Below are 133300 nucleotides of genomic sequence, written 5' to 3' on the forward strand. Positions count from 1 at the left end.
AAATCTCTCCCAAAATGTTCTATGTTCTATACGCTGAATCAAAATACTTTTGAGCAGATTTGGATGTGTGCTAAGGGTCGTTGTCCTGCTGTAGAACATTTGAGAGGCAGGCTCTCATCCGCATAAGGCAGCATCGTATCCTTTGATCCATTTTACCCTCAATGAAATGTATTGGTCCAAAGCCATACCAAGAAAATTAACCCCAAAGTATGATACTGCCGCCACCATTCTTGACCGTTTTCTGGATGTATTTGTGGTTCAGTTCTTTCACATTAAGCGTTCTAACGGTTTGTACGCCATCACTTACGAACAAGTTTATCTTTGTTTTGTCCATCCACAAAACATTCCTCCACTTTTTGCCTCCTTCTGGCTCACTCCAATTAAAATGATCGTGGGCGAAATTTGTTTTCCAAAGAAAGGGCACCATTCTTACCTTCAACAAGTCTTCTGCGAACAGTTCTGGAAGTTATTGGAATCTTTAGTTTGTTTTTTATTTCTCTTAAAGACTTGTAAGGATCTTTTTTGAGAAGCAAGTTATCTTTCAGTCTTCTATTGGGGTTGTTTTGCTTGGTTTTCCCTCTGTTTTTTGGCTTTCAGCGGTCAAATTCCTTTTGCAATCAACTTGAGAGATCTGCTCATCATTCTGGCTTTTTTCCTCATTTAATAGAACTAAAATGACAGCTTTCTCTTCTGTGGAACGTTTTAATTAGAATTAATTGTAATATTATTAAAATAATTTGAATTTACTTTTTAAAGTGAAAATTTTGTTTTATAAAAGTAAAAAAAAATATCAAAAACTAATATTTTTGATACTAGTTAAATATTAAGGTCTGTGTTCCAAAGTGCTTCTATTTTAATATCCACCAAAAACACTGTCCATCCTAAGGAACGGTTCATCTCCAAACAATTAACAAGCAAAAAAAAAATAAAATCTTTTTTTTTTGCATAAGAATGTCTAACTTTTCTTGATAACGGTTAAAACTACTTCTAATGCATGTTGTTGTATTAATTTGGTTTTACTCTTAGCAACTGTCTCTGTATCTATTTTAATGTCCATGTCAAACAAAGTTACTGATTCTTATTATTCGTAAGCATGTTTGTAATTAAATCAATTTAATTGGAGAACAATTTCTGGACCATTTTCTTGTAAGTAACTTGCTAGTTGCAATAGCTTCTTTGAGAACCCTTAGTCAACTTATTTCAGTATAAAATCATTCAATCATTAATGAATGGTAAAAAGATAATTCGCTTGATCTCTTTTGCTTTTTTATTTTATCTTTATTAAAGAAATTTAATCCATCTCCATTGATGGTTTTTTATTTTTTAACTTATTAACTAGACCTTAAATCTAAATAGCATACACAAACAAAAGCTAAACAAAATTGCATGCACACCTGCCTAATAATCATAAAGGTTGCCACATACATTTCGCGGCAAAAAAAGAAGGATTTCAGGCATAAAAAAAAACTGAATCAGCAGCACCTAGCCCTCATGAGATTTCCATTAGGTTGTGACAAATATTAGTGCTATGCCATTCACCCGCACCTAGCCTTGGATTCGTATAGCTACATATATGTAGATATGTACTTTTTTCTACGAGAATTTATGCATACAGCCGTACATCGATAGGGTTCAAGTTTAAGCAGGAATAAGCTCGGCATGGGGGTGGTATTGTATGTTTTCCGTATTGTAAGCCAACATAAGGTTAAACAAAGTAATTATCAAAAAGTTTTCCACAAGACTAGAGCAATAACACCACTTCTCCTTTCTATTGCTCGTTTTCGTACTTCTGCTCTGTCAGAGCCTTCTTCTAAGCAAACTTCATCACAACGGTACTGGAACTACCAAGAACCCCTTTACTGTTGCTGGCAGGAGATTGCTGCTGGGGATGATAAGATGGTGGAGAAACACCAGCAATGACTGCAGATCCAGCAGTAACCGGTTTAGAACCAATCTGGACTACGTTTCTAGTTGGAGGATAGAGATGTGTACCATCATGTATAACACCGGGATGGGTGTACGTGTGCCCTTCGTAATTTGGATCCGTTCCATATGCATACGCCATTTTACCGCTACTACTGCTTCCTACAGACTGTGAATAGGTGTTTCCAAGATTGTTTGTTGATGATAACGTTGAGTATATTGGATTCTGTTTTAGCGTTGCTTCGTTAACAGAAACTTCAACTGGATTACTACTGCCACCAGAATCATTGAAAGAGGATGGATTTTGTGAGTACCTAGTGTAACCTGCGGCACCCGGATGATAATGCTGATAAAACTGAGGTAACGTTTGTTGCTGTAATTGCTGCTGCTTTTCAACCATCATTGGTTTAAAATTAACTGAATCCGCCGCTGATACTGTTCGTGTTCCAGTTGCTGTTTGAATTGGTCCATATATTTGTTGCTTATGAATTGATTGTTGATGGTTTGGTAGATTGATTGCATAAACTATGAGAAATAATGGTTTAAAAATGTTAATGAAAAGTTAGAACTTAATATTTTTTAAAGCTACTTAAGATATCTTTTATGACAAACCTAAAAAAAATAACAAATATTCGATGAAAATTGTATAAAATAAGAATCACTAATATATGAAAGTAACATTGGTTGGCCTCCTCGTTAACTCGCCGACCGGATTTTAATAATTTACTTTCTAGTAATTGAGATATAGAAATTATAGTTACTTGTTTATGTTTATGGTAGGTTACAAATGTTTTCAACCGAAATATAAAGAAGAAGATTATTAATTGTATGTGTTGAGTCCCATATTGGTGTGACACATTAAGGGCTATTTATGTATTATTAATTGCATTTCATTTTTTTAATTAAGGTTAAATTGAAACACGTTTTACTTTAAAGTTTTAACAATCTTCAGGTGAGATCAGATACAAACATTGAAAATCATTGTCCCAAGGGTACAATTCACATTCTGTAAGTATTTATTGCTGGCGGCAACTTCTTTGGTGCGTGACACTAATTTTTGTGACCAAAGCGAAAGTGGTGGAAGTATCCCCAAGCAAATCTCCAACAAACAAAATGCTGACATTAGCGTTATTTTGATTAAAATATAGCGCTTGCGGCTCAGAACGAAACCGAAAATCTGACTAAGTTGGTTGATGACTATGGGTTTGTAGTTTTAAATGATCTAACTGTCAATTTTACATTAACATATATGATACTACTATATCGTAAAAGGTTTGCGCTGTTATTGATTTATTTCCACCCAAAAGTGTCTGACTGATTGGAAAAAAGCTGATACTATAGAACGTTATCCATAATTTAAATAACAAGCCCAGCCTGTCATCAAATTAAGTCGATGACTCAACAGAACTGATTTAAAACATCGTCAGGGAAACAGCTGTTATGAGCTGTAGTAAAGGTAAAGAATATTATGTAGCATTCGTGTATACACTAAATTAAATTTTCTTTGGATTTGGTTTATTTCTAAGGCTAGGCAGTAGGCACGCACTAAGCCGCCATGCCGTTCGACCAGCCGCAGTGGCGTATGCGTTCTTCTACACTTGCAGATGCGCACACTACTATTAAATAAAATTGAGTGGATGGTTTTTTAGAATACCAATTTAAAAAAAAAAAGTTAAAAGTTTGTTGGCCGCAAATATCTCAAATATACCCTAAATAACTCTAGTGACTTTAATTATATATTGTGACGTAATACAAAATAAGCATACATTCGACGGTTTTTTACAAATTTAAAACAGTGCTGGGATACGACCCACATCTATGACTTCTACACATGTTATTATTATTCTTAAGGTTTAACAAAATCTTAATAACAATATTTTTTGTGAGATAAGGAATTTGAAGTCAATTTTTTTTTTGTCTTCGAAAACTATTTGCATAAGGAGCGTGTGGACTTACGATTACATGTTGACAGTTGATTTTTGGGAGTGTTATGGAACTTTTAATTTGGAGAAAGTTTGTACAAAAAAAAACAAACGGTGAATAACTTGATGGACACAAAACAGTGGCTTGAAACAACTGCTGAAAAAATATATTTTTTTGGTGGATATTTGGACGTATTCGGGAACTTTTCATTTAAAAAATAGTGCTAAAAAATACAAGTGTAGAATATCAGGTGGTCGAAAATTTATTTTTTTCTGGATTGATAATGAAATATGTTCAATTCAAGTAGGTGAACTAACGAACAATTTTGGAAGTCGTCAAAAAAACGATTTCAGCAAATCCCAATATTCCAGCTTGATTTTTATGTAAGTAAGCTTAATTAAAATTTTAAGTTTTTATTTAAAGAGAAACCATCAACTTCTTTTATTAATTGAGTTATTGCGAAAAACAAGGCTGAATTGTTTTGTCGACATTTGGTTTAAAACGGCAGATTTATTGTTGGTGACTGAAGTGTTGGCTCCCGTTTTGTGGGGAGAGTACGATAACTTAGGCGACAAAGTTTAATGACGGATTTGTATATAACAGTTAAAAGCAAGCATTTTTTATCATTTTGCTATCTCCCCCCGTTTAGGCGGTAGGGGCTATTTAGGGTAAAACTAACAATTAAGTATTATACATTTTTTGATTTTAAGAAAAATTAATGTACCCTAGTAATTAATGCTGGCAACCCTTCAATTAAATTAATTCCCTACTGAAACAAAAAAAAATGAAAAAAACACAAAATTCTAGGTTCTTACACTTTCAGAATTAATAAGATATACATTTAATAATGCCTTATCATGTAGCCTTCTTTAATTACTCAACACTAATTTTTATTTTAATGATTTATTATAATAAAATTATCTCAGCTTTTATTTTGTCCTCAATATTTCCCATTCATTGCAATGTGCATACATTCAGAATCAATGTGCATCGGTATCTCTACAATCCTATCCAATTTTTTTATTCTTTTGAAATATTGATAAAAATAAATAATAAATGATAAATAATAAATAAATACTAATAATAATAATAATAATAATAATAATAATAATAATAATAATAATAATAATAATAATAATAATAATAATAATAATAATAATAATAATAATAATAATAATAATAATAATAATAATAATAATAATAATAATAATAATAATAATAATAATAATAATAATAATAATAATAATAATAATAATAATAATAATAATAATAATAATAATAATAATAATAATAATAATAATAATAATAATAATAATAATAATAATAATAATAATAATAATAATAATAATAATAATAATAATAATAATAATAATAATAATAATAATAATAATAATAATAATAATAATAATAATAATAATAATAATAATAATTATAATAATAATAATAATAATAATAATAATAATAATAATAATTTTTTTTTTTTTTTTTTTTTTACTTTACTTGTGGAGGAATGCGTTACGCACCATAAGGAGGTATCCATACCTCCCCGTGTGCCGGGCTCACCAAGGAAAAAATACAAATTTTGAAAACCTTATAATGGCATACCGGCTTAACCTCCAAAAGTGTCTCGAAGATAACAATAATAATAATAATAACAATAATAATAATAGTAATAATAATAATAATAATAATAATAATAATAATAATAATAATAATAATAATAATAATAATAATAATAATAATAATAATAATAATAATAATAATAATAATAATAATAATAATAATAATAATAATAATAATAATAATAATAATAATAATAATAATAATAATAATAATAATAATAATAATGATAATAATATAAATAATTGCAAAAAATCTAAGAATATTGCCAAAATGATATCATGTATAAAAAATAATAATCTTTAACAATAACTTACCTAATGAAGTGGGCAGCGATTGCGGATTATAAGCTCCATTGTAAAATATCTGTTGCATTTGTTGATGCTGATGCAGACCATTAGGTTCATAGTATGGATACGGAACAATATGTGTTACAACGCCAGGGACAGCAACTAGAGAATGCACACCCTTTGGTGGAATAAGTGTAACATACTGGACTGGAACTTGTTTATATTGTTGGTCTTTGAAGACAGGCGGTGATGGCCTTGGTTTTGGCCCCGCATTATGACCATATATTATCTGTACCATTTGAGCACCAATTAATGGCAATTGCGTAGCTAAATTCTGTTGAGAATTTGGAACGTATTCTGGTGGTAATAAAACAGAAAAATAATTTTGCTGATGTGACTGTGGTGGTAAAGTCTGCGGCACTGGCGGAGGTTCGACTGGTGTTACGGAATATAACGGTTCAGGATGACTACGTGTTGGCTCCCCTGATGTTTGAGAAGCAGATACGAAAGGTCCACGATATTCACTTGAGGCATATTGTGACCCGCTTTGAGAGCCGGACTTGTACGAACTGGAGGCGTATTGAATTCCAGCTTCCGGCTTGTATGAGTTAGTAGCTACATATTGTGCATTTCGTATGGTGGCACTACCATCACCATTACTAACGGGGTGATCATGTGAATACGCTGCATTTATTGGAATTGCAGAATCTTGCTTATTGTAAAGTAACTGCGGATTGAAAAAAATGTCTTCATTATACTTTGTATTTAATTCAAACAAAACAGAATATTTGAGGAATGTTATCTGAAATGTCTTAAAAACTCAAGGCCAGGCGTTGCTTGGCTAACGTTGTTGTAAATTATACAAGGAGAACGGTAGGAGAACATTAGACTGGGCATTAATAAAAAAACATGCGTACCTTCATGACTGATTTATTACCACCTTTAATACATTGAAACTATTATTAACGAACGAAGACTTAAACGTTAAAGCTAGTATACAAGTTAACTGGTTTGGGATTCCAAGGGGAAGGACTTTGAACACAATTAATCAAAATATTCCTACAGTTGATGAAAAGCAAAAATCAATACAAACTAATTAAATTCAAATTTTTTATTAATTTTATTTAATCTTTCAAGTTAAAATGGTTGCTTAAAGAATATTTCTTCGGAATACAGTTGAATAATTGAAGTGGATTTAAACTACGCAAGAGAATAATAGCACAGATAATAAATTTATATATATATTTATATTTATTTATTTATATTTATTATCTGTGATAATAGGTTAACCAATCTTTAATTGAAGATTATGTGGTGGCATTCCAGGTATGTATATCTAGTGAATTTAAAAATTCAATTGGAATATGTACACTTTTATTTTCATTAAAAATAGTATTAAAGTGATTTAAAAGGCATAAGATCGCCTGGTAACGACTGTTGTCGTCAACATCAACATTTTTGGTTGCCAAAATAGGCCGATGTCTGAGCCAGTTATGATTCTCGTAATTACTCTGTACATCCGGAAAAATACTCTTAATCGATTAGTATTTTTTTTCCTGAAGAACAAGTGTCTGTCAGTTTGTTGCATTGCCTATTTGGTTATATTATATTCACTTTAATTTATACTTCAGTTTAAGCAACCAGATATGCTAACACCAAAACTTGAAAAATTAAAATTCGCTGTTTCCTACAAAACAAATGTATTTAGGCCTTGGCAACATGTGTTGGTTATGCTGTTAAATTGTAGCTTGAACGTAACGTCTATTACATCTATTACTCAGTTACTTACTCAATTCAGTCAACAGATGCCGCTATCTGCTAGAATCGTTTAGAGCTAACAGATAATAGTGACTGTCAAAAAATTGATAAATAATTTGCAATAAAACAATATTGATATCTTGTATTGAGATGTAAGCTGTATCATATCTTTATAGTTGTATCAAACTGCACACGGTGTACAAATTTGATTGAAATCGGTAGCTTAGGAGCCCATCGTGGACAAACATCGTGACACGTACTTTATATATGTATATTAATGTTAAATTTTTTGTTCACTACGCCTCCGTAATCTTATTTTCTAACTCGAAAGGCAGTTTTTTGTCCTTGTTGCTTAATTTTCTTTATTAGATATAAAATAAAAAAAATTGTTTCCTCCTCTTTATTCGTTTTTATAAATATTATTATACAAATTTCAGTTTTACGTCACTTCACTTACTATAAGCAGAATACTTTATATTCTTGCAACAAAACCTTTGTTCTTCTAGATTTTTCTTTAGCCGATTATTGATTAGAGTTTCCTAAACCTCGGACAGTTGAAAGGAAGGAATGTAAGTACTATTTCATCATAGTTAGAGGGTAAAAGGCGTCTTTTTAGGAAGATACTGTGCGGATACTGTTTTCCATCCACTTGGAAAGCGTCAGTTGCAGTATAGTAGTTGGAAAAGCTTAACACAACAAAAAAAAAAGCTTAACGATATGCAATACTAGGTGTTTTCTGACCTGAATTGTCAAGTTATCAAAAATTTTGTTAATAAATGCAACAGTATATGCATGGTATATATATATTGTAAACTCTCTGCATCCCAATGAGCTTTGCTTTGCTTAGAGTTACTCTACACTGAAGTTTTGCAAATTAAATGTTTTATTCTTAACTAACATTATGATTGATACTTCCACTTCGTCTAATGATATAGAATAGCTCAAAACTCCTCCTAATTTATCTTCTACAGATAAAGATATTCTAGTGCAATCAGTTTTTGTATAAAAATGCAGAAATTAAAGAAAAGAAAAAGCCCAGAAAACTAGGTGCTTGCTTAGAATAATACCCCCCTAGCAATTGTCAATATCAACGAACCCCATATTGAACTCAAGCTCAGCTTCCTATAGCTACTTTTTAACTGGAACAATTAGCTGTCTCCAAAATAAATATTTGAATCTCATCTAGATCCCGTTGATATAATTTCTCATTCGCAAAATAGCTTTGTTTCCTCTTTTAAATTAGTAACGAATCCCTCCTTCTTTGCTTCTATGTATTTGCAATACAAATACATGGCCCATAAAGACTTTAGTCAAAGAATTTACACAGAGTCAAAAACAAGGTGTTTCTTTTAAAATCAGGTCAACAAACCTAACAGGCTTGCAAAACGTAAGGGGACTTCGTAGCTGCCGACATATTTCTTAATTCTCATGACGTATTCGTTGTGACAGAAACTTGGTTTAATTCAAGCTTTTCTGTTTTTCGTAAGACTACACATGCATACATATATGGCAATGATCGATTTGGGCCAAGTATGTAAGTAATGAAAGAGCATTATTATGTGTTTAGTTTGGGAGAAATAATTGAAATAAAACTAACGTTTTTGAAAAAAAAAAAAACAAAAGCAAAAAATAGAAGAAAACAAGAAATACCACGGCAGTTCAATAACTTTTTTTTGCAAACTTAATTGGTACAGACATCATAATTTTTATTAATAATGTGTTTAACCACCTTTCTTTGAAATCATTCGAAAAATTCAATTTGGTATTTTTTCGTAGGTAGAGTGTTTTAAGCTTCCTTAATTCCCTCGGGAAAGTAGTCCGCAAACATTTTCAACGATGTTAAAATCAGGTAAGTATTGAGGCCATCCGTTTGAAGCAAAACTAAAATATTTTTTTTTTAGAAACCAAATTAAGAAAAAAAATTAAAGACAATTTAAAAAATATATCGGTTAGTTTTTGAGAAAATTTCGAAATTGAAAAATGACTTCTCTACCATCGTAATGTCATGTTTGAATAAAATCTCGATTTAAACATTTTTTACGAATGCAATCCTTGCCATATGGGTGATTATACAAAAGTTTTGTAACTTTTGAGGATATTTTGTTTACGATAGTTATTAAATCAAACTTCTACAAATTCGGTTGTATATGATAGCTTATCTAATTAATATATTGTTCCCAGTCGGGTCAAAAACATGGTATCTACTGTTACATGTTATAAACAGTTTTTATAATTAAATTTAATGCAAATTAGTAAAAATCTCTTAGGATTTAATAATGATCACTTAAAAACAGACTTTTGACATTTAATGTAACGTTGTTCACGTCTCTTTTACTACTTTCTAATAGCTTTACTAAATATTTCGAAGAAATAAACAAGCAATATAAACAAAATCTAACAATATTTATATTAAAAGTACTAATGATCATGAAATGAAGACAACAAACATAACCCAAACTCTGGTACGGTTATCATCGCCGACAAATTGTGCGACCCGCAACTAACTTTTTTACCAACATTAAAATTCAAAGTGTTATATTTGACGTTGAGTCGGCGATATTTTGCACGATTTTTTAATTTAAATAACACACAACGGATTGACGAATGCAACTGAACACGAAATGTCTTATTTTTTAAATAAAGTGGAGAACACTGCATTATGAAAGTTGTAGTAGGTATATATTTTACTATGTATATGTGTATTTACATCACAGATTGTAGTAAATTGATAAGTTTTTTTCAAATCAATTATAATTTTTAATAGACAGTTACTTAATTGTTGGTTTTAGGGGTTGTGACATGCCAAAGGACTGAGGTTTCAAGAACTAATTGTGTTTTTTTTAAAACTTGTATTCAAAATGAAGAACTGAAATTGGGTGACTAAATAAAGGTCTTTCATTGTTTTAAAATAATCTCAATAAAATATATTAAGACTTTGTATATTTTGGTTGATGACATCGAACCCAACTTTTAATTATAATGATTTTAGGTATTTCACGAAGCAATACCTTCAAAAAAAAGAGCAGTTATTACCCAAATAATATGGTGCTCTAATGATACAAAACAATGCATCCAATTTTCTGTGAAATAACATACTCTGTCCAATATGTATGTGAAATACAGGCCTTATATAAGGGCTTTCCTCTGCACAAAATAACCCGATGTACATAATATGTACAACTATCTCAAATTCCTTAAATTTAAAATATTACCACTGCATTATCTCGTCATAATTTGTATCCGTTAGATGTACCAACATGCCTTTCGCACGGCTCGATCCGTAACGTACTAATGGTGTAGTAAATTGCAGTGTCCCAGTACAAAAGTAAATGTTTCAGGGGAGTTTTCAAAAATGAAAGATTTGTATAGGGTCTTAAGGATATTTAAGGCAACATTATTGCCGTTATCTTTTTTTTTTTGTTACACATTTTGTTTAATTTCTTCTTGGTATTTCGGAATAATAATTTAAAATAATATTAAAAGATTAGGGTATCCGAAATTGGAAAAGTTGTTTATTTGAGTGGATTTTTAAGTGTGTGTAGATTTGTCCATAAGTATTAAGTATTTTGTTGGTAAAAGGTCTTCAGGTCAAAATAAAACAAAGTATTGAATTGCTCGTGATGTTTCGTCCATATAAGGACATCATCAAATTATTTTTAATGTTTATCCAATTGCATTGAAAATATATATTACAAACATTATAACTAAAAGCAACTTACACCTATTATATTTATAGTGTACTAGCAGAAAGTACCATTTCTTGGTTTTGTTTGTTTATGTCCTGTGAATTTCTTTCAGGAAACTACTTTTTTCTTTTTGTTAACGTGTTTACTTTCATTACTTTACATCATTAAGTTCATCGTTAAGGAAAATATAATTGAAATACATCCTGCGATTGGCAACGTAAATTGATCCAAAATATCTCTCATATTTCTTCTAACACCTCGGAAAGACTTCCATATCACTCTAAAATACTAAATATTTACGAATCATATTTCTGGGGTGGAATCGGCTAAGGTGATAGTTGACTATCATTTTTGTGATAGTCAAACTGACTATCATTTTCATTACGCCTGTGTAATATGATACAACTCATTTCAATTTGATTGAACAGTTTCAGATGCAAATTTTCAAAATTCATTGTTGCCGTGGTGAGATTTTAAATTGATTCCTATAAAATATCTAAATAAAAGATAAAAGTATCAAATTCTTAATTTTCTTGCTTTTTTCGAATGTCGTAAGCTTTGTCGGTCACAGAAATCTGTTTTTAAAGAAATAAAGCGAACTAAGGAAATTTTCCAGTCGTTTATGTAAGCGTCTGGTAGCTCTTTTTTGAATAAACATATTTGTTTGAAAATTACTGTTACATTTTTTTGTGATACCTTTTTAGGTATCAATTTGACTATCAACTTACATATGTACATAGATCAAATTAGATTATTTTGATTGTCATTTATCAACAATCTCCTTAGCCGATTCCACCCCTGAATTCTATAATCGTAATCAGAAATTGTTACGAATTCTGAAAAACCGTACAAAAATTCGATTGCGATGGAAATTATTTGTGAAGCATATTACTGACAAATTATTTTCCGTTAAAAACAAAAAAATGCTGACATCAATACATCAAAAATAATAAAATAAATCCACAGGAGACAAAAAAGACAAAACAAATTTTGCATTCATTCACCCTCGTCAAGGCCGACTAAAAATGCAATAGACATACATAGACACAAACAAATATGAAATTGCAATGAAACCCACAAACACAACCTCAAACTTACTATACACTTACCGTTAAACAAAAATAGACAAAATTGCACAATCTGGCTTAATAATATCAACTGTAATGGAAAACTACATGAAAGTTGTAACCTGATTTACATAGGAACAATCAGCTAGGTTCCCAAAATCGAGTGAAATGAAATCGAAATTCAAAATAGAATGAAATTGTTTTCAGAGTTTTATCATTCGATCAATTTCATAATTTTAAATACTTTCCGAAATCGCTTTAAGTTAAATTAAAGTATCACATTACTCAATGAATGATCCTGTTGATTGTCATAAATGGTATGATTTCTTATGTTTTTATTTGTGTTGTGCTTTTTAATAAAATCAATATTAAACATTAGTGTTTCTCTATTCGCATTAAGTTGATCCACATGGCAGCTAACTGCAGGTTTATAAATTAATATCGTGTGGGAAGACACTGGTTAAACGTGCCTTGAAAGTTTTTGAGAGGACATTGTCTTAGTTGAAATTTTATTAGAGAAACAAAAATTAAATTAAAATCGATAGAAGCGAATTTCAGAACTCCAATTTATACATAATTAATACATCGATTTTAATTTCATTTTGAGTAATTTAATCTTTTAGCTAACTTTTCCTGCTTTTTACTCTCAAAAATAATATTACGATAATTTCTTTGATTTGTTTTTTATTTAAAATTATTCTAACAAGTTTTTAAGAGTACCAAATGTGAAATAAAGAAAGAGGATTCTGCCGATCCGTTTTTTCGGGATATTCTTACTGTACAATGAATAGATTCCCAAAAACAAGCCTAATGTAAAAGGTCTTAAAATAGAACATAGTCAAAACAAAAGAATAATTATCGAAATACATATAATCAACTCGAACAATACAATCGATAGACGAACGGACATGGAAGAAGTAAGTCCGCCATATAAATATCTGTCGTTGATGAGGTGAATGCGGAAAAAGCTCTAACATCAAATGTAATGTAAAATTATTGGAAACAAGCTTTAATGACCGGACTTAATTTGAGATCTCTTTAATCAGCAAATTTTGCTTGTTTAGCTCAATTTAATGAAAGGTTTAATTGAATTCAGTTTGTTCAAAAAACGTATGCAGTTATGGGGTTTTACTTTTTAAGTGAAGACTTATGTAGGTATATGTACAATGTACATAGTACATATGTACATATTTCTTAAAATTTAGCATTTAAAGATTGTTTTTAAGTAATACGAGAAAAAAGTAATAACGTCAAATAAAAAGCAAACATGCCTTGTTTTTTTTAATATGATTGATTTTGAAATGAAGTGAAGCAATTCAAAAAACAATTATACAAAATATTAAAACATACAACATAAATAAGTTGCATTTGGCCTTCGTGAATACGAGTTTCTGGAAGTTTTAGTAATTGAGAGGTGATAACACAAATAGTATGAACGATTTTACCATTTCAGTAGGTGGGCGATATTGACTTTTTCTGAAAATTAAGATTCGGAAGGAGATTTTTCTTTCAAAGAATATTTTGTAAAATTATTTACAGAAGTGGTACCCGTGGCATGATGGTTAGTGCGTTGGACTGTCATGCTAGAGGTCTTGGGTTCGATCCCTGCCTATGCCATCTAAAGTCTTTTCACGGGTACTGCCTCTTGCGAGGAATTGACAAATTCTCCAAGAGTAAATATTGTCATGAAAAAGTGCTTTCTCAAAATTAGCCGTTCGGAGTCGGCATATAAACTGTAGGTCCCCTCCATTGCTGACAACATTACTCGCACACAGGAATGGTTGAGAGTTGTAAGTCACTAGGCCTTGGTTCTCAACGGACTCTCGCTCCACCCAATTTATTTATTTATTTATTTCCAGAAGCCAGAATTATAAGCCGGATAAAGTAGCTGTTTTAGTTTTTGTTTCGGTTGATTAGAAACATTCCTGTCTGTCTTCCTTTTCTATATCCCTCATCACAGCACTAATTGAAACCAATGTCCAAAATTCTTAGTCACTGCAACGCAACAATGCTAGTCTTCGACCTTAACATTCCCAAATACCATCTGAAAGATACTCTTTACTATTTCCCTTTTTGGGTCTGCATTTCTCTTCCCTTTTAATTTCAAGCTTAATAAAATTAAATTGATAGTTCTTGTAAAGATCTCAATTAATGTTGAAAACTGATAACAAGAACTAAACAAAAAATTTAAGTTATGTTCATTTATAGCTTGTATTAAGCTGAATAAATAAATACTTCACTCATAAATATTAAATAAAGTACAGAAAGTTAAGGTTAAGCTTCGATATATTTAGCTTACTTTTCTTTAACGCTATTTTACCTATTACCTAAGGGAAGATGTACGTTTTTTTTATTTACGTTATTCAAATATTATACTATCTGATATATTTCAAGTTATAATTTTAAGTACAACAATTTTGGATTAAATGTTTTATTTTATTCAAATGTTTTATAATTTTTATTACATGAACTCACCTGGGGACTGTTTGGATTAGCAACATAGTTTGTAGAAGTTGTTTTCAAATGTTCACCTGGATAGTGATACTGATATATTGGACGGAAAGGTTCTTCTCTTTGCCCAAAACTGTACACTTCTAAAAATAATTGACAATAAAAATGATTAGTGAAATGACCAACTCTGATATGTTTTATGGGGAGAGTACAATGGCGACAAAGTTTAATGACAGAGTGGCGATTTTAAAAAATTATTAATTAATATGGAAAACAATAGTTACAAAATAACGGTGATACTTACAATTAAGTTTAATACATTTTTTAAAGCCAAAACTTTTTTCTGTTAGATTGTTTTTAAATCAAGTTAAAAATATGCAAAGTTTTTTGAAAAAATTAGTTCAAACTCAAAATGGAGGTTAAAAAAAATAAAAAAAAAGTTTTAAGGTGGTTTTTTTTTCAAAATTTTAGGAATATCTTTAATTTTTTTTTAGAATTAATTACCAAAAAAACTTATATCTCGGTGTGGCATACACCCAAACCAGCACACACACCACTGTTGCATACACCCAAACTCGCACACACCCCACTGTTTCATACACCCAACCTAGCACCTACCCCAAATTATATAGTGTGCCCAAGCAGGGGGCACCATACCCCCATACACCCCTCAAACCCACCATTATTACTATGGAAATAAGATTAAAATAGTGGTTGTTTCCAATTTTTGATTGAAAATCAATGAGAGCAACAAATTTAAAAAAGAGGCTGGGATGCTACACACACTAATAACTTCCCATCCCGTCTGTCGATTTGTCTTTCTTCAAAGTTTGTAGGTTTTCGTGTTGGGTTAAAAAGTTGTCAATTGAATTATTCTTAAAAAATTTAAAATTACCAACAATATTTTTCATATAAAGAAATAGTTTAGTTTGTTAAATAGATTTTTAGTCGAAAACAATTTTAGAAGCGTTTCTTAAATTTTTACAAATTGGATGAATGAAATTAATTTGAGAGTTATCAAGAACCGAACATCAATTTTTACTAAATTTACATTTTTTTCTAGATTTATATTTTTTTGAAAAAAACGGGCTGTTAGATTTTTATGAGAAAAACAACTACTGAATATCGAAACAATATTCTCTGTGAAAGAAAAAAATTGAAGACAATATTTTTAATTTTTGAAAAGTTTCTTGAGTCGAAAGTAAATTTTTACCAAGTTTCTTATTGCTTGTAAGAAAACTGTCAGATAGATTTTGCTCACAATTTTACTGAATGTTGGCAACACTGTTTTTTAAATGATAAAAGTAGTTTAAAGCCAATATCTCAAAGTTTTGAAAAGATATTTGAGTCAAAAATCAAATTTAACCAACTTTTATTAAGTTTTTGGTTTAGGTTTTTATTTTTTGTAAAGAAACTGTCAATTCGATTTTTCTCAAAATTTTCCCCGATGTTAAGAACGTTATTTTTCTTTGCAAATAATTGGAGATAAAATCATTTTTATTCCTAAAATTTTCGAAGTGACAAATTATTTTGTTCAGTTTTTTTATTTATAAAAAAGCCGTTAATTACATTTTTTCAAAGAATAAACTTGTTTGGTATCACGTTACAATATATAATATAAAATTTAATTCAAGTCTCTAGCGTTATTGGTTCGTGAGAAGGGTTAACCAAAATGTTCACCTTTTTTTTAAGCTGCTATGGTAAAAAAATCACCACGCAATTTTCTTGAGAGCCCTTTCTGCATATTTCTGCATTAATATCTGTATAACAAAAATTATTTAAAATTGATATCCTTAGTGGTTCTTGAGCTATGGACGACGAAAAAACGTCGCGAACGTACGGTAACACCTTACACACGCACGAACAGACATCTATCTACAAATCTTTTATTTCGACTCTAGGGACCTTGAAACGTCGAGAAATGTAAAAATTTTCAATTTGAAAATCGGACCCATTACAATAACTTCCTATGGGAAGTTAAAAAATTATTTATAATCTTATGGTTATAAATGAATGACATTTTATTTTAGTTTTTGTACTGAAATTTTTAGTTTAAAATTAAAATTTTCAAAAACCAAGTTTCGTTTTGACTTGATTTAAAAACTGGTTTAAAGCCAACAGAACGTATAATACTTAATTGTAAGTATTACCGTTATTTTTTAAATGTTTTTAAATAGCCTCTCCCGCCTAAACGGTGGTAGATAGACCCCCTCCTATATTAAAAAAATGCAGTTTTTAACTTTTTTTTTAAATTCCTTTATAATATTTTGTCGCCGGAGTTATCGTACTCCTGCCTGTTTTATACTTTAAGATATCAAAAATAATTTAAAAGGGATCCATCCTACTCTTTAGTAATCGACCCACACCCGACTAAATCCGATTTCAAAAGTATATTGCGCCACTAATTTTTCATGAGATCTTCCAATGTATGTACATATAAATACATGGCGCAAGGTGCCTCAGAGTCCTCGTCAAAGAAGACAATAATGGGTTCCTGAACACATTGTTAGCCGAAAAATGTATCAGTTAGTTTCCTTGTTTCCACTTCCTTTTCAAGTTATGACGGTTTTTATGAGTCTTGGATTCCTTTTATAAATTGACTCTTTATTAAGCAAATATCATGATAAACAAGAATAAGTGGTATAGTTTTAACTGTCTCTTAGACTTTTTTTCATACGAATAACAATTTTGGTAATTTATTATGAAAACTTTTTTTGTTTGCATTAGCTGAACTTTTTTTTTAAATGTATAATTTTCATTCTGTTTGATGAAAACCTCACTTGTTTGCTTATAAAATATACATATTTTTTCCAAACTCCATTTAAAATTTTACAATGAAAATAAATACAGTAAATCTTTATTTCAATGAAATCAATTATTTTGCTTTACTTTTGATCATTTGATTAAGTTGAATAAAATAAGTAACTTTAATATTATTATGACCAGTTAAATACAAATCAATCAAACACATATAAATTGTTGAAAGTGCATAACAACGTCATCAGTTGAACAAAATAAAAACTTTACCACAAGAAGCATTCTTCTGCCTCAAAATCCCAAAAATGAAAAAGTTTACACGTTAACCTTTGTAATCAACGCAAGTGAGAGAGGTTTTAATAAAAGTAAACTTCCACATTGTACTTAATAAAGAAGACCTCCAGATTTAAATCACTTGCAGGCAACCAGAATAAAAAACGAATTTTACATTTCATTTTAATAATTCACAATCACGGGACACTATTTGATGCTATAATTGGACAACTAGATCTGGCGTACAGCGGTGATAACTTTTATAATAAATAAAACCATTATTACTTAGTGTAGTAGATAAGTAGAACCGCTGAAACAGAATGGTTAATGGATAGAGGAAAACAAAAAGGATACGCAAATGCATTCAAACTTACTTTCACCTGTTATTAGGCTAGTTTTGGTGTCAAAGAAAGGTTATCTAGTTCTTCTTCCAACTGGATAGGGCTTCCAAGCGTAAAGTTGGCACAACCCAGTGTTGCCTAAACTTTAAATTTTGTCAGAAAGTGTAGACAGCTCATATAATATCTTTTTGTTAAATAACTTCGCTACTTCCAATTACTACGATGTGTCTGAAACGCATTCCTAGCTACACGGCGGTTTTTGAAATGCGTTAAAAATAAAATTTTAATACGAAAAAGCATAATGCCTGCTAAATACTTTCAATTAGTATTTTTATTAACAAGAAAATGTTTTTCTTTAAGTTTTAGCTATTTTCTGTTATTATAATTTTTGGTAGGATTATGATTTTTGTAAGAAAAAATGTCTCTAAATGATACAAAATATTAAAAATATATAAACTAGGGTGATTCATTTCCGCAAAAAAAAATTTTTCTCGGCGCTCAAGCAAAATATTAATCTACCTGTAGAAAAAAAAAATTTCACCAAGGTAGAGCTCTTAATATCAATTTTAAATGCTTGCAGTTTAAATTTAAAGTTTTCCCATTTAAAATACATGTAAAAAAAAATATATTTTTTTCAAATTTCTAATGCTCGCCCGCTTTTTACAAATCATAATAACTCTGGAAAAGTTATTGTTGTAGAGAATTATATCGATAGTAAATAAGAAAAATTAATTTAAATAGCATAATTGGTTAATATTTATCAATTACTTACGTTTTAAGATATAAAAATGGCCGTAAATTCATCAAATATTTGTTAAAAGACTTTTTTTACGATTCAGCTCTTTTTTTTCACTATTTTTTGCGAATTGTTGAAAAAAATTGCAAACAAAAATGTTCATTCAAAAAATTGAACTTTGATGACTCCTACTGGCGAACCACTACGAGTTACAAAAAAAAAAACATAAAACAATTTTAAAGAGCGTGAAATTCCCTATAAGGTCCACAAAACCGATTCACAATATTGTAAAAAGCGGGCGAGCATTAGAAATTTGAAAAAAAAATATTTTTTTTTACATGTATATTTGAAATGGAAAAACTTTAAATTTAAACTGCAAGTACTTAAAATTGATATTAAGAGCTCTACCTTGGTGAAAATTTTTTTTTCTACAGGTAGATTAATATTTTGCTTGAGCGCCGAAAAAAAAAATTTTGTTTGCGGAAATGAATCACCCTAATATATACATATATTATTATATTTATATATTAATATATTTAATATTAATACAGGTATATATTACGCCTTTGAAGTCATCTTTCTTCGGTCTTTAGTTACTCTAGATCTAAGGACCTCAACCATAGCGAAGTGTAGCTAGCCAAACGAACAATCCAAATATCTTTACAAGTAAAACCTTCAGTAAAACAGAGCCAGGTTACGCGACAGACAAAAAGGAGCTTATCGCAATTGTTTGGGCACTTACAAATCTAAGCAATTATCTGTACGGTGTAAGAGGAATCCTCATAAATATAGACAGTAACCCTAGCGCGAAGTGGGAATTTATAGAAGAATACGTCTGAAAATTAAAGGTGGCATACAGTTTTATTTTGAAATTTTAGGACAAATCAAACACATTATTATGAAAGGTCTATCTGTAGGTTTACCGAAAAGACATCCTTTTAAATAAAAACCCTACTAACATAAATTCAAACCGGTAACATTTTTATTTTGTAATCAGATTGTTGAGGATATTGCAGGGAAAAACGCACAACTAACCATATTTTCACATTGACATAAAAGAGCTCATGGACGAGCTTAGGAAGTAATCGTGCATAGATATTTTTTCCGAATATATTCAAACAAATTATTGGAATAAATTGAATATGTAGGAAGCTAAACTCTCATAAAAAACATAAGGTAATAAATCAGTGCTTAGTTTGTGAAGACGTGCGAAAATTTGTGTATTCAAATTAATTAAAACAACCCCTAAATTAAAACGATATTGTGTCTCTCATGGGTCAACGAGGGTACCTGAAGGCAGCCAAGGAACAACTTCTCAGCACTATCGAGAGGGAAGTTGATGTGCAGCGGCACAAATAAGGGTCCGAGGTGTCGACCGGCTTTGCTTCCAGGCTCGGATACGAAGTGGACATCATGCTGCAGCGATTTGCACCTGTTGAAGAATTCTCAACTTTAGACAACCGACGTTATGGAACCAACCTACGAAGCTTCTCCTGAGGGTACTGAGGCATGCACTGCCAATGCTACAAAAAAGAGGAAGAAGCTTTTTGAAGAGGAAACAACCGCATTTCAAGAAATAGCGCCCAAAATCAACAACAAACATCCAACCCACCCAAGAGGAAACTGCCTACTAAGGCCAAGGAGCTAAACATGGAACCACAAAAACCGGTATCCAGTGCTGCCCCAGACAACAATGCAGAGTTCACTACCGTCACAGGACGCAAGCAACCTGCCCTTAAGTGCTACAGGGATTTTAAATTGAACGGAGTGCAGGTTAAGTACGAAGTCATGAACATTAACAAAAGGAAATCCATCATCACAACTAAATCCAAGGCTGATTACGATATAGTGAGGACTTACCTTCGGGGGAAGGAGGTCCAGAACTCCAGAGGAAATCGTAAAGGAACTTAACGCCCAAGGCTTGAAGGCCACGAAAGCGTCTCTCTTCCGCTCGAACAAGAGCATTTGTCATTGAATTTGACAAGGAAACCGAGCTTGTTGCCGGCACCCTCACCAAGACGAATCTGTTAAATGGGAAAAGCTACGCCCCAACGTCCTTACCCAATGCCGAAAATGCCAGTCGTTTGGGCATGTAAAACCACCTGCGAGATGGTCCCTCGCAGCGCAAATGCAGCGAAACCCACGAAGAAGGGCAATGCAAGAGAACGGACCCAACCGTTGGAAAACCATACTGCGTTCTTTGCAAGGAAGAAATCTTACGGAACCTTTTACGTAACCGCCGGCCCGCTGCATAACAGAGGCTGAAGCAACCGGAAAAGCCCGGAATCCCTCCCCGGATCCGTTCCCTAATCCTACCCAACAACAACCGACAAGGACGCATGGTACTGCTCACACCATCCGCTACAAATCATCATAAAAAACTAATTAAACTTATAATGTTAGCCTCAGATATAATATTTAAAAAATATTTACTTTAAAACTTAACTAAATTGCTCCTGCAATAACCCTTAAAAGCTTGGAGCTTGAAATTAAATCCCTCCAAAAAAGTGCCGTTAGTGAAAGAACACTAATGACTGATTTTGGAATGGAATATTTTCCTGTCATTCCACTTTTATATTCTTTTATAATTTGTTCTTTTATTTTGTTAGAGTAAAACTTTTCGTAAAACGATAGTCAAAGTGATATCGTCAAAACGTGAACCAACTAACGAAGCTTCTCCTGGAGGTACTCAGGCATGCACTGCCATGGTACCCAAAAGAGGAAGAAGCTTTCTGAAGAGGAAACAACCGCATTTCAAGAAAAAGCAACATCAACAACAACCATCCAACACACCCAACAGGAAACTGCCTACTAAGGCCAAGGAGCTAAACATGGAACCACAAAAACCGGTATCCAGTGCTGCCCCAGACAACAATGCAGAGTTCACTACCGTCACAGGACGCAAGCAACCTGCCCTTAAGTGCTACAGGGATTTTAAATTGAACGGAGTGCAGGTTAAGTAAGGAGTCGTGAACATTAACAAAAGGGAATCCATCATCACAACTAAATCCAAGGCTGATAACGATATAGTGAGGACTTACCTTCGGGGGAAGAAGGGGGATAGGAAAAACATCTTGATGGGAAAAAAGCTCCACAACTCCCATCAGCCAGTGGAAATCGTAAAGGATACTTAACGCCCAAGGCTTCAAGGCCACGAAAGCGTCTCTCTTCCGCTCGAACAAGACCAAAACGGCAAATTTCAATGCATTTGTCACTGAATTTGACAAGGAGACCGACCTTGTTGCCCACACCCGCACTACGACACTTTTTAACGAATCTGTTAAATAGGAGAAGCTACGCCCCAACGCCCTCACCGCAATGCCGAAAACGCCAGTCGTATGGGCATGTAAAAAACAACTGCTAGATGGTCCCCTCGCCAGCGTCAAATGCAGCAAAACCCACGAAGAAGGGCAATGCAAGAGAACGGACCCAACCGTTGGAAAACCATAATGTGTTCTTTGCAAGAAAGAAGGACACCCAGCAAACTACGAAGGATGTCCAGTCCGTAAGCGCCAAGAGGGAAAAGGACCGCAACAGGATCGCCAATAAACAACAGGCAGCCACTAAAGCCTCATCGGTAATAAGACCTGGTAAGTCATTTTCTGATATTATTAAAAACAATAGTTCCTTTTCTAATGCCATTACCAAGAAATCCCCCCCCCCCCCCCCAGATCATCACTACCCCTGTTGATTGTCCTGAGCCCCGTAAACCAACCAACCCTATTCAACCGAAAGGTTTAAAAACAACCCCGAGCTCATTCCTCGAAGACGCTCAGAAATTCTTCAGGTGTGACTTTATCACACTTCTCTCGAAAATCAATGATTTTCTGCCTCTATACGAAGCAAGCCCCAACGAGACCAGCAAGAAACCCATGTTTCTTCCCTTCTGCATTAAAATATGTATAAAACAATAAAACAACTCAATGTTATTTCATATAACATCAGATATCGCATCCTAAACGCATAGCCTTTGAGAAATTCCTTGAAAAAAAAACAAACCCGACGCCGTTTTGCTCTTCGAGACTAGATTAGCCTCAAGGCATCGGCCATTCTTCGAATAATACTCTCTGTTTCGAATGGATAGAGATACATCAACTAAAACAGGCACTGCCATTTTAGTTAACTCAACTTTCCATTGTCCTAAAGTCATTCGTCAAGGTCTAACCACCTTTGAAGTGACTTGCGTAGTCCTCACTTTGGACAACAGTGAGAACATTCTTCTTGTGTCTCTTTACAATAGATGTAACACGTCCCAAACGGACATTAAACATGACCTTAATCTGCTCAACGCATTCTGTCAAAACCATTCTAAATTTATAATCGGCGGTGATTTCAACGCCCGCCACCAAATATATATGATTCAGAGTCTGATCATCTAGCTGTCAAGCTTATTATCCGTCCCCTGTTCGAAATTAATAAACTAGCTACCACAGCTCCAGATTTTATTAATCTCAGCAGAATTAACTGAGATATTTTCCAAGGTTCCTTAACGGACAAATTGAAAAATCAAACCAACATACAGTTCATCCTCCAATTTAGACAACCTAGAAATCGATTCTGTTATCAATTTCTTAGAAAATTCCATAACAGACACTCTTGCTGAAAAAGCACAACCCCGTGTTTTCTACTCAAAATACAAAGACCTCCCCGAGCACATATCTTATATGCATAAATATGCGCAAAAACTTAGAAAAATTCTTCAAAGAATATTTCATCGTACTTTGAGTACACATGGAAATGAATACCAAAGTGTTCTTTCAACGTCATTAAACCAGGTCCGGATACGTTTAAGCAAATAAATAAAATAGTAGGAAAGAAACATCCTCTAAATGGTGATGTACAACTCGATGGAAATTCAATAAATTTGAAAGCAATTTCACTCCTAACCTTCCAGTGCACCTGCCCGACTTCCTGGCTAACGTCAACAGTGAAGTTTTAAGACTAACTTCTCAGTCACCTGAACCCCTCACAACATTCTCTGGGGACAACTAGTCAGTCTTCACGCCTATCGGCGACTTTTTTACCAATCCACTTGATCTCTTTGAGACAATCCAATGTGGAAGCACCAAGAAATCGTCTGGACCTGATAAAATTTCCAATTTTTGTCATAAAAAGACTTCCGTCCATTGCTCTTATTTTGAGCACAATAATCCTTAATAACTGTATCAACAACAGTCATTTCCCCGACAGATGGAAAGTAGCTAAAATATTCCCAATCCCCAAAATGCCAGGAGCAAATAGTTTGAATGACTTCTTGAACTACTGATCCTCAGAAAACTTCGCTCAATAAGCCAGTCAGTTTAGTGGAGTATAACCAGTTCGGCTTCAAAGCCAAACATTTCACGTTCAACCCATTGCTGAAGCTTCACGCTGACACAACTTTTGGTTTTAACAAAGACCAAACGACTATACCCTACCTGCTTGATATCAACAAAGCATTCGATTCCGTTTGGAAAGAAGGTCTGGTCTTCAAACTAAAATCTTTTCAATTTCCTGCCCACCTTGTCCGTATTGTACACAGTTTCCTTTCAAACCGTAAATTTTACGTTTCAATAGGAAACACTGATTTGACTCTTAGGAATAGCGGGGGTTGCTTAAGGATTGGTCCCTGGACGACACTTCTATTTGCTGACGACTCAGTAACGTACAGTTCCTTTAGGAGTCCTCAATTAGCTCTCCGTAGAATAAAAAAGCATATTTTTAGACTTTGGGAGTTTAGCAAAAAAATCCCCGACATTATTATAGTAAGACCCAAACAAAGCGTGAAATATCTTGGAATCCATTTCTCTAAAAGATTTAAATTCAACCAACACGCTAAACGGTAAACGGTGCCTTCTCTCTCTTACGCCTCCTCTTACGCAAAATAAGGCGGTCTCCAAACCCGGACGAAGCTCTTGCTTTATAAACAACTCATTCGTTATATTCTAACCTACAGTTTCCCCATATGGTATACAATAAGTCCCACCTACATGAAGAAAATTCAAGTTTTTGAACGTAAGGTTCTCCGAACTTGCACTTTTCTCTATAGGAAACCAGATTCCGTTCGCTTTTATAGCAATACGCGTCTTTATGAAGCTGCTGGCATTGTGCCAATTGATGCATACCTCCACCACCTTAGCACTAAGAAAAATCCCCACCCCTTTTGAAAATTTAATTACAGGCAACTCAACACCAGATGGCCGATATCTAGATGTGCTGTCCATAACGGATGCCCTACTTGGATTATCGATAAACGAAAGCTTCGGAACCTTTTACGTAACCGCCGGCCAGCGGCACAACAGAGGCTGAAGCAGCCAGAGAAGCTCGGAATCCCTCACCGGACCCGTTCCCTAATCCTACCCAACAACAACCGACAAGGACGCATGGTACTGCTCACACTGTCCGCTACTGATCATCATAAAACACTAATTAAACTTATAATGTTAGCCTCAGATATAATATTTAAAAAATATACACTTAAAAACTTAACAAAATACCTAAGCAGAGCAATGTCGTTGCTCGTTTCTCCAAATTGTAAAAAATTAACCTAATTAATAATTATCTTTGAGCTTATAATAAATTCCACTAGCTAAATTCATACAGTGCTATTGATTAGTATTAAAGCGGAAGACTTGGAGATTCAAGATTTTGTGATGCGAAATTTTATTTTGTGTACCTAATCTTTTCCAAAACATTAAAGATATCGGCAGCAACTCTGTCGAGTACGCTCTACTCCGTTATCTAGTGCAAGCATTTTATTCTGAGCTCATAGTGCGCTGGCTGTTGGAGCTCTGATTGCAAAAAGAAAAAAATGCTGGAATGCGACTCACACTGATAACTTCCCATCCCGACTGTCGACTTTACTTGCTTGTAGTATGTAGGTTTTCGTGTTGTCAATTGAATTATTCTTAAAAATTTTAAAATTACCAACAACATTTTTCATATAACATAGTTTGTTAAATAGATTTTTAGTCGAAAACAATTTTAGAAGCATTTCTTAAATTTTTACAAATTGGCTGAATGAGATTAATTTGAGAGATATCAAGAACCGAACACCAATTTTTACCAAATTTGCGTAGGTACTATTTGTTGTAGAGTTTATTTTTTTATGAAAAAACGGACTGTTGGATTTTTATGAGAAAAACTACTTAATATCAAAAACAATATTTTCTGTTAAATAAAAAAAAGTTTGATGACGATATTTTTAATTTTTGAAAAGCTATTTAAGTCGAAAGTAAATTTTTAAAAAGTTTTAACACTGTTTTTTTGTAAATCAATGCGATTTTTGTCAAAATTGTACTGAATGTTGATAAAAATATTTTTTTAAAAGATAAAAGTAGTTTAAAGCCAATGTCTCAAAGTTTTGAAAAGATATTTGAGTCAAAAATCAATTTTTAACAACTTTTATTAATTTTCTTGTTTAGGTTTTTATTTTTTGTAAAAAAAAACTGCCAATTCGATTTTTCTCAAAATATTTCAGAATGTTGACAACAATATTTCTCATAAGTTAAAATTAGTTGGAAACTATAATCTCAAATTTTTGAAAAGTTGTTTCTGTCGAAAATCAATTTTTACCAACTTTTGTTAAATTTCCTTTTAAATTTGTATTTTTTGTAAAAAAAACTGTCAACAACTTTGTTTGAGCCGAAAATCAACAACTTTTATTAATTTTCTTGTTTAGGTTTTTATTTTTTGTAAAAAAAAAACTGTCAATTCGATTTTTCTCAAAATCGTAATGAATGTTAAAAACGTTATTATTCGTTGCACAAAATTGTTTTGGAGATAAAATCATTTTGTATTCGTAAAAAATTCGAGGTGACAATTTTTTTTCAGTTTTTTAGATTTATAGAAAAAAACGTTAATTGGATTTTTTTTCGAAAATATACTTGTTTGGAATCAATTTTAATATATTATATAAAATTGAATTCAAGTCCCTATCGTTTTTGATTTATGAGGTATTTAGGGTTAACCAAGATGTTCATCCTTTTTTTAAACTGCTTTGGTAAAAAAAACCACCTACGCATTTTTCGTGAGAGCCTTTTCTGCATCTTTTTGCCTTATTATCTGTATAGCAAAATAATTTGAAGTCGTAATCTCTTCTGGTTCTAGAGCTATGGACGACGAAAAAACGTCGCGAACGTACGGACGTACGTACACACGCACGCTCAGGCATCTTTCTAAAAGTCTTTCATTTCGACTCTAGGGAGCTTGAAACGTCGAGAAATGTCATTAAAATAACTTCCTATGTCAAGTTAAAAAACTGATGACTGTTATGCGTCTGAGAAAAAACCAAAATGCTGGCTGAGCTATCAATTCAAGAAGTACGTCGTCGAACAATGTCTGAATTCCTTAACCGATTTAGCTGGTGGACAGTACTAGGAAACTAAAAATTACGAATTAATTTGCGTGAAACCGATACGTTGCTGACAAATGGACACCCTATGAAAATCTACATTCATAATTGATTATGACTTTAGCGAATCATTGCCTTTCACATCACTCAACATTTGTTGAGTATTTGCGTCTCCGTGTTATCACCTTTAATCTAAATGCTGTACTTTCAATACTGTCCAAGAAGCTCAAGTAAGTTACAGGAGCACCAGCCCAGATATGGGTGCTATACTCAAGCTTTGGACGTAAATAAGTTTTGTATATAACACCCAGATCAATGGGGGAGAAAAACTTCTTGCATCGCCTTAGAAGACCCAAACATCTTGCGGCAGTTTTGGCAACATCGCGTATGTGACCGTTCCACAAAAAATGCTTGGTGATACACATACCGAGAATATCGAGATGTTCAGTCTCCTCGATGAATGTGCCATCTATGGATAATGGCAAGATGGCATTGGGTTTCCAAGCATTAAATTAAACGCGGTTTTTTATTCCCCATACAATGCCGTTTAGGTCTGAATTTAACGAGCTTATCATATTTTGTCGTTGAAGTTCCACATCCAAAGAAGAGGGATGTGATTCTGAGAACAAATATGAAAAGCTAAGAGTACAACAATGTATTGGATTAGAAGTTGCAGACAGGCATACATTAAAAAAAATAGAAATGAGAAATACTAATTGTATTGAACGATCCGAAAGGTGATTATTAATCAAATGAAGAAGAGATTCATGAGAACCGAAATCAAGCATTTTCGATAAGAGAGTCTGATGCCAAACCCTATCAAATGCGTTTGAAATATTCAGTGCAATAATCTTACTTTGTCCAAAACGATGTAAAGGTTTGATCCACTGTTCGATGAGATGAACTTTGCGATCACCAGTGGACCTATTGCTACAAAAGCCCTGTTGTCGGTAATTAAGAAGATTTTGATCTTTAAGATATTTCTTGAGCTGATAATTAATCAGCGTTTCCATGGCCTTAGAAAAAACGGTGGAATGTGCAATCGGTATATGATAAGAGGGTGAAGGAGATTCGCCTTTTTTGGAGATGGGCTGGGCAAATGTTATTTTCCGTTCCCCTCGGAACCAGACATGAGGAGTAGGACAGATGAAAAAGCTTACGCAGTGGTTTTGCCAGCGTTGAAGAATACCTCTTCAGTACAAACCGGGCAAGCGGATTTATGAGTGTTAAGAACTTTTAGGAATCTCGCAACAGTACGAGTGCAAAACAAAAATTGGTCTCATAGAATCCCTAACGCGTTAAATGGCAGGCGGAGTCATAGCACTCACTGGCAGCGTTGAATTGGTGTCAAACTGAATAGCAAAGTTTTTTAATTTTGTTCATATAAAAACTTTTGTATTGCTCCAGAACCGTTATTTTTTGTATTTTCTGAGGAACTAATGAACCGATTTCAAAATTCGGTCTTTTTTAAAGAATTGAAATGTAAAGCACTTAGTAACTGCATACCAAAAATATTTCAAAGAAAAAATTTGGATTTGAAATTTGTTAAAAAAATAAACACTCTAACTGTTTTAGAAGAAGAAAAATTATTTACGAAAATAAACTTACTTTCCAGGTATATTTTTTAATCTTTAAATATAAGTATCTACTATTTTTAAATAGAATTTTTGGGTACAAGATTAAGTTCGCCCGATCCAGTCCCTTCGACAAAAAACTCATTCAACCATACAAAAATTTGAGGCCACTGTAAATATTTTTTTTCTTCTACACCTACGTACAAAATTTAGGGTCAATACATTTTAAATTCTTTAACTTACCTGGAAGTTCTGTGGGCCCCCTTATCTCATTTGTACTTTTCTTTTCAATTCTTTTAAATTCAACTGGTTTAACTGCGCGCTTTGTTTCATTTTCCTTACTTTTACTTGCATTGCAGAAGAGCACACTAAAAGCCAACAGTAATATTAAAAACACCTGAATTATTGGGAATAGACATTATATTAATCAATTATTTCAAGCATTAACATATTCACCTGTAACGAGGGCATTTTATTATGTTGTTAATTGTGAGAACGTTCGATATGTTTTACTCCCTCGTTTCTATCCAATTTCACGTCAGCAAGAATAGTTCAACTTTAGCCGGTCATGGGCACTAAATCTTAAATTAATCTTTAATGTTTGTTTTTGCAAATTAAATTACTTATTTTAGATTGCTTTAATTGAATTTAAGCATTTCAAATAGGTATATATATATATACATAGTACATATTTAAACATATATACTATTACACAAATTTAAACGTTATGAACAATTCAGTAAAGTGGATAAATAATTATATAATAATAATAATAAAATGCACACCCACGCTTATGATGCTGATGCACATACCTTGTATTTGCTTCAAATATGTGTAATCAACTTTAATCTTAACACTACGGATGATACGGATATGGAATTTATATTAACGTTTCCACTAGGCAGTTGAATTAAAAGTGAAATCATATCATATAACTATTGGTTTTATATCATAAGTGCTACGGTTTATATTAAGAGGTGGAAGACCGGTATGACAATGTGAACTTGTATGAAAAGCTAGCTGTAGTAGAGTTTCGAGTTAAAAACCTGGCCGATAGATTTGTAACTACATAATGTAGTTGTACTTTTTTCTAGAGAATTTGCTAAACCCGAGAGGGATATAAAATAATCCCACGTACACGTATCAGGGACAGATTATCTTTTACAGAAGGATGATTGGAGGAAATCTTTTCGATGCATAAGGAGAACAACTTGTATTTGCAATTGCTTTTTCATAATCGTGAATGAAGAAACCTCTAGAGTGCACATTGGTAAATAGATGTACTTTTTATATGCTATACAATCATATCATAAGAATGGCTTATATGAGAAGACTTAGAATCGGTTATAATTTATATAATTACTAGTTGACCCGACACACGTTGTTTTGTCATGTAAATAATTTCTAGAGAATAATTAGCTTGATATAAATAATTTATTGCAAGTGCGTAAGGATGTGGTTTATAAGTAGGAGAGATTTAGAGCACTGTAAACGGTGACAAAATATTAAAATAACAAATCACCAAACAACTTTTTTTAATTTATTAAAATTAATTCTATAAAATTATATACATATCGCTAATTATGACCATACTCGAGAGAACGCCTAGTATAGTTGTCCATGGGAAAAAACATGAAGTGCTCAAATCTAAGCCGCAAACAGATATCGTTTGGCCTTGAGACTTTTTAATAGTCATTGGAAATTGAAGGCGTTTAAACTGAATTTGCAAATTTGTGGGTATAATAAGGATTCACGGTAAAAATATATTTTCACGTCGGAATTTACCATTTAGAATAATGTCTTCGATAACATTTTTCATTGATTCTTTAATTATTATACTAATTGCGTGTCAATGCAAATTACGAAGCAAAACTACCGGAGACCCAAACAAAACTACCGGAGACAGTTGTAAATTATGCGGTGGCATGTCTGTTAAATATAATGAGTTCAAAAACTCAGTTGGATAAATTATAGCTTCGGTAGCATCACAAAGTGTATCAATAGATTTGTATGACACCAAGTCTCCTAGTAACAAATGCTGCATCTTCAGATTTAATTCGTTGACATCCACATTTTTTGCTGCAAAAATTGGTCTTGTCACTAATGATTTGTATATTGTCTGTGTATATCGGAAAATATCTGGTCACCTATATCTAACAATTGTTTTGAGAATGTTTCAGCGGATGGATTTGAACACGCATATTTACTTACTTCCGCCACAGTGGCGATGATTTTAGGCACGCGTTGATCTCATCAGCGTACGTTGAAAGCGGAATAACAGGGAATGTTTGTCTGAAATCACCTGAAAGGAGTAACAGAGCGCCGGCAGCCAAATAGTCTATCTTTCAATGTCCTTTTCAACGCCTCAAGCGAATGTTTGTTTGCCATATTGCATTCATCCCAGGTGATAAAATATTGTTCTTTCTCCACGTTACAAAAGGTTAACTATGGTATTTTTCACTCGAAGTTACAATATGGTATCAGTTGTTGGGGAGGTGCATACTTAAACAAAATCCAACAATAAAAAGTTCTTCAAAATCGTTTCATAAGAAAAATATGCAACGCTGACCGACTCGCTCACTCTGCAGATTTATTTTGACAAACAGGTATTCTACCAGTAAGACACTTGTTTTATTTTAAGGTTTTGTAGATATTTTTTATGAGGAGTTATTTGGAAAGCCCTCTCTCTCTCGCAAATTATAAAACAGTCTTCCAGCTGAATTACGAAGCATTAGAAACCGTCCATAGTTCTTTCAATACGTTAAAGTATGGCTTCTTAATTTCGATACTTATAACATTGAATCTTTGTTAAACTACGTCATTTGATAATATTTGTTCTCTTTATTTATTTGCTTATTATAATAATTAAAATATTGTTAATGCAGTTCAAATCAATCATATCAATTCATAAGAAACTTTTTTTTCTGTTTCTGTTCCTTTATATACGTTATTTATAATATGTCCACCCCAAAATATAAAAATTTGTAAATGCGGCATTAATTCAATTTTAACTTAAAATTCAAATGCTGCAACCTATTTTACAAAATACATATATCATCAAATTAGAAATAAGATGTCTAAAAATTGTTAGGAGAATATGATATTAATAATAATAATAAAAAATAATAACAACAATAATAATAATAATAATAATAATAATAATAATAATAATAATAATAATAATAATAATAATAATAATAATAATAATAATAATAATAATAATAATAATAATAATAATAATAATAATAATAATAATAATAATAATAATAATAACAATAATAATAATGATAATAATAATAATAATGATAATAATAACAAATAATAACTTTACACTGTTTCAACGGTTTGGCCATTGATGATTGTATATATTGCATTGCGAGCAACAATCGCTGCCATTTCTACAGTATTGTATTATAGTTCACGATTCAATTCAGTGTCTATTAAATAACATGCACTTCGATGTAGGAAAGCACACCGAAATGACTGAGTAGTAGGTTGGCAATGATAATGCAAAGATCCTCAATAGCAATCAATGCTTTATTGTACATAGCGTTACTGAATTGTAAGATCGTTGCACCGTGTACAATGTTGATGCAATAAATCCATATCACTTAGGAATATAAAAAATATTTGAAAACCAATTCTCATATCTACCGAATGTAAATGCAAAACTTCATTGAAATTGGTTAAGCCGTTTCGGAGGAGTATGGCAACTATACACTAATACAGGAGAATTTTATATATTAAAGATAATTTAATTAACAGGGCCAGTTCAAAAGAAATGTCCGAGAAAAGGGACCTAGTGTGTCAAAAAATGGGGTTTGGCCTTATAAGGAATGTTGGTAACTAATGAATAACTTGGCATTACTCGTGTTCAAAAAAAAAAGTAATTGCAAATAAGGAAGCAACAATTTAAATTATCTTTACACTATATATAAACGAATAAAATACTTTACTTTACCTGAGTAGTTTCCTACCCTTAAGTAATAATGCATATGCAACTTCTCTAGTAACTATGTATTTTAGGTCGGAGAATGGGTAAACACATTTTCGATCTGTCTACCGAGGGCAAAAAAGGAATTATTTCAACAACCATGGTGTTAGTCATTATAATTGGTATGTATGTATATGTATAGGTATATGTTTTATTAACTTTGCCATAGGAAGTTATTGTAATGGGTCAGATTTGTCAAATTAAAAATGTTGATATTTCTCGACGTTTCAAGGTCCTTTGATTCGGAATAAAAGGTTTTTAAAAAGATGTCTGTGCGTGCATGTGTACGCGACGTTTTTTCGTTGTCCATAGCTCAAGAACCAAAAGAGATATCGACTTCAAATATGCAATATGATGCAGACAAGGCTCTCAAGAAAATTGAGTGGGTGGTTTTTTTGACATAGCAGTTTAAAAAAAATGTGAACATTTGGGTTAATCCTAAATATCTTACGAACCAAAAATGCTAAAGACTTGAATTAAATTTTATATAATATATTGTTACGTGATACCAAACAAGTATATGTAAGGTGTAATCATCCCACAACCGAGATGAAAGCCCATAGCTAAAATAAGAATAATAGAGAAAGAAGAATAGGAAAATACCATGATGACAGATCGTCATGTGGTTATGATGAATTATTAATAATAAGGTTATAATAAAAAGAAGTACTTATTCATATTTGTAAAATAAGGAGAAAATGCATATTTTGAATAATAGACATTTAATGTCGTTTCTCTTTATTACAGGTAAATATAATAAATGTTATAGTACTTGTAAGATAAATAAAATTTAAAAATAAAACTCTTTATTACAGGAGAAACTCAATATTGTCTTTATTTTGGTGCCACCTAAACAAATTTATTGAATATAATCTTATATATATTTAAAAAAAAATACAATTAACGGTTTTTTCTATAAATCAAAAAACTGAAAAAATGTGTCACCTCGAAAATTATACGAAAAAAAATGATTTAACGTTTTTAACATCTGGTAAAATTGGCAATTTTTTTACAAAAAATAAAAACCTAAGCAAAAGAATTAATAAAAGTTGAGAAAAATTGATTTTCGACTCAAATATCTTTTCAAAACTTTGAGATATTGGCTTTAAACTGCTTTAATCTTTTAAAAAATATTGTTTTCAACATTCAGTAAAATTTTGAGCAAATCGAATTGACAGTTTTTTTTACAAAGAACTAAAAGCTTAAACAGAATTTAACAAAAGTTGGTAAAAATTGGTTTCCGACAAATTCAAATATCTTTTCAAAAATTTGAGATTATGGCTTCCAGCTCATTTTAAATTATAAGAAATATTGTTCTCAACATTCGGAATTTTTTTTAGAAAAAGCCAATTGACATTTTTTTTACAAAAAATATAAACCTAAACAAACAAATTAATAAAAGTTGGTAAAAATTGATTTTGGACTCAAATATCTTTTCAAAACTTTGAGATATTGGCTTTTAACTACTTTTATCTTTTAAAAATTATTGTTGTCAACATTTAAAAAAATCGAGTTGACAGATTTTTTACAAAAAGTAAAAACCTAAAAAAGAACAATACTAAAACTTGGTAAAAAAATACTTTCGAATCAAAAAGCTTTTTAAAAATTGAAAATATTGTCTTAAAACTTTTTTTATTTCATATAAAATTTCAGTAGTTTTTTTTATAAAAATCCAACAGTCCGGTTTTTCATAAAAAAATAAAATCTACAACAAATAGTACGCAAATTGGTAAAAATTGATGATCGGGTTTTGATATTTCTAAAATTTATTTCATTCATCCAATTTGTAAAAATTTAAGAAATGCTACTAAAATTGGTAAACATTTGTTTTCGACTAAAAATCCATTTAACAAAACTAGATTTTTAACCTAAGCTATTTTTATTTAATTTAAATATTTTAAAGAATAATTCAACTGACAACTTTTTTAACCCAACAGGAAAACCTACAAACTTTTAAGCAAGACAAATTGACAGATGGGAAGTTATCAGGGTGGGTCGCACCCCAGCCTCTTTTTAAGTTTAAAATTAAAAGTGGCAAATAGAGTCGTTTCTATGAAACACTATTGCATGCAATATTAATATAAAATATAATTTAGATACTTTTTAAACCCCATTGTTTACCATTTTGTGTCCATGCAAACATATGCTATAGGCAAACCAAAATGTAAATTTTCCATTACTCCAATTTTATAAATATTTGCAGTTACCATTACAGCATTAAACATCTTAGATGCTGTAATAAAACTAAAAGTATTGCAAGACTACAAGTCAACAACTACTTTGCAAAGAGGAAGAGAAACCAGTTTAGTTAACCAGCGACATTTAGTCTCCGGAAATGATGAAGATCAATATAATTCATTACTTTCCCGTAGATAAAATTAGAAATTGCAAAAATCAAGTATTATTGCTGTGCCTAACTGTGCACATTTCACATCCACGACAATCCGGTTCTTATTAATTTTATTTCTGATGTGAGCAATAGCCCTCTATAGGAACACTGGTGCGCATTCGACACTAATTATTTCAAATCTCACACATTCGTAAGCATCGAGCATTGGCTTGGATTCAGTCGCAAATTCGTACCCGTGTGCATAAGGTGTGCATTAGAAATGTAAACATTTTATTTCGAGATTTTTAAATTACAATTAAAACGTAAATACAGCAATCCTACATGAACAAACAATAAATATAACCGCCAAAAAAAATATAGACAAGTCTTCTTAATGTTTAAATAAAAGGAGGTACATTATTACTGACTCCTAAACGATCTTCTGAAAAAGATCAAGTCTGAGCAAAGGTAGTGGAGACTGGAGAGTTTGCGAATTTCACGCTATTTGTTTTTTTAGGGAAACAAAGAGTGTGAAATAGAGAAAAAGGAGCTTTTTTTATATAACACCTCCATCCCTTAAGCTTTTTGGTCTTTAAAAAAGGATATAAGTTAAATGATGTTAAGCTTTTGTGAATTCACATTTTAAAGCTTTTCCTCTTTCAAAAACATTACATATCTATTTATTTGCAGGAATGAATATAAAACACTTTGTTATTTAAACAATTATATGTAATAAGCAGCTGTAATAGTTACCAGATATTGGTTCTTTAATTTATTTAAACTAAGTAGTTAACAAGTTTTTGTCTATAACTTAATTTTTCTTTTTTAAAACAAAATATTTATTTTAACTTTAAATCAATAAAAATTTAATAATGTTGAATTTTTTAATTAAATACTTACTTACTTACTTAAGGTGGCGCTACAGTCTGGGCGGACCTAGGCCTCAACCAACAAGCGTCTCCAGCCAGCTCGGTCACTAGCTAGCTGTCTCCAGTTTCGCACGCCAAGTTGGTTGAGGTCCTCTCCCACCTGGGTGCGCCACCTGAGTCGCGGTCTTCCTCTACTGCGCCGGCCGTCCCTCGGGATTGGATTCGAAGACCTTCCGGGCTGGAGCGTGATGTCCATCCGCTCTACATGACCCAGCCATCTAAGCCGTTGGACTTTAATTCTGCTAACTAGGTCAGTGTCGCTGTACAGCCCGTACAGTTCGTCGTTATATCTTCTCCTCCATCTATGCGTACGGGGCCAAAAATCACCCGAAGAATTTTTCTCTCGAAGCATCCTAAGACGCTCTCATCTTTCTTTGACAGGGTCCAGGCCTCAGCGCCATAAATGAGAACCGGGATGATGAGTGTCTTATAGATGGTGATTTTATATGCTCGAGAGAGGACTTTACTTCTCAATTGCCTTCTAAGTCCAAAGAAGCAGCGATTTTAAAGAGTTATTCTTCGTTTGATTTCAGCGCTGGTGTCGTTGTCTGCATTAATAGCGGTGCCTAGGTAGACAAAGTCCTTAACTACCTCAAAGTCATAGCTGTCCATGGTGACGTTTTATCCAAGACGTCGTCGTTCAGTGTCCTTTTTTGATGACAGCATATACTTGGTCTTGCCCTCATTGACCACTAAACCCATCTTCTTCGCTTCCGTCGCAATGCTCAAAAACGCTCCACTGACATCACGCTTTGATCTTCCAATTATGTCAATATCATCTGCGTATCCGAGTAATTGGATGGATCTTTGGAAGATTGTGCCTCTAGTATTGACGGTTGAGTTTTGCGTAATTCTTTCTAGAACGATGTTGAAGAAGTCGCATGACAGTGCATCGCCTTGTCTAAAACCTTTTTTGACATCAAATGCATCGGTAAGATCTTTTCCGACCTTGATAGAGCAGCGTGCATTCTCCATCGTCATTCTGCACAAACGGATAAGTTTGACAGGGATGCCAAAACTAGACATTGCTCGGTAGAGCTCTTTCCTATAGATGCAGTCATACGCGGCTTTAAAATCGATAAAGAGATGGTGGGTATCGATTTGAAGCTCCTGGGTTTTTTCCAAGATCTGCCGTAGTTTGAATATTTGGTCGATAGTGGACTTTCCTGGTCTGAAGCCACACTGATAAGGACCAATCAGGTTGTTGACGAATGGCTTCAGACGTTCACATACTATGGCAGAGAGGATCTTATACGCAATATTAAGGAGACTGATGCCTCTGTAGTTGGCGCAGTTTAAAGGGTCTCCTTTCTTATGTATCGGGCACACTATGCTGAGATTCCACTCATCAGGCATGCTTTCTTCCGACCATATTTTGCAGATGAGTTGGTGCATGCTCCGTACCAAGTCATCGCCTACTGCTTTGAATAGTTCGGCAGCGATGCCGTCAGCTCCAGCAGCTTTGTTTGACTTAAGTTTAGATATAGCTACCTTCACTTCGTCAAGGTTGGGTAGGCGGAATTGTTGATCTGCGTCGCCGAGGTTGAGTGGTTCTATCTCCCTTACAGCGGAATTCGGTTCGTCATCACCGTTATATAATTTGGAGAAGTGATCTTTTCATATTCTCAGCATCGACTGCGGTTCTACTACGATGTTCCCCTGATCGTCTTTATAGGCTTCGGTTCGTGGCTGGTACCCTTTGGAGGTTTTTTTTCCCTTTTGGTAAAATTTAAGAACCTCATTCCTGTTGTGACATCCCTCTATCTCCTCGATCGCGAGCTTCTCATGCTCTCTTTTTTCCATCTAAGAAGCCGGTGTTCCTCTCTCCTCTTCTGCTCGTAGAGCTCGCGAGCAGCTCTAGTCCTTTTGTGCAGCGCTTGCCGGCATTCGTCGTCAAACCAGGGGTTTCGCTGTGGTGGCCGTGTGAAACCTAGCACTTCAGAGGCGGCATCTCTGATGTCTGCAATGCAATGTTGCCACTGGTTTTCAATGCTTAAAGCAGGAAGCATAGGGCTCCTTAAGAGGTTATTAGAGACTCGATCGGAAAAGGACATGGCAGTCTCTTGCGATTGTAGCCGTCTAACGTCGAATCTTCTCACAGTACTTCCTTGTTTTGGCTTGTATTTTTAATGCGATCTGCTATGTCTTTTATGTAGGTGGTTGATTTGTATATGTGTTTTTCGTCATCTATTTTACTTGTCTTAGGTTTTTGGTGTTCATATTGTTTTATCAGGTTGGTTATAAGTTTTTGTGGGTTTCTGTTGTTCAGTAAAATGTCGTTGATCGTGATTTTATTATTGACGTGGTAGTCAATGTTACTTATAGAGAGAACTCTTCTTATAAGATCGTAGCAGTATTTATGATAGTTTGTTTTGGGTGTTTTGAGTTGAAGTTAATGATCCTTCCTGATGAAGTTGGTTTTTGAAACCAATCCATTTTAAATTTGTCTTTCTTTCTAATAATGATTGTGTCAAGATACGGATTGTCGGTCTTCTTTTTCAACAGTCAGTTGAAGCTTTTTATGAAAACTATTGAGGGTGGCTAATGTATTTTCTAAGTCCTCTTCTTTTACAATCGCAAAAATGTCGTCTACATATTTTGTTAGAATTTTAGGTTTATTTTTTAGTTTGTCTAGAGTATTGTCAAGAAGTTCTTCGAGTACAATGTCTGCTATAATCGGAGATGCAGGGTTTCCCATTGACATTCCATCCCTTTGTTGGTATGTTTTATTTCCATTAACTAGGAAGTTATTGTCGATTATACAAAAATGTACTAGCTCCAGGAATGTAGATTGTTTGATTGTAGTAAATGTAGATTGTTTGATTGTAGTGTGTTCTTTAAGTGTGTCCCACTTTTTACTTATATAAGGTCTAGTGCCAATTTCAAGGGAATGTTAGTCAAGAGGGAAACAACGTCAAAAGATACTAAAATTTCGTCTTTGTCAATACTCAACCCTCTTAGTTTCAATTTGAATAGGAGAGAATCCTTGACATTATATTTCGAATTCGAGGTGATGTTATTCAAAATGTTTATCAAATATTTCGCCAATTTGTAGCAAGCTACTTTTGTCGATGAACATATTGGTCGAAGAGGAAGACCTTCTTTATGAATTTTTGGGAGCCCATAAATTCGAGGTGCAACTGAGAAATGACTACAAAAAAGTTAAATTGCTAAGAATCAACTTAAGGAATATAGCAAATATTTTGGAACTTCCTAAGCCAATGTAACTATGAAACTTTCTTTGAATATTTATAAATAAGTTATTTACAACATAACGTATGTACCTATACTTAAATTATTTATTTCATATTCTTGAAAAATTTTCGATTGGACAAAGAAACGTTTGCGTATGTTTTGCGGTTGCTGGATTTACCATCAGGAATAAGATCAAAACATACTCCACCTATCCTTCAACTGGCTGCAACTTTATCAAAGACAAGTTGGGACTGATTGGGCTGCACCGATGGGTCAAAGTACTATTGCTGAAATAAGCGCGAAGTTAATTAAAGAATGGAGTCGGTTCTATGACCACTTTTGATAAATTTGAGACCTTGGATAACACAAAAGAATATTTTATGACAAATAAAAAATTCCTGGAGGTGGAATCTTGCTTAAAGCGAAATTTATTAACTATATAGTTTCGATAATATAATAGTTATCTTTTAATTTTGTAATTATAGTATTTGATGATGGTAGTCATATAATAATAAGGCTAACAAAAAATGAAAACATATTCTTCAACCGCAAGGAAGGCATAGTCACCCCTATTACCGATATCGTAAACGACAGCAAAATATACCACACTACACAATCTGCATTCCATAAGTCGTTTTCAACTTTTGTCACTTGTTTTGTTGTCGTGTGTAAACGTCAAGTGTGTTGAACGCTTTAATTTGGCATTTTTTAAGACGAAAGGAAACGACGACAATGAAAAAAAAGACGGTTTCTCTAGTTTGAAAATTTGCTCACGACGAAGAAATGGAAGTTCACAAAACTGTAAGATTCCTTATTAAATAATTTATAAAATAAATGTTTGAAGAAAGACGATTTTAAAAAAGAATGGAATGTAATAGTTGATAAACTCAACAGCAAAGTTCTTCCAATAAGAGATGGTGATATTTGGCAAAAGGTTTGAATCAGTTTATTCTATGTATTTACATTAACACATTTTTAATATTTGCTTTTTCAGGTTTGGGCTGACGTTGAAATTAAAGTAAAACAAAATTGTTCAGAACAACAAAAAAGAAGTGAAAGGAAATGGAGGAGGGCCAAACCAATTGCACATCCTATCTGCGCTTGAGGATGCTGTTGCAAATCTACTTAAATATAAGCAGATGGTTAAGCCCGAGTGGAAATGCAATTGGTGTATCGCAGCTCCCAACCACTTCATGATCCGGGCATACAAGTTATCGCGTGTACTGCCACACGATTTAAAAAAAAACACAATTTGTTTCGTGGTTGACTAAAAAGTGAAGCTTTATTTTATTTCTCTCCTATATTTATAATAATACAATATTTCCAATAATTGCTTAATAAACAAAATATAAATTATTGCTTAATTAACAAAAAACATATAATTTCTTGGTTTCCAAGAAATGTAAAGTATTTTACTTATTGCTTTTATATTTGCTAAATTGACAAAATTATAATACAATAATTGATTAGTAATATTATTTTAAGTTAACAAAATAGAAGTTATTGCTTAATTAACAAAAATAGAAACAATATTTTGCTTTCAACAATTCTTGGAATTGGATTGGGAATAGGTGGGTGATAAGGTGCAAGGTGTCGTGTTAACTCCCCCTTTCTTAAGTATCTGCGTCTCGCAGATTAGGCTTTAATTTTTAACTGGTTCTAGTGTTGGAATTTGGGATGTGGTTCTTCATAGCAAGTCATATCATTGCCTTCGGAGAAAATAATCAGTGTGGAATGAGATCACTACTGTCTTCTTCAGCACTGTGTTGAGTTGCAGTTGAAGATGAAGATAAAATATTAAGTACAGGGAGTCGTGAAAGAGCGTCTGCCACGACATTTGATCGTCCTGGTTTATATACGAGTGTATAATTAAATTCTTCTATTCTAGCCTTCCACCTTTTTAACTTCGCGTTATTATTGCGGTTGCTTAATGCATAGGTTAAAGGTTGATGGTCGGTAAAGATTTTAATGTTTTTCGCACCATAAAGATATGTTCTTAGCTTATCCAGTGCCCACACAATTGCAAGCATTTCTTTCTCAATTGTTGAAAAATGTTCTTCGGTTTCGTTCAGGGATCTAGAAATGAAGGTGATAGGTCTGTCTTTGCCTAAGTCTCCTTGTGACAAGACAGCTCCAATTGCATAATTTGATGCATCTGTTGTCAAAATGAACGGCTTTTCAAAATCGGGAAATATTAAAATATCAGAAGAAATAAGCATGTCTTTAAGATCTTTAAAAGCTTTTAAAGCTCGGTCGTCAAGATTAACTACAACCTTTTTTGACTGGTTTGCTTTTATTTGTGCATTTGCACCTCTTGTGAGATTTGTCAGTGGCTTTGCTACTTTTGCAAAATCTTTGATGAATTTCCGATAGTACGATGCAAGACCAAGAAAGCTTTTGAGTTCTTTCAGATTCGTTGGTGGTGGAATTTTTTGAATTGCAGCTATTTTTGCGGGATCAGCGCGAATTCCTTCTTGGGTAATGATGTATCCTAAAAAGTCAACTTGGGTTTTCAAAAACTTCGACTTTTCTAGATTTACCTTTAAATTTGCTCTTTTCAAATATGATAAAACTTCGTCGAGATTCTTTAAGTGGTCAAATTCGTTTTTCCCAAAGACGATGATATCGTCTATGTAGACATAACAAGTTTTACCAATTAGAGGGCTCAAGACATCGTTTATCATCCGCTGAAATATAGCGGGCGCATTTTTCAGACCGAATGGTAATCGAGTGAACTCATATTTACCATTAGCTGTTGAAAAGGCGGTTTTGGGAATATCGCTATCTTTCATTTTTATCTGGTGAAAGCCAGATGTCAGGTCAAGTGTTGTGAACAATTTGGATTCACCTAAGCTTGCTAAAGTGTTGGTTATGTCAGGAATGGGATAGGCGTCTGGGATGGTTATTGCGTTCAATCTTTTAAAGTCGATTACTAGCCTGTATTGTTTTTCACCTGCTGCATTTGGTTTTTTTGGAACAATCCAAAGAGGGGAATTATAAGGGCTTTTAGATGGTCTTATAACACCATCGGCTAGCATTTTATTAATTTGGGATTCGACTTCGGTTCGAAGGTTAGCTGGATAAGGGTATGATTTGGTATAAATTGGATCGGAAGTAGTGGTTCTTATTTCTGCACGAACACTTGTGTCTACAGTACCACTGTCAGAAATCGGTCCAAATAGTGATTCATGTTTTCTTAATAGGTTCTCAATTTTGTCTTGTTCATCAGTATTGGTTTGGATATTGTTCACTTGTTTAGAAACTTTTTCTTTAAGGTCAATTTTAATGTTTGAAATTGTAAGAGTATTATTTTTCCTATCTATTATAGCTTCTAACTCTTTCAGCGTATCATCACCTATGATACCATCAAAAGAGGTTAGACCGGGAAGAACAAAAAAATCGAGGAGGGTGTTGTTGTTTATGGGTTTGAAAAATGGGGCTCTGGTTTTTTCAGTTATTTCTAACTGTCCAGTTGCAGATTGGATTTTAAATGGCTTAGAGACTGGTTTAGTATTAAGCGCAATTCTTTCAGATATGAAGTTTTTGTTTGCTCCAGTATCTATTAAGAATATTAACAGTTCGCCATCTCTTGTAACATACTCTAGGTATGGTACGCTAGAGAGGCTCCCGTCGTAAAATTTAGTTCTGTGTAATCAGTTTCATCGTTGTCCTCATAGTTTTCGCCTTCTTTAGAATAGAAATAGTCCTGTAAGAGTTCTTCTGAATCTTCTTGATCTTCTATTGTGTTGGTAGCGAAAATACGTTGTTGCTTCCTGGGTAAGTTGTCAGATCCGTTTGTTCTCTTGTTTTGATCTTCGTTGCTGGTCGGTCGATTCATGTAGTTTATTCTACGCGATTGAATTGACTGATCAATCTCCATTGGTTGCGGAGGCTTTGGGTTGGATGGCCTAGGAGGTGGTGGATTTGCCAACCGTGCTTTTTGATCTATGGATCGTTGATTATATAGCTGGGATTTTTCTGCTGGTGTTAATTGAGGAGATATGTATTTTGCTTGATGTGTTGGAGGGAACATCTGGTTATTTGGAGAAGTGATTCTATTATTTAGATTCCTATTGTGAATTTGAAAATTTCTAAAATTAAGATTTTGAAACTCCAAACAAGAGGTATAAGCCTCTGGTAGTGTTTGAGGTTTCTGAATCATTAACATTTTAGAGACATCTCCGTTGAGACCTCTTACAAATATATCTAAGGCTCTGTTTCGGTAATTTGCCGTCAAAGCGTTTACCGTCTCTTGGCAATAATCTTCAGCTTTAATTTTATTAATTAAAAGGGATAATTGATGGTTAATCCTGGCGTAAAATTCGTCAATTGTTCTGCGGCCTTGTGTTAGCAAATTGAGCTCGTGCTCCAAGGTGCGAACGTCACGTTTGTCTGCATAGTGCAGTGACAAACATTTTTTTATTGTTGCCCAATCTTCATCAAAAATATTATACGAAACGAGGGCAGCATCGGCTGGACCTCTTATTTTATGTCGTATGTGTTGTAAGATGGCTCTATATATTGGTTTTGTTTTTACAATCTCATAGTCTTTTAATATGGATTCCACACTGTGGACCCATGAAATATATTGGACGGCATTGCCATCAAAGACTTGGAGATCCCTAACGCAGTCCGGAAGTTTCCTTATTTCGATAAGGTCTTGTTCCGTTCTTGGAAGAGAAAGGTTATTGTTTAAGTTTTGAGGTGGTGTTACCCTACTCTCCACTTGACTCAGTCTATTATTTATTAATTTAATTTGTTCGATTTGGGCATTAACAGCCCCTGTTAGTTGCCTAACAAGTTCATTTAAATGTTCAATTTCAGACATGATAGTTGGAGGAATGTGGGAATGGGAAAAGATGACAGATATGTGATCCTATACAATTTTAATTTATATTTTTTCGTTTAAATGACTTTTTTTGTTTTTGATTTTGGCACAAATATCTATTTGCCTAATAGCTTTAAAGAATTCGATATGATTTTTTTATTTTAAATTTTTCTTTTTTTATAAAGTATATTTTTTGTTTTTTAATTTGTTTGAAGTTTATATAAAATATAATGATATAATTATTATGAAATATAATATAGTTTTTGTATAAAGTATATTTGTTTTAATTTGTTTGGAGTTTATAAATGATAAAATTATTATAAAATATAATATAGTATGATAATATATTTTTTATAAAATATAGGAAATATTTTTAATTCCTTACAAAAATAGCAGCATCGCCGGGATTCCGTTTAGTCCTTTTTTCGTTGGATACTCGGGAACGGGTTCTTCCACTGTTTGATGCAATCTTGGAGAGTTTCTTTAAATCTTCCTTCTTTGTGTAAGAGACACGAACTTATTTTGTAGTTTTCGGGCTGTTTTTTAAAAGTTTCTGAATGGTGTTTCTTATGTTTACACTTTTCACAGAGTTCTTTGTAAAAATACAGTTTGTTAGGTGGTTCTTAAGTTAGCACCTTTCACAAAATTTAAGTTCTTGCGCGAAGCACTATAGGTTTGTAGTTTTCCGGCAGTTTTAATGTTGCGCTTACACTGATTTAATTATAATTTTCTGTACGGCGGTTCTTACGTTTACACCTTTCACAGAGTTATTTGTAATTGCGTAAAAATACAGTTTGTTAGGTGGTTCTTAAGTTTACACCTTTCACAAAAATTAAGTTTTTACGCGAAGCACTAATTTGTAGGTCAATTTGAATATTGCACCTTTCACTGATTCCTTTCAAATTAACTTTATAGTAATTTCTTAAAAATCACTTTTTAACCGTAGGTGGTTCTTGTGTTGCACCTTATTTTCACAGTCACTATTAATCAGGAATCTTAGCACTTTAATTCGGGTATTGGTTGCTCGGGCGCCAGTTATCGCGTGTACTGCCACACGATTTAAAAAAAAACACAATTTGTTTCGTGGTTGACTAAAAAGTGAAGCTTTATTTTATTTCTCTCCTATATTTATAATAATACAATATTTCCAATAATTGCTTAATAAACAAAATATAAATTATTGCTTAATTAACAAAAAACATATAATTTCTTGGTTTCCAAGAAATGTAAAGTATTTTACTTATTGCTTTTATATTTGCTAAATTGACAAAATTATAATACAATAATTGATTAGTAATATTATTTTAAGTTAACAAAATAGAAGTTATTGCTTAATTAACAAAAATAGAAACAATATTTTGCTTTCAACAATTCTTGGAATTGGATTGGGAATAGGTGGGTGATAAGGTGCAAGGTGTCGTGTTAACTTACATATTTACATAAGTCAAAGCGAATTTCACTGTCCTATTTGTACAATTAATTGTGCATTTGCAATATTTCGCTCTCTACCGTCTTCATCATTATCACTATCGCTGCTTGTGTTTTAATACACTTATCATTTTAATAATTTATTTATTTGGTAATAATTTAATAAAAACACATTTGTTGAATATCAAAGTAATGAAATGATTTAGAATTTGATTTCAGTTTGACAGATCTCTGATTACAATTTCGAAAAAACGAGACGAGGTCGCTTTAAAAGTTTGTTCAATTCTTTTAGTTAAGGTTGATGGCGTATAATTTTGGAAAAAGGCAATTTAGGATACAAGCCGATAAGAGTAGTGGAAGTGATTACTGTATGTGCTGCATTGCACAAAATATGCTGCTGTGCCACATACTGAACCAGACCGTAATGTTCCAGTCGTAGACTAACTTCCTTCGCAGTCAGTTGTGAATTCGAATCTCTTATAATTAAATTTAAAATTAAAAATCGCTTGATAATTTGCATTTACAGTGAAGTAACGTCTTATATAATGTATTCTAGTGTAACCCTTTTGTCATTTTCATCATACATGAAAGGGCCTAGAAGGACCTTTATCATAATTTCTAGTTAAAAAAGCTGTTGAAAATGTCTAGGCCGTATTTCAATAACAACGACTTGATTTTAGAAAATAATGCCCCAATTCTCATCGTTTCACTTTTCAATAGACGAAAATTATTTATTGTTTTTGTTTCGTTTTCAAACAATCCTTAACGACGTTTTCAAAGCTTATCGATCTTTTAATAACAAATTTACATAGTTTGATTTTGTAAATATCTTTATCTATCATACATATAGGGCCTGTATGGCAAGTTTTGCATTCGAAAACAAATTCGAATTCGAGATTTTAATCAAACATGACATTACGATGGTAGAAAAGACGAAAAAAGTGGCCCCGATGTTTGCAAACTAAAACTAACAGTAGATTCAATACAAATTTGTACGGTCAAAAATCGATAACTCGATTTTTTTTTCAAAAACAAACTGATAAATTTTTTTAAATTCTTGCTAAAATTTGTATTCTTCTTATTTTAGCTTCTTTCAATATAAAAATATATATAAAGGCTATCCCATCCCAGCTAGAACCGTTATTTTTTTTTTAAGTTTTCTCAACAACTAAACTATTTTTTTTGTCAAAAATATCATTGTTTTTATTTTTAATTTAAAAACAAATATTATTTTTTCGAAATTTGATTTCTTGAAAATGGGTTATTATTTTTTACAGGAAATAGTTTTACACAGACATTTTTGAATACATGAGCGAGTTCAAGCGAACTAGTCGTGCATTTTATTTTTGTCTGTTTGTTAATGTTTTAAGTTGGGCCCTAGTCTTATTTTGGATTTGATTGTTTATTTTCAATATGAAAAGATATTTTCAAGTTGTCCAAAAACAAAGATAAAAGGTTTGTTGATGTACTAAAATTGTATTACGATCACAATAACCATTTCTTGAAGAACTCGTCCTTTGCAATAAAAACATCCTAAAGTCATTTGATATGACCAACACGAGCCCAATCTTTGCTTTTTCGTTGCTAACAACCAAGATTTAATTTAAGAAATGTTACATTAACATATTGAATAATATGATATGAAGCCTTAAATAATTACATTTTTTTCTACTTTTTTATTGGAATAATATAATTTAAAAATATGTAGAATAATATGAAAAAGTTAATTTTTGAAATCTACTTCCATTTTTCTCAATCTACTTCACTTTTTTCCTAAAATCTACTTCCACTTTTTTTGAGAAGTGGTAACGCTGGGGAGGTGTAATGCTTGCAATACGCTTCAAGTTCTCTTGTGTACAAATGTTTTTGCATTCTTCTTCTTCTCAACTTTTGTGTGATATCGATCAATTAATAGTCAAAGTCAGCATTGCTCACCAAGTCGATATTTTTATAATTTTGTGCTACATTCCTCCTAGGAGTTCAATAGATATTTATAAATTGCATGTTCAGAATTGTCATTACTATTTATCTAAGTTAAAAGATAATCAGCATGTTATTATACTTGGAGATTTTAATTTACCATTCATTGATTGGGTTTATGACTTTGATGACTTTGATGACTTACAACTTATACCTTATAATGTTAAAAATAACTATTAGTCGGAAGTTAGTGACTCATTCATAAGTTATGATTTAGTTCAAATTAAAAGCTGTAAAAATAATTTTAATCGCATATTCGACCTTGTTTTTTTTGATAAAGAATTAGAAATACAAGTTAGTCAATGTTTATATCCGATATTTCCCAACTCTGTTCACCATATTGCTTTATCTATTAATTTTGAATTTTTCGAGTATTCTAAATGTAGTAATAAGGCAAAACAGGGAGGTGCTGGGAGAAGGTACAACGTCGAACGGCTACAATCGCCAGAGTACGCCAAATCCTTTTCCGACCGAGTTACAAGTAACCTCTCTCGAAGTTCTCTGCCGCCAACACAATGTATCGAAAACCAGTGGCAACATTGCCAAGATGCAATTAGAGAAGCCGCCTCTGATGTGCTGGGTTTCAAACAGCCACCAACAAGGAACCTCTGGTTTGATGAGGAATGTCGGCAGGCAAATGCAGCCAAACAACAGGCACGCAAAGCGGCGCTGCATAAAATGACGAGAGCTGCTCGTGAGCTCTATGAGCAGAAGAGGCGAGAGGAACGCCGACTTCTCAGAAGGAAAAAGAGAGGGCATGAGAAACGTGCGGTCGAAGATGTTGAGAGGTATAAAAGCAGGTTCGAAAGTTTTATGAACAGGTGGAACGAAATTCACAGGCACATAAACCTAGAACCGAAGGCTGCAAAGACGAAAGTGGAAATATCATAGTGGAACCGCAGTCAATGCTGAGGATATGGAAGGAACACTTCTGCAGACTGTATAACGGCGACGAAAAACTGAATTCCGCTGTCAGGCAAGATGATCCATTCAATATAGACGACGAAAGCCAACAATCCCATCCTCCTGACTTAGACGAAGTAAAGATTGCCATATCTAAGTTGAAGTCTAATAAAGCCGCTGGAGCGGATGGCTTGAATGCGGAGCTTATTAAAGCAGCTGGAGATAAGTTGGTTAGGAGCATGCACCAACTTATCTGTAAGATATGGTCGGAAGAAAGTATGCCCGATGAATGGAACCTCAGTATTGTTTGCCCGATCCTGAAAAAAGGAGACCCTCTAAACTGCACCAACTATAGAGGAATAAGTCTACTTAACATCGCCTATAAAATCTTCTCTGCCGTAATATGTGAACGTCTAAAGCCCATCGTCAACAACCTGATAGGACCTTATCAGTGGGGTTTTAGACCAGGAAAGTCCACAGTTGATCAAATATTCACATTACGGCAGATCCTGAAAAAAAACTCAAGAACACCAAATCGACACTCACCATCTTTTCATCGATTTCAAGGCCGCATACGACAGCATCTACAGGGACGAGCTGTATAGAGCCATGTCTAGTTTTGGCATCCCTGCCAATCTCGTCCGTTTGTGCAGGATGACCATGGAGAATTCACGCTGCTCCATAAAGGTTGGAAACAACTTAACAGAACCTTTCGATGTCAATAAAGGTTTTAGACAAGGTGATGCGCTGTCATGCGATTTTTTTAACATCGTGCTTAAAAGAATAGTGCAGAGCTCACACGTCAACACTAGAGGCACTATCTTTCTCGGAAAGTCTTCGAATCCGCACCCACAGGATAGCGCAGTAGAGGAAGACCGCGGATCAGGTGGCGCGCACAAGTGGAAGGTGACCTCACCCAACTTGGAGCGCGAAACTGGAGACATCTAGCTAGGGACCGAGCTAGATGGAGAAGTTTGTTAGGTGAGGCCCTAGTGCACACAGGACTTTAGCGCCACCTTAAGTAAGTTAGTAAATGTAATAATAATAATTTTATATTTAATTATAAAAAAGCTAATTTTCAAAACATAGTGAGTTATATGTCGAGTATTTCATGGCAACATACTAAATCAGTTTGATTTATTGAGTTCTTATAAATATTTAATTGATTCTTTGAATTGTGCTGTTGGTATGTTTGTGCCTAAAACTAAAGTTCACGTTAACTCAAAACCTGCATGGTTCAATAAAAGACTTTTTAATTTAAGTAACAAAAAAAAACAAAGCATATAAGCTTTCCCGAATGTTACCTAATAACTCTTTAAAGGGAATTCAATATTCTTAACAAGTTAATATATAAAATGTATATTATCTCAGTTGAAAGTAGTGTAAAATTAAATAGTAAATGCTTTTGGACGTTCATTAAAAACAACAAAAAAAGCAGTGGAATTCCAAAAAATATGCAGTATAAAGGTTCTACCTATTCTGATTTGACTACGATTTGTAATTTGTTTGCTGAATACTTTGAATCAAACTATGCAAGTACCATTGATCACCAACAATCTGTTTATGACAACGACAATCCGGTTACTGCGATCAATGTTGGAAGAGTAGTTATAAGCAAGTCTGAAGTTGAAGAAGCACTTTTAAATGTGAATAATGACAATCGTCCGGGTCCAGATGGAGTGGCTCCAATAGTCTTAAAAATGAACCTCTTTCTTATATTTTTAATCTCTCTCTTTCTAAAGGTGAATTTCTATCTATCATAATTCCTATTCATAAAGCAGGACCCAAACAGGAAATATCTAACTACCGTCCAATCTGCAAACTGTCCACCATTCCAAAACTTTTTGAAAAACTTGTGTGTGATAAGTTTTCATTTTTGCTTAAGGAAGTAATATCGCCTTTCCAGCATGGCTTTGTATCGGGCAGGTCGACAACTACCAACCTTTCTATTTTCACAAACTATGTTCTCAATAAAATTGAGGCAGGGTATCAGGTTGACGTCATCTATACTGACTTTGCAAAGGCCTTTGATAGAGTCAGCCATGCTATTCTACTGAACAAACTATCAAACATTGGTTTTCATTCAAATATTTTGCAATGGTTGAAATCTAAATTTGTTTCCATTGGTAATGTTCTCTCTAATCCTGTACATGTGTCATCAGGAGTCCCTCAAGGTAGTCACCTGGGACCCTTACTCTTTCTTATTTTTATTAATGACATGCCAGATATTTTTCATAATTCTCTTAGACTTTTATTTGCTGACGATCTTAAGTTTTATAGATGCATACAACAAACTGATGATTGCCTCCGCTTGCAAGGAGACCTTAACAAGCTTGTTGAATGGTGAAAGAAAAATCAATTATCTTTAAACGTTTCAAAATGTCAATGTTTTTCATTCTATAGTTTTTACTGTCCTACTTTTTTGGATTATAAAATGGGCTGTAGTGTTCTTGAAAGAGTCAATGAAAAGAAAGATCTTGGTGTTGTTTATGACCTCAAACTCAATTTTATCAAACATGTTGAATATATTGCTGCCAAAGCTAACTCCATACTTGGTTTTATTAAAAGAAATTCAACAGCATACGTAAGATCTATTTTAGAATATTGTTGTGTTGTTTGGAACCCATACTATAGAATTTATTCATTAAGAATTGAAAGAGTCCAAAAGAATTTCACTAGGTTTGTTGTATGTAATCTTGGATGGAATATTGAAACTCCTTCATATGCTCGAGATGCAAACTTATCGGTTTAGAGTCACTTGAAAATCGACGTGTGATATTCTGTCGCATCATATCAACTGCCCATACCTTCTATCTTTAATTGAGTTAAATATTCCCTCTCGTTAACTAAGAGATTATGATCTATTCCACGTAAGTTACCATAGGGTTAATTACGCAGTTAATGAACCTATAACTCGCTGTGTTAGGGAAACCAATTCTGTCTCTCATGTAATAGACTTTGATTTCCATTTTAATAGAGTCACCTTAAAAAATAAACTTGTGTTCCATTTCCTAAATATTGATTGAAATGTATTTATTTATTTATTTTTTGCTTTGTTTAAATATTAATTTAATTTTAATTTTAAGTAGTATGTAAGATGATTAGTGTAATCTCTGTTTGATGAATAAACTAACCTAAACTAATTAAAAAAAAAAAACCATGGACTTCCTGTACCTGCAGCTGAAGACAGGGCCGTCGAGAGGAATTCCGGCCCCGGGACAGACAAATCTCGGGCACCCCATGTTTACCATTTTTATTTCAAAGTTTATGCCTACTGATATGGTACGTTCTGATTTCAATTACGAATAGCATGAAATTGGTTGGAATTAACGGAAATAATAAAAAAAAAAACTTTATAAAAACAGAAACCCAAATATTATTATAAATTTTTAAAATAAAATAAATTGGAAATGTACGTTTAATTAAATAAGAAAAGAGAAACAGTTTATTATAACTTTCTTTCAATAGTTCAGAGTTGCCCATTAAATATGCACAAAAATGTAATCCAATAATAATTGGCAAGCTTGTGAGTGATAGATTGTAAGATAATATGCGATTGGGAAAGCATGAACGATTTTAAATGGTCAGGCCCCTAAAAATAAGTGGGAACAGGTATGTTGATGATGAATATAGTGTATTGAAAAAAAAAAAAACTTATCATTGCTTTCAATTTTACGGGCCCCTAGAAAATCCCGAGCCCGAGGTGTTTCCCCCCTTTCTCTTGAAGTACAGCAGCCAAAAGAATCCGTGATGGTATAAGGGATGATTTGTATACGAATAATTAGTTCAATAAAAATTATGCCAAGCGAAATAAATTTAAAAAAAAACTCAAGAAAACAATTATTTTCAATAACTTTTCATTTAAGAAACAAACAATAAACAAAATTCCAAAGTAGTTTTAAGGCTAAGCAGTGTTATTTAGCTCTAAAAGTTTCAAATCGTTGGCGATTTTTGCAATTTCCAACTCATTCTTCCTTATTTCAAGTTCCTCTTTTTAAAAGAATGAGGTCTTTTGGATTCCTTTTCCCGGATATGTCCCAGTTGTATAACTGCATCCCGTATCTTAACAAGAGTTTTGTTGGTTTTATTTTAAGCCTATAATTGTTTGGAAAAGAAATGTTCCTGCAGGTCTAATTGTTTTTTTAATAACATCATCCACTTTATTTTCTTATTGTGGTGTGTTTTTTGGGGAAGTCGATCTTTTAGTAGATGTTAACTTGTCCAAAAGACGTTCAATGCCATTAATGTCCGTTTCATTATTTTCTGGTTTTATAGAAAAAGAAAATGCTTTGTTGAACATGCAAGAAATTTTAACTACCTTTTGTGTCCAGGGTGTGGTGCCGAAATTAGGCCTCTTATAATGCCTGGCACTGCAGCTTCCATCCTACAAGCTGCAACTATAGCTTCCTCGCTTTCATCGAGCAGCTTTAAGTCAAATGGCCGCCACCAGATTGCTTAATAGATTTTTTGTTTTCAGTGAATTTTTTTTGTTTTATATTTCCGAACCGTAATTTATTATTTATTTCTTAAAAGCTTTAACTAACAATATGAATGTGTGTTTAAGGACCTCTCCAGCTTCTCAAATTGCATTCTTTAGAATGTTTGCCCAGAGCATCACAAGACATTTTATTATCTCGCCAGCTCGGGATTTGCTTCAATGAAAGAGAGTCCTTAACGAAAACAAACATTTTTACTTAATTTACAACAATTGAAAAAGGAGCATACTTATATTTTAAAAGGAACAATATTTTCAGCACAAAACAATTGAAAAGAAAAATCAAAATAAAACATAACAGCTGATCGAAATGACATTTAAGCCTGTTTGATAGCTTGAAAATTTCACCAAGTTTCCAAACTTGTGTTTTTTTTCCTATGGGTTTTGACATCATATTATTTCAGTTTGCAAATGAATCGCACAGAATTGGTATTGAACATACCAATAATAATTCGTACATAAGTGCTGCCAAGTAATCATAAACTTTTAGTGATCACCTCACGCAGTACAAAGAAGAGATGATAAGCAAACTTAACTATTGTAACGTGCCGCTTTGCCTGTGTGGGGTCGTGACTGGCATAATTAAACCCTAAGCTCAACGGGCCAGTCTAGCATTCCGGAGGTAGTGATGCGCGAGATATTTGCTTCACCCTTCCTACCTGGTTGTCTTTCTCTGCTTCTTCTCCTTACCCTTTCTTCTTCATTTCCCCCTCAATCTCTCATCCCCTTATGCAAAAAAACTTAAACCATCATCTTTGTGGTTTTAAGTTTTATTTAAAATATTAAATAGTAAAAGCTTTAATTTTAACTCACAAAGTGTATGCATGTAGCGAAAATTCAATTTAAATTCACAAACAAATTAATTTATTACAACAAACAAATTTAATTTATTTTAACAAACAAAATTAATCGTATGTGGCCATCATACGCCTATCTAGTCAAAATCTGATTGATTCGAAAAGAATCGTCTCCGATTTATTAAAAAAAAATTGGATCTTCAAGATCTCTTTTACTTGCTCCCTTTAAAAATTACAACTCCCCTCTTTATTTGAAGCTACTTGTGTAAGCATATCCTTTTTCTTTTCGTTTTTAAGAACACTTTTGTTTACCCGCACTATTAATCATTTACATACATATATGTATATGTACATGTTATATCCAAGCACACTTGTGCGCCCCAACAAATTTCAAACAAAGATAAACCCACGCAAAATCTTGACTTCAAATTCAATTAAACACTTTGTAATAATTCTTCAAAGATGATGCAACGATAATAAACATAAATTGCATATCAGCACTTCTTGGCCTTCAGCCTTGTGCAAGAGTATCAAATGGATATCAAAAGTATTTGACAATATTGAATCATTGCATCATCCGCAGTCAAACAAAGGTTTGCTGCGTTAGCATATTAATAATATAAAAGGGATCTCCAGATCTCTTTCTAGTTTAGTTTTTTCACAAGTTTATCAACGTATAGCCGATGATTTCCCCCGACCAACGGTAAGGGATCTGACGCTTGAATAAAAGTGTTTTTAATTAAAATAAAACGGTCTTTTATTTCGGTTGCCCTGTTCCCAGAACAGTAAGAAAGATTTTTTTTGAATCTTTGAGAAAACTCAATTAAAATTTACATATATAATGAAAGAAAATCGACTTACCCGTTCTTCTGCTGTAGTGGTCACTGCTGCTGCAAGGTTAGGGTCCATGAATAGTTTAATATGGGTCATAAGATAAGATGTTCATTGTAAACTTCAAACAAAGACAATTAAACTAAATTTATTTAACGTTTCCCGAAACGTATCTTGTCAAAAGACTTTTAGATTTGAGTAAACCTTATTATCACCACAAATTTTGTTTAAAATGAAAGTTGTTAAATGTTAAAACAAAAATAGTTAAAATTTAGAATAAAAAATAAAAATATATTTAGATGATGTAGGCCAAACAGAAGAATGCGTTTCTCCGTTGCTTTGCGTCGGTGCCTGGACCCACTAGGCTACCGGGCTTCTATAGTTTAAAAGTGTTGAATTTTCAAGATGAGTCCGTCAACGTGATCCTGTTGGGTTTCTTTATCTATTGATCCTATTTAGAAAACCTTATCAATTTTTAACTATCCTTCAGGATACCTTTAGTTATAAACTTTATTCAACAAAGTGGGTATTTAAACTTATAAACTTGAAATTTAATTTTTGTCATATGAACGACTGTGACTTTATTTGAGGATGCTTCTCTTAGGCTTTCGGTTTTTGAAAAGAGTCTAGGCTTCTAAGCTAACCTGCGGACTACCCAATTGTATATTCTTGAGAACCTAGCAAGGCTCCTAACCCGTTGATGTTTCTCTAACTCAACAACACACGAATCCCAGTCCCCATATCACGCTTCTGAATTTAGAGCGGATTGAACTTTTCTTATAAACGGAAATGTTGCATCATAGAAACTCTACTCAACCTAAGATTCTTAACCAACATTTTTACCTTACCGCCTCATTATCTCCAACGATTATTATCTGAAGGTAAGGTTTGCCTTCTTTTTGTTACATATTTTAGGGATACCCGGTTTTGGTTAGTTTGAAATTCTAAGGCTAGGTAACACTATCAAAACAGTGACAGAAAACTATCGCCTTACGCGATTCTACCCTTGTATTTCAAAGCCCTGCATCTATGAAAAGTGTATTTTGTAATGCTAATGTTACTTTACGATACTCTCTTGTAAAGTCAAGAAGTCAATGCACATCATTTTAAAAAAAAATGAGAAATCAAATAATTCATACCAGTATGGAATTTATTATTTTCGTTATAAACTTGAAAAAAATAAAAATATCGTACCTAGAGTTTGGAAAATTATTTTTGCATATGTACTTCCTTTGTGTGTACCATTCACTGGTCCGATATTACAGTGGTCTAAACTTTTTGATCGTCTGACACCTCACCCTATCTCTTCCTTCCAATTGTACCTTATCACTATTGGGCTGTATCTAGGATGTTAAACGACCCATACCGATGATCAGCCTGGCTGGGGGACAAATTCCAAAAAACTACTCAGTGACTAACAGAGTATCTGGATACCATGCGAAGTCCAGATTAACTTATCTATAAAATCAAAATTAATTAGGTGGCGCAACAGTCCGTTGAGAACTATAGGGCCTAGTGACTTACAACTCTCAACCATTGCTGTGTGCGAGTACTGTTGTCCGCAAAGCTAATTTTGAGAAAGCACTTTTCATGACAAGAATTACTCTTGGAGAATTTTTCAATTCCTCGCAAGGGCAGTACCCGTTGCTTAGGCAGGGATCGAACCCAAGACCTCTGGGATGATAGTCCAACGCACTAACCATCATGCTACTAGCTTATCTGTATAATGCAAATCTCTGTACAGACGGACATCCCTTTCTCGATGACCAAATATGAACCAAAAAAAGACGTTGTCAAGACCGGTATCTCCTCAAGGCCTATTGCTGAATCTTCTGCGGCCAACACAGAGAAGGCAACTGTGACTATCTATGACCCCCCTTCTGTTGCAGATGACAACGAGAATAGGAAGGTAGCGATGCCTAATTACAGTAGTGTCAAGGTTGGTTACAATGGCCCTATACTACTACTGAGAGTACACCTTTCTTGCTCAATTACGAAAATAGGAATAAAAAGCTTCAAAAAGTCCACAACAGTCAGGCTTCTATGGAGACTAAGGACTGCCTAGATATAGTTCTTTTGAGTGGGTTCATTCTCAGACTCGCAAGATCAGTCATCGACTTTGCACTCGCCAGATCGGGTCACTTGCTTAACAATGTGCTCTGTGTGTTATAAATGCCTAAATCCCATAACTACGAAAATGTACCTATCGTGTGGGATATGCGGTTTACAATCACATAGTGAATGTTGTGTATTATCTAGTGAACTGATACAATCAATCATAGATACAGACGGCATTTTTTATAAGTGCGATAAATGTGTAAATAGTCGAATTGACCTGTGCATACAAAAAATAAATGATCTCTTTGCACTCTTGCAAGAGAGTTTAAGCGTGTTCAGTAAATATGTTCAACCTTTGGACTCCCAATCCCAATGCATTGATCCAAATGCTAACCTAAATGCCAGCCGGAACATTCGCAGTGCTACTCGAATTCAACGTAAGCCTAGGGTGGATGAAGCTCCAAAGCACAAAACTGAAAAAAAAGTCAACAAGAATACTGCTTCATCATCTTCTTTATCTCGTCTTTCGTCTTCAAACAACAAAAGCTCTCTCGCCTTGGTATTGCTGCGGCGAGCACATCTAATACAAAAAATGCAAACAATGCTCGCTTGTCATCATCGTTTCCAAATCTTAACACTCGTAATAATGAATCCATCATTAAAGCGGTCCCTAGACTATCAATATTATTGAACAATATATTGCACAATATTATTGACTGGTACCCCACACTAAACAATATTTCGCACAATAAATCATTTGATAGTTCTTTATTTGTGCTTCAACATCATGCTCGATGATACGGATTATTGTTGTGTGGCAATTGCTCTTGTTATTTCATTAAAAAAAAAAAGTAAAAAACAAACGCAGATGGATGAAGGACTGGTTGGAAGTTTCATATACTTCGATTAATTCCACTATGAATTTGCGTTCCTCTTTTTTATTATTATTGTTTGCCATTTTGACATTTAATTTAGGGAGATGTTTTCACTACGAAAAATCAAAACAAATGACAAAATATTGCGCAAACACATCCATAGACTATACAATAAATTTGGTTGCACAATAAATATCAAAAGGATTTTGATTTCGTACAATATATTGCACAACCCTTCAATATGAGCCCTAGACTCTCAATAATATTGTACAATATCAAAAATTGCACAATAATATTGATAGTCTAGGGACCGCTTAAGAAGAAGAAAATTAATATGCCTATGGGTGCTAACGGTAATGCAGTTCCTGCTCATTCTACTAACAACAATGACGCTGCCGATGGTGTTATTGTTGTTTCTCATGATGATACCGATTGTGTTGTTTTGGTTTCTGAGGCTGAGGTGCATGCCGTTGATGCGCATGTTAATTCTAAAGGTGCCGCAGGTGTTCTGTCGTTTGCTGATGTTTTTGATGGTGGTTCTGCTACTGTTGCTGATATTGCTGCTGATGATGTTGCTGTGGTTCCTGATGCTGCTGATGCTGTGCCGATCGTGTTGCTGCTGATGATGTTTCTTTGGTTCCCGATGCTGCTGTAGCTGTGGCCGATTATTCTGTTGCCGATTGTGCTGTTGCTGTTTCTGATGCTGTTGTGCATGCCGTTAATGCGCATGTTAATTCTAAAGATGCCGCAGATGTCATATCGTTTGCTGATGCTGTTAATTGTGGTTTTACTGCCGCTGCTGCTGCTAATACAAATTCAACTTAACCATCTAATCTTGCCTCTGGAAGTAGACTTGCTGCTACAAAAGGTATCCGTAAAACGAAAAAAGTTATTTCGGGCACAAGCGTACAAAATACGGAATTTGTTGTCTACAATAATTTAAAATGGTTTCACTTCTCAAAATGTACGCCGTTCACGACGACTGAATCCATAACTAAATACTAATCGACCAACTTGAATATGAATGAATCCGTTTTCAAATGCTTCAAGCTAATAAAGAAAGGAAATGAAGCAAATCTTAAATTCATTTCATTTAAAATTGTAATTTCTGTAGAATATGTACAATCTGTGTTCAGTTCTTCTTTTTGGCAATATGGAATTAAGATTCGTGAATTTAATTTCATTCCAAAAAACCTGTCAGGGATGGAGAATCAATGAGCTATCCACTAAGTCAAGCTTCTCCATCAAATGCTGCAAATACTAATTCTTTGAAGATTTATTATCACAATGCCAGTGGAGTTCGAACAGAAGTGTCTGCTTTATTTCTTGCGTCAAGTCATGTTGATTATGAAATCATTATTATTGTTAAAACATGACTATGGAGCGGAATCCTAGACACAGAGATATTTGACAATTCATACATGGTTTTCCGAAAGGACCGCTGTAACTCTGCAGAAGATCGTGGAGGTGGTGCTGCTGGCCGCTCTTGTATATCGTGCAAACTAGTGACTCTCCCAATCACAGATGTTGAACAAATTTGTTTTTCAATTAATCTTGAACCAGGTATTTTTATGTATTTTATAATTAGTTATATTCCGCCCAAAAGTAATATTGAAATTTACGAAAAGCACTTGGAAAATATTGATTATGTGAATAACTTAAGTAACAACTTGCAAAAAATGTGTGTAATTGGCGATATACCTAGTAATTTAAAAAGAGATATTGAAATTTTCTTTATTGATCACCTGTATGCTCTTAATTTATATCAAGTAAATAGAATTGGTTATGATTTATTCAAAATTTTAGATTTAGTATTTATTCATCACGATGAATTTAAGGCATCAGTTAATCAAATAGTTCCTTTATCATTGTTAAACAATTCGATACATCATAAAGAACTATATATTGAATTACAATTTTACAGTTATTTAAGAACAGTAGATCACAATGTCAATTCATTTAATTTTTCAAAAACGTATTTCATTGGACTCAATAATTACCTTGACAATGTTGACTGGAATACCGAGTTTCTTAATTTAAACTTTATGAATACTTTTAATCATTTCTTGTACATCTTAACTAATGCTTTTTATTTATTTGTGCCTTGTAGAACCAAAAAGAATGGATCCAAACCCCCTTGGTATAACAACAAATTAGCTCATCTTAAAAATCTAAAAAATAAATCTTTCGCCAATTTTAAAAAATCAAATAGTACGGACGACAAAAATATTTTCTATAAATTTCGTAAAGATTTTATGGTGCTTAGTAAATTCTCACACAGAAACTATATCTTGAACCTGGAGCTTGATTTAAAGAGCGATCCTAAACGTTTCTGGTCGTTTATAAACTTTAATCGAAATCTCTTGGAATCCCAAATTCTATGAATTTCAATAGCGATGAATCCACTGATGTTCATAAAACTCTGGAGCTTTTTGCCCAGTTTTTTGAATCGGTGTATTCTAATTTCAATCCAAACTTTCCTCAACCTCCTCGGAACGGCCCTAAGGTTGATATTGGATCTATATATTTAGAATACTCTGATGTTTTAAGCGCATTTAACTCTCTTAAGCCAAATTCGAATCCAGGTGTTGATGGCATCCCTGCCATAATATTAAAAAGATGTTCTAAGTCTCTTTGTGCACCGTTGCTTACAATTTTTGAACTCTCTTTGTCATCTGGGATATTTTTAGATGAATGGTAATCTTCTCTCCTAATTCCCATTTTTAAATCGGGTTCTAAAAATAATATTGAAAATTATAGGGGGATTTGCAAGTTGTCCGCAATTCCGAAGCTTTTTGAAAGTTTAGTCAAAAACAAACTTGATTTTCTTGTGAAAGAATATTTAAATAGTGCTCAACATGGGTTTCTTTCGGGTAGGTCAACTATAACAAACTTGACATGTTTCTCATCGTTTGTTGTTGATGCTATCGAAATTAGAGGTCAAGTTGATGCTATATATACTGATTTCAGCAAAGCTTTTGATTCGGTAAACCACAGCATATAGCTTCTTAAACTAGATGCTTTTGGAATCCATTCAGTCTTACTGAAATGGATTTCTTCATTCATAAAGATTCAGGAATATACTTCAAGATCAATCAAGTGTACGTCTGGTGTTCCTCAGTGTAGTAACCTTGTCCCATTGTTATTTATATTATTCATTGATGATATTATCAGCTATGTCAAGTTTAGCAAATGTCTTATATATGCTGATGATCTCAAATTATTTTCAAAAGTAACTTGTGCAGATGACTGTCTCAAGCTGCAAAAGGATCTGGATAATTTATCTCATTGGTGTAACTTAAACGGTTTAAATCTAAATATAAAAAAGTGCTTCATAATTTCCATCTCTCGATTATTCTTACTTATGAGTTTATCTATTCTCTTGATTCCAAGCCTCTTCAGAGAACATTAAAAGTGAAAGATTTGGGGGTTCTTTTTGACTCTAAATTTTCATTCTCTCTTCATATTGTTGAGATTGTTGCTAAAGCTAACTCAATGGTAGGGCTAATTAAAAGAAATTCCGTTGATTTTTCCGACCCATACACCCTTGTATCATTATATACTTCCCTGGTCAGGCCAAATCTTAAATATGCGGAGGTAATCTGGAATCCTTGTCAACAAAATTTATCAGATAGAATACAGAGAGTTCAGAATCGCTTTACAAGATATGTATTTTACAAAATGCGCTGCAATTTCTATCCTTGTTCCCAAGCTAGGCAAAGCTTTTTAGGATTGCAATCTCTGAGAGCCAGAAGAACAACTCATGATATTGTTTTTGTGCGGGATATTCTTTGCTGCCACATATGATGTCCAGAATTACTCTCATTTATATGTATGTATATATGCTCCAACGAGGCCATTGAGGGAAATATCTCTTCTTTTTGAGTCCAGACATAGAACGAACTACGGAAGTACCGAACCAATTTCAAGGTCAATTAGAGAGTTCAATAAAATTTATGATTATGTTGACTTATATCTCTCCAGAGAAAAATTTAAAAATGTATTATACTATTTATTCTTAAGATATTAAGTATTTGTTATTTATTGTTAAGTACATTTATAATATTTATTTTTTTTACTGAAATGTAATCTGTTAAGCTTTAAGATCGTAGATGAAATAATAAATAATTTTTGGAAGTGATGCCAACGCTCACCATACCATATGAGAAAGAACAAATATCAACGACAGAGGTCAGTTCCTTTGTGGTTATATCCTTGCTACTAACCTAGTACATAGTTATAATTGTAGGAAATAAACCTGCCTTATTTACTAAATATACAAGAATGTCTTAAAAGCTACTGTAGCTTTCTTCTCCTGCAGAAAAGCCATTGATAATAAATGGAGCTTACCACCGCGAATTACGCATTGGTTATACACATCCAAAATCAGACTGATTTTACTGTACGATGTGACAGTATGGTGGATTGCTTAAGACAAAGCTATAAACCACGACTAACTAAATAAAGTCAAAATGTTCTGCTTCCTTATGTATAAGCGCATCGCTTAGCACGACCCAATCTTCGGCACTTGACACCCGACTCAAAGCTTCATCACAACATTGCTCACTCCGTATTATTCAAGTATGTGTTTGTCTCTAATCTAATGGAGTTTTATCACAATGTTTAAAAGTAACGGCACTGAAAAATATGTGCCTAGAATTTTGGTGTTTAAAATTTCCCAATATCATTGATGGTTTTTGTGGTCTGCCATTTAAAAAAATACAGCGATCTTCAGCTTCATGGATATTTTAAACAACCAATGAGTCTTAAGTCATTTATCGTTCTCACAACACCACTTTCAATTTGTAAATTTTTAAAATTGTTTGCTTTTTTTTCTGTATATATGTACATTTAATGAATTAAAAAAAAATGTGAATGAAAAATAAATGTTGATACGTTATTCGCAAAAACATATTGTTTTAAGCTTTTAACCAACACAAATTTTGAACCGCAGTTTACTTTTAGAAGCTCTTTCTTATTTAAGTCTTCTAAAGATCTTAAATAACAAAAAAAAGAAAAACTCCTATCTACAATGTTATATTTAAGAAGTGGTTTCCTTTTTAGTGTACGTGGTACACTAATTACTTTCATGTTTTCTTAATTTTCTTGGATTGTTAAAGGTCCATAAAACATTCCTTTGTTCTTTTTATGATCCAATATATATATATATGTTTTAAAATTAATAAAAATGACTTGGTTCGATCCTAAACCACAGCACAGTTTACTGTATGTAATCTTGAAAACCCAAATATTGCAAAATAAAAAAAGTTGTTAGTTGAAAGATGGAGATAAATATTTATTTATATCTTTTTCTATATTTTGTATGTTTGTTCATGTTTTTAAATTATAAACCTATTTGTATAGCTTTTTTATATATGTGTATTTTAATACGCTTGAAGAGCTATTCTTAAAGTAGAAAATAAAATAAAAGACAGCTGGGAAGGCAATAAAATATAATGATATTTTTTTTAGTAAATATGAAGGGTCCATAAATAAATTTATAATATTAATTAATTTTACTTATTTCGTTTTTTAAAAATAGTTTTAACTTCTAAATTTTTGTTTCATACTTTTTGTATATTTATCTTTTAATTTTTAAATTAATTACTTCTTTTTAAGAGTAAAAAATGAACGGCGTTTTGGTTCATCCTTCTGCGATGTCGCTGGAAGAGTTTGGGAGCGGCCTTCAGCAATAGATAATTGGTCGCTCTGTGCTTTTAGCGCGTTCACCCATTGGCTCATTTCAGAGTCATCATGTGCTTGTAATAAAAATTCTCCACCATTTGAGAGCCTATTTTATAAAAAGAAAGGAAAGTTTATATTAACTTGTACTAATAGGAAATTGATTAAAGGCATACTTTATTCGCAGAACATGTTTTTTCTTCAAGTAATCGCTAGCGATGTCAATAGAGGCACCCTGTAGGTCCATACTAGGTTCGCCACGGAAAGTAATTTCTGGATTGGATTTGTAACCTTTTTGTTCTTTATAGAACGTGAGACGACCTGCGCGGGCAACTAAATAAACCTACAAAAGCAAAATTTTTATTAAATATACATATTTTTAATACATTTATTTATAAAATATTCAGATAATAAATAAGAAAGAAAACGTAGAGATACGATTGAATAAATAAATTAATAAAACAATCGTGGCAAAGCAGATTAACCTTTTATTTAAGGTTAGTTCGATTTCGCTTATTTTGAGTTGCTAGTGCGAATGGAGACTTTTAACTTTATTTTTTAATTTAAACATGTTTGTATGGCTTTAAATATCAAATAAATATAAAAATAAATCTCATTACTATGAAGTAGGTTGTGAAATTAGGAATGGTACTAGTGATGTGAAGAAATGTAGAATAACTAGTTTTTGTTAGGACTACCCATCAGGAGTAGTACCTGGCCTAGCTTGACTGGGTACCGGGACAGCTTAGGACGAGTGTGAAGAAATTGGACGTAGGAAATGTAGAAGGACCAATATTGTATTAAAAATATTAATTGAAATAACAATTTGGGCTTGGGTTGCCTAGCTACAAACTGAAATTTTGGCAAATTATAGCGCAATTTTAAGTTATATTACCCGCATCTATTATTTACAAAAATCAGGTGTATAATGATATAGGGACGAAAAAACTTGATTTCTGGCTTTCAAAGATGCTACAACACGACTCTGTATGTGTTGGCTTTATTTTTAATTTTTGTATCGTCAATACAATTGACTCTATAAATTAAAGAATTAATTCTTTAGGCAATTGTGTTGTGTTATGTTGATTTTGAATCTAAGTGTCTTTAAATGTGTGCATCTAACCAAATAATGAAATGAACAGTTTGATTAGTGGGTATGTTTTAGATTCACCTTTAACCTGCCATCGATGATCTGTGAAACCTGGAGTGGAATCGGCTAAGGTTATTGTTGATAAATGACAGTAATAAAAATCGAACAATTAATTGTAAAAATTATAATTTGAAATTGTTCAATCGAATTGATTTTAGTTGAATCATCTTGCACAGACGGGAAACTCGGTAAAAGTCAATTTGACTATCAAAAATATGATAGTCAATTATCACCTTAGCCGATTCCACCATGTCCTATTATAAAAATAAGGGAGAAAAGTAAAACACAGTCAATTAAGGCCACAAAAGAATGCAGTAAACACTTCAACAGAGCAAACAAATTCAGGCAGGCATCTTATTTAGACTCGTATAAATATTTCCACAATATATATACAAAAATCAGAAAAATCAAACGAATGTCTTGGTGAATTTTATATAACATGTAGATGGTAACTCCGAAGCATCAATGAATCTCAAAGAATCTAGTTATTTAAAGCGAAGCATGTCAACTTTACACTAATCCGTAAAGTTTTTTCAGCAACATAATTATTCCACACCCTAAATATAGGGAAATAAGTAGAAACACCTTTACATACATATGTACATACTTTCTTAAACTAGCAATTTCACGAAAGCGACAGTCGATAATGTAGATTTAGATTTAGCTAAAGTTTTTTTTTTGTTCGCTTTATCTTGAAGACAACACTAATTTAAATTCTCGAAAACTATAAAATATTTTAGAGTAATATTAAAAAAAAGAACAATCATGAAATCGAAAAAATAAAAAAAACAAATTATAATAAATATTGTAATTTTACCTTGAGGTAGAAAAAAGATCTTCCACTCCAAAAAAAAGAATAGTTATCTACCTAAGTATTTATGTATGTAATGTAAGTGCATACCAATTTATACATTTTTTTTAAATACCAATTGTTTTTTTTTTAATTTGATTTGTACATAGTCGTGCCATAAGTTCTGTTACACAAATACAAATCTATAACACAAAATTGTACACTCTTTGATCTTCATTGTTGTTTCATTTATTAGGCCATAATATTTGTGTAGTTAAAAAAAGTATTTGGACTCAAAACTATCGACCTCAGCTTTAATACTAACATTGTGGCCATCGATCTATAGTGGCACGCACATTTGTTATTGATATTTTTGACACTGCTTTCGGTAAAGCTATCTTAAGAATTTAAAAACTTCTGAAAGAAATTTTTTAAGCACGTTCTCCAAATCTCACAACAAAAAATAATCTTAATGATTAAACGATGTACTTCCCGAGAACTAATCTTAAGCTTTATCAAAAGCTACGATATTTCCTTTAATGAACTGTTATGCTGTATTGGCTTTGTTTACCTCCCATCTGTCTGTATTGAAAAGTGAATTAGTTGAACCTTTTACCAAAACTTTTACCACATTGCTATGGTACAACTTGTCAACCGTTTTCACATTTTTACTTTTAATCAAAACATTATAGAAGCGGGGTGATGGTAACTTTTGACTCTTAAAATAACAGGTTTAGAGCTGTAAAGTCCTTGCTCTTAAAAAGTTAGGTATTCATATTTTTAGTTGTCGTAGCTTTTCGTAACTTTGTTACTTTTTGGTTTTTGTAATTTTTTTATAATTATGTGTAAAATTTAATAAAAATACAATGTAGAATGTTTTATCAATAAAATAAATAATTTTTAATGACTTTTCGAACTTACCTTGTCCCATGATCGGTTTGAAGCCTTCTTTGTGGTGGACTCCCACTCATGTTTTCTTGTTAAATAACCTTCAACACCTTCCTCGAAAGCCTGGCTCGTCCGTTCTTTATAGGAAAATATAAAACCGAATACATAAGTGCGATTGAAAAATAATGTTTGAGAATAGCTTTATTTAGCATATAATATCTAATAATACTTTAAAAATCAACTCACAAACAATTAAAAAAAATTAAAACGAAATACTTATACAGAACAAATATTGCATATATTTGCGTTCCATATTTTGCAAAAAAAAGTGCAAGCTTAAAGCATATTTTGGAAACAATTTTTAAACAAAAGATTAAATTTGGTTTTTCGTTGAATGTATGTATATATTAAATACACAGCCCTTAGCAAATTCGCTTTCAAATTTGTTTCGAAGTAAACTTAAATAATAATTTTAACCTAGCAAATTTAAGTTTTTACAGAGTCAGGCAACTGAGCTTGTCGAGGCCTTGGGATCTTACGCGGCCTTCTTGTAAGAAGAGGAAAATATGGAATAATAAGTATATATGTATGTACGTATGCATCATATATGTACATACATACATATATACATAAAAATAAATGTACATACGATGTATTTATGTACATACATACATGCATATATATCTATACACACATATATGTACATATTATACATATATACTTACATACATTTATACATATGTATATACATACATACATTATACATATGTACATAAAAACATACATACATACAGTGGTCGGCATAATTATTTTCTTACAGATGTACATTGTACATCCCTCGCTCTTGTGATAATAATTTATAACGATTAAAGTTTGAAGGGAGCAAATCAATAACAAGTTTATAAGTATGTTATAATAGATCACGGTCAAACTCAGTCATTTGGGTGGTGTTCTGCTGCAAGGCTGCTCTTTTTGTGATAATATAGAACAAAAAAAACATCAGTGCCTAGTTTGTGAAGACGTGCGCGGATAAAATTTGTGTATTCAAATTAATAAAAACAACCCCTAAATTAAAACGATTGTGTGTTTCTCATGGGTCAACGAGAGTACCTGAAGGCAGCCAAGGAACAACTTCTCAGCACTATCGAGAGGGAAGTTGCTGTGCTGCGGCACAAATATGGGTCCGAGGTGTCGACCGGCTTCGCTTCCAGGTTCGGATACGAAGTGGACATCATGCTGCAGCGATTTGCACCTGTTGAAGAATTCTCAACTTCAGACGACGTTATGGAACCAACCAACGAAGCTTCTCCTGGAGGTACTCAGGCATGCACTGCCAATGGTACCCAAAAGAATAAGAAGCTTTCTGAAGAGGAAACAACCGCATTTCAAGAAATAGCAACCAAGGCCCACGAACAACATCAACAACAACCATCCAACACACCCAACAGGAAACTGCCTACTAAGGCCAAGGCCAATGCCGAAAATGCCAGTCGTTTGGGCATGTAAAACCAACTGCAAGATGGTCCCTCGCTGCGTAAAATGCAGCGAAACCCACGAAGAAGGGCAATGCAAGAGAACGGACCCAACCGTTGAAAAACCATACTGCGTTCTTTGCAAGGAAGAAATCTTTCGGAACCTTTTACGTAACCGCCGGCCCGCGGCATAACAGAGGCTGAAGCAACCGGAAAAGCCCGGAATCCCTCCCCGGATCCGTTCCCTAATCCTACCCAACAACAACCGACAAGGATGCATGGTACTGCTCACACCATCCGCTACAAATCGTCATAAAAAACTAATTAAACTTATAATGTTAGCCTCAGATATAATATTTAAAAAATATTTACTTTAAAACTTAACTAAATTGCTCCTGCAATAACCCTTAAAAGCTTGGAGCTTGAAATTAAATCCCTCCAAAAAAGTGCCGTTAGTGAAAGAACAATTCGCATACGTCTCAAAAAATATATTTTTTGGGACTGACTGATTTTGGAATGGAATATTTTCCTGTCATTCCACTTTTATATTCTTTTATAATTTGTTCTTTTATTTTGTTAGAGTAAAACTTTTCGTAAAACGATAGTCAAAGTGATATCGTCAAAACGTTTTTCAAAAGAGCCCTTACCAAAGACACTGGAAACAATAATTTTACCAGACCTCTGTGGCGGAGGGTACCAATACTCTTGCACGAAGCAAATTATCTAAAATAGTGTACAAATAGCAACAAATATTTTTGAAGCCAAGTTATGTCCCCTGTGGAGAAAATGGAATCTTTGTTTTCTTCCCTTGAACATAATTGGGGTTATACTCAATGGCCAAGGAAGGATAATAAATTAGGTGGCACAAGAGTCCGCTGAGAACTAGGGCCCAGTGACTTACAACTCTCAACCATTCCTGTGTGCGATTACTGTTGTCAGAGTTGGAGGGGACCTACAGTTTTAAGCCGAATCCGAACGGCTAATTTGAGAAAGTACTTTTCATGAGAAGAATTACTCTTGGAGATCAATTCCTCGCAAGAGGCAGTACCCGTAAACACTTTATATGGCATAAGCAGCTATCGAACCCAAGACCTCTGGCATGACAGTCCAACGCACTAAATAAGGAAGGATGCTCATCCAATTGTTGCAAATTTTCACAATTTCCCATGGACAAAAACCATGTTTAGTAACATTTTTAAGTCATCAAACAAGCATTATCTTTCGTTGTGTTCATTTTGACTTTTCAGTTATTTTATACTGAAAACGATAGACAAGACGATAGTGATAAAGTTGCGTGAATTAAATTATTGACGATATCGTTAATGATAATCGTTTTGAAACTACGCAACGACTTCCCTGATTAGCTTGCCACTGAACTGAATCATCTAATATATAGATTCAACTGCGTTTTTTTTGCCAACACCTTTTATATAAGCAATTGATTGTAGCTAACGGACTAGTTTTTTCGATTAACAAGAAAAAGATAAATATCAATAAAAAGTTGCTTCTATTTTGACCAACAAAAAATTGTGTTAACTGTTACTTATGTATGTCATATTTAACTAACCGTTTTTACAACTACAGTGTACAGTGTGCGAGGTGAAGACAATTCGAGCTGCCGCTCATCATCAACATCTCGCTCATCAGCCGGTATCAGTTGACGCTTGTGGCTTTCACAACTATTTCTTTAGAAGCCATATAAGGGTTTTTCAATAAGGGCGGGTAGATGTTGAAATTGAATAAAACAAGCTGTGTGTGAGGTATTAACAAAATTTATTTTTTATTTGAAAGGCGCATGTATGCCATTAAGTGTGGATTATGACATCATTCAAATGGCATCCTCGGCTTCTTACGGTAGCAAGGGTCCGAGTGGACCAATTTTCAATGGTTCTTCCGCATAGATCCGGCTAAATTTGAGCGATGCCCAGTGTTATGTTCACCTTTAGGGCATCAGTCGATTGATGTTTATTTGCGACTTCAAAAAACCCCCACAGGAAAAAGTCTAATGGAGTCAAATTGCATGACATTGGTGACCAATTCACATCACCCCTGCGAGAGATAACCTTACCCTCAAATCGTTCATGCAATCGTGGTGTTTGCTGTGTGGCATGTAGCGCCAACCTGCTAGACTTCTAGTTCCATATGGTTCAATTGATCATCGTTATGTAGCGCTCGCTGTTGACAGTGACCGCCTCACTAACTTCGTTTTCAAAAAAGTACGGACCAATTACGCCGCCGCCGGCCGGCCCAAAATACACACCAAACCGTAAGTCCTTGAGAATGCATTACAACCCTGGCGTACCTCGCGTGGGTTGGTGTCGTCCCATATACGGCATCCAATTATCCAAAAATGCGCCTCGTCACTACAGATGATTTTTCGGACAAAATTAGGGCCCTCTTCCAAACGATTCGAAACCAATGCAGCAAACAAACGCCATTGTCTATGGTCATGAACTTTGAGTTCCCGGGTGGGTTGGATCTTGTACGGATGAAGGCCCAAGTCCTGACTCAAAATTCGCCAGGTTGAAGTTTGCGAAAGGCTGAGTAATCATGCACGGCGAGGAATAGATTGCTTTGGGCTCTGATGTACACTTTCACTGACCGCGGCGATGTTCTCGGCTAATCTTGAGTTCCTTGAACGTATAGATGTACCGTAACCGTTGGAGAACAAGTGGTTTCAACAAGACGGTTCCATATCCCACACAACTCGAGCGAATTTGGCTAAAACATTGTACGTGTTTAATTTACGTTTACTTTTAAAATATTATAATTCCGAATATTAGATTTGCAACCATCGTAAGAATAATATGGTTTTCATATACAAGGGCACAAACAATTTAATTCAGTAAGTGCACATCGATTTGTTGGTAAAAAGGTTAATTACGGCAAATGGCAGATTAAAGATAATCAGTAGAATTTAGAAGGCAAGTAATTCAGCACCAATAAAATGTTAATTTTACTTAGTCCTCCATTCCTGACAATATTACTCGCACACAGGAATGGTTGAGAGTTGTAAGTCACCAGGCCCTAGTTCTCAACAGACTGTTGCGCCACCCAATTTATTTTTATTTTTTTTATCAAGAATTCCATGAAACTTTAACGAATCCAGAAAAACTGTATCACGAAATCTGTTCGAAATGCAAAAGTACAAGATATTTTCCACTGCGAACGTATTTGGTAACTGTTTCTTAGGTATTCGTAAAAATATCATCCAGCAGACAGGATTAAAATGCAACCTTCTCGTCGGCTAATCTCAAGAACCATCAGAAATTTCGTGCTCAAATCAATTTTATTTAGCGGACAATATTGAGATGTGTAAAAGATTGAAAGTTAAAAAAAAATGTTTTGTAGATTTAGAAGTTTCGGCAAATTAAAAAAAAAAAACGAAAAATTTGGTACTCACAAACCATTTATTCAGCCCTATCACGAATTTTATATTTGCTAGTAAGCAGTTTTGACTCAGGTAGTACAATGATTGCTTTCCCCTTTATATTTATTTTAATAGAATCTTTGTTTTCTGTTTACATTTATAATAAAATTAACGTAACTTTAAGAGAACCAAAACCAAACTTTTAACTAACTTTACTTTTCGATACATACTAAGTTTTAAGCTTGTTTGCTTTTAAACTCCAAGGGATTATTAAGGATAATAATTTATGTGTGACTGTAGTAAGATGATGGTATATGAAAAATAAATTGTACTACTTAATTTGTATTAAAATAATGTTCATTTCAAAGATTATATTAATTTAAAAAAACGTTTGTCTATTTTCACTTTCCGGTAAATAATTAGACCTTTAATTTGTTTATAGGCTCCAAAGAATTACAATAGCGAAATTTTTGAATGATTTACAAAATCATAGCTACATCTAAATTGTCACTTCCGAGATAAATGTTCACTATTATTTATTTTTAATAACGATTAAGATTTTTGAGTAATAAAATGGCGAAGCCTAATTTAATTTCTATAATTTTGTTTTCTGCTAAGTAACACATTTGACAATTCCTATACTATTTCAATTCATGTTTGTTGTCTGTTTTCATAAAAAAAACATATACATATAATAATAACCCAATCAATATAAAATTGACAGTCCAGTCATATGTGTTTTCTTCAATTATTAATTTAAATCAAATAATAAATAAATCCCGAGCCGTGTCAACAATTTCTTTCAAGTGCAGTGTCCAAAGCCAAGCAACAAAAAAATCAAAATCTAAAACTAGTGTTACAACAAAAAATCATAAGCAATCAACGAAATGGCAAAAGTTATAATGATAACACAGTGCAATGGGTAATCCCTTCTCTCCCTTCCCTCCATCCCTCACAGTCATACTATCTCAATCGATGTAGACATTGCGTACGGTTCTTTTATAGCTATACAGTGTATACATCGATTGAGTTGATGTGTTTTAGGATAGATTAGTATATATGATATCTAGTTAACCAGGGGCGGATCAGTATGCAGATTTTCACTAAGGCATGACACAAGTGGAAATCCATAACTGAAAAGTTCAAATTGGATTCTAGATAAAACATATACTATAGGTAATTGTCCGAATTGTGTTTAATTAGTTTTGAACATTAGAATGTTTTGTGAATTCAGGGTGGATTTTAGCAACATTCGTGGTTTAAGAAAGAACTTCTATGCCACATGTGTCCACACTGCATCAAACAGGCCAGCTGTTTTGGCATTGAGTGAAACTCAAATACGTGAAGATTCAGATCATTCGGAATTTAATCTAAATAGGTATAACTTAGTGCCATTATTTTTTCCTCATCATGGATTTGCCGTGTATATAAGAAATGATGTTGCGTACCAACTCCAGCCACAATATGGTTTGTGCTCCAACACAAACTTCAATTTCATGTGGTTAAAATTAACGGTAAATAAGCACATCATTCACGCATGTTTTTTATATCGAAGTCCAAATCTCGTCAGAAATTCAACTTTTAAAGAATTTGATGCTCTGTCTGACTCCATTCAAAGAATTGTTATCCAATATCCTCACACTGAAATCGTCATGGCGGGCGATTTAAATGTACACAATTCTTCTTGGCTTCGTTATTCTGGCCAGTCAACACCGGAAGGAAAGTATGTTGAGATCTTTGCTGAGTTAAATCAATTAACTCAGCTTGTCGATGAGCCAACTCGAAAGGTCAATCCGCACCCTAGACTTGTTTTTTACCTCTGACCCTAATAAATACACAATCAGTGTATTACCGCCTCTAGGCACATCAGATCATTGTATCTTATCTGCAAAATTCTCATGTTAAAAAAAAAAACAGTTAAAGAAAAAACACCTATGAGAACCGTTTGGCAATATGAGAAAGCCAACTGGGACGGTCTCAATGAATTCTTCAGGAACTGTAACTGATGGGTCACTATGCTTCCTACATAATGACGTGGATTCCAGCGCAGATATGGTAACAAATTTAATTCTTTGTGGAATGAGAAGTTTTATCGCGAACAGGGTGAAATCTATCAAACCCAAAGAGAACTCATGGTTTGATTCGAGCTGTAAAGAGGTTATTAGGATCAGAGATGTAAGTTTCCGTTGTTTTAAAGCAACCCCGACTGAGAAAACCGGAATAAGTTTAAACAAGCTACAAAGACCTGTAACTGTCATATTCGACGAACCAAATATTTGCATGATCAGAAATTAAGGCAAAAAATACTACAATGTCCCAAAGGTAGTACAAATTTCTGGTCATTTGTAAAAAACGTACGATACACCACGTCATCCTCGGTTCCAATGCTCGTCCACAATGACACTCCCTATATAAGTTCGATTGATAAAGCCAATTTGCTTGCACCACATTTTGCTGTTAATTCGACGCTACCGGATAGTGACATGAGTCCTCCTGTTCTTGAGAGCATAAATGATTTTATGGGACGACTCTTCTTTCTCACTCGTGCAGTCGCAAGAGTACTGAAAGACCTTGACATACACAAATCCGCTGGCCCGGATAGTATTCCCCCTATTGTTCTGAAGAGGTGTTCTTCAAAGCTGGCAAAACCACTGCGTAAGCTTTTCCATCTGTCCTATTCTATAGGTCTCTTCCCGAGTGGATGGAAAAGTGCATTTGTCCAGCCTGTCCCTAAAAAAGGCGAATCCTCCTCCCCCTCAAACTATCGTCCAATTGCACTTACGTCCCTTCTTTTTAAGATCATGGAAACGCTGATTAATTTTCAGCTTAAGAAATATCTTGAACGGAAGCGTCTTAATGACCGACAGTATGGCCTTCGTAGCAATAGGTCCACTGGTAATCTCATGGTTCATCTCACCGAACAAATCTTTACATCGTTTTGGAGAAAGTAAGATTATTGCACTTGATATTTCAAAAGCATTTGATAGAGTTTGGCACCAAGCTCTCTTATCGAAAATGCGTGCTTTTGGTATTGATGAATCTCTTCTTGGTTGGATTAGAAATTACCTTTCTAACCGTTCAATTCAAGTTGTATTAGATGGTTTCAAGTCTAAAAATTATAAAATAAATGCTGGTGTCCCCCAGGGCTCCATTTTGTCTCCGACTCTCTTTCTTATATACATAAACGATCTTTTGTCTGTCACTTCTAATCCATTAAACTGTTTCGCCGACGACAGTACCCTCAGCTTTTCATATTCGTTTCTAGATACACATCCTTGTCCTTCGGATGTGGAACTTCAACTTCCAAAGCTTGAATATAATTCGCAAATCTTTTGGATAGAATTCAAAAAAAGGGCTTTAAAGTGATAGACGACAGAACTATAATCGAAACATTTACATCGCTAGAACACCGCCGCAATGTTTCATGCCTTTCGTTGTTTTATAGATATTTTTACAAACAATGTTCTGTCGAATTAGCCAGTTGCATTCCACACCTTAAACAATTCAGCCGTAATACTCGCACTTTTAGGAATGCTCATCAGTTTACCCTTGAGCTCAATTTCGGGCGTACTGTCAAGTATAGAGATTCTTTCTTAAATCGCACATCGAGAGTGTGGATGTGGAATGCTTTGGCCAACTCTATTTTTCCCTCCCATTTTGATGTTCAGAACTTTAAGACGAATGTGCACCGGTATTTCCTATTAAATCCTTCTCTATTTTCCTAACGCTCGCACTGTGTTTAAATATAAACATATAAAGGGTACTAATAACCCCTTGAGTGCCTGTGAATTTAAAAAAAAAAAAACATTTTTTTTAAAGTTATTGAAAAAGTGTTTTACTTTTTAAATCTTGAAAAAGGAGGCAAATAATTTTCTGAATTTATTATTTTCTGTTTTGCGCATTAAAACCTGAGTTTAATATCAATATCAAATAAAGTATCATATTGAGTTTTTTTTGACTGAGTTATATTCAAAGAGTTTTTGATTTTACTATGTACAAATCTTCATTTGTTACCAAAACATAGATAATTTGAGTACGGGTATGGATCGACTGCTTCTCAAATTAGTTGCTCAAATTCAGATTAAAATATTATTATTATTTAACTATATGTTTATTCAAATTTGTTTTCTTAAATAAAAAATACCTTCATCATCATCTGAACCCAGTTTTGAGGAACTACGCTTCCATCGAAAACTCCTAAATGGACTTTTCGAACGTGAACGGCTCCCAATACGTATAGTTCCATTGAGGCTATGACGTTTAATGCGTGGTTTGGTTTCCGAATGAGTTTCTGTTTAAACGATTTTATTGATTTTAGTTAAATTAATTTTGTATTTCTTTCCAAAACATTTTGGTTAATACCGACATCCATAAGACTTTTGTTGATGTGAACCGTTGTGATAAAATTGTACATGAAACAAATCGGTCAAAAAGTCTACTGGTAGTACGCAGATGGCGCTTTTAATAACGAATTCATAGAGTACGCTGTTTTCGACACCAAAAATCTTCAAGAAAAACGCGTTAAAATAATATCTTGACCTTTACTCCTAAGGTGACAATGATTTTAGTGATAATCTTTGTTTTAAACAAAAATAGGCATACATTTCGTGTGTTGGTTAAACATCGACATTTTCTTGTTAAGTACGTTTTCTTATTGGACAAATAGATATAATATAAACAAATGGATTCGATTATTATTTAATTAACACACAAAACATATGATTTATAATTTTAAAACAATAAAATAAACGTCGCGACGATTATCACTCACTGAATTGTAATTCGAACATTTTCAACTGTCTTTTTGGTGAAGCGGCTTAGCTTAGGCAATTAATTGTGTTCACTTTTTGTTCCAAGCATGAACGTATGTATTCTTTTTGTTGAAACAACATTTAAATTCGGTTCGAATGCAAGTCTTTTATTTTCTTTAGTTCGTTTCTTGTTTCTGTAAGCCGAAAAAGGCAATATGTACATTTAAAATAAAAAGAATCTAAGAAAATAAAAAAAATTAGAATATTTAAATTCTTTTAACCGAATGCTAAACACTAAGGGCAGGTTATAGCTATCAGTAAAATCCATCATTGAAAATTGGAACAGCTGGAATCTGAAATGTTTTACTGATGGGAGTGAGTTTATAGCAATCAGTAAATTAACGTCATTAAATTCGGGGTATTACGATCTCCGTCCTACCTCCCCTATTGCTGTTGTTTTCATCAGTATAATTTTATGTACGCAATCAGTTTAAATTTTATCATTAAAATTCTTTAAATGTATTTACGAAATAAATTTTCTTTTTGGAAAATAAATTATTTGGCAATAGCATTTATCATATTGCATTTATGTTCTTCGGAAAATAAAGCTGAAATGTTCAAAAAGGTAAACATTCATTTTTCTTATGGATTTTATTGATAGCTATAACCTGCGACTAAATATAGTTTTGAAAAAAATAAAAAAAATACTTTTTTTGCCGGAAGATTTTAGTGTGATTAAAATTTTTCAAAAATTACTTTAGCAACTGAGTATTTCAAAAAACAAATGTTCTATTCTTTGTAAAATTAATAAAAGGAACACATTAAGTTTGTTTTCAATTACTATTTTATTTATTTGAGTTATTCATTAAGCACGATTGTTTTATATTTTGCTTATGCCTCTTCACTATCCAAAAGTACATGGTGAAAATGTCATCAATTTCTGGTAATGGAGCTCTTTGACCGATAGCTAAGTTCAAATAATATAAATCCCGAACCACATCATATTTTTTCACCGACACCACAAGCAATTTTTAGAAGGCTTTATTAGTTTATAATTAAGAATTTTAATAACTAAATTATTTAAAAGCAAAAGTAAACAACTTAACCAATTGTGGGAAATTATAATTAGAAAGAGTGAAAACGGCATAGCTAACCATAATCTGGAAACCAAGAATCTTAAAAGGCTATCATATTTTGAATTTTATCCCGGAAACATTAAATTACACTTTTTCCTTACTCTAAGTTTTGATCCGAAGATAATAGATTTTTGATAAACTCTCCTTTAGAGCCATGATTTTAAATTTAAATATATAAAAGTCTTTTTTTGTATGTAGTTAGAAATCTTGTTTCTAATTTTGTTCTGGCGAAAAATATTTCATTGTTTTAGTGGAAATATAGTTATCCGTTGTAGTCGTTGTAGTAGTTTGGTCGTTGTAGTTTTTGCAATGAAACAATTAAGTTACATTAACTTTGTAACCAAAAAAGCCGACGGAAAACTATATTCCCACTAATCACAATAATTACACAAATTGGTCAATGAATTAACTCAACGAAAAATATTTTAGGTCATATAGCCATCCTAGTATTTAAGTAGCCTAAACAAAAACAGTATTGTTTGTAGAAAATGACATTTAAGATTTGCATAATTGTTTTATTATTATTCAATACTTTTTTGTTTCGATCAATGTAGTTATTTTTAAATCTAAAATAAAAAAAAGAAATGTATATAAAGCATGATTTTTTAATCAAATAATGTAATTTTGCATGGTACGAAGCACATTAAGGCGTTTAAATATGGAATAAAGATTTTGTTTCTTTTGTGTGCATGGACCATATATGTAGTTACAAAAAGAAGATTTTATAAAATAAAGCAAGATAACCTTTTGAAGAAAAAATTTCATTAAAAATCAACGTGTTTTTTTCTGTTTTATTTTTTAATGTAAAAAAAAAGAAGTAATTTTTTAACTACACATACAAAAGAGTTATCATGTTTATAAAATTGTGTAGGTAACAATTGTCCAGCCCAGGGAACAATACATTAGCGCGGTTAATCGTCTGGGATTAGTTTCATTACAAGAATGTTCATAACGAAAGCAAAACCTTATTTTAAAATTTAAAATACCAGTAAACTAGTTTATCGAAATAAATGGTACGTGTATTAGATAATTTTTTTTTGAAACGGTATGTTAATTAGGAAGAGGGCTATTTTCGTCGACAAAAGAAAATTTAATGCAAGCCTTCGGTTGGCTATCTGCTACCTGAGACATCCCATTATTTTTCTGATTGACCACAATTGGAGAGGTAACATTGTTTGTCAACACAAAGGTAAAAACACTGGACAGAAAAAAAAAGAAACCAACAATCTATGAAAGAAAAAAAAACATTAAACTAATTGTTTTTGGATACACACAAAACACGCCAAATTTGTTATCTAAAATCAATTATTTTTGTACATGTCTTTTTGGAATCTTCAGTTTCAGAAGTAGTGTGATTTTAAATAATACTAATATGCATTTCAAATATTTCGTTTTCCAATTGGAGCAACGAAAACAAAAGTTGAACAATCAATAAATGAACGCGTAGCAGAAAGACAAGAGTAATCTGTGAACTTATACAACTAACCATATGTTTCTCAAATTGGCTGAGTATTCCGAAAATGTTGGGTTAATTTAATATCTGTTTTTGACTAAAAATGGTTTGTGTATCAACGGTTTTTTCCTATGCAATCATAACAACTCAAACCTATAGCTGACTGATTGATCTCCGAACCCGACCAATTTCTTTTCGTTAGAATAAAAGAAAGTCCCCGCCAGAATTTACAAACGATTTGAACAAATTAATTCAATCCGCAAACCAATTTGTTGATCAATTATTATATAATATTATATAGTTTTTTATTGTAATACAAAGTTCAGGTAATTTATATTCAATAAAGCAATAAACATTAGTGAACTATGAGTTTGAAATGAGGAAAATTTTAGATCCTTTGTACTAAACAAAAATTCCAAAAAGCTAATATACGATATAATTACCTTATGATGGCCAATGTGGCAGACCAATAGTAAGTATTAATATTATAGCGCTGATATCTAGGCAGACATTCATAACATTTAAAAGGGAATGTGTTGGTTAAGCGACTTAAATACTGGAGTGAAGATATGTTTTTCGGTTAATTGTAAAACAAAGCTAACATTATTTGTCTTGCCGAAAAACTTGTATGCCGAAATAACAGCTGCTTAAGTGATATAATCTGTTTGTATATATGTACTTTTAGTTTTTTTTGGTTGTGGACTTTGAAAAGAGTTTAAAAAACTTATGCAACTATAGCTTTAATTTATCAACAGCTACATTTTTAAAACTAACACATCATTTTGTATAACACTAGCTTTATCTAAAACAAATTAAGTTAACTTTTTCCTTACTTACTAGAACCCTGAACTGCCGAGCTCCCATACATCCTAGGGCATTTGTGCGGCTTATATGGCACTCGAACTTGTATAATACAAAGTGGAAAATTAATTGAGTTTCTGTTTTAAGCGTTGATATAATATTCTGCATTCCTAACTTTAGTGCAAATGACAAAAAATATTTCATTAAATATTTTGTTTTAACGTATTTAATTTTTATAAATTTTGTATCTCTTACATTTCTATGTATCTCCAATTAAAAAAAAATAATAATATATAAATACGATGATTAGAAGAAAAACAAAGAATTTGCTATCTGGATTACACATGTGTAAGCCTGTCAAACATCCCTAATTATCATTTAAACAATAGATGACCATCATCACAAACATAATCTTATCTAATATAACATATTACAAGTTATTAAACTTGCTTTACTCTAAAACTAAAGTTAGCAATTTAATGTCCCCATAGTTAAAGCAATGCGACTTTCAGTAAAACGTTAAGATATGACTAAACATGGTTTTTTGTTTACACAGTGCATTACAAAAGAGTGAATATAATTTAAATTTTAACATTTTTAAAGTTTTCAATTGTTTCCATTTTAATATAAGCTTTTCTTTGACAGTTTAAAGAAAAATTGGATATGTATAAGTAAGTTTGGATGTATAAGGAAAGGATTCAAATTTAATTTTCCCAGAGTAATTACATTATACTATACAAAAATTCAAAATAATTTCCTATGCAAAGAGGCGACAAAAAGTTTATTTTGTGTATAAATTGTTTTTCAAAGGAACTGAAAAAAGAAAATGCACAAAATAATATATACATATATAAGATGGCATGCAGTTATAAACAGAGGTGCATTTATGCATGCGTTTTAAGCTAAAGATTTTTTTGTCAATTGCGAAACAGAACAGAATAAAGATTGTGCGTATAGTAGTTTACAGAAGATTCATCATTTTACCTGATTGGGTGGTGGTGGGAGCTTCTTTTTCCAATGTAGGCGACGATCTCAAAATTACTAGATTTTGAATGTATTTAAAATCAAGGCATGCGTATTAATTAAATATATATAGGGAAATTAGTTTCAATGATAAATTAAACAAAATTAATTTCGTTTTGTGATGTTATAGCATTATTAGAATTTTGGGACGACCACAAGTTTTAATGTTGTTAACATTGTTAGATTTATTTGATTATTTTTAAAAGAAAATTAAAAAAAAATATATAAGAAAACACTTACCGTTATCTTGATCGGGTGAAGCTGCATCTAAGGAATCTTGATTTTCGGCTTCTCTTTTAGCTTGTTCAGCTGCTTCAGCTGCAGCCTTAGCTGCTAATTCCTCGCGTAAGCGTAGTCGTTCAGCTTCTTCGGCCAATTCTTGTCGTCGTTTCATTTCTTTGAGTTCAAACTATGGAAATAATTATAAATAACATACTATGTTTATAAGATTTAATTTCACCTTACCGTTGTTAATCGCTCAAGTGCACTGAAACGTTCTTCCTGTGCAGCCGCTGACTTTTCAAATGCTTCATGTTTTTTAATTAAATTTTCGACTTCGTCAATTGTATGGCCCAACTCTGCTGACAACAAATATGGTTCTTGTGCAATCAACCATGCCTCAGCAACCGCAGCATCTCGAGCAAATTGGTATACTTCCAATACTAAATTAAGTAAGAAATGTATTTTAATTTCAAACACATGATTTATTCTATAATGAATAAAGTAGCCTAGCACAATTCAAAGTAGCCTTTTTATATATATTTTGATATATTCAGACTTTAAAAGGTTTTGTCAATGATGTTCTTAATACAAAATATATCCAAGTAGAATTTTTGAAATACTGAAGTCAATTTTTTTAGCAAAAGAAATCTAAATGATATTGAAAATTCCTTTTATCAAAATCGCATTTTGTGCGTTTCTTTATTGTGTTAAAAATACAAATTATATTGGTGCAGACGTCATCTAAATATGATAAATATATTTAACAAATAACAAATACAATTTCGGGAAAGTCTAACTTTCAATTTATTAAATCTAAAAATGTGCACAGGCATGTTCTAATAAAGTACAATTCATAAATATGTACATACATACATTCCGCTTCAAATAAGTAAGTAGACACATTATTTAAGTTATATTCTCCACTGTTTTTAAACCTTCTGCGTTTACTTATTATTAAGTCGTTGTTATTATGATGTTGAAAAAAAAAATTAAAAATTAAAATTAAATTAACTATATGTATAGAAAAATAATAACAAATATTCTTTGAGTAGTGTAACGAAACTCCTTTAATTTTTGATTAATGGGACATCAAGGGATTCTATATTTACGTAATTTTAAAAAATGTAGACATTTTTTTCCCCAACCTTCCTTTGTTCGTAATTGCAGTAATTTTAAACTTCCCATAGGAAGACATTGCAATGGGTCCGATTTGTCAAATTAAAAATTTGTCATTTTCTCGACGTTTCATGGTCATTAGAATCTAAAACCATGCTTTTTAGAGGGATGTCTGTGTGTATGTGTACTTAAGATTAGGACAAGAAAAAAAAGTCTTACTACAGAGGGTATATTTCCCCTCGTTATTTATTTTCTATTTGTATACTTTTTTAAAAAACAAAAAAAACTGTCCCTTTAATTTTTTAAATTCTACTTGGATCTAATCTGTTGTAAACTATAAACTAAATTGAATATAAGAATGAAACAACAACAACTTGTGTGTGCTACCACCAAGTTCATAGGCTGGAGTTATAGCTATTTCACGGGGGCCAACCCGATCATCAGACTCCTTTAGTGGTGCTTAATCGCTTTTTGTTCAATTTAATTTTTGAAGAAATTTTTGCCCGAGCTGGGCTTGAACAAGCGATCTAGCGTGTGAGGAGCTAGTGCACTACGCACTACGCCACCGCACCCACATGAAAGTTGTAAGCGAATTACAGGTTTTTTCGTTCTATCGAACTATACTGAACCGATCAGCATTTTTCTAAGCACACACAAGTAATTGTTGTTGTTTTATTCAGTTTCTTTCTATTATATCCTCTCTTTTTTTCATAAGCCAACGATTTCGATTGGATTCGTATGAGGAGGGAGATGGGGCGAAAGAGTTGACACCGGTCAAGATTTTTAATTTTTACAATTCTCCCTCCTCATACGAATCCAATAGAAATCGTTGGCTTATGAAAAAAAGAGAGGAGATAAGGTAAAATTACACTTAATAATATATAATGAACCATTTAAACAACGCAATCCTTTGGCTATTGATTAAAACAAATAAACCTTATTCTAAAAAGAGATTTAAAGCATCTAATAAATTGAAATGCATGTGTTTCTACAGACTAATAACTTAATAGCATGTGCGTTCGGAGAGTTGAACCATGGGGCAACTGCCCCCTTTCAGAATCTCACGCATTAAAAAATGTTTGCAAATGTTTTTCTCCTTTTATTGTTATTGTTCCCTGAATAACTTCATATTTAAAATAAACTTCTAAAAATGGTAATATTGGCTAATTTCGCACTTATATCTAATTATAACTTTTAAAATTTCAAAAAACTGTTTTACAAATAATATTTCGTTTACTTACTCAATTGCAGATTCTCCCACCGTTCTTCCCATCGGTTAAGCAAAGCATTTCGGCTATTAGTCAATTGCAATAAACGATCTTTGATATCAGCCGATGCATAATGACTTCTCGACAGCAGCTCTTTACCCAGAGATAAGCAAGCCGAAAAATTATCTTCTCTCGTATCTATTTCTGCTTTCAGACTTTGGTGGTTATTCATTAAAAGTTCAACGCCAGACACATCTCGTGGTTTTTCTGATGTGTTCATTTGTCTTACAACATCTTCCATCCAAATCATGAGAATTCTGATCATATTGAAGAACCGGAACAGATCGCCAGTATCTGCTAATTTCATTTTTCTGGCATCGCACATAGCTTGAAGATTCGACCAAGCCTGCAGTACTTCTTGTTCGCGGTTTGTAATTTCTTTAGCCTTGTCGCCAGCATATGAATCTTGAAGTTTGGCAGATTCTTCTTGAATTTGCTGTACTTGGGTGTAAAGTGTCATGAGGTCTTGCATGAAATTGTGATGTTTGCGTTGTAGAGCTGATACAGATCCAGCATCACGTCCAAGTTCATCAGATACCCCATGTTGTTTCTCAACAATTCGACTTAGAACATCTTTGCAATCGTGGAAGAACTTATGCAACTCCCTCGAAGCGGCCAACATTTGTGTCCGTGTTTCAATTAGTTCTAAAAGATCCTGCCATGATTCGTTTAGACTATCTTTCCATTCCGCAATTGTAGCAGCATCAGAATGGCCCGCCTTTATGAGGTCATCAGCGATACCATTGGCTTTAGCAACACGCTCTCCTCCTACAGATTCGGTGTCCCGAGCAAACTCCCTAAAACGTTCGGACAAAAGCGTTACATGATCATAATCCTGACCAAGTTCAGAAGATCCAGCTACAACTTCACGATCAGTAATCCATTGTTCCAAATCATCAACTTCACGATTCAACATGAACAGCTGAAGAGCTTCGTTTAATCTTGCACGTCTCTCACCAGCGAGGTCTTTAAGTCCAGCATAGAGTTTATCTAATTGCGATTGCTTCACAGCTACACTATCTCCAAATGGAATATCGTCGGCTGTCAATTGACGGGCAACTTCTCCCAATTGACGAATCGTATTAGCGTAATCTTCTACTGATTGTTCAAGATTCTCATGCTTTTTCATAAGATTCTGAGCGCTAATCTCATCCTTTCCACGATCTTCGACCATCATATATAGCTCTTGTTCACTCATCCACGATTCAGCCTCCTGAGCATCGAAGAAATATTGTTGGACATGCTCAGACTGATCCAATTGCTTCCGACGGTTGTCAATGGAATCTTTTAGCTCTTGCCAATTCTGAGTTAGCTCCTTAATAAGATTTTCGAATTTCTCTGCATCTTCGTGTCCCTCGTCGATTAGTTTTCGTCCATTAGTGCAAATAGCCATTATCCTTGGCTCATGATTATCAATTTCAGTTGCTAAAGATTGGTTCTTTTTCTTAAGGACATGAACATTGAACAGAGAATTGCCATAGTTCATTGAATTTGCAACAGGTAATTTTTCATGAATCCAAAGTTTCTCGTCTTCTACATCACGACAAAATTGGAAGGCTTCCTTTTTCTTTTCCAATTGGATCTGACGTTCAACTAACGGTGCCTTAATCCGTTCAAATCTCTCTAATACAGCGGTCTTCTTGTGAATAATCGGTTCAAATTTCTCGTCTGGAACAGTCTTTTGAAGGTATTCAGTTTGTTTATCTATCTCCTCAACCTGTCGGGCTTTTACAGCCATTTGGGTCTGAATTACTTGTTGTTTTTGCATGAGAATGTTTACTGAAGTCAAATCATTACCAGTATCAGCATTAACTATTTGTTTTTCTAAATCAGTAATGTATGAATCAATATCATCACATGTTTGCTGAACGAGAACCTCACGATTCGCATCAAACAACATCGCCCCTTTTTCTTTAGTGTGTGTCTCAAGATCTTCAAACTGCTTAGAAAGCTCTTTAAGTTTTGGTGAAATAACTTCCTTGAATTCGGGTTTCTCTTCCATCAATTCTTTAGCAGCTTTTTCAGCGTCAAAAAGACGTTCCTTGTTAGCTGCAATTTCAGCTTCGAATGCTTGATGACGAGTCCACTTAGAATGAATGGTTTTTGCACTGCGGTATGTCTCATCTTGAGATGTAACGTACTTTTCTTGCACCCATTCATTAAGTTCCTCCAAATCCTGAAGAAATTCATGGAGTTTAACTTGATTGCGGAGCTTTTCATGTTGTTCGATGGCCCGCACCCGATTACCGTCACGCCTTTCGCCAATTAATTCAGCCCTTTTGTGAATTTTATCAGAATCAAAGTGTTCTTTGTCCACAAGGGTGTCTGCGACTTGAATAAGAGTGTTAATTTTATCATCATTTGCATCCATTGTGGTAAGGAACGCTTCATGGCGCTTAAGTTGGTTTTCAGCTTGTTCCAAATTTACTGGTGTATCATCCTTACTTAAGAAATGCTCCTGCTGGCTAAGCAATACTTCAGTTTGTCGGGCATCTCTATTGAACAACTGTTGATCTAAGCTTTGTGACAGTAGTACTTGGCGATTTTCCCACATTTGATGGAGTTCCTCCCATCCTTCTTTCAAGGCATTCAAACGCTCTCTTAAGAACATGTATTGTGGATCCTCTGTTGTACCTGGTTCGGATGTTAGTCGTTCTCCATACTCCATCATGTTTTTGTAGTCTTCCGTATAATTATCAATTTCTTCTCGGATGGATTGATGTTGGTTGAGAAGTTTTTCTGCTTCAGGGAGGGATGCAGGGGTATCTTCAGAGGCAACGTCTGTTTGGGTTTTTGTCAACCAAGTCTGGAAATGATCTAGATCACGCAAGAAACGATGCAAATCCCCGGCTTCTTCCAATTTAGAGTCTCGGTCTTTTAGCATCTGTGTTAGTTGTTCCCATATGAGTTGGATCTGTGCAATGCGTTCGCGTATTATTTTGGCTTCCTCTGGGTGTTCAGCTTCAATATCATCAGCCTCTTTACTTAAACTAGTAAGCTTGGCCTGGATGGCAGCTAAGTCACGCTCCATTCCACTTAGACGACGTTGCAAAGTCATTACTCCAGTCAAATCCATTTCCAACGAATCTGTTTCCGTAAGAATTCTTTGTTTATCCTCAATCCATGATATTGTTTCACGGCATTCAATGTAAAACGTTTGTACTCCATGTGCCGATTTAAGATCATCTCTTTTTGCCTCAGCTTTCTCTCTTAAGCTGGACCATTCTTGGTTGAGATGATTCTGCCGATCAAGTATTTCATTTGAGTTTGGATGTTCAACGTGTAACAATTGCCTTGCTAACTGATTGACAACGGCAACTCTTGAAGCATTTGCGTTCATTTCCTTATCGAAACCATCATAGCGATGCTTCATGATTTCAACATCTTCGATATCTTTGCCTGGTGTCATAGTGTCCAACATTTTAGTTTTTTCGTTTATCCACTGTTCAACTCCGTCAGCCTCAGACATAAGTTTGTACAAGCTAAGGGCATCCAATAGACGCTGTTTCCTGAGTTTTGCCAATTCTGATAACTCTGAAAATCTAGAGTCAATTGCTTTAGTGCGCTCATCAACTTTTTCCTTTTCTGGCGAACTAAGGCTCAGCTTGTCAGCATTTTTGTGTAAAGCTTGTATTGCTTCTTCATAGTTAGCCAGCTCATCAGCAACGATTTTGTGTTTCTTTAATAATGATTGCACGTTTGCCTCATCACGACCGACATCCTCGCTAGAAACAAGCCGTAATGTATCCAACATGCAGTTGTCGATATCATCAGCATCAGCAAATAGTTGAAAGTATTCAACCGCATCTTCTAGTCTCTGCCGTCGGTATTTCGTAAGATCGAGAAGATGATCCCATTTAGAAAGTATCTCCTTTAAACGATCCTTGATACGATCGGCTCCAAAGTGGCCTTCGGTTATGAGCTCAGCTCCAACCTTGGCCACACTTTGCAACTGGTTGTCGTGTGACGTTATTTCTGATTCCAATGCCTTGTGTTTGCTTAAAAGAAGATTAACTGTAGTCAAGTCATGACCCACCTCATCGGCACTAACAATTTGTTCCTTTTCTTTAATCCAATTCTCTTCATCTGCAGTATCCCAATAAAATTGCCATAATTTTCGACTCTCTTCTAAACGACTGCGTCTCTCTACAGCTAAGCGCACTAATTCTGCATAAGCGTCCTCAAGCTGTTGTACACGACTTACAATAATCTCAGGATCACATGGTTTGTATGAATCAGGATCATCACTGAGGAATTTTTGTGAATTTTGCACAACCACCTTTACACGTTCACCCAACACGTTAATGTCTGCTTCTACCAAAGAATGCTTCTGCAAAAGATCTTCTACACCCATCAAATGTTTGCCGTAGTCATCAGTAAGCAATAGTTGTTTGATTTCCTCCATATTGTCTAAAATGTAGAGCATTTCTTGGAAATTTTGTTGTAGCTGCAAAGATATTTCCAAACGCATGCGACGAGCTCGTAGCAACTCCAGTAAGTAGTTCCATAATCGCATAACATTCTCCTTTCTCAGTAGGATACGCTTAATGTCGTGGTACTTCTCAGCTTCAAGTTCATCACAAACTGCAACAACAGCTTGAACACGCTCTTCATAAGCAAATATATCCGTCTCAATAGCCTCGTGTTTTTTAGCCGCTGCTTCTACTGCTGCCAAATCAAAACCAAAGTTATCCTGGCTTACCAACCTTTGATTTTCTGACAGCCATGTTTCACGCATAGAGGCTTTGCGATCAAATCGCGCTGCTAGCTGCTCCAATTTTTCTTGTCTAATCAGCTCTTCACGTAGAGCCAGTTCACGTTCGTGCTCAGCCTTTTCCAAATGTTCCCAAGCCTTGTTAATGTCGGAAATCATCTTACCTTCCTTGGGAGTGTAAGGCTTCTGGTTGTTAGCTCTCATCTTTGACTGAAGTGTGAACAACAAAACCTCTAAGTTACCCTTCTCAACAAACTTAGGTGGTTTCTCCACTGTACGGTAGTTTGAGAATTGCGACAGCTGACCTTGGACTCCAATTAGCGAATTTTCAAACTCACGTCCGCTTAAAGATTTTATAGTTGACTCAATCCATTTTAAAAGATCAGTTGTGAAACCTTCGTAGTCACTTATCATCTTATCATTTTCCATCGCAATTCCAACTACCTTGCCAATGCGTTTGCCTTGAACTGTTTCCTGCTTAAGTTTGCTGAAATAATGGTAATATGTTACAACGTAAGTAATGATTGACTTCTCGTCTGGATGTTCAACAAAGACATCTTCAGCGTCTAGCAATTTTGCCAAGCCAAGTTTGTCTTCAGCTACATTAAATGCATTGTTTAAATTATGGATTGCGTTAGATTTTGAGAGTTTTTCAAATTGAACAAGATCCGGGCGATGTTTGTGAATGATTGCATTAAAAGCAAGCCCATCACGCCACGAAGTTGTGAAGTTGCGTACATTAACATTATGATAACCGGCAGTTTTCATTTGACACCAAAGCAAAAGAGCATCCTTAGCAGATTTTGTCTCCTTGTTATCGACTTCTTCGATTGTAATATCTTGAATCTAAGATTAGACAAAAATATGATTTAATCAAAAATAAATTTTGTATTATTACGTATGTATAAGAACAAAAAAGTTGGCTTTAATACATATTTTGTATTAATGACACTGTTTTTGCAATGAGTATAACTAGAAGGCATATGTTCACAATGTATTTTTGGGGACGATTTCGAAAACCAATGGGGTTGTGTTTTATGTATAACTATAAGTATTTACAAAAATTGAGCTACAGATTCTTTAAAGCAAAAATATTGGTCAGAAGAAATATTTTGGAAAACTCTGATGAACTTTAGAATTAACATGCGACTAGAATTGCAACAATAGTTTTGCACATTTGTTCACTCACATCGAAAATGTTGGACTTTAAAAGAGCAGGATTTAATGGAATGAGCACATATAATACATACATATATGTATGAGTATGTATGTAAATATGAACTTATAACAACTTGTATTTTATTAAGAGCCCTTAACATAAATTGTGGAACTATTGTAGAACTTATTCATCATCTCATCTTCACACACTCATACACAATCCACGCAACAAAAAAAACATCAACAACCAATAATTATTCCAATCCAATTTCCAATTCCAGTTCAGTGAAACTCACGCAACAGTAGATGTATTGCTTGTGTTTTTCTTCTTTTCGTACAATAGAAACAAACTTGATCGATAAAGGAGAAAAGGGTAAATATTACTTTTTTTCGTTTGGATGCAAGTGTCTTTGCTTGTGTGTATTTTCTTATGCAAACAAAAATATTCGTTGGCGTTGTAGAAGTATTTTGTATTTAACTTGGTGTGACCAAGATACTTTTGTTAGATTGGTTTTTCGTTATCTTTTTGTTTTCATTATCCTCACATTAACTGGTTAGGCTCAACTTTCCATTACCGCAGCACGAATTTCGACTCGCGGTTTTTTTTATTCGATAGATATGTGCAAATAAATAATAACTATAGCAATTTTAGAGCGAGGAAACATTTATTTCTATTTTTAATTAATTTTTAAAGTTCACTTTTTTCCATACAAAACACTCAAAAATGGTTGATTTTGACATTTCTTCCCTGTTTTTTGTTCAGTGTTGCCATACCTGTTTTTTTTTTTCTTGGTAATTTCTTTTATTTTAGTGCTCAAATGGAAAAGTACTTTGCATATACCCAAACTCGCACCCACCCCAAATCCTATAGTGACCCCAAGCAGGGGGGTTGCATACATACATACCTAGCTATTAGTACGCCGTGCTATCAATTAAAAAAAACTTGTTTTAGGCTCAAAAAATGCAATACAAAAAAGTAGGGTTAAGTCCGAAAAAGAAAATATTTTTTTTTATGACTTAAAGTTGTTTCCTCGCCCTAATATTTAAAACATGTTCTATTGAGACCCCTATCTAACTGTAAAAAAAAATCAGAAGGAAATTCGTGCTGCGGTAATCGAAAGTCGCCCCATACTCTATAATTATTAATGTTACCTAATTTATTTATGTCAAACACCTTCACTTGTAATAAAGAAGTCTGTACAAAAAAACCAACGTGTTTTTTCTATTTATCGATATATCAATATAAATATTTACCTATATATATGTATATATAGGTCTATATAACAATAATTTAAAATAATTAAAAGCATAATCTTTACCAAACTTAACGAAACGGAAAAACACTCGATCTGATATTTTTCTCCGAAACTATACGATCTAAAGCAGCTGTGATTGCTTCTACTGCTAAAATTGTGGACGAAGATCGCCATCATCCTGCCTTGCACATAGCACATAATTTAAACATAGCTTCACCTCATATGCTATCTACTAACAACAAACTGAAATTTAACTTTAGTAGGTGTAATTTTGAAAAACTTTTTAACTTATTATGTACGATCAATTGGGATCATTTATTTTTTAACTTAAATATTGGTGATATGTGTAATATTTTTTATTTAACTCTTTTTGACTGTTTCTACAAAACGATTCCATTTAAAATGACCTCGGTTTGATTCTCACGTTAGAAACTTAAAAAATGAAAATAGCAAAGCTCAAACATGAACTGATGTTGATTATAGGACGTTCATTATATTAAAACAACTTTTCACTGACTACTCTTAACATCCTATTGATGACTACATTCGAAAAATTGAATTAAACCTTAAATCTAATCCTGAAAGTTTTTGGAAATTCGTTAATTGTAAGAAGAAAGCATGTGGGTACCCTAACTTAATGATTGATACAAAATCAAATAGGAATGAACAGAGGATAATTGCAAACATGTTTACAAACTACTTCAAAGATGCTTTCCTAGATTATAATACTATTAGTTTTCTTTATACCACCCTTTTAAATTTCCCACAATTAAATTCTATCAATTTCGTTATAAGTGAAGATAGTGTCTTTAATAGTATCCTACAACTTTACGAATATTTAAGTCCTGGTCCCGACGGAATGTGCTGCGTACTAAGCACACCCGTTATGTGTTCTTTTTAACATGTCTTAAAATAACTTGCTCTTTCCCTTTATCGGGAGAGCTCTTTCATAATACCTGTACACCAAAAAGGTAATAAAATCGAAATAATGAACTACCTACCTAATGCTAAACTATCTGCGATATGTAAACTGTTTGAGTCTATCGTATGTACTGTTATTTCTTTTCAATATAGTTCAATTATCTGTGATAACCAGCATATTAACAGCATTTTGAAATAAACAAATTTTAAATATAGAATTTCGAGATGCAGATTTTTGATTATACAGTATTTTGTACATACAGTATTTTGAAATACAGTAGTTTTAGACTCAGTATTTTAAATACACTATTATGATTCAAACAGTTTTTTGACCCCAACCCATTTAGATACCTAAATTCACTAACAACCTCGATATCATCTCCATCTAGAATCCAAATCTCCAAATTACACAGGTCGACAGAAAAAAATGTTTGTGCTTGGATTTAATTTGAAATTTTAGGGTTCATGAGTGTCCGACCAAAGATTCGGCTTCGGCTCGGCCGGAATTCGGCCAAACCTTTACCGAAGTTTTGGCCGAAGCCGAAGAATTTGTTTATTATTATTTATTTTATTTCGATCATCCTACTAGGAGCCGGAAATAATTTTGATTTTTGAGAAGATTGCAATCTTTTATTCGGTACGTATTCAAAAATTTCAAAACACATCAAAATTTCAATTTTCGAATTTTGCCTGAGACCTTTTGCACACCGTTTGTGTTTTGTTTTATTAAATCGTGGTTTCGATTTGGTTTGTGTTATTTATTTTCTTTTTTCTTTATATTTACCAATTAGTTATTATTTATTTTTATTTCATTTGTCTTATGTTTTTTAAGCAATAAATTTTAATAAAAATATAATTTAACCAATTGAAAAAAAGAATTCTTGAATTTTGAATTTTTTTTCAGTCTAATAATTCGTCTTAGGCTTCGGCTCCGGCAAGAATGTTGTTCTTTGGTACTTCTGTCTTTATTCTTCTCCAAAAGTTATCCATTTATTTATATTCCATACAAATGAGCAAAAAGTGGAACAGTGTGGAAATCTAATCGATTTGTCATTTGTGTCGTTGAATAGTCAAGCGGAATCATATTTCGTGATCTAATATACATATGTCCAAGAATTCTAAAAGTAATTGAAACTAATATTAATCTGTGCTGGAGGTGTAACACCTGCAAGGCTAATACTAGTCTTAAATCTTTTGCCAAACTTGATTTTGTTCTTAGCTCTACAGTAATATACAAGTGTCTCTCAGTGAATTGAGATCTGAGTTGACTGCCCATCTAAGTGCCCAGAGTGCCAAGTTAATGATAATTCAAATCATGCTACAAAAAGAAGAAACAAGAACAAAAAAATTCTAATTATAATGTCTATTCCCAAAGAGTTCTTCGATCCAATTTTCTTTCGACTCCTAGTGGGGCAAGGAAAATAGCCAAAAAAAAATAATAATAATAATAAAAAGAGAACTAAGGTTGATCTTTCTCAACGAAACCTTGCTTACGAGTGCAATATGCTCTACTGAATTATTTGATATTTATTATCACGTATATAGAAGAAATAGGTATCCCAATGGCGATGAGAGAGTTAGCTGTAAGTTACAAATTTGTAAGTTATGAGATATTGTTGCCTTATGCTAGCGTTGAACAAATATTTGTTAAAATAACTTTGCCATATTCTTCAAATAATATCTATGGTATGGTAGTGGCATATTGACCTATAATTCCCATATTAATTAATATGTCATTAATAGTGTTAGTACGATTCGGATTCATTTTGCTATGTATGTGGTAAATTTATTAAATTAAGAGAAATAAAACATGAAATAAGTAAAAAAGCTAAACTCTGTGAAGCATATGAAAAATATTTGAAGTATTACAATTGGTCTTTTTTTAAAAACACTTAATTTTTATAAAGGTTGGTACCAAGGTGAGAACAAGAGTATGAGGTTTGGAGTTCCAACAATTTGGCAAAAACCGTTAGACCATGTTAACGACTGCTACTTTTGTATGGTTAATAAAGCTTAACGCCGGAGAAGCAAGAACCAACCAAATGTTTTCCACATTTTTTACAAAAGAAGTTGGTTTTCGTTTTTGCATCGACGTGACAGGTTTATTTGAAGCTCAACGAAAAGTCTGAAAACTGTTTTACTGCACAACGGAAATCTATTACCATCTAATGGGATAGTAGAGCACATGCTCAGCACTATTGTCGAAAATCATGGACAGATTTTCAAGTCGAAATCCAAAATGTGAACATCGAACCATTAGCTAAACCGGAAGATATTTTACTGTTGAATCTCAGGCTTTCAATTTTTTTAAAACATTTTTTACAAAACTCTCAGAGACCAAAATTAAGGCATTAATCTTTGTTGGGCCACAGATTAAAAAAGTATTCGACAATGAAGATTTCACGAAATTACTAACTGAGCCTCAAGAAAAGTTTTTACACTTTTAAATCGTAGTATCTGGGGTGAAATCGGCTAAGGTGATAATTGACTACCATATTGATAGTCAAATTTGACTATCATTTTCTTTCCATCTGTGTAAGATGATTCAACGCAATTCAATTCGATTGAACAATGTTGGTGAGTGTACCAGAATCTTACTCTGGGTTTGTTACTGGACTTGAAGGTCGAGATGAGGCAGATTTAACAATTGAATATGTCATTGGAAAGATGTTAGACGAATATCAAAGACAATTTGAAAGCAATGATGGCAAAAATGAAAATGAAGTTGCTATGTGGTCTAACCAAAGAAGAAATGAAAAGTCTACAAAACCGAAGAAGACGGATGTAAAAGAATCAAGAACGTGCTTTTATTGTAAAAAAATAGGACATGTTAAAGCGGACTGCTACAAATAGAAGTCAACTGTGCAAAAAGGGAAGCATGCCAAGTCATCTGTTGCATCAACATCACATGACAGCATCAGCAATAAAGATTTTCTCTCGTTTGAAGTTTGTGCTGAAGTACGAGCTGAGTGTTGTATATGTATTCTTTGATTCGATTCAAAATGATACCACAAAAATATATCTTGCTAATGGCTCGTCAGTGATGTCTTCAGGAATCGGATGTGGCTGGTTAAATTGCCTAGTACCTGATGGCAATAACCAGAAGATATTTCTCAAAAAAGTCTTATTTGTTCCTGAGCTTGATGGGGGATTGCTTTCGGTGCAACTAATAGCAAATCAAGGTCATAGTCATTTTCGAACAAAATGTTTGTCAAATCTACAATGGATCCCGAATGATTGCTGTAGCAAAGCGAAATTACAGTCTTTACAAGCTGGAAACTGAACATTCTATTGAACTGTCCTGTAAAGCTGACAATTCATTGTGTATTCATCAGTGGCATCGTCGACTTGGACATAGAGATCCAGTGCTATCAAGAGACTTGTGAAGGAAGATCTCGCAATTGGCATTCATTTGAGGAATTGTACTGAGAAGATCATTTGCGAACATTGCATCAAAGGTAAGCTGGCACAGTATAAGTTTCCTGTGAGACAAAATAGAGAAAAGCAATCATTACAGTTGATACATTCTAATCTGTGTGGCCCTATGCAGACATCAACTCCAAGAAGTAACCTATATTTTTTAACACTGATTGACGATTTTTCTGGTTACACAGTGGTGCATTTGCTAAAATCGAAAGATGAAGTAGCTAGTGCTATAAAGGGTTTTTCGCAGCTATGTTCGTATTTAAAGACTGGGAAGAATTTTTGAAGAGGGAAGAAATACATCATCAGAACGCAAGAACCGAACCCTAACTGAAGCAGCGAAGTGTATGTTACTTGATGCAAATATTCCAAATCGTTTCTGGGGAGAAACCGTGTCAACAGCAGCCTATTTGCAGAGAGAAACGTGATCTTAGCCATATAAGTGTTTGGATCCAAATCGTTTACCTTAGTTCAAAAACAGAAGAGGAAGAAGTGGGATGACAAGGCAGAAGAAGGCGTTATTGTTGGATATGATCTCAACTCAAAAGGATATCGTATACTTGATCCACAATCTAATAGAGTTTGAATATCCAGATCTTTGAAAATTATCGAAAATGAATCCAAGAATCAGCAACCCACAAAAAGCCAAGAATCCAGAACAGTACACAACTATGAAACGGAAGATACTTCTCCGAAAGAAAATTCAGAATATGTTTCAATAAGACTGGGAAGAGACAAAAGCATCTCATTTAATGACTCGCTTGTCATTGAAGAGGAGCAAGTATTTGAAGTATATGAGCCCCTCGTTAAAGAAGAGTCAGTAGTTCAAGGCGGTGAAGACATTCAAGATCAGACAGAAAATTAGGAAATTCGAATTTCAAAGCGTTCAAATAAAGGCATTCCTTCAATATGTCTGTCGTACAAACCAGAATCCTGGGATGAAGTATTGCGTTTACCACTTTCCAAGAAGCGCAAATGGACTGTGCAGTTTGCACAAGAGGAAATCAAGTCAATTATCGAGCTTAAAGTTTGGACAAATGGACTGTGCAGTTTGCACAAGAGGAAATCAAGTCAATTATCGAGCTTAAAGTTTGGACACTTACAGATCTGCCGCCTCGAAGAAGAACAGTAAGTTGCAAATGGGTATTCAAAAACAAACTAAATGTAGAAGGAAGCATTAGTACTTATAAAGCCCGACTTGTTGCAAGAGGATTTTCTCAAAAATTCGGTGAAGATTACGATGAGACCTTTGCGCCAGTGGTTAAATACGAAACTATAAGAACTCTTCTAGTGGTTACACGATTGAGACGTTTTGCATGTGCAGCATTTTGATGTGAAAAATGCTTACTTGAATGCAACACTGAGCGATGAAATTTTCATGGACCAACCCCCCGGGGTTCAAAATGTTGGGTCATGAAGAAAAGGTGCTTAGATTTAATAAAAGCATATATGGTCTAAAACAATCAGCCCGGGAATGGAACAAGAGAGCAACAGAGATCTTACTTGGAATGGAATTCAAGGCATCAACAGCTGATCCGTGTTGTTTATGTTGATGACATTCTGATGGGTGGATTTTCTAAAGAACTTATAAACACCATATATAAAGAACTCCAAAAGCATGTAAAGATGAAAGCTTGGGTGAAGCGAAACATTATCTCGGTTTAGAGATCGACCGGCCGGAAAAAGGATGGATCGTTCAAATTTAGCCAAAACTCAAAAATTAAACAACTGATAAAAACCTACAAACTTGAAGATTCAAAAGCAACTTTAACACTAATTGAAACAGGTTTCTTGAGTCCAAGTGAAGAAACAAGTCCGAAGTTACCAAGTAATAACTTATACCGCAAAGCTATTGGATCGATACTTTCTATTGCAACCGTTTCAAGACCAGATGTACCCTTAGCTGTTAATCTTTTTAGCAGAAGAATAAAATCTTCAACTGAAAGTGACTGGAAAGCTGTAAAAAAGGTTATGCGATACCTGGCGACGACTGTTGACAAATCTTTAAGACTTCAAACAAATGAAGACAAAACTTTGGTGTGCTATGTAGATGCTGACTGGGCTGGTGATTCAAAGGATAGAAAATCAACCAGTGGGTATGTATTCCAATTCGCAGGAAGTAGCATAGCTTGGTCAAGCCGTAAACAGACCTCAGAAGCTATGTCTTCAACCGAGCGGAGTATGTAGCGGCATCACATGCAAGTCGAGAACTAATTTGGCTACGAAGAATCTTGACAGAAATGGAGGTAGATATTAATCAGCCGACAATTATCTATGCATTCGACGATTGAATCCGACAAGTGTGGAACTCGAACAAAAAATATTGATATTTGCCACCATCATATAAGAGACCTAAGAGAGAAGAAGATCATCGAACTAAGATACTGTCTATCAAATGAAATGAGAGCTGATATTTTGACAAAACCACTTTCAAAATATGTTTTCCTTAATTTTACGAATCTTTTAGGAATAAGAAAAGATGACCAATCGAAACCATCTGGAGCGACAGGGGGTGTTGAAACTGCGCTCTCAGACAGTTCAATACTTTGAATTAATTTATACTTTGTTTTTATATATTAGCCGCGTTTTATTATCACCATGATCTGATCCGGATGTTGGATTTAGATGCATTACAACAACAACACAAGATCCTGCGCTCTATCGTTGTGATTTCACATGTAAATGTTGGTATCATTGCAAACAAATTAAATAAAACCTGTGTTGTCATATAAACATTTCAATTTGACTAAAATAAAATATTTTTTTAAATAAAAAGCGAGAAGCTTTATATTTATTTATTTGGAATATAATCCATGAAATAATTAGATATTTTAACAAAACTAATTAATTGGTGAAATTCAAATAATTAAGTCCAAAAAAATGTATATTTGACATAATTTATGGGTATTATTTTCCCCCCAAAAAAAATCATTGAGCAAAATGTTCTATGGGCAACCCTGCTTTAAATGTCAAAAAACATAAATAAAATCGAGAAAGCTGCAGCAGAAAAAAATGTTGAAAATACTTTTACATGGAATTTTTTTGAAATCATTCTTTTAATTGAAAATGGTTGTAAGAAACACTTAGGTGACATAAATTAGAACTCAGAACCGTCTGAACCATCTCAAAGAAGAGAGTAGTTTTGAAATGACAGTGGTTTGTATGTAACACTTCCAAGAATTTCGAGAGAAAATCATACAAAATTCTTAAAAGTGTTACATACAACCCACCGTCATTTCAAAACTACTATCTTCATTGAGATGGTTCAGACGGTTCTGAGTTCCAATTTATGTTTGACATGGTGTCAAAGAGAAAGATGCTCAGTATGCTTTGACATTTCATCATGAATAGACTTACTAACGAGCAACGCTTGCAAATCATTGAATTTTATTACCAAAATCAGTGTTCGGTTCGAAATGTGTTTCGCGCTTTACGTCCGATTTATGGTCTACATAATCGACCAAGTGAGCAAACAATTAATGCGATTGTGGCCAAGTTTCGCACTCAGTTTACTTTATTGGACATTAAACCAACCACACGAATGAATACAGTGCGTACAGAAGAGAATATTGCGTCTGTTTCTGAGAGTGTTGCTGAAGACCGTGAAATGTCGATTCGTCGCCGTTCGCAGCAATTGGGTTTGTGTTATTCGACCGCTTGGAAGATTTTACGCAAAGATCTTGGTGTAAAACCGTATAAAATACAGCTCGTGCAAGAACTGAAGCCGAACGATCTGCCACAACGTCGAATTTTCAGTGAATGAGCCCTAGAAAAGTTGGCAGAAAATCCGCTTTTTTATCGACAAATTTTGTTCAGCGATGAGGCTCATTTCTGGTTGAATGGCTACGTAAATAAGCAAAATTGCCGCATTTGGAGTAAAGAGCAACCAGAAGCCGTTCAAGAACTGCCCATGCATCCCGAAAAATGCACTGTTTGGTGTGGTTTGTACGCTGGTGGAATCATTGGACCGTATTTTTTCAAAGATGCTGTTGGAAGCAACGTTACGGTGAATGGCGATCGCTATCGTTCAATGCTAACAAACCTTTTTGTTGCCAAAAATGGAAGAACTGAACTTGGTTGACATGTGGTTTCAACAAGATGGCGCTACATGCCACACAGCTCGCGATTCTATGGCCATTTTGAGGGAAAACTTCGGAGAACAATTCATCTCAAGGAATGGACCGGTAAGTTAGACTATTTTTTGTGGGGCTACGTCAAGTCTAAAGTCTACACAAATAAGCCAGCAACTATTCCAGCTTTGGAAGACAACATTTCCGAAGAAATTCGGGCTATTCCGGCCGAAATGCTCGAAACAGTTACCCAAAATTGGACTTTCCGAATGGACCACCTAAGACGCAGCCGCGGTCAACATTTAAATGAAATTATCTTCAAAAAGTAAATGCCATGGACCAATCTAACGTTTCAAATAAAGAATCGATGAGATTTTGCAAATTTTATGCGTTTTTTTTTTTTTTTAAAGTTCTCAAGCTCTTAAAAAATCACCGTTTAGAAGACATCTCAAGAATCGAACTCCCATGGAGAAGACAAAATAACTTACTTAAAATCAGCATGTTCCTTTAATAGAACAGTTACATACATGGGGAATCCGTCTTCAAATTTTAAAGCTTATTCTCTGGAAGAACCTTCTTTGTTAACATCAACGGCTTTAAAACAAACAAATCGAAGCTTGAGAACGGTATACCGGGAGGATCCTCTTTATCCGTATACCTTTACAATGCATACATATCGATTTCCTTATAAGGGAACTAGCACAGCCAAAGCATAACCTTGATTTAGTCGGGGTATATGTTAATAATATTTTCAAGGTAGCTTCAGGTAATCCATCGCAGGTGAACACAATCCTTAAAACTGCAGACGATGAAATAAATACTTGGACTCAAAAAAAAAGTTTCTATTATAGCTCCCTCCAAAATAGAAGCCCTCCACTTCTGCAGAAAAAAGAAATGTTTATGCCCCACAACCACGATCGTGATTCGCAACAACGTCAATTTGAAAAACGAACTTAGAGTCCTCGGTATAACATTCAATGGCAATCTAAAATGGGTTATTCAAATCAAAACCACTTCAAACCAATTAAGGTGCTGGAACAATGCTCTAAGAATGATATGTTCTCGTCTAAAAGGATCCCATTTGAAAATGGACCTAAAAGTAACAAAAGCGCTTGTTGAAGGCTCACTTCAGCATGGAAAAAAAATTAGAAAGACTCGATATAGCCGTTAACGAATGCTGCCCGACATATACAGGAGCTCTTAAGCCAACACCAATTGAAGCCCTTAGAATAAAAGCAGGATTTAATTCAGTACACTGGCTTGAACAAAAAAAAGCAGTCAACATGATTAGTAATTAGCTCTTACAGACGGTCAAACTTTCCTAAGAAGATCTATCCAGAAAAAAAAAAAACAAAACAAGGAAAATTCTGTATCATCTCTCATCAAAATACTTCTATACTACATATATACTTCCCATAGATACTCCAGTACACCCAAACTTTTATCCTCCATCTTGGAAAAGACACCTACTGCCCATCGATACCAGCCTCTCTAACTACAAAAAAGAACACACTTCCAGTTTGTCATTCCAAATGCTTCACATAGGACTAGTGGAAACTATAAAGCCTATAAGAAGACTTTACACTGACGGATCATCCAAGGACAACAACTCAACTTATGCAGTCGTTGAAATAAACGCATACAATGAGGAAATCATCACTAACTCAGGCGGTAGTTACATTGCAGAAGTAACCGGAATACTCAAAGCTATCTCAATCGCACAAACATGGGCAGTCAAAACACTGATCCTTACTGATAGCTTGAGTGTACTAAAAAGTACAACGAATAATTGACCTGAATTAAACAATATCCGAACCATCCTTCATAATAACAAAAACATAATCTTAGCATGGATACCAGGACATGCAGGTATTAAAGGAAATGAGGTTGCAGATATAACAGCGAAAAATGCAATTCATTATCCTTAAGTAAACGAACTTCCAAACATCCCTCAAATCTTTCGAAAAGTATTCATTTATATTGAAAATGAAGAACTCGAAAGGACATGTCTAATGCAACAGAATTTTCTGCGACAACACTATCCACCACAACGCCGCATTCCTTATAGCAAAAAGTTTCCAGAAAGAGTGCATTACCATACTTCGGACAAGGGTGGGAAAAACTCTTTTCTCCAGTCGGCACTATTTCTCGCACGACCTGCCTGATTTAGAAATTGTAGGCAGCCTCTCTCTATTTGGCACATTTTTGCCATTTGCCCGATTGCAAAGACAAATAGCTGAAGTACTCAATCCCTCTGATGTCATATCTTTCCAGCGCATCAAAGAAGTCACACTACAACACAATTAATTCAAAGAAACATGAATTTGTTCTACTATATCAAATTGTTCTTTTCTCGTCTTTCTAATTCAATTTTAATTTTTCGATATACATAAATTAATTAAACATACACAATGGTACTCCAAAACGTTACGACATCTATTGTCATTTTTCCCTGAAGTCTTTCTGACAAATAACTTATAAATTTACTTTATATGTATGTCATTTTCTTGAAATAAAATAAATAAATACAAAATATGGTTTTAACTGAAGTACGGAAATTGTCATCGAAGTGTGTTTTTCTAGATAGGTTAAATATTGAATAGTGTAAACAACCTCTTTAGCATGACACAGCCAGTTATGCTTATTTGGAGCTAATTACTGATTTATGTAAAACAATCATTCTTGTAGGCAAGGCATAGAAAACATCATTTAATCTACACATCTTCAGTTTTATGATCTGTACACTTAAAATAATTAATCACACTCACCGAAATTTGTACGCCTACTCTTAGCAAATTAGAAAAATGATTTCATATGTTTCATTCGCGTTCATTCATTCATTGGCAATTATTTTGTGTATAATGCATACAGTAAATTACTACCATTTTTATGTTTCATTAACATTTAGTTCTTTAGCTTAACAACATACACAAAAAGAAACGATAGAGAAAAAAAGAAAAAAAATTACCTGAAATCTTAAGATGATTGTCCAAATCAAACCTAAATTTAAAGATGCATTGCCATCAACGATATCGTGTGAACCAATATTCTCTAAATGCACCCTCTGATCTCTTAAGAACTGCAAAGCTTTGTCTACGTTTTCTAAGCAGTGAATCCGCATTTTTCCCTTTGTTGGTTTTGGCAGTCTTTCGCCAGATAGCACTTCTAGTAACTTGATTAAGTTCTTGCCATCTCGCATATCTACATACAGGTCAGCTATCCTGCAGTTTACTCGGCATAAATGTGAGTTTACCCACTTGGTAAAAGTCTTCTTTTGTACTGTTTCACGTTCTACGGCAAGTGCTTTAATGCGTGAACGCTCAAACAAACGTGAACTGGAATTCCCACCATCGTATTCGTATTCGTCTATGTATTCGGAACCTGGCCCCTGGCTAGGATCCCAACGAACAACCGATATGTCCGTAGTCATTGTTTTTTTCGTTTGTATTTATCCTTTGGAAAAGTACAATAGTTTTAATGGTATATATATATGTGCGTGATTAACTTTTTTTATTCGTTTCGTTAGATATCTGAAATTTGTAAAAAAAGGGAAAAATTATAAAAAATTAAATAATTAAACATGATTACCAAATCATTTAATTATGTTGCATAGCTTACTAACTAATGGAAAAGTTAACTTTGTTATTTTTGGTATTAAAACAAATTTGATATTTTAGGTGTCCAAATGAAGCTGATGAGTTGTAGATCTAGTTGACAACTAAATCATTGAAAACAATCATTGGATTGTGTTTGATACCCCGTTTATAGCATTCATAGAAAATGCCTGTCATTGAAATCAAACTTACTGATTAAAATAAATCACTTCCTGATTGGAATCAAGAATTTGAGGGTAGAAATGATACAAGCAAAATGAAACGCTTTCAGTGGAACGATTATGTTCCTAAATGTGATTTCCACTATCCGCCCTTTCATCATTGAAAAATTAACTAAAAGAATTCTGGGTTAATAAAGACACAAATCTACAACTGATTGGCTACATTTTGACCCGAAGGGGTCAGTTTAAGCTATCGGCAAAATCCATCAGTAAAAACTGAAACAGGATGGATCAATTACTAGGTAACCTGAGACTTCGCACCTTATTTTTCCTCTTGATTTTCATCAGTAATTTTATTAATGATGCCATCGGAACAGTAAAAAGATATTCAGTAAACATATATTTACATCACTAACGATTTTAAAAAAGTACTTATGGAATAAATTTATTTTTAAATGCAGTTTCTTTTTGGAAAAAAAATGTTGGGCCCTAACCTTAGTTGTTTGGTTTTAATCATTCAAAATTCTATTTTACATGATACAAAATTTTATTATTTTTTCTTAAATAAATTTAAGAAAGAGCTAAATAATATAACATTATATTATCGTCTATTTAAGAGTTACAATATTGACGTTAAAATGGGTAGTATACAGTCCTTGGCCATATTATTAGACACAATGCAGAATTTTAATAATTATTAGATTTTACGCAATATTTTTAATGTTCAATAATGGATGTATGGTTACATTTTTATGCAAGATGGAGCTCCATGCCACACAGTCCGGTCCTAAAAACTTATTTGAGGGAAGAAAACATCCCTCTGTTGGACTGGTCGGGAAACAGCCCTGATATAAACCCAATTGAAAACGTGTGGGAGCTGATGAAGAGGGAAGTAGCTAAAGATGCGGTCACTTATTGAAAAAGTAATTCACGTGTGGAATCACCACCCACAAATGCAGGAAACAGGCAAATCATGCATTGACAGTATGCCGCGCAGAACTGAGGCTCTAATTAAAGCAAAAGCAAAATATTGAAGAAAAAAATACAAAAATAACAACAAAAAATCCGAAAATATTAATTTAAAAAAAAAATGTTTATGCTGCATACAAAATATTTTAAATGCATTACAATATTCGAAAACCTGATAAAATAGCTGGAAATTAAGATATTGCATACAATCTAAAGTGCGTCTAATACTATGGCCAGGGACTGTTTTATGGTATACAGAAACTCTTCAAAGATATGTACATACGTATAGCAATTAAATTAATAAACCTCAAACTTAGGCATAAGTCAAAATTGAGATGATTCGTGTATTATATTTCCTTATATCTTGAAAATTATTACCTATATACAATTTTTTATTCAATACTCAAGATCAAATTTTTAATGATTTAGTTACCAAATTTATTTTTTTAATTTTTCAGCAATGAGACGCATAGAAATTGATTGTGGAAGGTAAGAGGAGAATAGCGATTGGTTTAATACTGAAAAACATTTTATGAAACTTACGATTACAATCTTTTATATTTTAGAAGCATACAAAATATAATTCTGTGATTTGTACAGGTAGGTTTTAGACTAATATGCTATCCATATATCTATTTGACTATTTATACTTATTGTATTTACAATTCACGCACGGTTGCTAAATTAACAATAACGGACTTGTTTAAAACATTAACTATCACAGTTTTAATTGAATAGCATTATCCTTAATTGGTGACGACATTAAATATTCCTTTTTGTCAGAATGCACGAATTGATATAAATTATGTGTGTATTGCTATGTGCTGAATAGTTTTGTCATGCATATATTTTTGTATTTAAATTTGTTCGTGACCTATTACAATTATTTTCCTTTTATATGGTAATGTTATAGGTATTTCTTAATTGTAACTTTTAATAAAAACAAAAAGGTTGCACACAAAATTTATATTTTTCTTCTTCCACTCACTAATCAGTACACAAGAACACAAATTACACATAACAGAACATCATGAAATCGCAAACGATGACCTAATACTAATTAAGAGCAAGCAATTCAAAACTGGAAGTGGAATGCTCAATAAAATAAGAAAACTGTGGTCAGCAATAAAACAATGCTATCACAAGGGGCGGATCCGATTGAATGCATATAGGATTGAATGAAAAAAGTTCATCTTTTAGACATACTCTGCAGTAGTAGTTAAAAAACAAAAACGCACGAAAAATAATAAACTTGGAATATATTAGCTTTATTCTAATTCTTGTTGGTATATACGTCACTGTTTGGGTAAATTAAAAGAAAATAACATAAAGTAGCTAGTAGTGATGATATAATACTTTTTTTAGAACATGTTCCAATTGCTTTTAGATACTGTAATTTAATCTACTCGTCTCGCTTTCACTTTAATAAAAGGAATCTATCTTAAAGGTAGAAGAAAACATAGCTACTACCTACCACGAAAAATGTGTTTCCCATAAGGCAAAATTGTAATAAAACTATATATTTTCTGCATAGGACCTGCAAGAAAAAAATAGTGTTTTCACTCTGCGCGAATATACTAAAAAGCAGGATGAACACAGAAAGGTATTTTTGAAAAGACTTATGTACATAAAATGATGTCATCAACTACCCTATCACTACTAAATGAGTTAAACTTTCCAGCTTATACACAGCTTCTAGTTTTAGAATACGAAAACTGTTTTATTGGATTTGGGCGTTGTCCATCCACTCTAATTCTGCCGATTTTTTTAATGCACAAGAATCACTTGAACACGAAATAGTTTTTTTTTAAGTTCAATTCAAAAACTTCAAATTAAAACATGCAGTGGGAATCGGGTATAAATATTGATATGTAATTAATAGAGTACCAAATTTTTTCTTCTATTTTCTCGATTATCGCTCTTTTCTCTATATATATTTTCTTTTAAAATGTAGAGAAGATACGTAGCAACAACGAACAATGACTAATTTTTTTTAAGATTACATTCAGCTAGCTAGGTTTGTATACAAAATATCAAAAACACTCTAATAAAGATACAAATCATCGGTAGCCATCTTGGTTTGCTTACAAGCGAACAGCTGATTTATGAATTCGTTTAAGTATGCGTGTCATTTCCGATCAAAATTGTGACATTTCCCCTAAAACCTCAGTAGTTAAATCTATGTATGCCTAAAAAGAAACCAAATGTCGTTGAAATTCCGTCTATTCGTCGACACAACAATAATATTAAACAAATGAGTTTTGTAGGATGATACGTACGAAGTATTTATTCATTTAGAGTATTTTTGACAAAATATTCAGATTCTTTAGTTGAGACTTAAAGGTATGGCTATATTTTATATCTTGTGTAAATGCGAATGTATTTTTTTAACTTTTTTTAGCGCTCTGAATGATTTCCGATTAATTTATAGGTTATGATGTTTGGCTATCTCTTTTAATACTTAAAATGAATTTGTCAACTTGATAGGCATTTCACACCAAACCCAAAACCGGCAAAAAGTTATCGAAAACCCGAAAATCGTTAACAGAGAACATACACACATTTTCATTTGACATTTAACACCAGCTGTCAAATTTTGTATTGACGAAAAAAACATTTCAGAATGAGCCACAGAACTTTCGATATACTTTGCAATGAACTAAAGGATCTGGAAATGCAAGATACAAACTTTAGCCTTATGTAGGTATTTATCAAGTTGAAAAAGGAAGGTAAAGAACGAATGAGATCCGGTCATTGAGTGGTTTAACTAAAATTTCCATACGAATTTAAAAAATTTAAAGTATGTCACCACCCACCGTCTCGGATGCGGATATAATGAAAATATCCAAGCACTTCCTTTCACACAATGAATATGTTCTATATGGTATGTATTCTCTCAAGATTAAATTTTTTGAAAATTCTTGAAGTTGGTTGAGAAGATTATAAAAGATTTTGTGGCCGTAGCAGAAAAGGTCAATTCCTAGTTCCAGATTCGTACCAAAATCACACTCGCCTGGCTTGTCCAAAGCACTGAGGATCTTTTAGATGTGTGCATCGCTGTCCATCAAGGGGCGATAGACCACTATTGTGATTTATTCACTGGAACAACGACTTCCATATTGTGGAATGTTTTGGCGAACATTTGCCTAGCTCGCTGCGACTTAGCCTTCACCAGAGATTTCCTTTCATATTTATTCTCCTACACAAATGAACTTATCGCCTTTCTCATATCTCCCAAACCCTTGGGATTGAACGGAGTTACCGAAAAGTCATTCTCCAGGTAGAAAGCGAAAGTGGCGAACATAGTTGTTGCGACGAGTTGGAAGACGCATCCCTTGGAAACGTCATTACGAACAATGAGCAAGTCTTCCTCGTTATGGAGGTAATCACGCCAGCAGCCATAGTAAATCCCGATTCCGGTTGGCAAATATTCCATATTCTGTAAATAAAAAACAAAGAGCAATAGTTCTTATTTTGTAAGGAAATTATATAAATAATATTACTTAAAACCACCAAATTTATTTCATAATTAAATATTTGTTTTGACAACAGCCATCAGCTGTTTTGTTTACATTAATTTGAGCGCTGAATTTTTCAAAAGGTTTGTTTAGTTCAACTTTGAATTGCAACTAGGTTTCGAGAGGTTTTATTTAAAACTTGGGGTTTACGAAAACTTGTGGTTTGTCAAAAATGTCTTGCGCCCACCTTTCACAGATTGGATAACAAAGAGATCGGCCTGTAGTTTAGAGTATCAATACAGTAACTTTTTTTTGGAGTGGGATTAACCTGGCTATTTTCCAAGAACTAGGGAAATATCCATTATTAAGGCAGTTATTGAATAACACTACGAGAAATTTCAGTGCGGTTGAAGGCAGTTTTTAAGGATGAAGTTAGAGATGCCATCCGGCCCAGCTGAATTATTTCCATTCTTAAGTTTAATGAGATTGACAACTTCCGAAAAAGAGGTGAAGAATTCCCGGGCTGGGTGTCCGTAAGATGGATCTTCTTTCATAAATTGCTCTTGTAGTCCAATGTGACACCCTGCCTTTTTCCACCACTCACATGTATTCACCGATACAAAATTTGAAAAAGTTCACCTCAAAGAAAATTTGAGGGTATTTTAGGCAAGACGGGTATCGTTCGGTCCTCTTGGTAAAAATATTTCTCTATGATTTGTATATTGATTTCTCATTGAATAAGGTTATTGACCCACAGCTTATGAAAGGTTTTTTCACTTCAAATTTTTTTCCGTCGTGACTAGATTGAGTATTGAGTAACTTGTAACTAACTAATAGTTAAATTATCATTTGAATTAATAAAATAAATATATAATTTTAAAAAAGAATAACAATTTTTTGGAGCTGGAAAATCAAGCGATTAGCAAATTAAAAAAGACAGTTTATAATTTTAACAGTTTATAAATTTAAGGTCCTGAACTTTCAAACAAAAACTTGTATTTCTGTTACCTCCAAACGTTCAGGACTTAAAGCTTTTGTTTCCTTTTTTGTTCTGAACGTTATTTGGCCATGTTCCAAACAAGCTCTATTAGCTCAAAATAAAATAACTGAACAGATTGAGTTGAATTCTGCACACAATCATTAGAAACTTCATCGCCAATTTCTTAAAAAAATAAACTAAATACGTGTTTAATTATACTTATATTTTCTTTTAAATTTAGGTATTGAATCTAACATTGAACTTAAGAATAAAGCCCATAAATCTTTTTATCACGAGAATAGTCCATTAGTCCTGGGTCAGTTGGATCTTGTACGGGTGTAGGCCCAAGTCCCTACGTAAAATTCGACAAGTTGAAGTCTGCGCAAGGCCGAGTTCTTGTGCACGGCAAGAAAAATACTGTCTCGGGTTCTGCTCTACACTTTCACGGACTGCAACGATGTTCTCCGGTGACCTTGTGGTGTTTGAACATACGTGTGTTGGCTGATTGTTTACAGAACCGATCGTCTCAAATGTATCCACCAAACGTGGAAGAGTCCACTGTGAAAGGCGTATGCGTTAACGAACACTCATTTTCAAAATTAAATTTTATCATTTGAACGTGCTGTTTAATCGTGTAAATTGCCATGATGATTTGGCATAAACAAATGTATAATTAACAAAAGATTTAACAGATATCACAGATAAGAAAAGATTAAAAGTTTTTTTACGCATACCTAGAATTAAATCCTCCTTGCAGCCACACATTTAGCAATGACACTTAAAACGTTATGCCCTCCAACAAAATTTATTTACATTGTTGTATTTGGAATTCTGACATTAGGTCCATAAATATATGTGAAATCTAATAACAATTAGTACACGGTTCCCTTTAATTTTTTTGAAGCCACAAAAACATAACGGGTAATAGGTTGTATTTTCACATCTGCTTTTTCCCAATCGTTGCTTTTAACCGATTGCAGATTTATTTACCGAAAATTTTTACTTCAATCCAAAAATTTTAACTATAATTGCGCAACTATCATCTTAAGAAAAAACACTTCAGATAGAAAACTATAGTTGCATGCACAATTTATTTTTGTAATGAGTAATTCATAACCAACAAATATATACGTACATTAGTTTCTTGAATTTTTAGTATTGCCATTAGCAAAATGCACGACGGATGTGTCAATTTTATTTTCGCTTGGATTTGCTCAGTTGCAACATTATTAAAATGCAAAGTATTTTGAATAGGTATCACGAATTTGTGAAGAAAGCAACAATCGAGTGGTAATTACTGGCAACACTTTTTGCAAGAAAATGTAATATACTTGCTTTCAAAATCGAAAATAGTTTCTTTTTTCACAATCATTTTAGTTATTATTAAGTTTTTAATTTTTTAATTTTTTAATTTTTTGGATGTAAATGAATTGAAGGGTTTAAATTTTACAGAGTTTGGGTGAATATCTATGATTTTAATTCATTAAAAGCACCAATTGTCAAGACCAATTGTATTAAAATACATAATTGCAGAGAAAACACATTTCAAAAAGACGTACCCATCATCGATTTGTTTAAAACGGTAACATAGTTTTAATAACAATGGTTTGTGTGAGATAGAAATTTGTCAATCTTTCGTTTCACTCGTATTACATGAGTCAAAAACCATCTTTATCGTTTTTTTTGTAGGTTTCCTGATTTTGTCAATTTTACTGAATGTAGAAAACAATATATTATGATCAAATTAGTTTGATGGTTATATCCTTAATTTTTAAAAGGATATTTAAAAAAAAGTAAATGTTTTTTTTTATATTTTTGTTTGTTGTTAAGAATGTCAACTGATTTTCTTCAAAATCTTACCAGTCTCAAAAAAGTTATTCTAAGTTGCATATAAATCTATCTTAAAATATTTCACATAGATGCTGGGACTCGAAACGTCGAAAAATGTCAATATTTTCTATTCGACAAATAGACCTGTAACAATAACTTCCTATGAAAAGTTAATTAATTGAGTTTACTATATATATTATCTTACGTTATTCAAATAAAAGTTAAGCTCCATATTAAACTTATAATAATAAATTATTATCATATTTTGGGCTTATGTGATAACTGATAATCATACTTACTTTTCCATATATGTAAAGTGATTCATCTTCATTAAAATGGATTCAACAATTACCAACCAACGTGGGTTGTCAAGTTGAAAGTTTTAGTGGTTCTAATAATAGATCGAAATGAGAGTACCAAATCGTATCCTACCTTTTCCTACTTTTTATATGTATATCCGTCATTATTAACACATTTTGAATCATATTTAATACATTTTCCGTTATAAACGTTTTGTTGCACAAACTTATGCATTTAAGGTAAGTTAATTTCTTTGAAAATTGTTGTCCTCATTTTCATACTTTTTGAACATTGTCATTAATCTATGAACAATTCGTAGAAATTGATATAAGCTGTAAACGTGTGCGATATATTGATTTAAGCTGTACACAAATCGACATTTGAGCTAAATACGCAAAATAGAATGACAGATATTATTCTGGTCTCATAGGTAGTCAATTCTTAAATCAGCTGTTTAGTTTATTTATGCAAAACCAGATGATTACAGTGGATTCTGCTCATATATTATTTTTGTCAAAGTAGTTGTTTTTGTTTGTATTCGTTTATCGTTTCGTGAAGGATTAAACAAACCAATCGATTGTTGGTTGAAACTTTTTGGAAAATTATCATTAAATTTTAAATCAATGTTCACTTTCAAAAATGACCGAATTTGGACAAATAAATAATTCGGCTGATAAAATGGCTCATCTTTTGAAAGAAGCAGAAGGTTTAAAATCCAAATTGGAAGAAGAACGGCAGAAATTGAATGATGTTAATTGTAAGTATTAATTTTTTTTGGTTTTACATTGATGATGAAAAAATGTGTGTACATCAAAACTACATGTTTTAATTCTATGAATACATATAATTTAATAGAAAAAATATATGTATTCTGTATAGTATCAACAGTGGCAGAAAGACTCGATGGAATTCCTTTTGTCAACATCAAGCCCCGACGTGTTTTAAAGGGCCATCAGGCTAAAGTTCTCTGTACTGGGTGGAGCCCAGATAAAAGACACATTGTTTCTTCTTCACAGGATGGTAAGCTAATTGTATGGGACGCATTTACCTCAAATAAAGAACATGCTGTCACTATGCCAACTACTTGGGTAATGGCTTGCGCCTATGCACCTTCAGGAAACTTTATTGCTTGTGGGTAAGTAAATAAATAACGTACAAGTTACTTAGGGACTCAAACTAAAACAAGAAACGATTATAAGGACTACGTTGAACAATAAACTACATACACATGTCGAATCTGACAAGATTAATCTTAGAAGATTTGTTAGTTCACATAATATTGTAAACTTTCAGATCTAATCCTGCCTTCTTAAGTTTGTTTTTTTTTCTCACTTTACACATCTGATTTTTGATAAAACAAACAAACAGAGAGATACCTATGTTATCTGCTTCGTACACTTTAGGATTTGGGGTGGGTTTCAGATTAGTTATATGCAAGTTTCATTTCCATTTCTTATAATTATAAATAACTATACAAAAAAATGTTCAATAAAATCCAAAACAAAATCAAGTATGGCATCACTGAATCGACAAAAAAAACTATGAAAACAAATTACCATTTTTGCGTGTTCTAATATATAATATAAATATATTTATATTATAAACCCTTATAAAAAGGGTTTATAATATAAATATATTTATTACTTTTAGTCATAAGTTTAACACATACAAATATCCTCGTTCGCCTTAAAAAATAGACTATTTTTTTAAATATAATTGTCAAATATCTGTTTTGAAAATAAATAAAATGGGATATCTGAGTTTATTGAAATGTTTTTTTTTTTTTTTTTTTAAACCGTTCATGCTCCACTGAAAAATGTATGTATAAGCATTCATTAAGAATGTGAATTTGATAAATAGAGGTAGGCCTTAGTGTTTTTTTTTCAGAATTAACATGTTATATTTATTTGTGATTATTTAAAGTTGATTGTTTCTAAAATAAAGGATGTACTTAAAAAACTACTCTTGGAGGATACGTCGATCCCTCGTAATGGGCAGTATCCGTGGCATGACAATCCAACGCACTAACCATCATGCCCACGGGTAATAGAGTCGACTAGTGAAACAAACCAAAAACATGCAGAAATTAGTTCCCTAACAATAAATATACCACCTGTTGTGATGATGCCAAAACAAATTCAGAACAGTGAACAAAACAAAAAAAGCTATGAAAGATAAATTTATTCCTGGAGACCTTGCGATAAAATAAGTGGAAGGTCTAAAAGCAAAATTGGAGAGTGTTAATAAGTTTTGAAGAATCTAATAATTGAACCCGTAGCTCAGCGGTTGCGAATAGCTTAGCCATTCCTTTGGCTATTCATACTATTCGGAGTGCTGAGCTTGACTACTTCCTTCCCCACAACTCGTCAGCATGAGGTCGAAATCACACCATTTGAAAGTCAGCCAGGAATTTATTTCGAAGATGTGGGACAAGCCAATTAAATTTCTAGTTCTTGGAAAATGATTGTGTTTTTCAACATGAGTAATTATTGGAACGAGTACGAAACGTTCACAAAATTAATTAACTCAATGGAATTATTTTGTGCATCAACAGACCTGGTTTAAGTCAAATCAACATTATGTGACAAAACGTTGATTCAATTCAAACATCAACTTCAACAAATCAAACTCAACAACGAAATCCTTCTTCATGCTAATTAGGACTCGGCAAGAAGACAAAAACGGTCACCATTTGATATTGGAACGGTGACCATCGAACTTTTCGGAATACTTGATCAAAGATTCGCTGACAAGTATGAGGAGACAATTGCAACGGTAAACGAAAATGAAAAACAGATAACAGACCTAATGAAAAATCAAACGACGATTATTGAGTCAACTGTTAACATTTTTAAGAAGGAACAATTAGAAAACCAGAAAGAAATCCAGCTATTAAGTACAATTGTTTCTAAACTTTCAAACGAAACAAAAAGGTACGAAAACCTGAAATTGTTTTCCTCAGCAGATCTAAATGCCATCCTTATAATGATAAATTATAAGTCGACTCAAAACATATTACTCGAGATGTTGCTCTCAACACACATTGGAAGGATTCATCCACTTATCCTTACAGTGCAACAATTTAAAAACGAACTAACAAAAATTCATGAAAACATCCCCTGGACATTGATGATTCCTAGAGAGAATCAATCCTACAACTATATAAAACCTTAATTTTGAGAGGAAGGGTAACTGGCAGCAATATTATAATGGAAATTACCCTACCTTTGCTATACAACGAAGAATTTAAGTTATATAAGGTGCTCGCAGTCCCAACCTTCAACAACGGAAATTTCACTTGCATCGTTCCATCATCAGACTATTTGCTGGTTAATTTACAACGAAACCACTACTATCCAATTAACAAAGACGAATTTTCGCGTTGCAAGGAAATGCCATTTGAAACTTACTGGTGTACTCTCCAACACCCGCTATACACAAGTGGATATTCAAACAGTTCATACACATAATTTATATGTATTACAATAATAATTGGAGTGAAATCCAACCACTTTTCACAAATCACTTCCAATTCAACGTAAATTAACTTCTTATCTTCAATTAACAATTTTTTTCATCACACTTTTATTTATACACCTTGCACTGCAATTAGCTTGTAAACTGTATTTTAGAACAAAATCTAATTTACCTACTCCATATAGGATACTCGTGCCACTTAACTAAAATTACAGTAACTTTCTGCCAAAAATTATTCCACTGCGCAATTTACTTGCTAGTTAAACTTCATCTGCCGAAAATAATGGAAAATGTCCGTTAAATCCATTAGAGACGGGTTACATTTGTCTTTTTTCCGATACAGAACGGTTGAATTTTTGTTTAGTCTTTGAAAATGAATATCAAGTGTAGTGCGTCAGTCGGTGAACATCGGGTTTTTTTCTATGCTTAAAAATGCGTTGGTTGAATAAAGAAGCACACGCGTAGCGAGAACTAGAAGCGGAAACGGGAGAGAAAAAAAATGTATTCTATTCAGCTATAAAATAATTACCTGGCATACCTTTAATCAAGAAAATACATGTTGATTGAATTATTGTAAAGTTATCTCGATGTCACAAGCGCTGCAGTTTGTATGATTTGTTTACATACATGTTGCATGAAGTTTGTCTGTTGATATTGAGATTTACAAAAGGTAAGTAAGATGGTAGGTAGATAAATATTTTGCTGAAAGTAGCTTAACTTTCAAAACTTTTATAGATACCTTTGTCAATTTGGTAGCTAGATAAATATTTTGTCGAAAGTAGGCTAACTTTCAAAACTTCTATAGATACCTTTGTTAATTTCATTTAATTAAAACAACACTTCGATAAATTTAATTATGTATGTCGTGTTCAAGGTTGGTGCAACACAAAATTATAAAAATAAGGCAAAAAGGGTTAATAAGAAAAAAATATCTTCACCTGCTAAAAGTCAAAACAACAACCGTCAAACTAAAGCAAAAAAATACGTACAAGCAAAAACAAAATAGAAAAATAATTGGTAAAACTAAAATGTTTATAAAAAACTTTAACAATGCGTGAAGAAATTTGTATGTTATATTTGTACGCACAGTGCACTGGTAAATGGTAACATGATCCAAAATGGATGATTATATCTTTTTTTCTTCAATCGACAGTTTTAAAGCAAAGAATCGGCCAAAATACTAAAATAGTTAAAAAATCTAATAGGTACGCCTCCAACTTACATTATACATACATATGTTTGCATATGTACCTACATACATATGTACCTACTAACCTTCATTAGTACATATTACTAATTTAATTACCTAAATAACATTAACCTAAACAACCTTTATAGTATTACTAATTACGTAATTACCATTAACCCAAACCTACCTTTACTTATGTATATTCAATTCATACTTTGTATGCCACTTCAACAGACATATGTACCTAAACAGCTTGGTTGTTGTTTTTTATTCCAAATAAAAAGAAAAAAGTTATCTTCCTCGACCATAACAAATTGTGAATAAATTTCCCATAAGAACCAAATCTGTAAAACTAGGTGTTGTATTTGATAGACCGATACAATTTTTAAATAACTCGCAGTGCAATACTAGCGACTTATGAACAATAAATGTCGCCATCTAGAGCAGGATCTGCCCGGTGTCTCTTCCATTGGTAATTATGCAATGGTAGAATCTAAGTTTAAATTTCGTTGCATATTTTTTGGCGGTTCACTATTTACGTTGGCATTACTATCTCTTTGTTTTCCCCGATTCCATTGAATATCGATGCAGGTATTTGTGCACCGTAAAAGCTATTTATTTGACAGACTGAATCCTGCATACAATTCAACGAGAATCTCGCAGGCATCTGACCTGTCAGAAAGAAGCCCCTTCTCTCTGCACCAGTTGAAGCTTTTCCCTGCCGCCACCAATGTTTTATTTATTTTCTAATGGAAAGTCTCTGGGAATTAACATGCCCGTACCTTTTAGTTTGCTTGGGTTTTGAAGCGTTTCATGCACATAATCTTTCGAATAAGCTTTCACCAAAATATTGCAACTTTGGTAATTTTACGGTAGTACACACATTGAGTTTAAGGACTTTGATTCTTTGGCACAAGAAATGTAAACAACTTTTAGACTTCTTCACGATGATCAATGTTTGGATGTTTACGAAGCTAAACGATGAGATTTTTTAGGATTTTTTTTTTAGATAGAAAATCTACTACTCGTTTAAGAGATTTGCATTGATCTTCGATATCCTCGAGTTTAGTTGTAAGCTCCGCATTTTTTGTTCTGATTTGTTGGATTTCCTCATGAATGCATGTTAATGTTAATGTTAATGTTAATGTTAATGTTAATGTTAATGTTAATGTTAATGTTAATGTTAATGTTTATGTTAATAATGTTAATGTTAACAATGTTAATGTTAATGTCAAAAATACAAAAATTCAAAAGTTTTAATTATAATTTGGGACTTTGGAGAAAATGAAACAATTGTAATCATAGTGTAACCATTCATTTTTTAATAACGAAGTTCGAATGTCTTATAGTTTTTTTTATGGATACTGTTAGTTCAATAAAATATTGAAAAATCCAACTAAATTACTTCTACAAACATTATCATTTCAGAGGTCTTGATAACAAAGTAACTGTTTACCCTGTTACCTCTGACGAAGATATGGCTGCGAAAAAAAGAACCGTTGGTACGCACACCAGCTATATGTCGTGTTGTATTTATCCGAATTCAGATCAACAGATCCTTACCGGGAGTGGTGATTCAACTTGTGCATTGTGGGATGTAGAGTCGGGGCAGTTGCTACAAAGTTTCCATGGCCACTCAGGAGATGTGATGGCAATCGATTTAGCACCAAATGAAACAGGAAATACATTTGTTTCTGGGGTAATGTTTATTTAGTTACTTTATTTTCAACAAATAAAATAAAATATTTTTAGAGTTGCGATCGCATGGCTTTCATATGGGATATGCGTTCTGGGCACGTTGTGCAATCATTTGAAGGGCATCAATCCGATGTTAATAGTGTTAAATTCCATCCAAGTGGGGATGCTATAGCCACAGGATCAGATGATGGCACTGTAAGTTCAATACAAATCAATCTTAAGTGAATTCATACATATGGGTTTGAGAATTGAGACCCACTCAAATTATTCTGTTGGATTTTATGGCTAGAATTTAAATTTAAGTTAGTTAGTTCAACAGTATTAAATTTGCTTACCTATATAAGTGAACAAATGCACGAACAATAATATCGAACGGTTTATTTACAGGTTTGACCATACAGTGTTTCTTTTTTTTTTTAATCAGGTTATATTGACACTGACACCACTTTAAATCTTGATAGGTCAGTGTGAAACCTCCACAGAAGGAAAATTCGTAAGACTGGTATACTAGTATTCAACACTCATGGTCCCTATCGTAATACGGTGTACAAAGATCTCGGATTTTTTGCAACAACCTCTTCTTAAAATGTTTTCGGCTTATTTCCATGGCGTTTCCATAGCTTTTCCTCTCCCACGCGCTAATTTTGTTTGTGATTCTCTCCGATGATATGCTGTTGGAATTTAAAAGCAAAAGACAAAAAAGTCCCAATACATTATTTGCCATAAATGATTTAAGTAACCACCAACAAATTAGTTGCTATATCACGATCTGACCCCAAAAAATATTTAAAAAACTAAAGCATATACATTACATGTATGTACTCTATAATAAAAAAGTATTAACCAATTCCAGATTTCTATTTTCCCATTTTTGTTAAATAAATAAAATTGTACCTATAAAAAAATCTCAGGACTCAATTATGTTTTTGTGAAACAAGATGTGCACGATTTCTGAATAATGTAAAATCTCTTACTTTTTAAGTTCCTTTTAAATTCGAAATACTTTCGCAAATTCTTAAAACTATCTCCCAAAGGACCATTCAAACTTAAATTTTACGTGTAACATTGTTTATACTTTTAATAACTATCACATCTCGTTTAAAACCACTCAATTAAAAATGTCAAACACCAATCTACCTCAACTTCTTTCTCACCTCAATCTAGCATTCTATTTTTTTTTTTTCAAGGTTGTCAACAATTTCTACTTTGAGATTACGTCTCTACATTTTCTAGACCACATTTGAGTCAACTCTACGACATAAAACGGAACGTTATGGCAGCTGAAGTAACGTAATATTTTCTTCCCGAATCTTTTCCGCTTTCATATAATTTTTTTACTATTTACTTTACAGCAAATGAACAATAAATTTACAAGATCTTTAGACATTGCTTTTCGGCGAGCCATAATAAAAAATGATAAACGTGTGCGTTCGGGAAACGTGTTATCATTTAAGATTATAGACGTTTTAAAAAAAAAAGGTTGTTTAATGTTTATGTAATGAAAACATAGGATAATTTGCAATATTTATTGAAGAAATTGTTTTTTTTAGAAATGTTGTTCACCTAAAAAAAGATTTTTATTTTCCCAAGCCAACAAAAAGGATGAGCAGTAGATAGCCTATGTTCAAGCTTCTTTCACTATGCAACACGTAAGTTTAGACACTATTTTTAGTTCATTAAACCTGTTCTTCCATTCGCCTTCAATCCAAGTTGTGCGAAAACCATGAATACTTGGTTGATAGATGTTGTTCTTATCGCGCAGTTAAAAGTTACACAATAGATAAGAGTTTCTTTTAAATTGGAGATTGGTTAGAAGTACATCATTTGCTGAGAGTCTCAATTGAGCTTTTGAAAATTTTTATGCTTTTAAAAAATTCTTCTAAATATTAACATAACGACAGTGCATTTTTGTTAAACCGATTATTGTCAGTTAAATTTAAACTTGAATAGTCGCTTTTTGAAATTCAAGTCTATCTCGTAGTTACTAAATATAACTTAATAAACTTAATCTTTTCGCTTTTTCTTTAATGGAAAAATATTTTTTTCTCCTAGTGTCTTTGTATATAAAAACCTTAGTACTAATATGAGCAGAAACTTTTAGGACGACCACATACAACATACATACATAGGTTCATAATAATGACCGCCCCTAACATAATAAAAAATTTAAGGTTTGTTTCCAAATCTTGGCAGCCTTTTTTCCTAGCTTTTGGAGCTTGAAGCATCGTTTAATGTTTGCTCTTTTCCAAAAATTGTCTTTTATTATTATTACTTTGCTTTAAAAAAAAAAAGTAAAACGTTATGCTTATTAGGCATTATCTATACGAAAATTACCCAAAGTTAAAATATTAGCTTAGGGAAAAAAATGTGATTTGCTAAAATGTTGATATCTTAAGACTGAAACAAGGACATGAGTTCAATTCAAACAATTGTAAAATCCAGTATTTTGCTAAAAATAAACAAACAGCCCAAGTTTATACCTTTTCGAGGAAAAAATTTAGATTGAAACGATAAGTCATAAAAGTTGTTAAAGAAAATATAAATGCCGAAAAGTCTTTATAAAATTAAATATTGCTATTCCTGTAATGGCCCATTGTGATAGCAAATGATATCAGTATGAGTCCCTTACGAAACGTGAGATGCTGATTATGCTAATATGATTTAGATCGCTATAGAAGAATTCTCCTAGGTAATTCTTGCGTTTTTGAGCTAGTGCAAGGCATGTACAGAGAAGGTGAAGAACTCTTCCTCGTTGTGTAGGCCAGATGCATTAGCAATACAATACACAAATAGAGATTGGTATGCCAAACGTGGTAGAATTTGTTGTACTGTACCATTCCTGGCGAGTTCAACTGCCTTATAGTTACCTGGAATGTCTCTTTGGCCAGTCGCTCAGCAAAGGTGAATATTAAACTATTGTGTCCATTAGCGATGATCGACAGTTATGGACTATTATAGAGATTAGAGAAAATACGGATATCAAGTGTTGATGTCACGATTTCTTTAAGCTAGGACAATTCTTCTTTTATCGCCAAAAGTTTCCCCTGAAGCACTCTACAATGATTGGCAAGGCAGAATGGGGGACTTAATTTCAGTCGTTCAGAGTACACACATCCACCAACCCCTTCCGCCACGGGCGCATACTTTAATGTGATGTCTTCTTATATGTGTACGCTTCATTAAAAAATTAAAAATGAGTAATACATCAAAAAATAAGAAAAAATCTTTTTACTTCGGTTTGCCTCTAGTGTTGACGTGGGAGCTCTGTACTATTCTTTTAAAGACGATGTTAAAAAAATTGCATGATAGCGCATTAGCTTGTCTAAAGCCATCGAAAGATTTTGTTAAGTTGTTTCCAACCTTTATGTAGCAGCCGGAATTCTTCATGTCAATCCTGCACTAACGGACGGATTAAGAAAGGATGCCAAAATGACATGGCTCTACCCCGTTCGTCCCTGTAGATGATTGTTGTTTGTGTTGTGGTGTGGTGCTAATGTTGCTGATTTTAGCCTTGATACGGATAGTCTTTAGTTCGATATCTGCTTTATAGCGTCCTAGAGCTCTTCTAATTGTTCGGCTGCGCGTGTTTGTCAACAGTAAATTCTTCCGTATCCGAGGCTTGTTGGTGCTTCGCAATTTTTTTCTTTACGTAGCTACTCTGACGCACTTCAAGGTCAGTCTTTTAAAACAAACCTTAAATTACCTTTAAATGAAAACAAATAAATGAAGATACATTTTTTTAAAGCCAAAACTTTTGTCTATTAGCTTGATTTTAAATCAAGTCAAAATTATGCATAGTTTTTGAAGAATTTTGTTTTAAACTCAAAATTTGTGTAAAAAAAGGTTTGAAGTGTTATTTTTCAAAACTTCAAGATTATCTACTAGTGTTTTTTTAGAATTGTTTGCTCTTATTTGTTTTTGATCAAAAACTGAAAACTAGATGATTTTATGTCTTCTAGTTCTTGAGAGAATTGAAAATTACCAAACAAAAATATTTTAATTAAATTTTACTTAAGACATTCCTTTGACATCAGTTTGTGGGGCCGAAGAGAGCAATTTTCTTAAGTTGATTCTCCATATAAAATAGTTTACCTAGGGCAATCTACTCCTACTTACATGTTCATCCATTACACTACTACAAATTAAGAGGATTGAGAGCTTTTGTTTGCATTTTGGCGTTTTAAATTAGTTTATATCATTATATTAAATAAAAATAAAGCATTTTCACATTTTAAATTTCAGTGCCGTCTATTTGATATGAGAGCAGACAAAGAAGTTGCAATGTTTTCGAAAGAAAGCATTATATTCGGAGCTAATTCGGTTGATTTTTCAGTGAGTGGAAGAATTTTATTCGCTGGCTACAATGACTACACTGTTAACATTTGGGACACATTGAAGGCTGAACGAGTTTGTTTATTGTATGGACATGAAAATAAAGTGTCGTGTCTTCAAGTTTCTCCAGATGGAACAGCTCTTTCCACAGGCAGCTGGGATTATACCATAAGGGTTAATTAAATTAAAAAAATTAATTAAGTAAACCGTCTAATAATATTCTGTTTTTTTTTAGGTATGGGCCTGAATTCGGTCAATGCAATTAAAGTACATTAAAGTATGTATTCGCGTTATTGTGTTCTATAAACATATGAGAATATTTAAAAGAATGAATTCTCTGAAAATTTAGTTGTATTTCTTGTTGTTCGCTGGCGATTTGAGACAAGACAAAATACTAATGAAGTATTATTGTATTTTGTATAGAATGTGTATTAATCAATTGTCCATAAATAAAAAAGCATATATGAATTGCATTATTGATTTATTAGATTCGAAAAGACTAAATATATAATTTTGTTGTGTACCATAAAAACAATCGAAACGAAGTAAGGATACGCCTCTGCAGTCTAAATGAAAAAATTACACTTTTCGTACATTAAATATGAAATGAAGTGAAAATTAAATATATAAGCAATACCCAAAGTTTTGTACAAATATAAAAACTATACTATTTTTGGAACATGAACCTTAAGTTTATTGACGGTTTACAGGCAGCGCTGGGAATACTGAAAACGTGTTGAGGAGATTGTAGAAGTTAAATCAAAAACCAGGTTGCGCAAAGAGTGTGTTGTATTATTTTCACTCTCGCAACGTTAAATGTAATAAAGATGGTTCTGTATTAACAAGATTCGATGAGGGCACATTCCATGCTTCGTTAACGTCCAAGACTGTCAATTTTGCTGTAGGTCGAGTATAAATGCCAGTCATCGTTTGAACTACGGCTGATCTTGTTTGCCCATATTTGCTTTGGTTAACTTGTATGACTCCTTTTTGGCCAAGTACTTCTAGGAAAATTTTTATCCACAACAATGACAACATCTCCTTTTGATATAGGCCGGATGAACCCATTTTATCCTTGTAAGCGTTGGAAAATATTCAGGTACCCAAAGTTTCCAAAAACTGTCAGCAAGCTGTTCACATGTCATCCAATTCTTTCGAAGAATGAACACATCATCACTAAGCTGTCCTGTCAGCCTTATACCATTCGAAGAACCTATTAAAAAATGATTGGGTGTCAATGCCTCGTCACTGTCGCTCTCTATAGGTCCGTAGGTAAAAGGCCTCGAATTTACCATATACTCAACCTCAGCAATCATTGTAAGAAGTAATTCATCTTTGTGATTTCGACTTTAAAACATATGTATGTGCTTATGTTTGTTTTACTGAACGCATTAATCTTTATCCAACCCCCCCCCCCATATGGGGTGAAGCTAGAGGGATAAAGTTCCATTTTATTCCCTCACAGCACCGGATCGCAACGTTTCTAAAGCACCTTTAAGTTCGTTATCTGTTTCTCTGAAATAAGTACCATTATCGAACCAAATCTCAATCGGCTTACCTCTTCTCGCAAGGAATCTCAGGATAGCCAAAATACCCGTGCCGCTGGAGAGACTATGTACAATTCCTATGTGGATTGCTCTAACTGTAAGGCACGTAAACAGCACTCCCCACCTTTTTTCACTGCGCCTACCGTTACTACCAATGGACCAAAATAGTCAACGCCAACATAAGTGCATGGTCTAGTATATGCCTGTAATCTTGTTGTAGGTAAATTAGCCATTAGTGGCTCTCCTGTGCTCAATGTGCTAATTTCATTAATCTATGTTTACAATTTTTCGGACTTGAATTATGTAGGTAATTTTTACCTACAGGTGTTAATGTTTATTTTCAAAATAGCATTCTGTGGAATAGCACTCTGTGGTTCAACTCAGAAATCATAGGCTTTGTTTTGGTTTTTGTTATTCTTTTATTTGCAGTGGTTGGACATTTCAGGGTAGATTATTGTAATATTCGTGGGCTTACAGCGAATTTTCTTTCTGTGTACTCCCATACTGCTTTAAACAGGCTAGCTGTATTGGCAATAAGTGAAACCCAAGTAGGTGAGGATTCCGATCCCACTGAATTCTTTATTCAAGGGTATAACTTGGTGCCATTATTCTTTTCCCACCATGGTCTCGCCATATACATTAGGAATGATGTTGCTTATCAGTTTTTGCCACAATATGGTCTCAGCACCAATTCTTTTTTCAATTTTATGTGGTTTAAATTTGCGTGAATAATCTAGACATAGTGTCAACTTACCGTGAATTTGATGCTTTGTCTGATTCCATCCAAAGAATTGTTTCGTCCTATCATCGCATTGAAATCGTTGTTACGGGCCATTTCAATGTACACAATTCTTCATGGTTTTAACATTCGGGCCTGTCAACACCAGAAGGAGTGTGTGCTTAGATCTTCACTGAATTAAATCACCTAACTCAGCTGGTCAACGAGCCCATTTGAATATAGTACGTGGTAGGTCGAGCAGAAAACACTCTTGACTTGTTTCTTACCTCTGACCCTGGTAAGTACACTAATAGTGTTGTATCTCCTCTAGGCACATCTGACCATTCTGTCATATCAGCAAATTTCTCGTTTAAAAACTTTCTCTGAGGAAAACCGGAATAAGTTCAAGCAAGCCAGGAAGGCCTGCAACGCCCATTCGACGGACCAAATTTTCAAATGACCAAAAATTACGACAAAAAATACTACAATGTCCCAAAGGCTTGAATGACACTCCATTTGTTAGCTCCTTAGAGAAAGCAAATCTCTTTGCTAGGCAGTTCGCGGCCAATTCAACGCTGCCAAAGAGTATTATGACTCCGCCTGTACTTGATTGAGTTAATGATTCAATTCTTTTTTCGCACTCGTACTGTAGCGAGAGTCCTAAAAGATCTTAACATACACAAATCTGCTGGTCCGGATGGTATCCCCGCTATTGTTCTGAAGAGGTGTTCTTCATCGCTGGCAAAACCACTGCGTAAGCTTTTTCATCTGTCCTACTCGTCAGGTCTCGTTTCGAGCGGAATGAAAACCACATTTGTCCAGCCTATTCCCAAAAAAGGCGAATCTTCCTCACTGTCTAATTAACGACCGATTGCACTTACGTCCCTTCTTTCCAAGGTCATGTAAACGCTGATTAATTATTAGCTCAAGAAATATCTTGAAACTTCTTAATGACCGACAGTATGGCTTTCGTAGCAATAGGTCCACTGGTGATCTCATGGTTCATCTCACCGAACAGTGGAACAAATCTTTACATAGTTTTGGAGAAAGTAAGATTATTGCACTAGCATTTGATAGGGTTTGGCATCAGGCTCTCTTATCGAAAATGCGTGCTTTCATTTTTCATGAATCCCTCCTTCATTGGATTAGTAATTACCTATCGAATCGTTCAATACAAGTAGTATTGGATAGATTCAAGTTTGAAAAATACAAAATAAATGCTGGTGTGCCCCAGAGCTCTGTTTTATCTCTAACACTCGACGATAGAACTCTTAGCTTTTCATATAACGTTTTCAGATTCACACCCCTCTTCTTCGGATGTGGAACTGCAACGACAAAATATGATAAGCTTATTAAATTCCGACCTAAACAGCATTGTACAATGGAATTTAATACTTCGAAAACACAATGCTGTATTGTATCGGTAAAGCGAAATATACCCCATTATCCATAAATGGCACTTGCATCGAGGAAACTGAACATCTCGATATTCTCGGTATGTGTATCACCAACCACCTTTTGTGGAACGATCACATACGCGATGTCGCCAAAAATGCCACAAGATGTTTGGGTTTTCTAAGGCGATGCAAGAAGTTTTTCTCCCCCTCTGATCCGGCTGTTATTTACAAGACTTATATATGTACGTCCAAAGTTTGAGTATAACTCCCATATCTGGGCTGGTGCTCCTGAAACTTACTTCAGCCTCTTGCATAGTATTGAACGTAGAGCATTTAAATTGATTGGTGATATTACCATCATAAGATCATTTACATCACTTGAACATCGTCGAAATGTTTCTTGCCTCACCCTTTTTTACCGTTATTTTAACGGACTATGCTCTATTGAAATAGCCAGTTGCATTCCTCCCCTTAAACAATTTAACGGTAATACCCGCGCTAGGAATGCCCATCAGTTTACCTTTGAGCCCAACTTGGGCCGTACTATGAAGTACAGATATTCTTTTTTTAGCCGTACTACGCGAATGTGGAACGCCTTGCCAAGCTCTATCTTTCCCTGTCATTGCAATGTTCAGAAATTTAAAACCAATGTACACCGACAACTCCTATCCAACCCTTCCCTCTTTTCCTAATGCTCACACTGTGTCTTTGGCATATTAAAGGTACATATTTAAAAACCCTTTCAGTGTTTGCTAATTATAAAAAAAAAGTTGTTTCAAAAGGGTTTTAATTTTCGATTGCTGGAGCTCCAGTTGTGGTTGTGGTAAGCACTTCGTTTTGATATGTTGTGTTTAATAGATGTTTTTATCTTGTCTAGTTCTGTTTTATATTTCGCTAGATTTATAAAATGGAATATTTTATAGTTTTGGTTAATTATCCTTTCATATGCTTGTTTGATTGTTATTAGAGGGCTCTGTCACTCGTAAATGTTGATGGTGGCGAAAGCGCAAATGAAGGTGTTTAGTCTGTAATCTATCTATCTGTATATATACAAATCAATGCCACTTTTCGTTGTAATGTTAAACCTCAACAATTTTACCGATTTGGCTTACTTTGGTCTTGAATTATTCGTGGAAGTCCAGAAAAGGTTTGTACGTAAATAAAATTAAAAACAAAATCTGGAAAAGGTGTATAATCAACATCTTTCTATGCTCCCATATACAAACAATTTGTACTAATACTCAAAGAGATTTCGACCTTGGAAATGTACAACGAAGATGTAATAATAATTAAAGATATGTGTCTAACGATTGTAAATAAAGCATTAGCACAATTGGGTATGACCGCACAAAATCGTGAGATACATGATTTTTTTGATCGTGAATTGCAACGTGAGCAGGAGTTCAATTCTAATGATTTACATACCTTTATTTGTACAATTAAATATAATGATAACTTTCGTTGTATCATTGATTTTAGCGACTATTCGATCGGAACAGAAAATTGCATTGGCACTTGCATCTTCGGGAATTGCTGCTACATTATTAGAAGGTGGTCCGCACACTCAGCATTAAAATTGCCATTGAATGTACGGGTGATTGAAACTCCAAATTGCAATATTTCGAGAAATTCTGCTATGGCAAAAGTTCTGGATTAACGTCAATTATTTTATGGGATGAGTGCACAATGACGAATAAAAAATCAATAAAAGCATGTAATCGAACAATACAAGATTTGCGCGGTAATCAACAACTGTTTTGGTGGTGCTCTGATATTGCTGTCAGGAGACTTTCGTCAAAAATTGCCTGTCATTCCTCGATCAACTCCCACTGATGAAATAAACGCCTGTTTGAAGTCATCAGTTCTTTGAAGATATGTACGAAAAATGACACTGATATTATTATGCGTATTCACCTACATAACGATGCAATTCCCCTTGAGTTATCAAAACAATTGTTAGAAATTGGTGAAGGCAAAATACCAATCGACAGTACCAACGGATTGATCACTTTACCAAACAATTTCTGCACAATTGCGCAATCTATATTAATTATTTTCATTAATTTTCAAATTCAAGCGAAACTGCCAGATGTAGTCACGACATATAAATCAATTGACAGCGTTATGAATCAAGATGAGGCAATGAATTATCCAATTAAATTTTTAAATTCATTGGAACCGGCTGGTATACCACCGCATTGCTTGAATAGGAAAATTGGTTCTTTGATTATATTATTGGGAAACATTAATCCACCAAAACTGTGTAATGGCATTGACAGTGAAAAAGTTATTGCCAAATTTGATTAAAGCTACCATCTTAACTGATTAGTCAAAAGGAGAAGTGTGTTTGATATCGAGTATCCCTATTCCAACTAATATGCCATTTGTATTCAAAAGATTACATTATTCTGTGCGTTTATCATTTGCGATGTTCATAAATAAGGCCCAAGGACAAACACTTCACGTTTGTGGCGTCAATTTGGAGGAATCATGTTTTTCACATGGCCAACTTTATGCTGCCTGTTAAAGATTCGGTACCCCAACTGTTTATTTATTCATGCTCAAAATAGAAAAAACTAAAAATATTGTTAATCCAACTGTTTTAGACTAACCCTTAAAGACCCACCATAGTAAGAGTACCCAATTCTTTTTTATTTTCTAGTTTTTACTCTTTGCTGATAAATATAATATAAACAATATATCATTTGGGTCATTTGGACTTTTAAATAGCTAGCAATTTAAAATATTTTTTTGTTTGAAAAAATGAACTTAATAATCATTTTTTTAAACTATGCCTTATACGCAGCGAAGCGCGTACCGAGCCGCTAGTAGGAGGTATATTTTTGAGGTGTGATTTATAAATTCGTTTACCGTTTGTTTGTGTTATAGTAACTGTATTATCCAATCCTACTGTTTCTTTATGGAAATTGGTTTATATTTTCCCTTTATGTGTTTGTCTTTTTTTGAATACCGATTCACCCACATTGTAATTTTTAGTGCGATGCTTTCTTTTTGTTAGGTCTATTTAATTGATTCTTTTGGTTGTGTATAACTTCGTTTATCAAGTTTGTATTTACTATGTCTTTGAAATGTATCAAATTTTGGTAGCTAATTCTTTGTAATGTATTCCAAAGAAAATTTCTGCTGATTTTTTTCTTGTCACCGAATGGATCATTATACCTGTCTGTTGCATTATTTATACTTTCTTTAGTTGTAAGAACTGCGTATTTTTGTTGAAGACATCGTATAATTTCGATACTTTTCACTTTTTGTGAAGTTAATTGAGGGGCTGGATAGACGTTAATACCTAATCCACCGATATACCTAGTAAAAGTATAGAGCGCTTATAAAATTACTCTCATTATGCATTCCCCACATTTTTTTTAATTTTCCTGTCTTGAATATGCAAAGTGGAGAATAATTAAGGATGGACATTTTGAATTTTGAAAAATTTGTTTTTTGAATTCGATTTCTGTTGGGTATGGTGGGATGGGAGTAGGTAGATTGTAAACCTGGTTTGGAAGGATGTCGATATCACACAAATTTGTCATTTTGAGAAAATAATATTTCTCTAAAATTTGTTTTTTATTTTCTATGTAATTCCTGTCTGTGATCGCTTGGTGATCTGTAAAATAAGTTTAGGTATTTCTGGCACCAAAAAGGTACGCTGTTATTTTATCAAGTGACCACACAATTGCCAACATCTTCTTTTCATTAATTGAGAAATTTTCTGCTGTTTTGTTCAGTGATCTTGCTACATATGTAAGTAATGGATCTGTCTTTGCCTATATCGCCTTGCGATGAGACTGCTCCGTTGGCATAGTCAGAGGCATCTGTTGTAAGAATAAATGGGTTTTCAAACTTGGGGAATAGGAAAATGTCAGAGGATATTTCCTTGGAGTCTTCAAAGGAGCGGGTGGAATTTCTTGAATTGCTGCTATTTTTCCAGGGTCTGCATGGATTCCTTCCTGGGTTTCTTTGGGGCTATCTAAAGAGGACTTTTGGATGGTTGAATTATACAATCGGTAAGCATTTTATTGATTTTGGATTCAAGTTCGGTACGAAAATTAGCTGGGTAAGAATGTGATTTTGTGTAAATCGGTTGGGAAGATGTGGTTCTTATCTCCGCAAGAACACTTCCCCAACGGAGTAACCTCTTCTCTTTGTCTTATGTCTGCTGACGCATTTAATTGCTGGAATGTATTAAATTGGTATCTGATCGAATTCTTCTTCAAAACGATAGATAGATAGTAAGTTATCTATTGTTCCACACACCAGTTACATCTTAGTGAGTATAAATGTCATTATATAATCTGTCGTCGTAACTTTGAAATAATAAACTTTACTTATTTAATAAGATGTTCAAATGGTAGACATGTGCATTTAAGAGGACATGAGAGTCCACAGGTTTTTCTAAAAACCAACCTCTGTCTATCAACTCCTACTCTCACCTCCCCGTGGTGAACATCGGGTGCCAAGTACCTAAATGGAGATTGGGTTCCAACCCAAGTGGAAAGTTGTTGGGGGCAGCAAACGAGAGAAGTGTGGAGAGGTGTTGAAACTAAGGCACCTCTCCTTATCCAGACGGCAGCGGAGGAATTTCCGAGATGGAATCAACGGTGGCGTCTACAGTTCCAGTAAGGTTGAACTACTTAGTGAACACCTTATAGGGCTTCTTCGACTTATTCGGAGCCCAGGCCTGTAAGGAGCGGTTTTATCCGGCTCCCCATCCTTGGAGTTATACTAAGGATCTGGCCCTCCATGTTGGGGGTTATGCGTCGGGGTGACTTCCTGGCACGTAAAAGCTTTCACAGTTGCGAAGCACCAACAAGCCTCGGATACGGACGGATTTACTGTTGACAACCAACGCAAACGAATAAAGGACAACGAACTTCGGATATGCAGGTGGAATGTTAGGTCCCTTAACAGACCACGTGCGGCCGAAAAATTAGCTTAGGCCCTAGAACGATATAAAGCAGATATCACCGCCATCCAGGAAATACGATGGGATGGGCCGGGTAAAAAGAGGATGAAAAACTGCAATATTTACTATGGTGACTGCTACCACGAAAACCAACAGCGCTTATTTGGATGCGGATTTGTCATTGGAGCCAGACTAAGGCAAGAAGTCTTGAGCTATAGGTGCATCAATGAGCGCCTCATGACCATACGCATCAATGCTAAATTCGGCAATATTAGCCTTATATGCGCGCACGCCCCCACAGAAGAGAAAGACGACAACACCAAAGATATGTTCTTCGAGTTCCTAGACAAAACATATGAGCAGTGCTCTAGCTACGATATTAAAATTTTCCTGGGCAATTTTAATGCAAAGCTAGGAAGGGAAGACATCTTTGGTGGAATAATCGGGAAGAACAGCCTGCACGACAAAACTTCCGACAATGGATTCAGGCTCATAGATTTTGCTGCGGGGCGAAATGTCATGGTAGCCAGTACGCATTTTCCACACCTCAACATCCACAAAGGAACTTGGACTTCTCCAGATCAATCTACCGTCAACCAGATTGACCATATTGCGATCGACGCCAGACACGCTTCCAGCATTATGGATGTACGAACTTTCCGAGGAGCTAACATCGACTCGGACCACTACTTCGTTGTAGCCAAGGTAGCGGCTACAATCGCCAGAGATCTCCAAATCCTTTTCCGACCGAGTTACAAGTAACCTCTCTCGAAATTCTCTGCCGCCAACACAATGTATCGAAAACCAGTGGCAACATTGCCAAGATGCAATCAAATGATGTGCTGGGTTTCAAACAGCCACCAACAAGGAACCCCTGGTTTGATGAGGAATGTCGGCAGGCAAATGCAGCCAAACAACAGGCACGCAAAGCGGCGCTGCATAAAAGGACGAGAGCTGCTCGTGAGCTCTATGAGCAGAAGAGGCGAGAGGAACGCCGACTTCTCAGAAGGAAAAAGAGAGGGCATGAGAAGTGTGCGGTCGAAGATATTGAGGGGTATAAAAGCAGGAATGAGGTTCGAAAGTTTTATGAACAGGTGAAACGAAATTCACAGGCACATAAACTTAGAACCGAAGGCTGCAAAGACGAAAGTGGAAATATCATAGTGAAACCGCAGTCAATGCTGAGGATATGGAAGGACCACTTCTGCAGACTGTATAACGGCGACGAAGAACTGAATTCCGCTGTCAGGCAAGATGATCCATTCAATATAGACGACGAAAGCCAACAATCCCGTTCTCCCGACTTAGACGAAGTAAAGATTGCCATATCTAAGTTGAAGTCTAATAAAGCCGCTGGAGCGGATGGCTTGAATGCCGAGCTCTTTAAAGCAGCTGGAGATAAGTTGGTTAGGAGCATGCACCAACTTATTTGTAAGATATGGTCGGCAGAAAGCATGCCCGATGAATAGAACCTCAGTATTGTTTGCCCGATCTTGAAAAAAGGAGACCCTCTAAACTGCACCAATTATAGAGGAATAAGTCTACTTAACATCGCCTATAAAATCTTCTCTGCCGTAATATGTGAACGTCTAAAGCCCATCATCAACAACCTGATAGGTCCTTATCAGTGTGGTTTTAGACCAGAAAAGTCCACAGTTGATCAAAGAACACCAAATCGACACCCACCATCTTTTCATCGATTTCAAGGCCGCATATGACAGCATCTACAGGGACGAGCTGTATAGAGCCATGTCTAGTTTTGGCATCCCTGCCAAACTCATCCGTTTGTGCAGGATGACCATGGAGAAATCACGCTGCTCCATAAAGGTTGCAAACAACTTAACAGAACAGGAGAACAGGTGATGCGCTGTCATGCGATTTTTTTAACATCGTGCTTGAAAAAATAGTGCAGAGCTCACACGTCAACACTAGAGGCACTATCTTTCAAAAGTCTGTCCAATTACTGGCATATGCTGATGACATTGACATAATCGGAAGAACTCAGCGTGATGTCAATGGGACTTTTGTGAGTATTGAGGCAGAGGCGGCAAAAATGGGTTTAACGGTTAATGAGGGCAAAACAAAGTACATGCTGTCTTCTAGAAAGGACATACAACACCGACGTTTTGGTCAAAACGTCACAATCGACAGACGTAACTTTGAGGTAATCAAGGACTTCGTCTACCTAGGTTCCGCTGTAAACGCAGAAAACAACACCAGCGCTGAGATAAAACGCAGAATAACTCTTGCTAACCGCTGTTTCTTTGGACTAAGAAAGCAATTGAGTGGTAAAGTCCTCTCTCGAGGGACCAAAGTGTTGCTATATAAGACCCTTATCATCCCCGTCCTGCTATACGGTGCAGAAGCATGGACCATGACAAAAGCGGATGAAAGAACCTTGGGTCGCTTCGAGAGAAAAGTTCTTCGTGTGATCTACGGTTCCGTATGCAGCGAAGGGGAATGGAGGAGAAGATGGAATGACGAGCTGTACGGGCTGTACAGCGACGTTGACTTAGCCAGAGGAGTAAAAGTCCAACGACTAATATGGCTTGTTCGCGTAGAGCGCATGAAAACCAATGCTCCGGCCCGGAAAGTCTTCGAATCCGCACCCACAGGACAGCGCAGTAGAGGAAGACCGCGGATCGGATGGCGCTCACAAGTGGAAGGTGACCTCACCCAACTTGGAGCGCCAAACTGGAGACATCTAGCTAGGGACCGAGCTAGATGGAGAAGTTTGTTGGGTGAGGCCCTAGTTCACACTGGACTGTAGCGTCACCTTAAGTAAGTAAGTACTTAATCAATAAATAGTCCCATCTCCAAATGGTCTATAAAAAAGGGTTTGAAGTCATCTTTTATCCGAAACTAACTTTTTTTCTCCACGTCGACTTCATTGTAGCGAAATCTAACTCCTTACTTGGTTTTATAGGTCGTAATTCCAAAAAAAATTTCTGACCCTCTTACACTAAAAGCGTTATGTTACTGCTATGTTAGACCAGTACTTGAGTATTGCTATGGTGTCATATGGAACTTGTACTATTCTCTCCATTCTAATCAACTTGAATCCAACTAGAATTACTAGAATAGCAGTATGTAGACTAAATTGGAATATTCGGATGCCTTCATAGGGTACAAGATATAATCTTTAGCAATTAAAAACTCTAAGATGATACTTTGAGATGGTTTTCATTCGTGATATTCTTGCTTATCAAATTGACTGTTCCTTCAAGATAGCTGCGAGTACGTAATTCATTTTTAAAAAAATGATGCATCAATTAAATATTCTTTATCGTTGTAGTTAGCTTCTAAGTAATTACCTTATTGTAAAGCACCGCATGTTGTTACCATCCTGTCTTTTCTCAAGTCTATATACTATTAATATTAAGTAAAGTAGTTTTTATAAAACATTTGCACTCTTTCAGTGCTTCTACTGGTTCATTTTTTACAGTTGTTTTTTTAAAGTTTTTCACTGTTTTAGTGGTTCTTATTTTTTACTTTTCACAGAGTTTTTATTAAACTTTTGCACTGTTCACTCGTTCGCGTTTTTTGACCGGTTGGTCGGGCGACAGTTAATTAAGCCTTGCGCCCTTAATATAAAAAACACAAGTTAGTTACGTACTGCAAGAAGACTGCTGGGGCCCTACTCTTCAATGCGTTTTGAAAGCAAATATTTTCAAAAACGAATATTTGTACTCCCGATTTCTAATGCGGAGAAGAAAATAATACTTACGGAATGACAAATCTGCAGTCGGACTTTTCGTACATGGCAATGCGTTTCCGAATGTCATTAGCGTTCCAAAACAGACATTTTGTTTCTACACCAAGAAAGGTAACGGATTGAAATTCGAAGGTCGTTTTTAAAAGACCAAAAAGGAAAATTGTGTTAAGTTGTGTGAAATAGATAAAATGTAAGTAGGGAAATAATAATTTCATTCAAAATTTAAGCAAATAAATTTCATTATAGGCAATTATCAGCGATAAGTGTGCTCACCAAACAAAAGCAATTTGAAACACTTCAAACAATTTGTTGGAAAGACTATTATCATCTTTAAATGCGATACAGTGTCTGAAAACAAGGAAGATTTTGTATTGAAACTGTTTTTTAAAAATTAATATTAAATTATTTTAATTTTAAGAGGTAGGGCAGATTATAAAGGCCACATTAAAATTAAATTGGTTTCGGGTACATGCGGTGGACCTTCAACATTCTGCTCCTTTACTCCTTTTTCTATTTTCTCCTTAAAAATTAATTTCAACTTTCTCGTCTTTTTTGTGATTTGTTTTGATTTTTTTGTTGTTGTATTTTTGCCTTGACACATCTCAAGAAATACTTCGAGACTCGGCAAAAGTACTAGATTATTTTACAGAGTACGAATTCATATACGATTCGAATATCAGATTCGAATATGATTGGTTTTCGAAACGCATTACATATAATAGGGCCCTCTTCATTATATTGCTTAAACTTGTATTTATAACATAATTATTGCTTATTTCCACATATTGGTTACTTAGACTTCTGAGAACTACAATAATGTTAACATTTAGATTTCTCAGAATAAGAATATTATTAGCAATATTCTTAAAAGGAGAATTTGCTTAAGTTTGAATTTGCTTATTATTATTAAATTATTTTGAAAATTGGGACAGTGGGAATACGATTTACAAGGATT

General features: G+C 33.7%; 3 protein-coding genes and 1 long non-coding RNA gene across 9 annotated transcripts; 1 reads left to right on the top strand and 3 right to left on the bottom strand.

Annotated features, from left to right (window-relative positions):
* Positions 1–1253: 1253 nt before the first annotated feature.
* Positions 1254–29629, bottom strand: LOC129948209 (uncharacterized). Its single transcript, XM_056059109.1, has 6 exons — positions 29544–29629; positions 29188–29323; positions 28975–29128; positions 14743–14861; positions 5784–6483; positions 1254–2448 (listed from the first exon to the last, which is right to left on the bottom strand). The coding sequence occupies exons 2-6, from the start codon at positions 29200–29202 to the stop codon at positions 1811–1813; spliced, it is 1626 nt and encodes a 541-aa protein (XP_055915084.1). The 5' UTR covers positions 29203–29323; positions 29544–29629; the 3' UTR covers positions 1254–1810.
* A 33019-nt stretch (positions 29630–62648) lies between these two features.
* LOC129946136 (spectrin beta chain) lies at positions 62649–104791 on the bottom strand. 6 transcript variants are annotated; one of them, XM_056056190.1, is made up of 10 exons: positions 104669–104791; positions 101006–101567; positions 82469–88055; positions 80355–80551; positions 80130–80298; positions 79851–79907; positions 74870–75016; positions 65917–66020; positions 63232–63398; positions 62649–63164 (listed from the first exon to the last, which is right to left on the bottom strand). In XM_056056190.1, the coding sequence occupies exons 2-10, from the start codon at positions 101465–101467 to the stop codon at positions 62978–62980; spliced, it is 7077 nt and encodes a 2358-aa protein (XP_055912165.1). In that variant the 5' UTR covers positions 101468–101567; positions 104669–104791; the 3' UTR covers positions 62649–62977. The 6 variants fall into 6 exon arrangements, with proteins under 6 accessions (XP_055912165.1, XP_055912164.1, XP_055912166.1 ...); XM_056056189.1 differs by lacking the exon at positions 104669–104791 and adding an exon at positions 104256–104324; XM_056056191.1 differs by lacking the exons at positions 79851–79907; positions 104669–104791 and adding an exon at positions 104256–104324.
* A 5088-nt stretch (positions 104792–109879) lies between these two features.
* Positions 109880–120517, top strand: LOC129947212 (guanine nucleotide-binding protein subunit beta-5). The gene is made up of 6 exons (XM_056057680.1): positions 109880–110105; positions 110228–110483; positions 115443–115713; positions 115767–115907; positions 119955–120218; positions 120280–120517. Exons 1-6 carry the CDS (start codon positions 109988–109990, stop codon positions 120289–120291), a joined length of 1062 nt encoding a protein of 353 aa, XP_055913655.1. The 5' UTR covers positions 109880–109987; the 3' UTR covers positions 120292–120517.
* Positions 113010–114448, bottom strand: LOC129947213 (uncharacterized). Its single transcript, XR_008781694.1, has 3 exons — positions 113565–114448; positions 113364–113470; positions 113010–113296 (listed from the first exon to the last, which is right to left on the bottom strand). It is a non-coding gene; the product is annotated as an uncharacterized LOC129947213 (long non-coding RNA).
* Positions 120518–133300: the final 12783 nt, after the last annotated feature.

This window comes from Eupeodes corollae, chromosome 2 (genome assembly GCF_945859685.1).
Source record: "Eupeodes corollae chromosome 2, idEupCoro1.1, whole genome shotgun sequence".
NCBI classification, from domain to species: Eukaryota; Metazoa; Arthropoda; class Insecta; order Diptera; family Syrphidae; genus Eupeodes; species Eupeodes corollae.

Excerpts from the sequence above, each read along its gene's own strand:
- LOC129948209 (XM_056059109.1), bottom strand. Across the intron at positions 14,862-28,974 it reads GGGGCCCACAGAACTTCCAG|AAGTGTACAGTTTTGGGCAA; the intron begins GTAAGTTAAAGA and ends AATTATTTTTAG. Across the intron at positions 2,449-5,783 it reads ATCGCTGCCCACTTCATTAG|TTTATGCAATCAATCTACCA; the intron begins GTAAGTTATTGT and ends TATTTCTCATAG.
- LOC129946136 (XM_056056190.1), bottom strand. The coding sequence starts at position 101,467 with ATGACTACGGACATATCGGTTGTTCGTTGGGATCCTAGCCAGGGGCCA. Across the intron at positions 88,056-101,005 it reads CAATCATCTTAAGATTTCAG|ATTCAAGATATTACAATCGA; the intron begins GTAATTTTTTTT and ends GTCTAATCTTAG. Across the intron at positions 80,299-80,354 it reads CACTTGAGCGATTAACAACG|TTTGAACTCAAAGAAATGAA; the intron begins GTAAGGTGAAAT and ends TTATTTCCATAG.
- LOC129947212 (XM_056057680.1), top strand. The coding sequence starts at position 109,988 with ATGACCGAATTTGGACAAATAAATAATTCGGCTGATAAAATGGCTCAT. Across the intron at positions 110,484-115,442 it reads GGAAACTTTATTGCTTGTGG|AGGTCTTGATAACAAAGTAA; the intron begins GTAAGTAAATAA and ends TTATCATTTCAG. Across the intron at positions 115,908-119,954 it reads CAGGATCAGATGATGGCACT|TGCCGTCTATTTGATATGAG; the intron begins GTAAGTTCAATA and ends TTTAAATTTCAG.